This window comes from Polypterus senegalus, chromosome 2 (genome assembly GCF_016835505.1).
Source record: "Polypterus senegalus isolate Bchr_013 chromosome 2, ASM1683550v1, whole genome shotgun sequence".
NCBI lineage: Eukaryota > Metazoa > Chordata > Cladistia > Polypteriformes > Polypteridae > Polypterus > Polypterus senegalus.
Window position 1 is genome coordinate 320,388,069 of NC_053155.1, and position 144,179 is coordinate 320,532,247.

The window sequence follows — 144,179 nt, forward strand, 5'->3', positions numbered from 1 at the left end:
CCAATCTAATCTCTCTCTCAGTTTCCGCCTGCTTTTCCTGACCGTCCCACCCCACCCATCTCCTTGTCATCGGTCCTCAGATTCAGACCCCTTGGCGTGTCCTGGAGCTGCTGTTACTGCTGTGTTTTTTCTCAGTTTTTATTTTTGCTGTGCCCACTACGAGGGGCACACAGAGGACTCTCGTAACACTCCTCTCGATGTCGTGAAGCAGCGGCTCCACTCAGCAGACCTCGCCCTGAGTCACCGGTGTCCCAGCTGTGACCTCCTTTTCCTGTCGCTACCCAGAGCACATGACGTGTGATGCAGGCTCACCGATAAATGAAAAGCTTCCCTGAGGGTTCTCAGCTCCCTCTCCACTGCTGCAGACTGGCACAGTGCCCTCACTCATGACCCTCTGTGCATGGCATCATGACCTCACTCTGTGTCACATCCCAAACATGTTCACTGATTTTCACAGCGTGATGAGGCAGAGGATTCCCTCGGCTTTGTTCTCCACACTGTAATCCGTTTGCTGCTGCTGCTTGGCTATCCCTTCCAGTTATCCTTCAATCCATGACGTGGCCACCTGTTCCTTGATCAACACGTCATAAGGAAAGCAAAGAGAACTGGCCATTCAGCCCAACTCGTCCATCCCTGCGCCCCTAATCTGAGCCTACTGTGACAGAGTTGGGAGGTGATGGGCGCCGCAGTGCTTGACTCCGTCTGCTGCTACACGACTGCCAGGTGCTTTTTACAAACACTGGACCACAGACAGCAACAGTCTGACCAGTCCAGTGTAGGACATCAGCGTTGCCAAGAATGCATGTTTGCCATGCTAATGCCCACCACCAGGGGGCCACACTGTCTATGAACACCTGATGGCCAGGCAGGGTGACAACACCAAGGTTATTATAGGTTTGCTGTTTTCTATTAGTTTTTATTTCTGTATGTTTTCTGACCTTACTTAGACATTCAGTTTAGTTTTAGTTTTCCTTCATCATGTATTTTTAGTTTTAATTCATTTTTTATTTCACAAAGACATTTCTATTTTATTTTTATATCTATTAGTTTCAGTTTTAGTTTTAGTAATGATGGCATGGAGCGCCTACGGAGTTTAGTTTTGTGTCACAATCGGACAGAAGTGTACACTTAACAGATTTGGATACGAGTTCAAAAGTTAGTGGAAGCGTACTACACCACATGGCTTAATATCTGGTTTTGTTTTTGTCTGATAGAAACAAACATAATCAGAACTAGATACTGAATATGAACAACTTCACAAAATTATCATTTTTAAAATATTTTCTCATGAAAATCACATACGCTTAGGAAGAGCAGGGCTCTTAGGCTTGAATGAGTGTGCAGAACCCAGTAAGCTGTATTGAGGGAAACAAAGAAAAACGAGCATGGAGTGTGAAGGTTAGGGGCCGTGAGACTTGAATAGCCCACCATAAGAACAGTAAACCCATAATGAGCAGAGCAAGAGCCGGTAATAAGAGTACGGACAGGCACAAAACAACAGAGACAGCGTCTGAGATTAAGAACAATATCTACGACATTATCTAAACCTGTTTATCCAGAGCAGAACCTGGAGCCTACCGCAGCCCAGCGGGTTTGGACGCAAGGCAGGACAAATCCCTGGTATGTAATATGTATGATAAGGCTGATGTTACGAACAAAAAGAATATGATATTTCAACTATCTATTGTGAGAAAGAGAGAGAGAAAAAAGGGAGACAAATATTTGAAAATATCATTCTGCTAATGGATTACTTTCAGGGTGGCATGGTGGCACAGTGGGTAGCACTGCTGCCTCGCAGTAAGGAGACTTGGGTTCGCTTCCCAGGTCCTCCCTGCGTGGAGTTTGCATGTCCTCCCCGTGTCTGCGTGGGTTTCCTCCCACAGTCCAAAGACATGCAGGTCAGGTGGATTGGCGATCCTAAATTGTGCCTAGTGTGTGTGCCCTGTGGTGGGCTGGCACCCTGCCTGAAGTTTGTTTCCTGCCTTGCGCCCTGTGTTGGCTCCAGCAGACCCCCGTGACCCTGTAGTTAGGATACAGTGGGTTAGATAATGGATGGATGGATGAATTGTGAATATGAACTAAAAAAGATAAATTATTAAATATTAAATAAATACAAAAACCCATTGGTATGTTTAGTTTTTCATCACTTGTCAGACTGTCTACTTATGTTTAAATCACTTCGTTGTTAAACGATGTTTTTATAGCAAAAGTGATTGGTAAGTAACAATATTATTCTGAATTATTCTATATTTCTGAACTTATCATGACTTACAAACCTGAGCGCACATTAAGATCTCAAGATGCCGGTCTGCTTCTGATTCCAAGGATTAATAAAATAACAGAGGGAGGTCGAGCTTTTAGTGACAGGACCCCTAAACTGTGGGGTGGTCTGCCTGCCACTATAAGAGATGCCCCTTCGGTCTCAGCTTTTAAAGACTCACGACTTCAGTTTAGCACACCCTGACTAGAGCTGCTGATTAACTGTACAGACTGAATCTCTGTTGTTGGTCATTAGCACTAAAACAGAAGTAACATGACAGTTATAATTGGTTACTGACCCTCACCTGTTCTGTTTCTCTTCTCAGTACTCAAATGTGCCACTTGGTGCCACTGCCCACCTGCCAAGTTGTTCTGCCTGCCTAAGGTAAAGTCATCTCTGATTGGGGGATCACAGGAATCATGGGAAAGAGGGGTTCTTTCATCGGATTGGCCGGCCGAGCACTGGCCAAATGGGGGAGGCAGCTTGATGGATGAGGTCTCCAGGACTCTAAAAATATCCAAATCTTATTATGGGATGTCATCTACAGTTAAATTCTGCTGCATACTTCTAAAATTTGTATTATGCTGTATTGAGGATTTGTTCTGTTCTGTGTATTGTATTGTATTGACCCCCTTTTTCTTTTGACACCCACTGCACGACCAACCTACCCGGTAAGGGGTCTCTCTTTGAACTGCCTTTCCTGGGGTTTCTTCCATTTTTTTCCCTACTAGGGTGTTTTCTTTGTCTTCTTAGAGGGTCAATACTGGGGGGCTGTCAAGAGGCAGGGCCTGTTAAAGCCCATTGTGGCACTTCCTGTGTGATTTTGGGCTACACAACAATAAACTGTATTGTATTGTATTGTAATATGCTGATCTCGTATGATGACCTTGTCAGTCTCTCGATCAGCGCCGTTTTATTTTCCAAAACCCGGAATGGTCTCCCCTCGACTTTCTTGTGTACTCAGATATGGGGATGGATATTTGAGAAGTAAACCGCAAGACAAGAATTATATTTTCCTATTATGTACATTAAGGAGCCATCAACAGCAAATCAAATGAACAATATAACGAACAATTATTGTAAAAGTAAAGTTGATTTAATCGGTCTCTGCAGCTGCATAAATAAAAATAAATGAGTATGTGATCAGGTGAAGTATCACATCCGGGTGATGGATTTGGCCCAAAAGTTAACAGAGATCAACAATTGTGGTGTAACAACCACACGCCGAAATCCATCCATCCATCCATCCATCCATCTAGTTGCGTTTTTGAGTTGACACACACACTCACACACACACACTCACACACACACGCACGGTATTTTCAGACCCAGGGTGGTCTAAAACGTCAAGATTCATCAAAATCTCGAGGTCAGATTTTTTCCATGATTACTATACTTTTCCTGTACTTCGTATGTGAGAAAGTAAAAACGACTTCTCCCGTGCGAAGTGGCAGGTGACTTGCTGTCGACAAAAAGCAGTCACCTGAGAAATAAACGGAAACGTTACTCGTGATTTTTCTGTCCAAATGGTGAAGGTTTGGTTGAGCAGCACATTCTGATTTCAGCCGTTTGAATTACACCCTGATATACAACAAGCGCAAAGAAAGGCGGCACGTAAATCGCTATCTGTCTCCCCCGTTTTCCACGCCCGTAGTCGGCTCGCTCTGCCACCACAAATGCTGTGTGAACAGCCGCCCTCCGTCACAGCCGCCGATCGCAGGATGGATATGTGCGGGACTTTCTGTTTTAGAGTTAATACTTACAAGGGTTACAGACCAACAGCAAGAATATTCATTCAAAAATGAAAACTAAAAATATTTTAGTAAATTCTTATTTTATTTCAGTTAGTCTTTCCAGCTGCTTTAATAGTTTTGTTTAGTTTTAGTTTTTCATTTCCGTTTTGTTAATTATTTTATTTCAGTTTCCGAAAATGTTTTTTTTAATAATAGTTTCACGTTTGATTTTAGTTTTCGTTATCTATGATAACCTTGGGCAGCACACAACACAGAGTCCATGAGGCAGGGTTGGTCACCCTAACACCGTGTGGCACATGGTGACCGTATGACAGGCATGATGTTGGCAGGATGAGGCCCTTCACAGGTCCAAGGGAGGACTAACCGCCCATGCGTCACCTACATCAGCGATGACACCATCTGCAGAGGTGCCATTCCCACCACAGACCATATCAGGGGGCTCCAGTCCTTGACCCCCACCCACCATCTCATCTTTACTGCCAATCCCACCGCCATTTTGATGCCAAAGGCAAGCCTCTCAGATGACACACCAGCCAAGATGCTATGGGGGTGCCATCGCCTGTACTAGTTGGCCACATCTGATGCTTGTTAGGGACAGTGTGGCCATGTGATGACATTTCAAGATGACCTTTGGTGACATGGCCTGTCTGCTGTCCTTTTTTCCGCCACATGGAGTTTATGTTGCTCATGCCAAGTGTTACTCACAGGGGGTTTCCATTTTGTCCTCCTGTCCATCAGGAAGGGGGCTCTCAGTCTGATTTACTGTTTGCGACCAACAGATGGCGTGTGTGAGCCCAACTGACATGAGTATGAAGCTGGCCATTGTGTTGGTTTGAATGGCCGCCGGTCAGTATCTGTATTAACTTATTTCATTTTTTAACTTCCCCTGTGACAGATTGGCACCCCATCCGATGCTGACCCCTGCTTTGTGCCCAACAGGCTCAATTGAATTGTGTGGGTTGAGCCATGGCTGCAGTGATTGGCACATTCAAGTAAGAATTCCTGTGGTGAGCTGGCACCCTGTCCAGGGTTTGTTTCCTGCCTTGTGCCCTGTGTTGGCTGGGATTGGCACCAGCAGACCCCCGTGACCCTCTAATTAGGATATAGCGGGTTGGATAATGCATGGCTGGAAGTAAGAATTCCACTCTACTCTCTATGTGACAATAAGGCTTGTAAAGCATAAGAAAGAAGTGCACCTGTCCCAGACTGGCATCGGAATTTTCCTGTTGCCTAGAAATGCTTGACAACCTACTGTCATTGTCACCTTTGTCCATGTTAGTGACCCTCAGTTTGAACATTGTCATCTTCTCATGTCAAAATGGGGCAAAGTGTTAGAAACACAATTGACCAAAGATTAGCAAAATGAGATGAGGTGCTACATTTAGAGTGGCATGTTGGCACGTGAATCGACTCTGGGAAGCCCTCATGTGTCGTGGCACACTGTAGGGCCTGGCAGTGAGGGGACTCCTTCCATCTTTGCTTGATGGATCATCTCAGAGTGAAGGACGCCAAAGTGTCATTTCACACGGTGCATGTTGGAAGTGGCACGGTGGCACAGTGGTTAAAGCTGTTACAGCACCTCACAGCTTGGAGGGACAGTAACTGTCTGTGTGGACTTTGCCCATTCTGCCCATGTCACATTGCACACTCATTCAGGCTTGGATTGACTGGCAGCTGTAAGTGGACCCAAAGAAGCGAGTGTGCCATGTGATGCCCTGGCATGCTCTCCTCTTGCCTGAGGTCAGCTCCAGCTCTCATCTTGTATTAGGGTCAAGCTCAGAGAATGGCTTAATACGAGTGGCACCTAAACCGCGTCAAAACAGAAACCAAATCCAAAACGTCTTAAATGTCAGCTTCCTTGCACAGAAGCAGACTGATCAATGGAAGATGGCAAAGCAGTAAAACACACGAGAGTCGCACTGGCTCCAGAGGCCGGGACCACCGTCAGGCTGACACAGCGCCCACCAGACACCACACCACTCCTGAAGTGTCCTCCACCCTTCTCCCCCTTCTTACACGTCTTCCTGCCACTTTCTACCAACTCAGCTGAAAACTCCAAGCCCAAACCTCATGCCATCCCCATAATTGCACCCAGCACCCCAAACCTTCCAGGCAACACCAGATTTTTTTGCCTTCCCTAAATTCCCTGCTCTGTGCCACTGCCCTCTGCCCTCCATAATTTGCACTGAGGACTTAGTGCTGCCACCTTAGGGTTGTGGTGGGTATCACTGGAGCCTCACCCACCTTGCCAGACCCTTGTTTCAGTGACTTTGGATTAAGTGAGCTGTGGGCCTACAGTTTGATGTTACCAGGATACGGCCAGGGGGTCTCCTCCCTGGCTGGTTTGTCTTTCCTTTTAAGTTTTAATTTTTGAATTAAACTCTCTTAGTGTTTTATGGTTTGTTAATTAGTTCAATGATAATGACGTCTTTATGTGTTCTTTAACTTATACTGCTGTTCTCTCTATAGTGAGCCTAAGGGGGCGGTGCCATCTGACACAGTCCCTGCAGGCTCCGCCCCCCCAGTGCTCTGGCAGGCAAGAAGACCTGAAGAACGTCCTTGAGGAAGAAGTGGTGGCAGCAGCAGCAACAGCGATGAAGAACACAAAGGTAAAGATGGCACCAAGAGTGGACAATAAAACAGCAGAAATACTGCAGGCTGGTGGACAACGTTCAATTGATGTCCACACTGTGTAATAAAATCGATAAAGAAAAACAGTGCCCAGCAGACTGGGGCAAAGCCATCATTGTCCCAATGCGCCAGAAAAATGACAAAAGTGAATGCAGCACTTACCGTGAGATCACCTTCTTCTTCATCTTCTTCTTCTTCAATCACCAGATGTCCATGCCAGCTGTCCTTTGTAGCTGCTCCAGGTCACCACAGGGTTAGCTGGTCTGAGGTCATCTTGGAGGAGTTGGTCTTGGAGGACGTGTTTGCTGTTGTCACAATGACACTGTGTGTCCATCTGGCCAACGTTCAGTCGGTTGAGCACATGGACACACATTCAGTCTGGATGGCATCACTGCTTGCACATGCCCTCGCCGGCTCACTCAACGTATGTAATAACTCACTGAGGCGAGAGGGGGCGCTGTTGCTGACCCTTTCTTCTCCTTTTTTCCCCGTAGCCTCATGAAACCGCTGATTGAGGGCATTTAGCCCCGGCCCTTCCGGCCCACGTGATATAAGAAGGAGGCGTCTTTTTACAAGCTGAGTAGACCGCCGGACGGAGCTCCTGTGAAGGACCCTATTTTGTGACACCATGCCAGCCTGTTGAGTTTCTTATCGCTTTGCCTCGAGAAGGTTGTATAATCACCATATTAAATGGGACGACCCAGCTGGTGTCCCAACTACTCTCTGTTATTGTGACCTGTCATTACAGCACCTGGCCACACCTATCCAGATGGCAGTTGCTGTCACTCTTGTCACATTTTGGGGGCTGCTATCACCATTTCTTTGATGCAGTTTTTCCTTATCATATCAGACCCCTGTATTCTCCCAGTCCAGCTGACCAACCTCCTTTTCCAAGGACATCACAGTGTGGAGCGTCAGCTTCACCCATGTGGCCTTTTGTGACAGAGCGGATATGAGTGCATTCAATGCCTTGGTGTGAGGGTCCTTAAGGGCACTCAGCACATAAAGGGCACCAGTTAAGCTGACCACTCGCCTGGTGTGCCTCTTCTTGGTGTACCCTGGCATGGGGGGCTGCTGCTGTACACGGACCACCCGCCACAGCTGCCAGGGCTGCCCACTGTCACTGATTCTCTTTGGAATTTTTTACGGCCAGAATTTCTCGATGCAGCCTAAAGAAGTGGAAGGTGTCCAGTGTGGTGACTTCAGGGTCTCACGTCTGCTTCTTAACGAGGGCGCTGCGGCCCTGCTGGCATCATCGGGCTGTGACCTCAGAGACGCACTGCAGTGTTAAGTGGACGGGATGAGGAGCAGCACCTCCCAGTCTGAGGTCATGGCTCTCAGCGCCCCCTCCTGGCTGGGGATGAGCAGCTGCCCCATGTGGAGGAGTTTCAGTGTTTTAGAGTCCTGTTCACTAGTGAGGGACGAAGAGAGGAGGAGACCGACAGGTGGGTCAGAGCGGCATCCAGAGTCAAGCAGACGTTATAATGGTCAGTCATTTAGAGGAACGAGCTGAGCAGAAAGACAAAGCCCTTGATTCACCCGTTGATTTACATTTCTAGCCTCACCGATGGGCATGAGCTGTGTAAATGACCAAAGAGCTGGACCATGGAAACCAGTGGCAGACAGAAGCTACGACCACACGGTGAAGGACTCAAACTCAGATATGCAGGAGGAACTGCTGCACCTCCACATCTAAAGGACCCAGTCGAGGAGCTTCAAGCTTCTGATTAGGGAACCTCCAGGACGTCACCCCCACAAACTGGGAGGAGACCTCTGGGCAGACTGGGCAGACTTAGGACATGCTGGACAGACTGGGAAAACCTTGAGGTGCTGGAGGAGGTGGTAGATAGATAGATAGATAGATAGATGTGAAAGGCACTATATGATAGATAGATAGATAGATAGATAGATAGATAGATAGATAGATAGATAGATAGATAGATAGATAGATAGAAACAACAACAACATTTATTTCTATAGCACATTTTCATACAAACAGTAGCTCAAAGTGTTTTACATAATAAAGAATAGAAAAATAAAAGACACAATTATGAAACAAAATAAATCAACATTAATTAACATCGAATAAGAGTAAGGTTCAATGGCCAGGGGGGACAGAAAAAAACAAAAAACTCCATACGGCTGGAGAAAAAATAAAATCTGTAGGGATTCCAGACCACGAGACCGCCTGACCAGTCCCCTCTGGACATTCTACCTAACATAAATGAAACAGTCCTCTTTGGATTTAGGGTTCTCACGGATGGGCTTGATGATGATGATGGTCACGTAGACTTCTGCCTTTTAATCCGTCCATCATTGTTGGAGCATCATGAAGCTTTGAGTAGGTGGAGGTGGCACAGGCCGCCACCACAAAGAAACTGGAAATAGAAACAGAAGAGAGAGTAGGGGTCAGTACGGATTTTAGAGCCACCATGAATAGTTATTATGATGAATTGAACATACAGAGTATCAGGATTAAGTTAAATTGAAGTTATTAAAAGGCCATGTTACAGTAATGTGTTTTCAGCAGTGTTTTAAAGTGCTCTACTGTATCAGCCTGGCGAATTCCTATTGGCAGGCTATTCCAGATTTGAGGTGCATAGCAGCAGAAGGCCGCCTGCCCGCCTCACCACTTCTTCTTGATGTGATGTGAAAGGCACTATATGATAGATAGATAGATAGATAGATAGATAGATAGATAGATAGATAGATAGATGTGAAAAGGCACTATATAAGTGATAGATAGATAGATAGATAGATAGATAGATAGATAGATAGATAGATAGATAGATAGATAGATAGATAGATAGATAGATGTGAAAGGCGCTATTAACCAATAAATTTATGTCACATGTCAGGGTTATCAGGTCCTAATAGCAGGAAAAGTGGATTGTCTGTGAAAGGCGCTATATTAAAGACCTCAGATCCCACCAAGTGCCTTTGAACATGAGAAAGGCGCTATATAAATTAAATGTCTTATTGCTATTTATTTTTAAGTTCCCGTGTGGTGCTGAGCAAGTCACTCCAAAATGCCAAGGCTGCAATGGTATGAATAAAGCAGTGGTGATCCCTTGCTTGAGAAGTGCTGCCATGAAAGGCACTATATGGCATTTCAGTCCCTCATCCTAAGGAGCTGCAGCCCTGTACGTGATGCCAGTCCACCACAGGGATGCTCCCTCATACTTAAGTCACTCCCTCAGTCAGACTATACGTGGTGATTTGGAAGTCACTTTGGACGTGTCAGTGAGTGTTGAGTGCAGACCCCTTCATTGTCTCAGCTTCAGAGGGCCGTCTCAGGGCGCACACACAAATGGATGGATTCTGACGCGTCTCCCTCTCATTCATCACTTTCTCCTTTTCATTCAATCTGACCAACTCTACCCCCTTTACATGAGCTCCTCGCCCGCCAGTAGGCACAGAGGTGGCATTTCCTCCCCGACAGACAGGTCTCCCGTGGGAGTTGTCACTTGAGTGAGAGGACACTGAAAGAATTTATTCATGAAGAAAATGTGGAAGTCCACAGAATGGCTGACATTCGCTCCGGCAGCAAAGAATAGAAAGAAAGCGGCAGGGCCCGGGCCTCGGAGCGTTTAAGAATGGGCGCCGACGAGGCCTGGCATGGTCAAGTGAATTCAGCTGCGGAAGAATAACGGGAGCAGGCAAGCGTATGCTAATGAGCACCGCCATTTGCGTCGTAAATTCACAAGATCCATCCGACCTCCTTTTTCTTCTCCTCTCTTGTGGGCTAATTGCCGCTTTGGACAGCCTGGTGGTAAATGAGGCTGGCGCTTTGTCTCCTCGCCCGCCTGTTGCTTTCAGCCACCTTGCGCACATATTGGCCCTGATTTTGTGTCACTTGTCAAGCGTATGTATTGGCGCTCCATGTTATCTAACCTCCCCCGCTTATGTGGGACAAAGCGCTCTCATGGAGCCCCCCGCCCGCCGCCGTGGTTATGGAAGCCTGAGATCCCCGCTGTGACTCAAAAGGCGTCCCGCTAAGGGGAGGCCGGTGGGGTCAATGCGGGCAGACCCAGGCATCTGCAGACACGACACGCTCCCTTGCCTTATTTTTCCACTCTTGCCGCCATTGTTCAACCTCTACTGACCAGCTGCCTCTGATCGCTGGGCCGGAGCGGGCAGTTAGGGGGAGGGAAAAACGAGGGGAACACACAGATGCCATTCAGATGAAATTAAATGGCTAAAACGAACCCTGCCGCGAAACAATGGCTTCATAATACGTAGTAATGGGGGCTCCCTTTGAAGGACCCTCAGAACAAAGATGGTTCCATATGGTCAGCACCCGTGTCGTCCCCAATTGTACTGTTTTGCCGCGGTGGACCATCCTGGTTAATATGTTTTCCCCTTGAGGAGGGGCTGGCGGGTATGGGATGTCACATGACTGCCGTAGTGCCAGAGCGGGCAAAGTTATCACAACGATGAATCGTAAACCTGAGGCTACGTCCAAACTGCTATGCTTTAGTTTAAAATGCAGACCTTAGTCCACACTAACCGAGAAAATGGAGACTTTTGAAAGTGCCCCCCCAGAGACATTTACTTCATTGGGTGGAGGGAAAATGGCGATTTTTACAACACGCAGACGGCACACTGATTGGTTCATGCTTATCACATGGCTCTTCCCTGATTGGATCCTACTCATTACAATGTCTCATTCTCTGATTGGTCGCACTTCTTGGTAACAAACCATATCACAACGCAGCAAGATGCATGTGTTGCTCACCTGTATTCATCTAAATTGATCGTTTTGAATGTTGAGATTGCTGCAAATCATTTACCGGTCTCTAGAGTTTGTCGATGAATCCCGTGGCCGAAGGTGTTGCCATCCCTTCAAAGAGTTTTCTACCGACGTGCTCATGCCAAGGCTGCGTCAGGTGTGTTTTAGTTTTAGTGTGGGAAGACCTGGGCCGTCCGTCCATCACCATGAAAGGGCAGGAAGGGAGATGAGGTCTGCTGCGGTTCATTTTTTTTCTGCGAGTTTTGTATTTCCGTTTGGTTTTTTTTTATGACTTCCTTTGCTCTGCTTCTTTGGATTACTCTTGTGGATTTCATATTCAGGCTTGTTTGCTTTGGATGGCCTTGTAGGCGACTCCTTTTGCCTCCTTTTTTTTACCCTTTGGGAATATTTTGTTTCTTTCTTTTTCTCCATCCTCGTGAATCAGTCCTGTGGTGGCGGACAACCAGTGCTTTCTTAATGGAAATACCAGGAGAGAGAAATCCTGCTCAGGGCTTCATCTCACCCCCCCCCACACCCACATATCACGAATTGTTGTCAGTCTCCCTGGGTTGCTACAGCACCCTAGATGGACTTGGAATTTGGGTGGCTCAGTCCTGTTGGGTTGAGTGTGTTGAGCAGATGGAAAGAGTACAGTGAGAGGCTGATGAATGAAGATGACGAGAGAGAGAAGAAGTTGGATGATAAGGAGACAGTGAATCAGGAAGTGCAATGGATTAGCAAGGAGGAAGTAAGGACAACGATGAAGAGGATGAAAAATGGAAAGGCCGTTGGTTCAGATGACATACCTGTGGAAGAATGGAGGTGTTTAGGAGAGACGGCAGTGGAGTTTGTAAGCAGATTGTTTAATGGAATCTTGAAAAGTGAGAGGATACCTGAGGAGTGGAGAAGAAGTGGACTGGTGGGCCGATATTTAAGAATAAGGGGGATGTGCAGGACTGCAGTAACAACAGGAGGATAAAATTGAAGAGCCACAGCATGAAGTTATGGGACAGAGTAGTGGAAGGTCAGTTAAGAAGGGAGGTGATGATCAGTGAGCAGCAGGATGGTTTCATGCCAAGAAAGAGCACCACAGATGAGATGTTTGCTCTGAGGATGTTGATGGAGAAGTTTAGAGAAGACCAGAAGGAGTTGCATTGTGTCTTTGTGGACCTGAAGAAAGAAAATGACAGGGTGACTGAGAGGAGCTGTGGTCTTGGATGAGGAAGTCGGGAATGGCAGAGAAGTACGTGAGAGTTGTACAGGATATGTACAGTGCAGGATTTACGTATAAGCTACACAAGCTATAGCTTAGGGCCCCTGCCTTATAAAGGGCCCCATGTCTTAAATAGCTTAGGGCCTTATCAAGTCTAAATCCGGCCCTGGATATGTACGAGGGAAGTGTGACCATGGTGAGGTCTGCGGTAGGAGTGACGGAGGTGGGATTACATCAGGGATCGGCTCTGAGCCCTTTGTTGTGGCAATGGTGATGGACAGGCTGACAGACGAGATCAGACAGGAGTCCCTGTGGACTGTGATGTCTGCTGTGGACATTATGATCTGTAGTGAGAGTAGGAGGGTGGAGATATGAGAGGAGAGGAATGAAGGTCAGTAGGACCACCAAGACAGAATACATGTGTGTGAATGAGAGGGAGGTCAGTGGAATGGTGAGGATGAGGGAGTAGAGTTGGTGAAGGTGGATGAGTTTAAATACTTGGGATCAACAGTACAGAGTAACGGGATTGTGGAAGAGAAGTGAAGAAGAGAGTGCAGGCAGGGTGGAGTGGGTGGAGAAGAGTGTCAGGAGTGATTTGTGACAGACGGGTATCACCAAGAGTGACAGTGAAGGTCTACAGGACAGTAGTGAGACCAGCTGTGTTATATGGGCTGGTGACGGTGGCACAGGAGAGAAATGGAGATGGCAGAGTTAAAGATGTTAAGATTTCTATTGGGCGTGATGAGGATGGACAGGATTAGAAATGAGGACATTAGAGGGTCAGCTCAGGTGGGATGGTTGGGAGACAAATTCAGAGAGGAGAGATTGTGTTGGTTTGGAGAGATGAGGGGTATAATGAGAGGAGGATGCTAAGGATAGAGCTGTCAGGGAGGAGGAGAAGAGAAAGGCCTAAGAGAAGGTTTATGGATGTGGTGAGAGAGGACATTCAGGTGATGGGTGATATGGAAGATATGGAAGAAGATAATCTGCTGTGGCGACCCCTAACGGAAGCAGCCGAAAGAAGAAGAAGAAATCCTGTTGGGTTCCAGGGATGCACCTCCAGGGGGTGCTGCAGAGACTGCAGAGCCCTGCATCATCAGACTCCCACCTTACCTGGACTAGGCCTGTGGGACACCAGCAGTATACCTAAAAGGAGAGGGGGGGCATAGTCAGAGGTGGAGGGCAGGAGAAAGAAGACATGGCGTTGGGGTCTTGGTTACTGTGCTCGTTTGTACTGAGCTTATAGGGAAGCGTTTTCCACAACAGAATAAAGCCTGTGTGTTGAGGTGCACTTGTGTCTGCGTCTGGAGCGCCCCCTGCAGGCCACACTCTATTTGTAAAGATTCTCTGTGGGATGTGTTTCTGCAAGGGCAGAGCTTTACGGTTCTCCCTCTTGTGAAGCAGATTTATTCTAATTTTGGCATTTGTGAGAATATTGTGAACTTTTGAAGCCAAAGCCCCATTTGGCCTGCTGTAGGCCCAAGCCAGCCTGTAGAGTGGGAACTCAGGCTGCCTTGGAGTGTTGCCTGTTTGGGGTCACGCTGGTGAAGGGCACCCGTCTGCTTTCAGGTCGATTTTGGCAGGTCTGACACCTCTGCCATTCGTAACACTTCGGAGCCTCCTCATTGACTTTGGATGACAGCAGACCTGTTTGAGTTCACGGTGGCTCCTCGTAGAGAGGTACGCCGTCCCCGGTGGATGTCACACTACATGACCGACGATCAGAGGCTGCGTCTCAATGGTCGGCACCTCAGGTCGTGTGGTGTGGTGGGGAGGGTTGCATGGTATACTGGTGCTGGGAAAGGTTTCAACAGTTCAGGATTTTCAGCACCAGAAGTAAGCGTCAGCTTTACTCTCAGTCCCTCACGCTCTCCCCATCCCACGACACTCGCTATTGCAGGTGTGAAAATACGGCCATTTTGTAGACTCATGAAATGAAAACTACGCACTTCAACTCAAGTCGGACTTCACAGGGGACCAAATCCCCCTGTTGGTTCAACCGGATTGGCACCTCATGTTTATTAAGAGTTTAGCGGTGCCTAGTGTGGCATGTTGGCACAGCACACCAGGGAGGCAAGCAATTGTGTGGTGCGTCAAGGTGACTAGTGGCCTCTACTAGATGATGACACTCCCTGTTAGTTTGATCAGATTTATACACAGACTTGGACATAACATTGGGGAGATAGAATGAAGAATCTCGTAGGCATTGGCGGTCGGGCTCCTGATTGGTTCAGATCATATTTGATGGTAGGGGTACGTGGTATCCTGGTACTGTAACAGAGTTTCACTACGGCACGGGACCAGCAATTCAGGATTTTCAGTAGTGGAAGGAAATGTCAGCTTTCCTCTCACCTCCCCAACTGTGTTTCATAGACAATCGTAACTTCACGGGGGACTAATAAGATGGTGTGTAGTGTGGGGCACCAGGGAGGCTGAGGTAAGACGGAGGTCTTGGAGTTTTCCCTTCAGGGCCATTTTGGTTCAGCACTGAGGTTCATAAACTGGTATTGATACCAGAGTGAAGTGGGCACAAACTTGGGCATTTCAGGGAGTGCATACCCTGGACCTGGTGATGTCATGCACCACCCACTTCCAGCTGGCATTCACTATCAGCTGTTTGGCAACGAGACCAAGCAGAATGCACACAATGGCGGTGCCCATGTCACAAAGCATATTTTCGTTTAAATAAAAATAAATGAATCAATTGTTGTGTTTCAGCCAGGAGTTTAAATTCCTGTTTAATGTCCTTCAGCTTCACTTCTGATTCTTTTGTTGATGTTAATATTATTATTTATGTTAATTTGTTATGTGGGTTATTGAATGTCAATGCCTCCTCCTATTATGTCCCATGTATTCTGTGGGTGGCTCCCCAAGAGGCAGGGTCACCTGTCCATCTTCATCAAGGGACCGCCTTCAACCCATTTGTCCTACAAAATAAAATATTCATATTTTGAAACTGCAGACTGCTTATATTACATTTTTATTAAAATAGTAGGTTCAATAGACCAGTCCACTGAGGGCGTCACACCTCTGCACTGTGTCGTCCTACTCTGGGTCCCATTGTCACATAACTCACCCAGACTCCTGTCACACTCACTCTGTGCCTTCTGGGAGGGCCTGAGGTCAACCTGACCCAAAACTGGCTGATTACTGAGAGTTTATGTGTGGCCCTGCAGTGACAGCTGTGGGCATGACAGGCACGCCAACACAAAGACTGGCATGATGGCCTCCCATAGCAGTTTTAATAAGGCTGGACTTCATATGGCTCCAGCAGTATGACAGACTGATAGGTAGATGTGAAAGGCACTATATAATAGATAGATAGATAGATAGATAGATAGATAGATAGATAGATAGATAGATAGATAGATAGATAGATAGATAGATATGAAAGGCACTATATAAGTTAGATAGATAGATAGATAGATAGATAGATAGATAGATAGATAGATAGATAGATAGATAGATAGATAGATAGATAGATATGAAAGGCACTATATAAGTTAGATAGATAGATAGATAGATAGATAGATAGATAGATAGATAGATAGATAGATAGATAGATAGATAGATATGAAAGGCACTATATAAGTTAGATAGATAGATAGATAGATAGATAGATAGATAGATAGATAGATAGATAGATAGATAGATTGTATCATCCCATGCACAGAGTACATGTACACCGATCACACACAACATTCAGACCACCTGCCTAATACTGTGTGTAGGTCCCCCTCGTGCCACTGAAACAGCTCTGGCCTGTATGGAGTAGACAAGACCTCTGAAGATGGCGCGTGGTATCGGGTACCGAGATATCAGCAGCAGATTTTTGAAGTCCTGAAAGATGTAAAGTGGGGCCTCCATGGTCTGGCCTTGTTTTTCCAGCACATACCATTGATGTTTGATCAAATTGAGATCTGAAGAAGTCAACACCTTGAACTCTTTGTCATGTTCCTCAGATGTTTGCAGTCCGGCCTGGCACATTCTCCTGCTCAAAGAAGCCACTGCCATCATGATGAGGTATACATGGTCTTCAAAATAATCTTTAGGGAGGTGGTACGTGTCAAAGTAACATCCACATGAATGGCACAACCAAGGTTTGCCAGCCGAACAATGCCCAGAGCATCACACTGCCTCCGCTGTCTTGTCCTCCTCCCCTAGTACATCTTTCCCCAGGTAAGTGACACAAGTTCACAATCCCATTTTTGGTGCTTTCAGTGACGTACAGGGGTCCTCAGGGTCTCCTGATAGGTCTGTGATGCATTTTGAGTTCTGATACTTTTCTCTCATGGCCAGCGTTACATTTTCCAGGAATTTGTGCAGCAGTGCCTCTTGTAAGGGACTGGACCATACGGGTATCGATGAGCCTTGGCACCAGTTTACTGATAGTCCTTACTGATAGACCTGCTGTATGGGAGATGTTCTGATATTGAGATGTTGACTTGCTGTGATAATTTGGACCTTGTCAGAGTCACTCAGATCCTTACGCTTGCCCATTTTTCCTTCAATTGCTGCCCAATATATGCCACCCCTTGACTGGTATCACTGTAATGAGAGAATCTGATGTTCTTCACATCACCTGTCAGTGCTTTCTATGTGGGGGCTGAATGGAGTGTGTCCTCCCAGCATGCTTCACTTCGTCATTTTCTGGTGCCATGATGAACAACAACAGAATTTAATTTAGTATGATATAGTGCCTTTCATATCCATGTATTATTTAATGCCTTTCACATGCATGTACTATATAGCGCCTTTCATATTTGTCCATTTTGAATTCTGTATTGTCCCGGGTACAGAAGGTGGTGAAATTCTTCTTTGGATGTCGGACCATCATGTAACAGGTTGCCATGATTAATAAGGATGCATTTGAACACATTCGCTGATAGATGTATAGCACCTTCTTGTTTTTTACAAATAATAACTTCCCAGCATAAAACTGAAACAATAAAACATAAAGACAGATGGTGTTGAAGTGACAAAAGGTGACATGAGTGACAAGTGAAACAATGCCAGCATAAGAAGGAGCCCGACAGGGTGCCCGCTTGATCACCCCCATCCATGTCGGTGAGAAGTGAGAAATGCAAAACCCCGGCGGTGATTTAAAGCAAACGCGGGGAATCCGAGTTGGAAAAGGAGAAGTTGTGTCAGGCGGCACGGCAGGAGTAAACCAGATGGGCACCATTTCTGCAATTCATAAGATTTGGGCCCGAGTCTTGACAAGTGGGCTGGGAAATGCGAGCGCGCGCTGTCAACTGCTGGATTTGGGCTCGGCCCCCCGACAAGCTCTCCTTTCTAAGCAGACACTTGACCTAATGTCGTGGACGGGCCTAATCCGCTGATCAGCATGCCAGGGAGCCGCCCCAGAGGTAGGGGAGATTGTCTCAAGCACTTGGATTAATACGCGGAGGCCCTCGGCCATTGTCGTGCCAACTCCAAACTCAATGCAGCCGGCAAGAAAAACAAAATTTTACAGGGGCGGCAGATTAAGAGGCGAGCTCGAGTTTGACATATTGTGCGGCTAATGAAACCGGCTATTATCCGCCTGTGTGAAGGACGAGGACGAGAGCAAAACGCCCACGACGTCCAGCCCGGCCGGTGCGGACACAGGTTAAAGGCTTACACAGCCGGGCACACAATGGGCTGAATGGGCTGACTTTGCAATGAGGGGGCTTTTCACAACAGCTTGGCACACAAACAGTTAGCACTTGTGTGCGGACCGGGCCTCGAGAGCGCAGGTTACTCAAATCCACACATTTGTCAGGACAAATTGGCCGGCCGTCACGCTGTTTGCAGAAGGCTTGTGAGAGCGGGTCCTTCTGAAGGAGCCTGGACGGGATTTGGGGGGGCTCGAGAGCTTCGCTGCCGCTTTTGTTGTGTAGGACTCCATGAAGGTGCCCATCACTTATTCTGAAGCTGCGTCTACTTTAACAAATGATGCTGGGCACTCAGCTGGCACAGTGGACGGTGCTGCTGCCCCCACAGACCCTATGCCCTGAGTTTGGATTCCATCAGTAGTTTTGTCCACAGTCGTCCCTTCAGCCCACCAAAGACCATCATTACCAGCCACCAAACTTGGACTTTGCTTGTTCTCCACATGTCTGTGGTGGCTTTCCTCCCACAGGCCCCAATTTGAGTGAGTTTAGTGAAATAGCCATGAGATAATCTGTGCCCTGTCCATGGGTGGCTCCAGCCTTGTAACTGATGCTGCCAGTACCAGCTCAGGCACCCCAGGCCTGTAATTGGACTAAGCAGCTCTGAGAACTTTACATTTTACCAAAAGTATGAATCATATTATGCCAGCTGGGTGGCATTGAGGCAAAGTGGTTAATGATCCCACGTCTTGGGTTCAAAATATGTGCCAGCTATTGTCCACGTGTGGTTTGGCAACTCTACATTGGTCAGATTTAATCTGGCCCCACCACAGACTGGCACACAGCCCTGACTTGGTTCCTACTTTGGTCCCAGGACTGCTGGGACTGGGTCAGTCACCCTCAGGACCCTAAACTGGCTCTGTTGATGACATCCGTGATGTTATACCAGCTGTCTTGATGTTATACCCAGGGTCTTGAGTTCAGATTGCCCACATGTCTAAAATATCACATCCCCAGAGATGTGTGAGTTAAGTCAAGTCTAAACTTAAGTCAAATCTAAACTGGTCCGGGCATGGATCAATGCCCACCTCTAGAGGTGGCTCCTGCCTTGCAGTTAATGATGCCAGTATGGGTTCAGATCCAAGAATGTTATAATACCAGCTGGATGGCACAGTTACCCAGTAGTTAGTGATGCCACCTGGTGGATCCTGGGTCTTGGATTTAAATCCTGTGCCAGTTATTGTCCATGTCTGATTTGGCAACTCTGTATTTGTCAGATTGAATTTGGTCCTCTCACAGACTGGCACACTTCCCTGACTTGGTCCCTACATTGTTCCCATGACTTCTGGGGAATGGTCTGTCACTTTCAGGACTCTAAACTGGATTAGGAGGCTCGGTTAATGACATCTGTGATGTTTTAACAGCTGGTTGGCAAAGTGGTCAAAGCGGCCACCTCACAGACCTACGGTCTTTAGTTCAAATTCCACCTGCAGTTGTTGACCATATGGAGTCCACATGCCTGAGATATCACAATCTCCAGAGCCAATTGGTAAATCTAAACCGGCCCTGGTATGGATCAGTGCCCCCTCCAGCCGTGGCATCCTTCCCTTTAGCCGATGTTGTGTGCTGTGCGGGCCCTGAATGGGATTAAGAGGCTCTGAGACTCTCACAGCTTCTTAAAAGGGTCTTGGGTTCAACTCCTACATGCAGTTGTTGCCAATATGGAGTTTTCATGTTTTCCTACATATCTGGATCTTCTCCCAAAAGTGTGTGGGTTTAGTCAATTGGCATGGATCAGTGCCCTGTTCAGGGTTGGCCTTGTAGTTGATGCTGCCAATAGGGGCTCAGCCCCCACCCCTAATAAGATAAAACAGCCTCAAGAATGTAACCATCATACCAGCTAGATGGCGCTGTGGCCTGGTAGCTAGTGATGCTGCATAATGGATCCTGGGTCTCGGGTTCAAAGTCTGCCCCCGATGTTGTCCATATGTGGCTTGTATGTGTCTTTGTTGTCTCCCTCATCCCCAAAGACATGCCATTGTCCCATGGATTGTCCCCGAGCGTATTTTTGATCCTTAAATCTTCTCCTTGTTATTCTTTTGTTCACAATTTTCCTTTTGCTCCTTCATGTGTGTCAAAACTGCAAAAGTGATGCACTCAGGAGTTTCTAATGTGGTGAAAATGGTACAAGAGTTCCTAAAAGACCCATTAGAAGTAGGCCAGAACCTTCAATGGCCAGCCCAGAAGGGGTTCACCCCAATCCAGCCAGTCAAACAACTACCACCTGCTGGCTTCTGGCCCAGCAGGCCCCAAAATGGGGAAACTAGCCTTCAAAGTAGAGGAACCTTGAAGTACTCCAGGTGGTGAGCATCTATCAGCTGCTCCCTGTAGGGGTCACCACAACGGATCATCTTGTCCCATCACCTGCATGTCCTCTCTCACCACATCCATAAACCTTCTCTTAAGCTTTCCTCTTCTCCTCCTCTCTGACAGCTCTATCCTTAGCACCCTACTCCCAATATACTCCTCATCTCTCCAAACCAACACAATCTCTCCTCTCTGACTTTGTCTCCCAACCTGAGCTGACCCTCTAATGTCCTCATTTCTAATCCTGTCCTTCCTTGTCACACCCAATGCCAATCTTGCCATCTTTAACTCTGCCACCTCCAGCTCTGTCTCCTGTGCCACCGTCACCAGCCCATATGACATAGCTGGCCTCATTACCGTCCTGTAGACCTTCCCTGTCACTCTCACTGATACCCGTCTGTCACAAACCACTCCTGACACTCTTCTTCACTCTTCATCACCCACTCCACCCTGCCTGCACTCTCTTCTTCACGTCTCTTCCACAATCCTCATTACTCTGTACTGTTGATCCCAAGTATTTAAACTCATCCACCTTCGCCAATTCTTCAAACGTCACAGCGTGGCTTACAAAACAAGAGCAGTAGAGTTCAAGCAGGTTTATCTGCTGTAGTGCCCTTCACAAGGATGTGCCTGCGAGTTATGCTGGTTAAAGGAAGGTCCCTCCATGTTTGAGGTGCCCAGTCTGGGGTTGGCTCCTGTTTGCCCACAGGTGAGTAACAAGGCAGACAGATGTTACAGGCCAGTCGAGATGTTCTCGTTGACCCCCAGCCCCTTTACAATGAGAGACTGCCAGGCCGGGTGTGCAGACATCCATGATGGAGAAGCAATTAAAAGATGAGCTTTAAAGGCCCGCCAAGCACAGTTGGGCCCACCTTGTATACGCCAGCTGGCCCCCGTGTCCACAGACGGGTGTCACTGGTTGGCATTTGTCCCACCCTTTGCTGATGAATTAAAACGTCCCCGGTGGGGTGGACACAATCACACGACAGGACGTGGCCATCGCCAGCACACATGTTTACACAAATCGACCTCTGTGACCGTTGGTAGCGTTGCGTGGCACCACATGAAGGGCTGCTTCCTGCCCGACACGACGGTTAATCCCATTTATCCTCCTTTGAGCTCCGAGGATGTTAAGAATGGGAGGTGCGCTCAAAGACAAGAGTTAATTTGCAGCCAGCTTGTCCTGGCAGGAGGCAGCCAAGTGATGCACCAGGCCGCCGGCCGCCGGGCTCAAATCATGTTAACTAGAGGTAAGCAGCTCTTAATGACTGTGCCCGGCAGGGGGCCATTTCAGCTGAAATGAACAACCAGGAGATGAGGGGCGAAGTCACACAGCGCGGCCTCGATGAGCTTTCACAAGGCCTGCATCTCAGCGGCTTCAGCAGGATTTCCGCTCTGTTGTTACACGCTAAACGCGGTCGTGTACAAAGTGCCAGCGGTGTGCCGGACCTGCGGGCAAATCAGGACACGTGTTTGTGTCTTTGGGGCGTCCTGTAATCTGTTCAGCCATTAGATTAGGAGAAGTGCTGGGCCAAGTCACGCTGACCGAGAGCTGCGGCCTTTTAATTAGCCAATGGGGCCTGCCTTATATAGCGCCTTCCAAGAGTGAACACCATGAGCAAGGACTGATGGCAGAATCATGTGTCTTTCAGTCCAATGCTTTATTTAACATAGCGCCATACTAGTAAATACCACCAGGAGGCAGATTTGAAGCCTGGAGGTGAATCGTGTCCTTTATAGTCCAATGCTTAACTTTATATAGCGCCTTTCTAGAGTAAAAATCTTCAATGCCATTCTAAGGCACATTCACATACAGAAAGTATTGAGGACTGGAAAGTGGAACCTCATGCCTTACAATGTGGTGCTTTAGCCTCTAGGGGGCAGCACTCTGTAACGTGCAGGCTTTACAACTAAGTGAATCTTAACCTTATATAGCGCCTTTCTCGAGAAATAAACCACCTTTATACATCGGCTGACAGTAGTGAATGCCATCTGAAAGCGCATAGTGAGCTCATTTCAGCTTTTATTACACGTTCATCCATTAAAGCTGGCCCAGCATTTGGTGTCATTGTAATGAGTGGCTGAACTGCACCATTGCCTTTAAGATGTGGCCATCTGATCACTTGTGCTGACTCAAATGCTTTATTCTGTCTAATTAATATTCCAACAAACTGTGCTTCATAGAGCGCCTTCCTATATGGAAAATCAGGGTTGCTATTTTAAGGCACAGTCACATATAGAGTGACGAATGAAGAACGAAGGTGGTACTTTGTGCCTTACAGTTCAGTGCTTTAGCCACTAGGTGGCAATGCTGCACATCTTAGCGCCTAAATAACTAAGTGAATCTTTAACTTCATTCGTCACACGTTAAATTTGCATATTGGATTTCTACAGTGCATTCACTCCAGTTATTATTTGCATTTCCTGTCACATAGTCACCCATTAAGGCTGGCATGGCACTGGCACAGGTCACACTTTGGTGTCTTTGCAATCTGAGGTAGAATCGGTAGTTTCTTCCTTGTTCCCACAAGTCTTTGTGTGAAGAAGTTCTTCCTGGCTTCAGCCACCCCCCTTAATGTCCACTGTTGTCCCCCATTTTGTGGTAGACCTTTAATTTCCACTTACTGTAGGCTTTTACCTAAAGTCAGGTCATCTTTGTCATGTAATGATTGGCCAGTTCTTATTTGGGTTTTGGTCTGCTCACTCCTCGATCACCGCAGTTGTGTCTGTTGGTCATTGGTGTCTGAATGCGGCCACCAGCGTGTTAACTGCCACCAGAATCAGGAGGTCATATCACACCTGTGTTGGCTTCCGTGCACTGGTTTCCAGTAGTGCATCGGGTGAATCTGAAGATTTTATTATACTTTGATTGCACAGATCTGCTCCTTCATATACTGACATTAGGTGGACGGGGTGCCAGAGAAGTTTTAGGAAGTGCTGCTTAAATAGACTACAAATCCCAGCAGCCCCATAAGTGTTTTTCTATTGGAATGCCTAAGGTGGTGCTGGGGGGGCCGCTGGGGCAAATAAGCTATGGCACGGACCTTAAAGGTGAGCCAGGAGAAGCAGTCAGGTAGTCACTCGTCTGTCTTTTCGGTTTCAACGCTTCATCTCCATAATGGATTAAATGTGCAGTTTAATAAATAAAGTTTCCAAATAGATAGATAGATAGATAGATAGATAGATAGATAGATAGATAGATAGATAGATAGATAGATAGATAGATAGATAGATATGAAAGCCACTATATAATAGATAGATAGATAGATAGATAGATAGATAGATAGATAGATAGATATGAAAGGCACTATATAATAGATAGATAGTGTAGTTAGCAGGATTAGATAGATAGATAGATAGATAGAGAGATAGATAGATAGATAGATAGATAGATAGATAGATAGATAGTGTAGTTGGCAGGATTAGATAGATAGATATAGATAGATAGATAGATAGATAGATATAGATAGATAGATAGATAGATAGATAGATAGATAGATGTAGATAGATAGATAGATAGATAGATAGATAGATAGATAGATAGATAGATAGTGTAGTTGGCAGGATTAGATAGATAGATAGATAGATAGATAGATAGATAGATAGATAGATAGATAGATAGATAGATAGTGTAGTTGGCAGGATTAGATAGATAGATAGATAGATAGATAGATAGATAGATAGATAGATAGTGTAGTTGGCAGGATAGATAGATAGATAGATAGATAGATAGATAGATAGATAGATAGATAGATAGATAGATAGATAGTGTAGTTGGCAGGATTAGATAGATAGATAGATAGATAGATAGATAGATAGATAGATAGATAGATAGATAGATAGATAGATAGATAGATAGATAGATAGATAGATAGATAGATAGAAGACAGCAGCAGTATCGAGTGTAACAAACACACTGCATATAAGTAAGCTGACAGGAGCAGATCTGATGCCAGGGGGGCAGCACAGAGTTCAGAGTCCGGACCGCTGAGGGATACAAGCTGTTGTAGAACCTTCCAGAACCATTCAGATTCTGCAGTCCATCTGCCAGATGTATATTACACACAGAGACCATCTGAGAGGTGGTAGTGGTCCTCCACAATGCAGGAGGCTTTGTAGCTGCCATTGTCTTTAATGGAGGGCACAGTGGAGGGTCCCACTGATCTTTTCTGCTGAGTGTTCCACCCGTTGTAGGACCTCCCAGTCAGAGACTCTGCCATTCCCAAACCAGTCGGCGATGGAGCTGGTCAGGACCCTCTTGATGGTGCCCCTGTAGAATGTAGTGAGAATGGTGGGAGGTGGGCTTACCTCCTTCAGCTGCTGAGGTCAAACAAACTAAACTTATTCAATGTTGATCCCGAATGCAACTTGAACAAAAAATGTCATTTCTGCCTAACCAGGTTATAATTACTTTCTACTATTGACTAAGGTGAAAGATGCTAAGAGTTCCTGGGGGTCCACATCAATGATAGGTTGGACTGGTCTTAGAATACAGAGGGCAATGCAGGCTCCTCTTCCTTTGGACACCGAGGTCCTTTAATATGGGAAGTGAAATCCATCACGTCTTCTACATCTCTGTGATGGCCAGTGTGGTGTGCTGGGCTGGTGACATACGTTTAAGAGAGGACCACCAAAACAACAAGCTGAGTAAAAGGGCAGCCTCACTCACACTCTGGATCCCCTTGAGGCAGTACAGGAGGAGAAAATGAAGAAAAAGCTGAGTGCCTTTAAGAACAACTCTGCACATCCTGTGTGTGACACAAAAACATAGTGGACTGTCAGACAACAAATCAGCAGAACATCAGAAGAATCAGGATGTGAACATGCCATTCAGCCCACCAAAGTTCACCGTTCCTCTCCACTTAATTCTTCTAAAATCACATCAAGTCGAGTTTTGAAGGTCCCTAAAGTCCTCCTGTCTACCACACTACTTGGCTGCTTATTCCAAGTGTCTGTCGTTCTTTGTGTAAAGAAAAACTTAGTAATGTTTGTGTGAAATTTCCCCTTCACAAGTTTCCAACTGTGTCCCCGTGTTCTTGATGAACTCATTTTGAAGTCACCGTCTCGATCCACTGGACTGATTCACTTCATGATTTTGAACACTTCACTCAGGTCTCCTCTTCATCTCCTGTAAAGGCTCAGCTCTTTTCATCTTTCCTCATAACTCATCCCCTGCAGTCCTAGAATCAGCCTCGTCGCTCTTCTCTGGACCTTCTCTTGTGCTGCTATGTCTTTATGGAGACCCAAACTGCACACAGTACTCCAGATGAGGCCTCACCAGTGTGTTATAAAGCCTGAGCAGAACCTCCTGTGACTTGTACTCCGCACGTCAAGGCGCTATATAACCTGACATTCTGTTAGCCTTCTTAATGGCTTCTGAACATTGTCAGGAAGTCGATAGCTTAGAGTCCACTGTGACTCCTAAATCCTTCTCATAAGGTGGACTCTTGATTTTCAGACCCCCCATTGTGTATTCAGCTTCACCTGCCAAAAATGTTTAGTTAATTTAGAGTTGGTCAGGAAAATACGCGAATTGGAGGACCGCGTTAGGAATCTGATAGCGATTAAGCAAACCGAAAATTGGATCGACTCGGTTTGTTTAGACAATTCGGCTACCTCTGATTCGGCTTCAGTCTCTCCAGGTCCCACTGTAGTCAGTGCTCGGCCGAAATCAGCAGCACAAATTCAGTCACAGGGCGAGTGGGTAACAGTAAGACGGGGGTCTAAGAAGCCAAAATTTAGTCCCCCAGCACCCAGGTCACCAATTCGGACCCAGAACAGAATCTCAGCTCTCAGCGCGCCTGTGGAAACTGGGAATAATAATGTGCTCATAATTGGCGATTCCATAGTGCGGAATGTTAGAATTCCAAACTCTGTTAAACCAGCAGTTAATGTTAAGTGCCTTGCAGGGGCCAAGATTTCTGGCATAAAGGCCGCATTGGACCGTGTTGCGATGAAGTATCTACCTTATTGCTGCATGTCGGCACTAATGATATTTATTTACAGCAATCTGAGGTATTAAAGCGAACTTCATCTCTCTATGCACCAAAGCTAAAACAAAATGTCGGAATTTAATTGTATCTGGTCCCTTACCAAGATTGTATAGAGGGGATGTGATTTATAGCAGATTGCATTCCTTTCACTGCTGGCTAGAAACCTGGTGAGCAAATAAAAGCATAGCATTTGTGAACAATTGGGATGATTTTTGGGAAAGGCCTGGATTTTTCAGAAGAGATGGTCTTCATCCTAACTGGAGGGATCTTATGTATTATCCCAAAATATGGCAGCAAAACTTCCTGGTTGACTGATTAGAGCACCATCCAGGCCGCAGTCATGTGATCTTAAATCACAGGCTGTTTATCCCACCTGTTATTTTCCTGAAGCTGTTACCCATAATCCCTGTTGTGGGGCATCCAGTAAATTTAGTCTTGAAAAAACCATAAATTAATTGATAACCAAAAATAAGGTGTATAATTAGACCAAGGGATAAAACCAGACACTCCACCAGGGGCATCTGTAATAGAAATTTAATTCAAATTAAAACAAAAATATATCAGCAGTTCAGAAAGAACCATGCAGTTTTAAATGCTGTTTATTGAACATTCGCTCTCTTGGCACTAAAGCTGTTTTGGTAAATGATATAATATTAAGTACAATATCTGATCTGTGTCTTCTTACTGAAACCTGGCTTAGTAAATGTGACACTGTTCCCTAGCTGAGGCGTCACCAGATGGATACTGTTCCTTCATAAGTCTAGAGATTCTGGTCGAGGAGGAGGCCTTGGAATAATTCATTGTAACAAAATGCAAATCACTCCTAAAAATTTAGGCAACTTTACATCCTTTGAGGCATTCATTTTAAATATTAAAACAGATTCCAACACAATTATAGTGCTAGTCTACAGACCACCAGGGCCATATTCATTGTTCATGACTGAATTTAGCAACCTTCTGTCTGATTTGGCTATAAATTATGATCACGTAGTTCTGATGGGGATTTTAATGTACACATTGATGTGGAAACTGACACTTTTAGCAAATGTTTTACTTATTTGTTAAATTCAGTAGGATTTTGTCAGATTGTCAAAGGTCCAACTCATAATCATAACCATACATTAGATTTAATTATAACTTACAAAGTTGAAATTCAAAATTTAAATATTACTCCATTAAATGTAGTTATTTCCGATCACTTCTTAATTACATTTGATTTAGTTCTGCCCATGCCAGCGCACTCGCAGATTAAAACAAAGACAGTGCGACATCTAGATTGTAATTCTGCTTCAAAATTTATAGATACCTTGAGTAAGTCGAGTGTAATTGTGGAAAACCATTTAGATCAGTTAACATCAAATGTAAACGTGGAAAACAATTTAGATCAGCTAACATCACATTATAATGTGACCTTGAGAGATGCTCTGGACACAGTGGCTCCCCTAAAAACAAAAGTGATCAAAGCACATAGAAACTCTCCCTGGTTTAATGAAAATACTCGAGCTCTTAAATTAGAGTGTCGAAAACTGGAGCAGATGGAGAACAACAAAGCTACATGTCTTTCAAATTGCATGGACAGAGAGTGTTAATAAATATAAAAAAGCCCTCTTTAAAGCTCGCTCAGAATACTATTCTACATTAATAGATAGCAATAATAAAAATCCTAGGGTACTTTTAGAGCAGTGGCTAAATTAACAAATGGGAATTCAGATCAACAGTGCAAAATACCAACAGATATTAGCAGTACAGACTTTATGAACTTCTTCAATGAGAAAATTAAAAATATAAGATCTCAGCATCACAGTACAAACCAAATACTAGCTTAGCAGACCCTGTCTCACATTGCATTCAGCACTTTAATAATTTTAATCCTGTAACTCACAGGAAGTCTTAACTTTAATTACTAAAATGAAGCCCACTACTTGTTCCCTAGATCCAGTGCCAACAAAACTAGTAAAAGTGCAATGGATGTTCTTGCAGCCCTATTCTAACATTATCAATAGTTCATTACTGCATGGCACAGTACCTGATGCACTAAAAGTGTCAGTCATTAAACCTTTACTTAAAAAGTCAGACCTAGACCCACACATACTAAATAACTATAGGCCTATTTCAAATTTACCATTTCTCTCTAAAATACTAGAGAAAGTAGTCGCCAGTCAGCTTCAGTCACACCTTACGCATTACAATTTATTTGAGAAATTCCAGTCTGGCTTTCGACTGGTCATAGTACAGAAACGGCACTAACACGGGTTGTAAATGACATTCTGATATCCTCTGATGAAGGAAATTCCACTGTAATTATGTTGTTGGACTTAAGTGCAGCATTTGACACCATTGACCATTCTATTTTACTGCACAGGCTAGAAAATGATGTTGGGCTTACAGGCCCGTGCTCGCTTGGTTCAGTTCTTATTTATCAAATCGATTCCAGTATGTACAGAAATGTGCTGACAGTACTCCATCATTATACACAGAAGTTCAATATGGTGTCCCGCAGGGCTCAGTACTGGGACCTTTACTGTTTTCACTTTACATGCTTCCACTGGGATCTCTCATTAGGAAACATAATGTTAATTTTCACTGTATGCAGATGACACCCAGTTATACCTTTCATTTAAATCAAATGAAGTTTCTCTGATGTTGTCTTTACTTAGTTGTGTTAGTGAATTAAAGGAATGGATGAATGAGAACGACTTGTCTTTAAACACCGAGATGTTAATTATTGGAGGGAATGACGCTGATCACAGCAATATTTTGTCATCATTTAACTCAGTTGGAATCCCATTTAATTTTACTGAATCAGCCCGCAATTTGGAGTTATCTTTGACTCTAGCATGTCATTTAAAGCACATTACAAAGTTGTCCAAAACATGTTTCTTCCATCTTAAAAATGTTTGGAAATTAAGGCGCTTTCTAAATAAACAGGATTCTGATAAATTATTTCTAGTAGGATTGACGACTGCAATGCGGTGTTCACTGGCTGTTCAAACTGTTCTTTATTCAGCCTCCAGTTAATCCAAAATGCAGCTGCAAGAATTATTACAAGAACAATTACAACTTGATTACATCTTGTCTGAAGAAGGGGCCTGAGTTGCCTCGAAAGCTGGCATATTGTAATCTTTTTAGTTAGCCAATAAAAGGTGTCATTTTGCTTGGCTTTTCTCCACAAGAACAAGAAAATACAAACACATAACCCCAGTCCTCAAGTCCTAGCACTGGCTCCCGGTGAAGTTTAGGGCAGATTTCAAAATCCTCCTTTTAACATATAAAGCATTAAATGGCTGAGGTCCGGCTTACTTGTCTGAACTTATCATGGCTTACAAACCTGAAAGGACGTTAAGATCTCAAGATGCTGGTCTGCTTAGGATTCCAAGGATTAATAAAATAACAGTGGGAGGTCGAGCTTTTAGTGACAGGACCCCTAAACTGTGGAGTGGTCTGCCTGCTACTATAAGAGATGCCCCTTTGGTCTCAGCTTTGAAGACTCACGACTTCAGTTTAGCACACCCTGACTAGAGCTGCTGATTTACTGTACAGACTGCATCTCTGTTGTTAGTCATTAGCACTAAAACAGAAGTAACATGATAATTATATTTGAATACTAACCCTCACCTGTTCTGTTTCTCTTCTTGGTACTCAAATGTGGCACTTGATGCCATGGCCCCCATGCCAAGTTGTTGTGCCTGCTTATGGCAGTCATCCCTGATGGAGGATCTCTGGAATTATTGGGTAGAGGGGTCCTTTCATCGGATTAGCTGGCCCAGCACTGTTTCAGCTGTGGAATGGCCAAATGGGGGAGACAGTTTGATGGCCGAGGTCTCCAGGACTCTAAACATATCCAAGTCATATTATGGGATATCATCTACTGTTAAATTCTGCTATGTACTTCTAAAATTTTTATTTTTATGCTGTATTAAGGATGTTGTTCTGTTCTGTGTATTGTATTGTATTGACCTCCTTTTTCTTTTTGATACCCACTTCACGCCCAACCTACCAGGAAAGGGGTCTCTCTTTGAACTTCCTTTCCAGAATTTTCTACCATTTTTTCCTCTTTTTTTTGGGGAGTTGTTCATTGTCTTCTTAGAGAGTCGAGACTGGGAGGCTGTCAAGAGGCCGGGTCTGTTAAAGCCCATTGCAGCACTCCTTGTGTGATTTTGGGCTATATACAAATAAATGGTATTGTATTGTATTGTATTCAAACCTCACATTTTGACTTCCTGTGTGTAACTCTTTACATTTACTGACATTAAACTTCATCTGCCCAAGTCTGGCTGCTGTCCAAGTCCCTGGGTGATGCTTCAATGGATTCTCGATTATCTGACAATCCACCTGTCTTGGTATCATCTGCAGACTTAACCAGCTTGTTGTTCAGGTTCCTATCCAAATCATTTATAGATATATATATTAAAATGTCCTTTTTGTAGTGTGGTGACTGACAACAGCCTCAGTGAGCCTCCTTCTGTAAAGTGCAGGCAGTGAAGTGGATGGACACACCTGGCTAAGAAAAGCCACAATGACTAAGAGAAGCATGGCCACCATCATCATCATCATCACCATTATCATCTTCAGAACTCAAACCTGGAGCCAAAGCGTTGAGCGTGACACTGAAAAAGAGGCCAATGAGTGTCCTGGGTCACTTAAAAGAGAAGAAAAAGACTCCGTGAGTTGTGTGGTTACCAGGTGGGCTATCTGGGGTGGGGGACTAGCAGCTCAGTCATTATGCACAGAGACACAGACATGTAAATATGAATATAAAAATGTGTCAGCCACCCCTGGTAAGTTCATTGTTAGACAGCAGGCCTCCAGTCTATAACTCTGATTTACTGTACAGAGGTGACACAGGGAGACAGACGGCCAGCAGGTCACATGAGGGAACACGTCAAAGACCTCATGGTGCCTGTGGTAGATCACCTCACATCCCTCTGACGACACAGACACTGATCTGTGGGTTTGTGTTCATCCACAGGACCTCAAAGACCCTTTTCAAAGACAATCAGAAGAAGCTGAGCTCATCCTCAGTTTGGTTCCACACATTTCTGCAGGTCTCAGTGACCGACTAACATTTGAGTCTCTCCCTTCATCTTCTCTAATGGCCGCCTTTCACCAGATCTGTTGTTCCCCCCTGACTGTGTTACCTTCTCTTTCCTTTTCAGTTGCACACCTGATGAAGGCCATACAGCTGATATATCATATACGCGTGTCGTGACTTCAGCAGACTCGAGTCACAGTTAGTGCTGGGGTACCATTAGGCCCCCGTTTAATCCAAGGGTAAGTGTGGCAAAAATCTGGCCAAAATGAACAGCACACGGGGGATACCCTAAAACAAGAAGAGAATGAAGGGCTTCTCAGTGTGTAGCAGCGCTACTATTAGTGAGAACTGCATCTCCCAGGAGTCCCTGCAGGGGCTGTTGGGGTCAAAGGTGGTCGAAGTAGTTTAAAAGGAGGGCAGGTGGCCAAAGCAAAGATGGCTGTGTTTTGTTGTTGTATTTTGGTTTCCGTTTACCTGTCAGACTGCCTTCTGTTGTTTAAGCCGTAATTAGTTTTGTGTCCTGGATTGAATTCGTTGTTGGGGTCTGGATTGACTTCTGTCTACCTGTGTCCTGAGGACTGGTCATGGATTCATTGGCTTCCCCGCAAGTATAGGAGCGCTCCTGAACCATCCATCCGTCTTCACCCTTACAGTGGCTGTGACTGTTTTTCATTCCCTTGCAGTGTGCAGATCTCTGGACTCACGATCGTCGTCCTTCGTTTCATCCGGTGTTGTTTCCATTGACTTTGCTGTGTGGAGTTGTTGGTGTTTCTACAGTATGTTTGATGTAATATCGGCGTACAGGTACAGCGGTGGTATTATTGGTTTCATTTATAGGATTTCATTTCATTATATTCTCTAATTATTGTTATTCTCCAGTGTGCTGTATATTTGTCTCTGTTTGTGATGGTGTGCAGGTCGAGCCAAGGCTGGGAGCGTCCCTGGGATCCGCTATAAAAAATAAACGCCATCTTGACGGTGTGAATCTTAGCGGCACCGGACCGCTACAAGTGATCCTTCTCAGTCGCGGTTAGTCAACTCCTTCCACTCCCGGTGGGTTTGGCAGCGCTGATTCCTGGAAGGGGGCGGGTCCTAATGACACGGACTCGGAGGTGACGTCACTCGCCTTCTGATCGAGGGGACCCTGAACTGAAAATGGAAAGAGAGATTGGAAGGAGAGAGACAGAGCGCCCCCTCTCTGCTTGGGGTGGTAGTGCTTACCTGTGTAGAGCCTGACATTACATTTAGTCACACAGGGGGTGTGTTGGGGGCTCAGAGTATGATGAGGTAGCAGGGATTGGCACCTGTGCTCACTGCTCCTCTTCTTCAATCCCTGAGGAGCACTGACAACGCCTCTGGAGACTTCAGGAAGAGCCACCTCTTCTGTTGCTAGAAGTCAGCATTCAAGTTGGGACTCACAAGGTCTGGAGCCCCCTTGGACCACAGCAGTGACAAACGCATGCCATAACTGTTTGTCTGCCTTGTTACCTTTAAGCCTTGTTGCTAACAAACAGGGAGACCCCAAAACTTCACAGTATCTTGTCCCATTCTCTCTGACTATACACAAGCTGTGTCTCCAAACCCCAGGCACAACTACACAGACAAAAGTCCCGGGTTCAAGTCAGTATTTATTTTAGCAATCATCCTTCTACCTCTTTCTTCAGACAATACCTTCCTTTTCTTTTCTTTTCTTTTCTTCAGTTTCTCCTCCTCTCTCGACCCCCACTCACCTGGCTGTTCTTATGCAGCTCTTGGGGTCTCAGGGCTCTGCACGCAGGACGCACTTCTGGCTTAGCCATGAAATCAGGGAGTCCCGGCAGGCAGAGGTTCATTGAGCCATGATGGGTTATAAAACTGGCAAATGCATCCAGTCAGTCAGAATCCAACCCACCATATCCTAACTACAGGGTCACGGGGGTCTGCTGGAGCCAATCCCAGCCAGCACAGGGCGCAAAGTGTGGGCAGGGCACACACACACACACCAAGCACAATTTAGGACCCCCAATGCACCCACCCAGCATCCAGCATCCAACCTGCTATAGCCAAACACAGGGTCACGGGGGTCTGCTGGAGCCAATCCCAGCCGGCACAGGGCGCAAGGCAGGAACAAATCCTGGGCAGGGTGCCACCCCACCGCAGGACACACACACACACCCACACGGGACAATGCAACTAACCTGCATGTCTTTGGACTGTGCGGACACGGGGAGGACATGCAAACTCCACACAGGGAGTCCCTGGGAAGCGAACCCGGGTCTCCTAACTGCGAGGCAGCAGCGCTACCCACTGCGCCACCGTGCCGCCCACAGTTTGATTTTATTTATTGTATTTCTGAGGAAGCTTAGTCATTAAAGCGCAACATTGTTAGCGAGCATGTTGTTAACCAAGTCATGACTGTACATATATGTATCATTTAAGGGAGAGGATAACAAACAAACCTCTGGCCTTTCAGACAAAAAACTGAGACAATGTTTCTTAATTTCAATGAATTTTCTTATATACAAATAAAAGGAGAAAAAAAACAGGGAAAAAGAAAGCACCAAGGATCCCAAAAAGGAACTTTCTAAATAAGCAATCACGGAGAGAACATGCAAACTCCACGCAGGGAGGACCTGGGAAGCGAACCCAGGGCAAATAAATCCATTAAGAATTAAATGTACAACCCAGTAAAAGCGTGACGGGGTCTCGGGACTTCCCGAATGCGCTGCACACATGTCACACACGTCACAAATCAAGATGAGAAGGTCAGATTCCTTTGCATAATCAGAAGCAGCTTGATGGCCTGGCACTTTGCGTCTCTCTGCTGAGCAGAATGAACAATAAGGGTGCGTCTTCTTCATATAGCGCCTTTCCCATGCTCAGTAGTCACCCCATGAATAGATGGGTGGTACTGAGTCAATGTGAGGCCCTCCATGAAGCGACGCACACTCTCTGTGACCAAAATAAGTCAGTCAGCCACCCTCCAGAGCGCGACGGGGACGGTGGCCTCCCTGGCAGCTCCTTTGCCATATGCCTTCCTCCTTTCTGCCAGGAAATGCAAAGATGGCACCTTTTGAGTGTCACCACTTGATTCCTTTCTCCATTACCTGTCGTTTTAATTAACCTCCCGAGGTCCCTTTGTGTGGTCTGGCGATGATGCCAGCGGCAGACCTTCAATGGCTGGCGTAGTCCCCTCCCCCGGCGGCGGCGGCTCTGCCTTTCATCTCGGCGCCGCGCGGCACAAGGCAGGTAACAATGGGCCGCTCTGATCTTCACTCCATTTGACACATTCAGCCCTCTCTCTGCGTTTTCAGACTTGGCTCATCAAGCGGCGGCTAATTTAATGTTTCACACCAGATTACTTTCTACAAGTGTCCTTCAGGTAACTCGGCGCACAATTGCAGGCGGGGAGGGAGAGCGCGGGGGGCCCGAGAGTTGGAATAAATAAGGGAAACAGATGGCAGCGGAGACTTTTGAATGCATAATGTACACCTTGGAAAAGTGAATTGATTCTACTAATTAAAAGGTCAATTAACTCGTTTGCGTCTATATAGTGTCTGACGGGTGGAGAAATGGAGAAGGCGTAATTAAATATTAATCGTGCCGCTTCACTTCCCATACGGTAACTGTTGGGACTGGAGCTCCGCGCCACGGCTCGGCTCAAAGAGACGAGCTCATCCGAAGATCCGCTCCCATAAACATTTGAAACACGTAGCGGCGGCTCAATCAAGCCGACTAATGAGGGCCGACGGTTCGCCAAGGTTACTCGCACCTCCTGCTCGGCTTCTTCTGTAACTTAAGTTAAGTTTTGACTGCGGCCTCAGAGGACACTCGGAAACTTTAAAATTCGAATATCGAGCCAAAGAAATGGTGCAAAATGAACCGGAAAATGGAGAATACACACCCGCCCGCTGCTGAGACATCCTGGCTGTTCAAATACCGGAACACAAAAAAGGACAAAATGGGGTGAAGGCCTCCAAATATCACAAGGCAGACCAGGACTCCGCTTGGTCTGACTGTCAGAAGCGGGCTTCGTCCGGCGTGCACAGCCATGGGGAGTCCTGAAAGAGCAGGCACCAAAAACGCTTTCCAAAACTGCCCACTAGAGGGGGAAGACACCACCGAAAACCCTGACTTGAAACCCAAAGGGCCAAGAGTTAAAATAAAAGGTTTATTTCAACAAAAGCCCCAGAGATCCAAAGAGCACAAACAGACAGCCTGAAAGGTAAGTTAATACACGGCAGAAAACGTCCCAATGTGGAATCCAGTCAAAAACAGAGCAGAGGTTCAAAAAACAAAATCAATAATCAGTCCCAAAATGAAATCCAAAGATAAAGCAGGGTCGAAAAATCCAGGAAATCCACAAAAGGCGTCGTAAACACAAGAAACTCTCCACTCGCTAGCGCATTCGAAATGAACCTCCAGGTATTGTGGGAGGCCCACCCTTAATATGGCAGTGATTGACAGGTGGCCCCTCCTCTTGGGGAACCACCCACAAAACACAAGGGACATTACCCAGCTTGAGCATGGGAAAGGCGCTATATAAATACAGTTTGCTACTATTTATTATTATCACATTTATTTACAAACAAACACAAAGAAAAATGTACATTAAACACCAAATGAACATTAGTACAAATAAATGTCATAAAATAACAGAAAACAAACAAGACACGCCCCTTTGACCCCCAGCAATGTAGAGACATGTAGGCTGAAACATGGCACTGTGGTGCAGAAAGTGAAGGCCCCCAAAAACATCCCCTGGCAGTCTGATCCCAAACGCCACAGGCTGGCTCCTGCCTGCTCAGGCCTATAGGGGGCTCTAGCAAGCACAAGGACAAAGCAAATTCAATTATTTATTTATATAAAAGCAAAAGAAAAGGCAAAAAGGTTAAAACCGTCAACCCAGAGCAAACAAGATCCAAAACACAATCCAATAATCAAAATCCAAGAACAGGAGAAACTAAATATAATTAACCCTAAAATGCACAACTCACAATAAACGCCTTCAACAGAACTTCAGTGGCTCACTGAAGGGCTCCTCCCTCTGCTTCAGAATATAAAGATAGGGGGCGGTCCTTCAGCCTGGACTCCACCCACAAAGTACACAAAACAAAGTGCATGTAAACAGAATAATTAAATAATTACAAACAGCCTAATCAAAAGAAAAAGTGATCTTACATAATCAAGAAAAGAAATTAATTATTAATTAAAGGCAGATACCGTATTTACGCGTGTACCACGCGCACATTTTTTGCCGAAAATTAGCAAGAGAAAATCAGGTGTGCGTCATACACGAGGAAATGTAAGCGCAAGCTTTTGCTTCTGCTTGGGATCTCTCGCTCGTTCGCGCTCTTGCCCTAAACGCTTCCTGTACAATCACAACGCGCGTCCTCACGGGGCAAAACGATTTTCACAATTTTCTTTGTAAAAATTAGGGTGCGCGTCTTACACGAGGGCGCGTGGTACACGAGTAAAAACGGTAATATTTGAAAAATAACAGAAAGAAAGAATAAATTGTCATAATCTGAAGTTTCCTGCCAAGCAAATTATGGTGAGGCCTCCAGAAAGGGTGTAGGAGTCAAAGGGGAGCCCAGCAGAGGCCCACGTCAACCCAGTCACTCCTCACTACTACAGCAGGCTTTGGCCTACTAGGCCTTTAACAGGGAGAGCTGGCAAAAATAATATTCATATTAAAAATTCACAACACAAGTGGAAGGAAGGTCGTGAACCACAGGCTAGTTATTAAAGGGCGGCAAAAAAATAAAAATACAAAGAAAACCTCAAAAGAGCAGGAAAACCAAACAAAGTCCCAGTCAAAAGTCAAAAAACACAGCAGAGAAGGTCGAAATCCAGCAATTCAAAAACACAATAAAGGAAAAGCAAGGACACGGGGAGCCCCCACCAGCACCCCACTTTAACAAGGTACCCCCCTGAACCGCTGGTTTCCACAGCCTTTAGAGGGCTTGGTGGGGGGGGGTCTGGGGGTGGCGGTTCCAAGGTGGAGATGGACAGGTGGCCCCGCCTTTCACAAAACACAGGGAACATAACAGAATACGGACCTCCACGTAGGAACATCATTACACAAAACGGAATAATTATGAACGTCAAATAAATAACTGTTATAAACTTATTAAAGGCATTTTAAATTAAAGAGAAAGAAAGATGACAGGAACTGGTAAGCACAAAACAAAACTTGATTCAGGGTCTACAACTCTGGCTAAGCCCTAATACACCCCAGGCAGCCTGGCCCCAAACTCGAGAGGCAGGCCTTCCAGCTGGCGCAGACTCAAAATGAGGTTTAGGCTGATTAAGTACAAAAAAAGAATAATAATAACAATAATACAGTCATGTCTCGCTTAATGATGGCATATGGGTCTGACCAGTGCATCATCGTCAGCTGATTTTGTCACTGATTTGTGCGTTGGTGTATATTAAGGGGTCAGGGTGGGCCTCAGTTTCACTGCACAGATTTTGGAGTACGAGGTGCTGCGTCTGCATCTCTGCATTCTGTGCGAAAACCCGCCAGGGTGCCAGCAGCATGCGGGGACGCGCCTTTGTGTTATTATCACCGTGATGACGATCTGATGAGGCCTACTCTGAGTTAGCCCCACCTCAAGTAACTTCACCTAACATTAGCATGATACATACATCAGACAAATGAATGATAATTATTGAAATACAGGAACAATGATGCATTAATAACAATATTACTATAATACATCCACTTACAGTTTGATTTCATCCATCCAGCATCCAACCTGCTATAGCCTAACACAGGGTCACGGGGGTCTGCTGGAGCCAATCCCAGCCAGCACAGGGCGCAAGGCAGGAACAAATCCTGGGCAGGGTGCCGCCCCACCGCAGGACACACACACACCGACACGGGACAATTTGGAATCGCCAATGCAACTAACCTGCATGTTTTTGGACTGTGGGAGGAAACCCACGCAGACACAGGGAGAACATGCAAACTCCACGCAGGTAGGACCCAGGAAGTGAACCCGAGTCTCCTTACAGAGAGGCAGCAGCGCTACCCACTGCGCCACCATGCTGCCCACAGTTTGATTTCATTGATTGTATTTCTGTGGAAGCTCAGTCATTAAAGCGCAACATTGTTAGTCAGCAGGTTGTTAACCAAGTCATGACTGTACATATATGTATCATTTAAGGGAGAGGATAACCGCAAACCTCTGGCCTTTTAGACAAAAAACTGACACAATGTTTCTTAATTTCAATGAATTTTCTTTTATAAAAATAAAAGGAGAAAAACAAGCAGGAAAATTAGGGAAAAAGAAAGCACCAAGCATCCCAAAAAGGAGTTCTCTAAATAAGCAGTCCAGATCAGACACGTCCAATTAGAATTGTAAAATCAGCACTTCCTCCCAATCTGGGCAGACAAGATCAAGTGATAAAGAACAGAGAATCCGTTCTTCAGGACGCTAAGATTCCACACAGGACATGCAGATCCCACCACATGGATCAAGAAACAATCCAAGACCCCCCTAAAGACCTTAGACTAATGACACTGACGAACGGCATGACAGCAAGATGGCACACGTCAAGAACTGGCACTACAACGCAAACGAGTGGTCACATTCAAACCAGATTAGGAGGACAAGAAAAGGGCAGACATCAACTTGATTGGGACAGACCAGACTGCCCACCATAACAGAACTGCGGGTTGACCATCACAATAAAACGAGATATGCTTGACTTGACTGAACCAAAGACAAACACAAATGAACTACAAGAAGCACACAGAACTGACTTGTGGAGAGTGGCCAGGGTGGTCATTGTGTCCACTGCTGTAACCCCACACAGACGACACAAAAGTCCACGTACATGACGGAGTCACTAAAGATACAGAAAGCAGCCATTTTGAATGCATGTCACATAGTGAGGAGACTCCTTAACACAAACACAAGCCCTAAAACATTTACATGTAGACACGAGTGCCGGGGGTCTCGGCCCTGACCCGATTCAGGGAGTGGTGACAGGACTATCCCAGAAGTCACCTGGAATATTAACTACTACCAATAATACAGATCACTCTCCACAAGCTTGTCAACATCTGACGTCACTTTGCGCAAAGGCGGCTGACGATGAGCTGCATCGTGTTATGGACCAACTCGGACCCCCATGAGTGACGCTAGACCAAAGTACCTCAGGGAAGAGAAAGCTCATCAGTCAGAAGAGACTTCCTCGATATCTCAGGTTGAATCTGCAACTTCAGCTCCATGCCATGCCACTTGTGTCATCAACAACAACAACAACAACATTTATTTATATAGCACATTTTCATACAAACAGTAGCTCAAAGTGCTTTACATATTAAAGAATAGAAAAATGAAAGACATAATTATAAAAATAAATCAACATTAACATCGAAAGAGTAAGGTTCAATGGCTAGGGGGACAGAAAAACAAAAACTCCAGACGGCTGGAGAAAAAATAAAATCTGTAGGGATTCTGAGACCGCCCAGTCCCTCTGGGCATTCTACCTAACATAAATGAAACAGTCCTCTTTGGATTTAGGATTCTCACGGAAGGGCTTGATGATGATGATGGTCAGTAGACTTCTTCCTTTTAATCCGTCCATCATTGTTGGAGCATCATGAAGCTTTGAGTAGGTGGAGGTGGCAGGCCACCACCACAAAGAAACCGAAAAAGAACAGAAAAGAGAGTAGGGGTTAGCCGAGTCAGCTTTACCCCCACCCCCTTCCAGTGGTGACAAGGATGACATTTTTGACAAGACAAGCCCAGGCCACCTCTGCTTTCTCACAGTCATCACCACCTTTTCTGTTGGCCCCACTGTGCCTGCAGATTTAGGTGATGTTGTTGTTATTGGGGACCTGTTTGGGTGCCACCTCATCGTTCAGTCTCCAGAACTGTCACGACTTTTGTCCCCTGTTCTCCCAGTGCACAGGTTTAAGATCCTGAAAGAAGAGCCTCAACAGTTTCTGAGAAGTACAAGGGGACAACTATTGGGACAGCAGTGCTACATGTCAAACCCCACCACTATCCCTCCCCTACCAGACTCTACAGTTGGCACTGTGCACTCTCCTGGCACTCACCAAGCCCAGACTGGTCCATCAGACTGCCAGATAGTGCAGCGTGAGTCGTCACTCCATGTATGGCATTGTGTACACTGATCAAGGGCTTAGCCATGGAGACCCGTGTCACGAAGCTCCTGCCACACAGCCCGTGTGCTGACGTTGATGCCACAGAGTGTAGACCACCTTTATGCATCTCAGCTCTTGCCTGCCCCACTCTGGGGCTTTGTGTGGCCCACTACTTTGTGGCTCCTTGACGGCCACGGCTGACCAGGACAGATCCAGCAGAGTAGAAATTTCACATACTGACTTGTGGTAAAGGTGGCATCTTGTGACACTGCCATGTGTTTAAAGTCACTGAGCTCTTCAGTCTGACCCGGTGTTTGACGACCCTTCATGACCCTGCTAACATTGAAACACCTGAACTCCATTAATGTGGAGGGGTGTCCACATACATTTGGCCACAGAGAGTGGGGACCAAGTCAACTACTTCTGTTATTTCATGGACACTTGTCAGTCTGTGTTTGGGTGACAGTCCTGCAGTAACTATAAATGACATCTGTTCATAGTTAATATTGTCACACACGTCTCGCTGCAATTCCACCTCGAGCTGAGGGATGGCACTGTTACCTAACACTTCTCCTCCTTGTGTTCCTATAGATTGGACAACTGCCAGTCCCTGTGACGTCACTTCTGGGACACTGTCTCCTGGTCCCGCCTCTTTTGGGTCTGGCTTCCTCTTATCTCAGTCTGGCAAGACCTTCCAAGCTTTTTGCCCATCAAATATGCGAGGTGTGCCCTCGAGGTGCCCCAACTCTTTCTAACTGCCCTTTGTTTTGATTGCAACATCTTAAACCCAAATGAGGGCAGATGGTGTTGTGACAGGTAGGGGATCTTAAAAGGACTCAGAGCTGACAGGCCGGACCCCCATTTTAGAAGTCCACCTGCTTTGGTGGGTCTTTCTTGCAAAGGTCAGCTCAGGAATTGAAGGCAAGGCTGAGACTTGAACCCCCAGGAGCTAAGAGGTATGAATATTCCAAAAGAACAATTAAACAGAAATAATAAAGAAATAGAGGCATCCTTAAAAATAAAGATAATTGAACTAAAAATTAAAAAAGCTAAAAACTTCATAAGAATATGAGAGACCACCATGTGAGATCAAAAAGAAGCATCCAGAAGACCAAAAGAGAAAAATTAAAAAAATGACAAGTGACGTGAAAACAAAATGGCAAGCGACTTGTAGAGTCCAGTAAAGACAATGAAAGGGTCACAAAAATAGCCAGGAGACATTGGGAAGGTTTGGGGCAGCCACCTGTATAATATTTTCCAGTTGCAAAATCTGTCAAAAGACAAAGACATGTTCACACAATGGAGTCCAAAACAGAACTGAGTATTATCTTAAAATGGCGGCCTTGCAGGGGAAGTGATGTCATCAGGACCAGAACCAGAAGTGACGTCATTGGCTACCCCAAAACAGGGTGGGTTTTCCCAAGAATGATCTGCAAGGAATTAAGGGAGAGAATTAGCTCACTTCGCCACCCCCTGGTCCAGCGTGGAACTGCATTTATTCAGGCCCTTTGGTTGTCCCCTAAATTTGCGTGAGTGACAGAAGAAAACCTGCACAATGAGAACAGAAGACACAAATGAAACGAGTCCAAACAAACTCCGGGTTCATAGATTTGAAATTTGAAGAGTCAGGTCTGCTTCAGGCCCTTAAAACTCTGAGGAATAACAAGGCGACCGGATGGGATTTTAAAAAACTGTATTGAAAGAAATGAAGGACGTCGTCTCTAAAGCCTCATTAGGCGCATCACTTGAGAAAGGAGAAACACCTGAGGACTGGAAAGCTGCAAACGGGACTCGAGTCTTCATAAAGGGAGACCAAACGCAATTGAACTGAACGCTTGTTTCACCCTAGTGATAGTAAAGGAGGAAACAAATGGAGAAGTAAAAAAACACACTCCGAGGTTACGGACTTTAAAATAAAAGTGTCAATTGTGCTTCGGACCCTTGATACATAGAACACTAATGAAACCCCCAGATCTGATGAGACCCCAAGAAGGGAAAGCAAACAGACCCTGATCATTACAGACCAATAAGTCTTACTGCGGTGCTGAGCAAAATTATAGAAACTAATATAAGTAATAAACAAGGAAAGGACCTCCATGAAAATCATCTGCTAAACTAGGGGGGCTCTGCCCCCTCCTGGCTTCGCTCGCCAACCCCCGTGCGGACCCAACACGCTCATCACCTTCTAGATCTGCCGCTTGTATCGAATCGCACTGTGCTTTTGGATAAACACGAATATCAACTCCGTCTTTGATATCTCCGTCTTAGATAGATAGATAGATAGATAGATAGATAGATAGATAGATAGATAGATAGATAGATAGATATGAAAGGCACTATATAATAGATAGATAGATAGATAGATAGATAGATAGATAGATAGATAGATAGATAGATAGATAGATAGATACTTTATAAATACTCCAGCAGCAGCATACTGATAATAACAATATTAAATTTAAAGAGTGATAACAATGCAGGTATAACAGACAATAACTTTGTATAATGTTAACGTTTACCCCCCGAGTCACATAGTGTGGGGTCTCCTCAGTCTGTCAGTGAGCAGGACGGTGACAGCAGTCTGTCTCTGAAGCTGCTCCTCTGTCTGGAGATGATCCTGTTCAGTGGATTCTCTATGATTGACAGTTGCCCGCTCAGTGCCCATCGCTCTGCCACGGATGTCAAACTGTCCAGCTCCGTGCCTACAATAGAGCCTGCCTTCCTCACCAGTTTGTCCCTCTTCTTTATGCTGCCTCCCCAGCACACCACCGTGTAGAAGAGGGCGCGCACCACAACTGTCTGATAGAACATCTGCAGCATCTTATTGCAGATGTTGAAGGACGCCAGCCTTCTAATGAAGTATAGTCGGCTCTGTCCTCTCTTACACAGACCATCAGTATTGACAGTCCAGTCCAGTTTATCATCCAGCTGCACTCCCAGGTATTTATAGGTCTGCACCCTCTGCACAGTCACCTCTGACAATCACGGGGGTCCATGAGGGTCCTGGTCCTCCTAAAATCCACCACCAGCTCCTTGGTTTTGCTGGTGTTCAGTTGTAGGTGGTTTGAGTCGCACCATTTAACAAAGTCTTTGATTAACTTTCTGTACTCCTCCTCCTGCCCACTCCTGATGCAGCCCATCATAGCAGTGTTGTCACGTGGCAGGACTCCGAGTTGTATTGGAAGTCTGATGTACGTTGGCTGATCAGTACCTGAGAAAGTCCAGTCCCCTGCGGTGCTCCTGTGCTGCTGACCACAATGTCAGACCTGCAGTTCCTGAGATGCACATACTGAGGTCTGTCTGTAAGATAGTCCACGATCCATGGCACCAGGTGTGAATCTACTGCCATCTCTGTCATCTTGTCTCTAAGGAGCAGAGGTTGGGTGGTGTTGAAGGCACTAGAGATGTCCAGAGATATAATTCCTACAGCACCACTGCCTCTGTCCAAGTGAGAGGTAAATATTATAAATGTGACTCTGATCTTTCGGATTTACTGTATATAGAAACTTCTTTGTCTGTGTTCTTCAGATACATTTTGTGTAAAGTGCGATACTTTTTGTATCCATTATTGGCTGTAGAATTTCTAATCCGTCCGATCGTTTAACTCTTTTGATTCTTTGTTGCATCGCTTCACTGTCATCATAAATATAAACCTGACTCAATTGTGGTTTCTTCCTAATTAAACGTCGTAGGTTTAACTGTTGCAGGATCACAGATTCTCATAGCGTATGGTCCTGAATCGTGTAAATCTACGTCTTGAGCATTGAATGATGTGAACGCGAACTGATTATTGTAGATTCAGATATTTTGCCTGTAGTGTGTGTGGGTTTCATTTTCACCAAATAAGAAATCTTTCAATTCTCGCGGATTCGCCTCTTCATTGTAAGGCAACCCTACTTGGCAACACGAATTAGATGATCTACAAGTCTCTAAAGCCGAACAAGATCTCCATACTTCTGTCAAATCACCTCTGTCTGTATATTCAAACTCTTTCCGCTGTTATTTCACCGAGTAATATTTTCCATTTGCACGAATGCGATCTTTACTATCAGTTTTTTGCGACTTTTGAATTTTTGTACTTTCATAATCTCTAACCTGCTCTGCATGTTTATCATACCAACTTTTTTTAAACCTCTTTACGATGTTCTACTTTGTCTTCTACTCTTTGTCTTTTATTTCCAGCCCCAGACCTGCTTAAATCTCTTGGCACAAAGTCTCGCCTCACAGGACATGAAATTAGCTCTCTGAGAAAGTCTCGTCTCATCCCAGGATTTTTTTATATAATAGAGAGATAAGAGCCAGCCTGGGATTATGAGAAGAAGACCCTGCCAATCCAATCCAATCTCTGTGATCTCTTTGAATGGTTGATAGGACTGGTGAGCTTTGTTGGGCTGAATGGTCTTTTCTCATCCAGAGTGTTCTAATGTTCTAAAAAAGCAAAAGACACAAAATAATTGACTTCAACTTTCAAACCCTTTGACTCGGTCATCACACGCTGAAGATGAATTGTGAAACTCGAAGCTGTGGACATCAGGGATGACGGCAAACCTGGACCTGCAGTGGGGCAACCAGCAGGAGACAAAGAGGACAGAGAAGAAGAGTGAGGCCATCGGTGAAGTCCCTCAGGGGTCTGCCCTCGGACCCTCCTTACTTTTTCTGATTTACTGTTGGTGACGTTGATTTCAGTGTTGTTACTAAACTTGGGACATTTGCAGATGACGCTAAAATTGGAGCAATGGCAGACACTGAGGAGGAAGCAAAAAGAATTCAAAACAACATGGATGAGACGGGTGAACACCTCGAAATAGAGGTTTGATGTAGAAAAGTGCAACACTTTGGCAAATGCAAGATGAGACCTCTGAGAAGAATTTAGAGGTTTGTGTTGACACAATGACCTCATCATCTAAGCAATGTGCAGAAGAAATTAAAAAGGCAAACAAAACGTTAGGTTAGGTTGTGAAACCAAGGGACGTTATGCTCAGACTGTAGGTGGCACTAGTGAGCTCACAGGCTAGACAGAGGAGAGCCGCCAGGTGCATCATGGGACTTGGGGACATGTCCTACTGTGACAAACTCAGAGAATTAAACCTCAGCAGAGGAGACTCCATGGCGACCTCATCCAGGTCTTCAAAATCCACAAAGGTGTCTACAAAGGAGGTCCAGCAGAATTCCTTCAACTTAACATTGAATCAGGTAACCGAGGACATTTAGGACTAAAGCCAGGAAGAACACCTTTAACTAAAGACATGTGATACTCAGGAACAAACTAGTGACTCATGGAGCTGAAGAAGGACCCTTAGCAACCTTTATGGAAGGATCTGGAGGAGACATTCAGGCAGCTTAGCTATGAGCTAAACAGACAAAGTGACAAATGGAATGGATGGTCTCTCGTCTGTCTAATTTCTTACATTCTAAGGACACATCAAATCACTCAGGAAGATGCTTATTTTCCTAGACCCCCAGTATGAGGAGCCCCTCCAGTAAAAAAATGGAGACAACAGAGCTGCTCCAAGAAGAACCAAATATGAGGTCATTTCTACCCTCAACCGTCAGGCCCTGCAATGAGTCACCTCTTGGCCAAGGTGGGCTTGTTCTCTGAGTGCTGAATGGTACTGAGCTGCTCCAGGGAACGACACCAAGGCACTGTGCCAAAGTCTGACGTCCTGCACTGCCAAATTGAGACTGGTGAGGGCGTGTAATTCTAATCAAATTACACTTAATAATCTAATCTATCTATCTATCTATCTATCTATCTAGCTATCTATCTATCTATCTAGCTATCTATCTATCTATCTATCTATCTATTATATAGTGCCTTTCACATCTATCTATCTATCTATCTATCTATCTATCTATCTATCTATCTATAGTGCCTTTCATTCTATCTATCTATCTATCTATCTATCTATTTATCTATCTATCTATCTATTATATAGTGCCTATCTATCTATCTATTATATAGTGCATTTCTATCTATTTATCTATCTATTGTATAGTGCCATCCTTTCTATCTATCTATCTATCTATCTATTATATAGTGCCTTTCTATCTATCTATCTATCTATTATATAGTGCCTTTCTATCTATCTATCTTTCTATCTATCTATCTATTATGCATTTCTATCTATCTGTTATATAACATGAGATGGGAAAGCAAGATGAGTGAGGGTGGCACGGCAGGTGACAATATCCCTAAGCGAGGTGCACATGAGCCACGTGGTCTGTGTGTGTTTGTGTGTGTACCACAAGTTCCCATTTAAGTCAAATAAAAGCCAAAAGCGGTGCCCGCTGACTGCCCTGCCCGGCTCACCTTCTTGTGGGAGAAAAGCAAACGGCTGGCAGTCTGTCAAAGTCACTTGAGTAGGACCGCGGCGCTCTGCTGCCCCCTGCTGTTTCGTTGCAGATCTGCAGGTGTTGCTCTCTTTTTGTTTTAATTTTTGAATATTTCCTTATGGATAAACTCCAAACATAAATGCATAACAGCTTGTCGTTTATCAGATGTTCATGTGTGTGAGATTCATTCATTCACTCAGCTGATTTACTCCTTCATTATGTATTTGATCTATGCACTGTCATTCATACCTGTATACTCATCTCTCATTCATTCATTCACTCACTCATTCATGTCCTCATGCCCACATGCAAAGTCCCAGATATCCAGCATCACCTGTGCCAGTAAACACCATTGCTGGGCCCCCTTACTCACTCACACACACACACACACACATCCTCCCCCAGGTCACTCACCAGTTACCCCAATGCACCTGTTTGTGGACTGAAAGGTGAGACAGGAGCACCTGGACAAACCCCTCAGACACTCGGCTCTCGCTGCGTCAGGCTTTTCTTTTCTTTTCACCCTTTGCATTGTCACAAGGCACCATACACTTCATGAAACTCAATACACTCCCACACAAGGAGGGCCCCTCACGTCACATTACAGTTAACACTCATCCACGTTCCATAACCAGTCTGAACGCAGCGCTCCTCCAGAGCTGCTGCCCCCTTAAGTTCACCTTCACGGAAGACTTCTGGTGTCATCCAGTCACTCCTCACTTTGCTGAAGCCTTCCTCCAACCTGACAATTGAAGACAGCTGGCCACTCACTGGCACACTGGAGCAGGCACATGGCCAGGCTGGCATAGGGGGTACAAACTTAATAAGGTGGGTCAGAGAATGTGGTCTCGGGCTCATCCTGGTGGTCAGGAGATGAAACAGCAAGGCCTTCCATTGAAGATGATGGACCTCCTTGTTAGGGACCTGGCATACGAGTGACAGCTCAACACCTGAAACAACAAAATAAAGGAAGGGACAAACTCCGAGCCTCTGGGACAGGAAGAGGCCATCAGAAAGAGAGAAAACTCTGGGAACCATTTTAGAGAGGAGTGGGAAGAGGTGGGGATTTCTCCAGGGCAACGTATGGCAGATAGTCAGATGGAAATAATATTCTATGATAAAAAGACAGATGGAAAAGGCACTATAAGATAGATAGATAGATAGATAGATAGATAGATAGATAGATAGATAGATAGATAGATAGATAGATGAAAGGCACTATAAGATAGATAGATAGATAGATAGATAGATAGATAGATAGATAGATAGATAGATGAAAGGCACTATATGATAGATAGATAGATAGATAGATAGATAGATAGATAGATAGATAGATAGATAGAAGATGCACTATATGATAGATAGATAGATAGATAGATAGATAGATAGATAGATAGATAGATGAAAGGCACTATAAGATAGATAGATAGATAGATAGATAGATAGATAGATAGATGATGACAGGCACCACTCTTCAGTAGCCTGATTGACTTGAGAGGCACCAGACATCATACATACAGCAGGTGGTGAGATACAAAAGGCGCTATATAGTAGACAGATAGACTTTATGAGAGGTCCAATGTCATGCATAGATACAGTAGATAGGTCGGAAAGTCATCATATATCAAAGAATTAAAGGTGCTATATAATGGGTTAATGGAAAAGATGTTATATTAAAAATGGAATAATTAGCAAATCACGATATGTTTGAAATATGAAAGGCAGTATTTATTAAAGATAAATACAGTAGGTAGACTGATGAGAAAGGCACAATATGATATACGTGGACTCATCAAATAGATGAAAAATGCAGGATATGATACCCATGAAAGGCACTATAATACATTAATAAAAAAACGCAATATTGAAGACAGATTAATGAGCAAAGCACTTTATTATAGACACACATGAATGTCGCTATCAGTATAAAAAGACGCTATAAAAGAGCACTTTTTAGCACAAATGACAGCGGCTCATATTAGGTCGTGTCTTTTCATTACAGTGTAACGCTCTTTATAATTTTTTTCACACACATCCATGTTCTCTCTCACACACACACACACACATAGAGTCCAATGTTCTCTTTTTCATTTTATGAAATGTCCTTTTCAGCAGGCTGTTTTCTGCTTGTGTCCCCGATGGCAGGTCCATTCTTCAGCTGATGTCCACAAGTTTCTGAGGTAGATGTCCATAGATGTTCTTTAAGCCAACGCAGGACACCATTCACGCCCCCCACCCTCAAACAATGCTAACAATAAAAAAAATGTATACTGAATAAATTAAAGTGCAAATAATTTAACATTAATGACAATTTTTCAGCAAATTGTAATACTTGAATTCGTATTGTCTTGTTAACTCGTGCTGGGCTGGCAGAAGCGGGTCACCCCGCCGAAGCCCACCAGTACCCCCCACCCCCAATCCCCCCTCCGGCTCCTATCCCAATGCATCCCAACAGCTCAGAGTCACTAATTGCCATCGCCAAGCCAGTTTTTCCTGATCCCAGTATTTTTTTTCCCTTAAATGAATTAACATGAAGTGAAAGCGCGCAACCTCAGTGGGAAGCGCATGTCGAGTCCGCCGACAGCGTCACTCCACCCGAAAGGCTGCTGCAGCAGCGCCACCTGCTGGTGAAATTTTAGACTTCGCTCGCCAAGCATTAATCAAATAAACTGCTCTTCACTGAAAGCCGACTGAATTTCAAAATGCAGGGTGAAGTAAAGTCTGAAGGAAGTCCAAAGCTGTAACAGTGAGCTCAGAGGAACGTCGGAGCGGATGGTTAAATAACGAAGATCGCCTGTTAGGAATTGCCCAGCGTTGGTCTTCTCCTGTCCTCCAACAGCAATGCAGGCTTTTATATGCGAGAAAAGAACAGAGGAGCAGACAGTAAAAGGACGGTGCGTGAGCTGATCAGGCCCACCTGGGCTTTGAGGTGTGGAGCCAAACGAGGACGATGCGCTCCGAAAACTGCCGGCTTCAGTCCGCGGCCACGAGCGGGGCTCCTCGCAGTAATTCAATGTGCATGAGAGCAGCGCCACCTACAGGCGGCGGGACCCTCGCGTTTATGTCTCCATGTCGTTCTTTAACATGACGACAGTCTCCTGGGTTTGGGGGTGACCTCCAGTGCCGTTCTCTGAAAAGAATTAATTAATTAATTAATTATGAGATAGATAGATAGATAGATAGATAGATAGATAGATAGATAGATAGATGTGAAAGGCACTATATAATAGATAGATAGATAGATAGATAGATAGATAGATAGATAGGTAGATGTGAAAGGCACTATATAATAGATAGATAGATAGATAGATGTGAAAGGCACTATATAATAGATAGATAGATAGATAGATAGATAGATAGATAGATAGATAGATAGATAGATAGATGTGAAAGGCACTATATAATAGATAGATAGATAGATAGATAGATAGATAGATAGATAGATGTGAAAGGCACTATATATGTGAAAGGCACTATATAGATAGATAGATAGATAGATAGATAGATAGATAGATATATAATAGATAGATAGATAGATAGATAGATAAATGTAAAAGGCACTATAATACAGACAGAAATGTGCTTATGCAGCTTTCCACACAAAAGTTGCAATTTATAATAGTAAAGTGGGAAATGGCGACACCTTTGGTCAAGTAGAGAAATGCATCCAATGCAGCCAAATGAGTATATCAATTCATATTTCCAATCCATTATTATAATTTGTATTGAGGTGACAAACGTGCTACTCTTCAAAAGTGATGTTTGTGATGTTCAGACTCTGTGTTGCTTCTCTTTAAAGACGACCAATGCCGAGTTTTTATTTTTGTTGTTCTGTTTAAATGAAGCAGGATGAGCTGAATTCACAGCCCTTTAATTACAGCCATTGTAAGAATCCTTTGTCTTGCATTCTTCCTGTGTTGTACCAGTAAGCTATCACCTTAGTGCCTCCGTGTCAACTGGCTTACAACTTAATGGCGGAGAGAAAAGAAGTCAAGTGTACGCCGTGCAGAGCCACCCAGAGCCACACAGCCCACTTCAGATACAACCTGGGAATTGATGGACGCCGCAGGACTTGACGTTAGAGAATTAGTTTACAGCTTGAGAAAGGAAGAAGTGCGGAGGAACTAAAAAAGATCAAACCCTCCAATCAGAGTCATTCGTCATCAGGATGAGACGGCCAATCAGATGCGTGCAATGTCACATGACCCAAAACCCCACGTGTGCATTTTAACATAAATGTGACTTGTCTGAGTGACCAACAGAGATGACGACAGAATGGCAGCAGAGGAAGTGACGTCGGAGATGGAGAGACGTGAGCCCATCTCATCCTGACATCGGCGAACGTCATTTATAAAGAACGCCAATCGCTAAACTAAAAGCTCCTCCCTCAGGACAACATCCACCTCTGATATTTCTGATTTTCTGTCAGCTTTTCTAAGACAGTTCATTCCCCGACTTTGCTATCTCTTTTATTTTCTGTTCTGTTTTCTTCTATTTGGCCGTGTCATACATTAGTAAATACCTCATTGCTTTTATATTTCTATACCTTGTCATTTATGTGGAGTGAGTGACATAATAAGGTGGCACCTAATGTGGGGAGGATTGCTGCTTTCTTGCCCTCTGGGTTAATCAGGGCTGTGACTTTGCTCCTCCATAATTCGAACAACCGCATTAGAAGTGAGACGTTGTTTGGTTGGTAAGTGGCACAAAGCCAAAGTCAGAAGCCTTGTGACACACCCACATGTTTGTTGGCATGGGTGACAGCGAGTCCCTGTGCAGAGAATCCTATGTGACTGACAATTGGTGGCACTCGAGACTTTATCTGGACAGGATCGCTGTGTGCCAATGGTGGGAGTAGACCAAACCAAATAACAAACCTGGTAAGTCTCCCAAATTCCGCGATAATTGGCAGGTCATCATGCTGGTGTGACCCCCCCCCCACTAACAGGCTAACCGAAGAGAAACTCCAAACCAAAACGAGACGAGCTGTGATCAGACCACCTGGACCCTGATCTTGCTCCACTCTTCACTGAGACGGCGGTTCTGCCTGAGGATCGTCTCCTCTTACCACCGGACTGCGCCATTTGCTCCTGATCCTGGCACTATCTCAGGTACGCTGACACTGCCCCCTTGTGGCCGCAGTTATATTTATGTACATTTCCAGCTCCCCATTTTGGGCCACTCAAGCTGAAGTCAGCAGGTAGTATTAAGGGGTCCTGGCTGAGTCTGGGGGGGTCTCCCTCCCTTGTTTTGGCCTTGACTGCGATGTGACAAATGAGACGCGCTCTAAATGTATTCATTTGTGATCAAATATGTCAGAATATTTTGGAACCACTCACCCTGAGGACATGTCATGTGGTCCAACAGCAGCTCCGCTGGGATGTCCCTCTGGCCTCCTAAGAAATATTAAAGCACAGGAACAAGTTTAGCAGGACGCCCCTCGTTTCACACGCCCAATGAGTCAAACGCGTCAATCCATCGTCATCAGACCTGCTTATCCAGCTCAGGGTCTCTCCCAGCAGCACTTGGGAACAAGGTGGTCAGCGGCCCAGTGCCAGTCCGCCAAGGGCTGCGGACATGGCCAGAGGTGTGCACGGGCTAATCTGGGCTACAGGGGCCCAGAAAAACTATTCAGCGGTGGTCTGCCATTAGTCACATGCACACCGTCCTCAGTATGTGAACATTAGGTGGTCTCGCTATCGGGACAGGTGAACCGCAGGTGGTCTCGCTATCGGACAGCCTTTGTAATTGTAATGAAGTGAGCGCAGAAGGAGGCAGAGAGTGTTCTGCTCAAGGAAAGCGGGAAGCCTCTTCAAGGTCAGTAACATGTGGAGCCAATCCTGGCAGCGTCAAGTCAGATGTTCTCAGGTGGTGCGTCAAAACGGTCACAGATGACTTCAGCACGTTTATGGGGGGGTCGGTGGGTGGTCTGGCCTTGAACCCTTTTATAGGTTTATTTTCTCCATCGTCTCTCCGGCTGCGTCTGACCACATCTGACCACAGCGCTGGACTTACAGGTTTGGCAACTAGGGACACCAAACTGAGTTCAGTGAACAGAACAGTAAACTCCTGCTATCCAGGGACTCCATTCCTGTGGATTCGCTTATCCGCTTCCGAAAAAGTGTCAGCCATTTGACTGTCAGGCGCAGGAGACAACAATTGAGCAGCAGCAGCAGCAGCACAAACATACACTGAGCACTAGCAGGTCTGAAGGGTCCTTAGATATCCGAGACCACCACACACTATGGACCAGTGTGCGTCTACCTGGCGCCGTGAGGTGTGGCTAAGCCGTTGAACAACATTAATGATGAAGACCAAGGCCTGCGATTGTTTCCAGCGAACAAGAAATTCTCCCTAAACTCGCACTAATGATGGTGGTGATGGCCGACTCGGGGATGAACCTTTCTCTTTGAGCGACTCTTCAGTGAGCCATGCATGTCCTGCGTGATGTCATCAGCGTCTTTAGTTTTGCTGGCACTGCCAGATGTTTAAAATGCATGTGTAAGAACCGCCTGAAACTCGAGTCTCGACTGGCATCGCTTCTGACTCTTGGAGTTCAAACTGTACCGATATCATGTCACTGATGATCATCTCCTTCATCATACAACACATTTCTGTTAGAACTAACTGTGCTACCCATCGAACAAATCTAGGCAATCAACGTAGACCTTGTGGCGGGCGACTGGAGTTCTTACCCTGCTGGGACACCCTGAGTGTGGAAGGCCCTGGGCAGTTTTGGGACAGTTTCTCCTCCAGGCCAACAGAGGGCAGAACCCCTTGGACCTGGAGTCCTTTTGAGGGCCCTATAAAAAGGGACCGTTCCCCACCAGTCGTCAGCCAGAGTCGGGAGGAGGAGGAGGATGAAGCCTGAGGAGGACTGGAGGGAGAAGGACTGACGGCAAGAAGGGAATGAGTGTTGGTGTTTTGCCCTGTGTATTGTGCTCTGGGGAGCAATTGTGAAAGGCTTCCCGTTTGTAAATAAACTGTGTTGGGTGTCCTGCCTGTCTGTGTCCGGGTTGGCTTCACAACCTCATCAATGTTTGCAGTGCACCATCTGTTGAAATGTGTTTGTAGTAATTAAATCCATTTTATTTGTCATTCCAACAGATGGCGTGTCACAACCATTTTCAGTAAAAAATGCATTGCAACAACATGTGTCTGATGCGCCATTTGTTGGAATAATAAATGCACTGCATATGTCTCTGTTATATGCCATGTGGTGTGGGATTCATAAGAGCAGTGTTAATGTTTGGCGTGCACCACCTGTTGGAATGACAGAGGTATAGCAACCTGACGGTCACACTGATACACTGACACTTGTCCTTTTATTAAGGTGAATGTATTGATTGTTTCATACAATTCAGTAGTGGTGTTGTTTTAAACTGAATATATGTTGTGGCAGTCGGCAGGGGGTTTTAGATAGGCACTATATAATAGATAGATAGATAGATAGATAGATAGATAGATAGATAGATATAGATAGATAGATGTGAAAGGCACTATATAATAGATAGATAGATAGATAGATAGATAGATAGATAGATAGATAGATAGATAGATAGATAGATATGAAAGGCACTATATAATATAGATAGATAGATAGATAGATAGATAGATAGATAGATAGATAGATAGATAGATAGATAGATCTCCACTTTGTCACACTGCCTGACAAGGACGTTTTTCAGTCTCATCTTCTTTTTCAAATATAAAAATGTCTGCCGAGTACTTACCTTTCTTGGGAAGGCACTTGCACTTCACCACCAATCCCAGAATTGTAAGTAGGACAACTGCCCCAAAAAGGGAGGCCACCAGCACCTTGATAAAGGAGCCTGGCTGTGGATCAGCGGGGAGCAAACCTGAAATGAAGAAGAAATGTGAGCTGGAGTCCCAGTTTGGTTGGACAGTAAAACTGTAACACACTCCATTAAGTTTATTGTCATGGCAGCCATGCCAGTACAACCAGGTGAAAGGCAGGCATCAGCCTTGGATCGGGTGCCAGTCCACACACTAACAATCCTCCAGCTATCCTGACATCCCATGTTCTTGGGAACAGTTGGAGGAAAACAGACAGGCATAAAGAGAACATGCAGCCTCCACACCATGACCAGGCACGGGATTCAAACCCAGGGTGGTGACTCCGTGACACAGCAGCACTAACTGCTGTGCCACCCAGTCAACCTTTTAAAACTGATTCTGTTTTAACCAGAATTTAACAAACCGCCTCCTTGTGACCCTGTTACATAAAACTGAATCCCCCCTGAAGCCCCTGCTCAGTCAATAAACTCCCATTCGTAGGTCACAGAATGCCAAGGCCTTCGGGCTGCAGTCTGCTCTGTGGCACCACCTCTGCAACTCCAGAGTCTCGGGTTCTAATCCCAGCCCAGTCACTGTCTGTGTGTTGTTTGCATGTTCTCTCTGTGTTTGAGTGGGGTTTTATTTCAATTATATTTGCTTTGTTTCCCCCCTAAAAAATGCCAATTAAATAGCCACTCTAATCATCACCAGTGATTGACTGGCATTACATTCAGGTTTAGGTTGTGTCCTGTCTATGAGGTCCACAACACTAAATTAGATAGGAGTTGGATGGACAGTGAAGCAGAATGGAAGTGCAGCCCCAAAGTCCCGGGCTCAAATCTCATGCTGGTCACAGTCTGTGTGCTGCTGGCATGTTCTCTTTGTGCCCACATGGTGCTCCACATTTCCTGTTAAATCTGAAAGATGCCCACATTAACTGGAGTCTCTAAACTGGCCCACTTTGAATGAGTGAGTGTGCCCTGAGACAGGCTGACATCTCGTCCAGTATTTGTTCCTGCTGTCCATTTGACACTGCCAGGCGAGGCTCAGGTTCATATTGATTCTACTGTGCATTAGAATAAAAAAAATGGATGAATAATAACAACAACAGGGGAATCTCATAAGAAGGTGTTCCTCTTAAAAGCCCAACCAGTTGACCAGACCCATCCAGCCCACCATTTTCTGTTCCCGTATTCTGTTGGCACCAGACTGCCCAAGCTAACCAATGGATGGGAGGCAGGAAGCTGAAGACTGCAATACCTGGGTCAGCCACAAGAGGCCAGCAGATGTTTAATAACTGTGTGGACTGAAGGAGGAAGCCCACATGAACACAGAGAGCACACGCCTGCCCCAATGAGGGGGGTCCGGGACTCAGCCCAGTGTTCTGTTACAGTTGACTTACTCCACTCAGAGGATGTCTGGTTTTCTCCAAGTTGGGGATTTTCGACGGTGCAGCTGATGCTCCCATTGGTGTAATTCAAAGTGATGTAGCTGATGATGTTGTACAGTTGGGTGTCGGGGTCTTGTGTGATCACTGTGCCAGTCGCCTCTGGATGCTCCACTGTGCTCCCATTCCTCACGGTCCAATACAGGTTTGGTTTTGGGTAGCCACTGTGAGACTTGCAGCTTGCATTCCTGGAGGCCTGGTTATTGACCCGCGGTTCATCAACCGAAATCACAGGATCAATGAAACTTGCTGAAGAAGAAAAAAAAGGATCAATCAATCAGTCAGTCAGTCAGTCAGTCAATCAATCGATCGATCAATCAGTCAGTCATTCAATTAGTCAATAATCAATCAATCAATCAATGGGAAGATACCATCACTAAACAATTTGCATGGGAATGCATGCTGGGATCTGTGGAGGCCTTTGTGCCTGTCCTCCGCACCCAGGAGGCAATCCCTAACTGAACAACAGGGAGCACATGGAGGGAAGATCACAGGGAGAACCACAAAGCACAAAGCAAAGGAAGCATAACAAAGCCCCGTCTATCCGGTGCCCACCTACTAACCAATATCATGGTTAATATCATGCCCTTCTCTTCCTCCTGCCACTCTCTTTCCAACTCTGCACCTATAATGCCAACTGAGGGTCACTTCCCGCCAAGACACAGAGTCACCTCTGGGCTCAGCAGCTTCCACCAGACTAGAACTCCCTCTACTGGCCCCTGGTGTCCCTGCACCCCTCGGCCTCCTGATGCCCTTAAACTGACAGTTTTGTCTGCTGTCCCAGACATCCCCTCTAACAAACGCCGACATGTCCTCCTTTGGTGAGACAAGTTTGGGCAGGGGGTGTTTTATTAATTGATCTGAGTGTTTTTTAACACAACCCGCCGGCTTAACTTGCAATGTGGTAATTAACGGGCACCAGCAGTTGAGGGGTTCTGAGATAAAAAGGGGTCAGGTCAGCCCAGGACGGTCTTGTGAAGTTTAGCCTTGAGAGAAGTGACTGCATGTCATAAAGGCACTTGAGAGAGAAGAGGACGGGATGGGTGGCACCGGCCATCCTGAGTACTTAAAGTGAGCAGGACCAGGGGCTGTTGTGGTGGTTCTCTGGCATGATGGGCTATGGAGCAGACAAGATGGGCAGAGGCCAGAGGGTCATGGCGTGGCTTCATCCATGGGAAGGGCAAGGATCCCCCGGGAGCTGTGGGGAGCGACTGAGGTGGCAGCTGTGGGGACTGCAGGTACAGGATGAGGGGGCAGTTTGGGTCTGCGTGGTGGACTGGGATGCAGCAGGCCATGAAGTTGTCATTCCCGATGTCCTGATGTGGAAGGTAAAACAGAGAAAACTCGCAGCCTCTCAACCTGCGTGATTTTAAACATGTATTTAATGGAATTGATTTATTTCATTATTTATTTGCACCTAAGGACCCCAAGCATTTTATTGAATTGACTGAATGCTCTGTTTATTGCACTCTGATTCTCGCTGTCTTGCTTGTTTATTCACTTACCCAGGCCCGTCTCAGTCGTGAGTCTCCATGTCCCGGGACTGAGGGTTGTGCCCATGGCTGCAGGCACCAGGAATTCTCACATCTTAGTCACCCTTCTCTCTTCATCCAAAGGGGGCTTTGGGGTCTCGGGGACAGTAATGCATTTTCCACCCTTAACATAAATTTTAGCACCCTGGCCTGTTGCCCTTCCAGAGCATGAGCCACAGACAGAGGGCATAGCGCCCTGAAGTAGCAATTGTGTTACTACACTAGTATGCCATTTAAGCCTCTTTATCTGCTACCCTGTACCATCTTGTTGCCGCTCTCACCCCTGGAAACCCTGCCAGCTGTGTTGCCTCACAATAGACAGCACATGTCTGTGAGAAGGGCTGAATGACCAGGGCGGGAACAGCGGGCATCACAGGACACCACAAAGAAGAAAATGAGTCCAAACTGAGGAGAGATTTTGCCAGAAATGTCCCTTATGTTCTCCAGGACACTTTGGGTTTGGGGTGTTAGGACCCTTAATGTATTTATGCAGGCACCCCGGAGCCATGATTTCACCCTTCAGTTTCAGGGATGCTAGGTGCCACTAGGTGGAGCTCTAGTCTGGTTCTAAAGGAGACAAGCCCTCAACCCAGAAGTAATTGTGAGGGGACTGAGGTGCTATGGGTGGGCAGCCCTTCTAGTCAAGAGCTGAGTCAGAAGGAGTGTCAGGCCTAACGGGTGTCGCAGAAGAGGCTAAATGCAGGACCTTTGTGGAGTAAAAGTGCATTTCAGGATCAAGAGCTCTTTAGGTAGGTCCAGACCGGCAGTGGGTGTCATAGTTGTGAGACGTCAGACCACCTGGTAGCATTTGTCACATGGCAGGAGTTGAGACCCCATGAGATGCCAGTTCATGTCAGGGCACCATCAAACACTGACATGAAGCTTACACCAACATAGCAGTGATGAGCTGATACTTGAACCTAAGTCACTGCACAGCGCCAACCACCATGTCTCTCCAAACAATACAATAAAGGCAGCAGATTATCGATCAATGGCGTGTAAAAATTTGTGAAGACCACAGATGACTAATCAGACCACTTTGTGTCACCACTAGGAGGCAGGCCTGAGCAGTAACAGTGGAGAGGCACAGGGGCTCAGACAGCCCAGCCCAATGCCATCCAAAAATGGAAAGGGGGCACCTGAAATACCAAGGTGGTGTACAGCATGGCAGAGTCACAAACATCCAACAATTAACTCAATAACATGGGTGGGGGGTCTCAGCCCAGATTATGACCCGCGGAGCCAAGCCTGGTTAAGATCTCCTAGACAATGAGTAAGCCAATGTCAGGAGGTCATGAGGGGACCTCAGGTGGACCTCAGGATGAACCTGGAAACGGTTAAGTCACTCCAGGGTGTCTCACGCAGTTCTGTTCAAATTACAAAAGTGGTTGCCATCAGGTTTGCCACCTTTATGTTTTCCCTGCCTTCTGGCTTCTAATGGGTTGGTCAGGCTTGGCACCCTCACTATGGGCACAGAAAGTGAAACTTTGCCAGTTCTTACCAACAGGCTGGAGTTTCACTTTGGAGAGCTCCAAATGCTCATTGCAGAGGCACGTGTACTCCGCTCTGTCCGCCAGCGTGATGTTAGTTATCTGAAGAGAGTAGTTGCCCTTCTCGAGCTGGTCTACAAACAGCATGGTGCGGCCCTTGTACTTCTCATCTTGGTGGTGTACTTCGTCCTCGCCCTTGTTGTACATGTGCACCACAATATGGGCGTTTATCTGCCAGTAGATGCGCATGTCCCTCGGGTTTGGATGAGTCTCACCATCCATGCAAGGCAGGACTGCCAGCTCTCCAATTTTCCCATTGATGGTGTGGATCTTCGTAGAAGAAGATGAAGAGCCTGTGAGAAAGACAGAAGTAAAGACATTTGGAATTAGGATTGTTTATAGCTCCTTACACCATCTCTAGATCCAGTTTTGTGCAGTTCTGGTGTTCAACTTCAATTGGGTTTCTGTCCATTGTGGGTCCCACACAAAGCAGATGTGAAGTTTGATGTCACACCTCCAAGGCTTGAACCTAAGACCATGGACTGTAGGCCCTCTATGCTAATCACTACATTAGAATGTTCCTGGTAAGCAGAACAATGGCATCAATGTGCCAAAGCACCATTTTCCAATTTTGACTATGCTGATGCCATTGCATTATGGTAACCCTCCAGAGGTCTCTCGACCAGCTCAAATCAGAGCTGTCCTGCCTTGTCCTACCAAACTGCAGGCCTGGGAGGCTGAAAAGGGCTGGAGAAACATCTGCATCTGCAACCAGGACTCTGGGGCTGTCACCAAGTTTACTGATCTGGGAGCTCCAACGGTAGGTACCCCCCTGATGATATGCATGGAACTGGTCTGGCTGCTACTGCCTTGAGATCCAAGTCTGCCCCGAGGTTAGTGTCCACAACACCTGACTTCTGCCCATACTGCTGTACCACCTTTTAAAACTTGTGACAATTCTCCATATCTGCTGGTCTGATCTCATGCAGAATTCACTGAGGGTCAGAGACCACTGTGGCCACTATCGACCTCTACTGACTTGCATCATTTGGTCACGTTGCTTGGCTAGACAGTTCCACTCAAGCAGTGGAGCTGTTGTGTGGTGGACAGAGAGATGTACTGAAGGGCAGGGAAAGACCTCAAGACCACCAACAAAGAACATGGACCTAATAAACTGTCACGATTACTCCCTGTTATAGTGAAGAAATGGAACCTGTCATTGATTACAGCCATAAGAGATTGGCACAATGGGCCATCGATACGCATGTGTTTGGATTGACTGATTGTTTGATTGATTGATTTGTAAATCTGTGTTATCACCCTGGGCTCATCATCGGTGAAGAACACTATGAGACAATAATGTCATGTATGTCATTTTCTACTGTTCTGTTACCAGGGTGTCACAGAAGTTAGTTAGCACTGCTGGCTCATGGATCCAATGAACCCTGCATCCAGTCCCTGTCTGCTTGGAGTTCTCCTTGAAGACGCGGGGTGGTAGTTAACAAAACGGTTAGGCTGAAGACCTGCAGCCACGGCGGCCCCCCTCTAGGATCTGAACGTAACTCCAATTAGAAAGACAATAAAAGAGAATTTAAGGGACACCAAAGAAGAAGTCACAGAAAATGAGAAGGAAACAGCAAATGAACCAAACGCATATTTCCACCAAGTGTTAGTGGAGGAAGAAACAAAGGGAGAAGTAAAAACACACTCCGAGTTTAGAGATTATAAAATGGATCGACTGGTTGTGCTTCAAGTCCTCGATATGCCAAAGACTAATAAAAACCCCCAGACCTGAATGTTCGGATTTTATTGGATGCACTAAAAGAAATGAAAGACGTGTCTATAAAAACTTATAGGGCACATTTGAGCAGTCATTCGAAAAGGGAGAAGTAGCTGAGGACTGGAAAGTTGCAAATGTGACCCTGATCTTCAGGAAGGGACTAAATGGCTCCTGCTCGTTACAGACTAATAAGACTTAGGGCTCGTTTATACTTCACGCTCAGAACGCGTACGCGCCCGCATCATGGCTGCCACGTGTTCCCAGCGTTCATTTGATGCGTCCTCTTAACAGGTCCCCAGAAATTAACACGACACGCGCACGAGTTGCAGTACCAGCAAAAAGTCAAGGGGGGCGCAGTGTGCTAAAGGTTGGAATGTGACGTCAGGGTCTCTGTTTACTATCTACGTGTGACAGAAAGCCGCTTTGAGGATCCGATGTGCGCACTTCGATGTTTGACGAACGATTTAATGAGGTGAGGCAAAATGCCGACCTACATTGGCATGCCGGTATGCATTCGTGGAGCTTTTATATTTAAGTGTTGCATATTCCCCATCGTAGTGACACGATACGTTTTAAAAGTCTCACGGACCATCTTTTGTGCCGTCTTTTTTTTTTTTTTGCAACTTCACAACAGCAACATAATGGACGGCGCTGGATTTGAGCCACAGAGGAAAAAAAAATTAAAACGTGTAAAGTGGAAATTTCGCCTTGTCACATCGAAATACAATATGGGGGGGGGGACGACACTGACATACAGAGATGAACTTCCACAAAGGGTTTAGCGGTTTATGTTGACACAACATTGTGATCATCTAAGCAAAGTGTAGAAGTGACTAAAAAATCAAATAAAATATGAGAGCTATCATAACAACTGTTGAATCTGAATAGAGGGATGTTATGCTCAGACTGTAGGTGGCACTGATGAGACCACATCTGGAGTGTTGTGTGCAGCCAGGTGCATCATGGGACTGAAGGGCACATCCTACTGTGAGAGACTCAGGGAATTAAACCTGAGCTGAGGAGACAGCATGGGGACCTCATCCAGGTCTTCAAAACGCTCAAAGGCATCGCTCAAGGAGGTCCAGCCGCATTCTTTTAACGTAAAGGTAAATCACATAGACGGGCACATCGGTGGAGAATAGGAGTGAAGCTCGAATGCACTTCTGTACACAAAGAGTTGAGGGAATCTGAACAAACTACCGAGACATGGAGCTCAAGTAGAAACTTTGAGAACCTTCAGGAAGCATCTGGATGAGATGTTGGGACAACTAAGCTATTCGATAAACAAACGAGTGTCTCCTCTCGCCTTGTCCAATTTCTTAAGTTCTTGTCAGCCATCTTCTTTTGTCTGGGTGGCTGTCAGCGGGGGGCCGTGTCGTCCCTGCACTGTTCCAACACACTCCGTACCCCTGGCCAAATGTCGAATGAGTCCCGTCAGGGTGGATTTCATTTTTTTTTTCATTTTCACTTTTAAAGGTCCAGAATATCACAGATGATCTCAGCAGCCTTTGGAAAACAATAAAAAGGAGCCGAGTGAATCATTCAAAGAGGAAATTTTGTTGCAGTGAAGCATTTTTTGTCTTTGGCGCGTACCGCAGAATTTCCTCATATTTACACAGCGTGTTCCACACACTCAGGATGGTTTCCATTATTATTATTATTGTCATTATTATTATTATATTGATCAATAAAAGGTTATCACCTGACCGTGACACCCAGGGGCATAACAACACGTAGACAAAGGCCTGTAAGAGGTCAGCTAGAAAACACGGATGTTCTTTTTTTTCTTTTATTTTATTCTCCCCAGTCAAGTTTCACTTCACCGTAAGCCGAGCCACTTCCAGTTTTCACAGAAATTCCACTCAAGGCAGCAATTCAGCTCGTCGTTTGGTGACGCAGGGACGCCTCCAGTTTAGTCTGCTCCTCCGGTGTCTCAGCCTTGTGATGTATGAGAAGAGGAGCCCACTGGAGGACCGCGTGTGAGTTTCTGCTTACTTTCAGTTACGGATGTTCAGACGTGGTCTTCAAGGGTTCATTTTTGTAGTAGGCACTTTGTACCTAGCGGCTGGTCCTCTAGCAGGTCCTCAATAGAAGTGGGAAAGATACAGCAAGGTGATGAGACATGTCGGGGAAAAAAGAAAACTTGTCTTCTGTCCGGTGTATCGTGTTGTACTGACCCCTTGTTTTTCACACCCAGCCTACCTGGAAAGGGGTCTCTCTTTGAACTGCCTTTCCCAACGTTTCTTCCATTTTTGTTTTTGGGGGAGTTTTTCCTTGTCTTTCTTAGAGAGTCAAGGCAGGGGGGCTGCCAAAAGGCAGGGTCTGTGTGCGGCACTTCTTCTGTGATTTTGGGCTCTACCACAATAAATTGTATTGCATTGTATTGTATTGCATTGTATTGTATTGCTGCGGTGGGCTGGCACTCTGCCCGGGGTTTGTTTCCTGCCTTGCGCCCTGTGTTGGCTGGGATTGGCTCCAGCAGACCCCTGTGACTCCGTAGTTAGGATATAGTGGGTGGGATAATGGATGGATGTATTATATTGTATTGCATTGCATTGAGTTGTATTGCATTTAATTGTATTGTATTGCATTGTATTGTATTGTATTGCATTGCTGCGATTGGCTGGCGCTCTGCCCGGGGTTTGTTTCCTGCCTTGTGCCCTGTATTGGCTGGGATTGGCTCCAGCAGACCCCCGTGACACCATAGGTAGGATATAGTGGGTGGGATAGTGAATGGATGTATTATATGTATTATAGAGTCCCACAGTCGACGTAAGCCTTCAAACGAAACCTAAAAACGTATCTTTTTAGAAAGGCATTTTGTTAAATTATTTCTATAGATTTCTTGTTTGTTAATTTATTCTTATTTTGAGATATGTTAAATATAAAGCGCGATATAAATAAAATTTATTATTATTATTATTATTATTATTATATTGTATTGTATTGCATTGCATTGTATTGTATTGTATTGTATTGTATTGCCCGCGGTTTGTTTCCTGCCTTGTGCCCTGTATTGGCTGGGATTGGCTCCAGCAGACCCCCGTGACCCTGTATTTAGGATACAGCGGGTTGGATAATGGATGGATGGATTGTATTGTATTGTATTGCATTGCATTGTATTGTATTGTATTGCATTGTATTGTATTGTATTGTATTGTAATGCATTGTATTTTCTAGCTCATATTACTCATTTTTGTTATTTTATTTTCAATTTAGTTTCCAATTTGAAGTGGTTCAAATTTCGGGGATGCCATTAATTCTTTACAGTGGCTACCGTGGTGCCAGGCTGGCATGGCTGGAGGTGCCCTTCCTAGTCGACCAAGATTGTGGAGAGAATACAGATTCTTTATAGAGTGCTTTTTGTTCCTTAATTTCCTGGCCAGGACCGATTTCTCTAAATTTCTTTACTGTTTTGGCTTGATTCTTCTATCACAGACTTTCCTGGTTGCACACTTTGGCCTTTGATTAATTTATTTTTTCTATGACAGAGGAGGGCTGCAGGGGCTGCAAGTTTTCTTTCCATCCATTTCCCTCATTACGTTACAGTCCTTGCTGATAAGGAAACTCGTTATTTCACCCCACTTCTGCTTTTTAGTGTTGTCATTCATCCAGGACAAGTTTTAATTAAACTGTACAATTTCCTTTTCCGAGAATGTTATCCGTGCGCTTTGTGGACCAGAACAGATTTGCGCTTCACCGTCCTCCCCCTTCTTCTCTCATTTATTCCTCAGCACGGATACTTCAAGACGCACGTCCAGCCTTGTAAACGGAACCAAGTTAGCGGGAGAGCTACTGGCGTCTTTGTGATTTGCATTTCGTTTTTAACCGCGGCAGGTTAAGAAAACAGGAAACAATTAAAATCAAAACGCGGCTGCTTAAAACTAAAACAGGCAATTAAGTAACAAGTGAGGTAACTAAACGTAAGCCCAAACAACAAATTGCTTTAGCACCAAATAAATGGGTTCTCATTAAGAAACTGAACCTGCAGCCACTGCGGCCCTCCTGCACCTTAAGTGAGGACCTCAATGGAATTCACATTTGTTTTGAATGAATGAAAGCACAAAAAGGCAACGCGGTTAAAAAACGAGTTTCATTATCAGCAAGGACCATCTTCTATTGAGGAAACTGATGAGAGTAAAAACCTGCAGCCACTGCGGCCCACCTGAACCATGAGGAAAGGTCAGTCAGTCAGTTAGTCATCGCCCAACCCGCTATATCCTAACTACAGGGTTACGGGGGTCTGCTGGAGCCAATCCCAGCCAACACAGGGCGCAAGGCAGGAAACAAACCGCGGGCAGGGTGCCAGCCCATCGCAGATGAGGGAAGATCCCCGGTCTTAACCAAGACACAAAACAAAACTGGCGTCATCAAGTCAACAGCAAGAGTCTCAATGTGTGCTGTCTGGGAGAGACGACAAGCATCCGGTAAGGATGAAGGAACCAGAAGGTGACACGTACGTCCCAGAACCTCTCCACGTTCAGTAACCAGAAACTCAAAGCCATAAAGTCTTCATGTGGAAATCCTAGTTAAAAGGCACACACGGAAAAGTTTGTATCGTCCATCCATCCATCCATCCATCCAATCCATCCATTGTCCAACCCGCTGAATCCAAACACAGGGTCACGGGGGTCTGCACAAGGCAGGAACCAATCATGGGCAGGGTGCCAACCCACCGCAGAGTTCGTAGAGAAGTTAAAACCAACTTCAAAATAATAATAATAATAATAACAAAACATTGATAACTGCAGCTGGTTTTGTCAGTTTCCAGAACATTATTATCACTCTGTTGTATTCCTCATAAATGAGCAGATGATTGTTCATCATTTATAGACTTCTCTTATTCTTGCCTTTTTTAGGGTTATTATTTGTCATGCAGTTTTTGTTAATGTTGTTATGTTTAGTGTTAGTTTGGTTTGTTACGTGTTTTCTGCGGGTGCACCCTTAGGAGGCGGGGCTAATCGTGATGTCACTGCTGAAGGACCGCCCCCAGTCTTTATTTGTCAGGCTTGGCAGTGAGTCCCTCAGAGCTTCACTTCATCAGTGCTTTTTGTGCTGTGAGTTTTATTTGGGTTGAATTTTGCTTTTGTTTTCTGGATTTAATCATTGCTAAGACATCCTTTTGTTTTATTTTACCTGTTTGGCCATTTTTGTGCTTCTTTTGTGTATATGAGTAAAGTCTTCATTTATTGGGCAGCACGGTGGCGCAGTGGGTAGCGCTGCTGCCTTGCAGTTAGGAGACCCGGGTTCACTTCCTGGGTTCTCCCTGCATGGAGTTTGCATGTTCTCCCCATGTCTTCGTGGGTTTGCATTGGCAACCCTAAATTGTCCCTAATGTGTGCTTGGGGTGTGTGTGTGTGTGTGCCCTGTGGTGGGCTGGCACCCTGCCTGGGATTTGTCTCCTGCCTTGCGCCCTGTGTTGGCTGGGATTGGCTCCCTGTGACCCTGTAGTTAGGATATAGTGGGTTGGATAATGGATGGATGGAAGTCTTCATTCATACCGTCTCTTGGCTCATCTTTGTCATATCAAGCCAGAGGTTTACAGTTATCCTCTCCCTTGTGTGTATTTTTGAACATTTGGTCTGCTCTTGGGCCTTTTAAAGCCACTGCCCTGTTTTTTTGAAAGCCTGCCTCTTGACTTTTGTGGCCTGGCTGCCAAGGGAGAGGCTTCATCTGGGGTCAGGCTTTGTAAAGTCCTCGCCTGGCTGGAGATATTTGGAGGCCTGCTCACCCTTTTTCGTCATTTTGAGTTGCTGAATCATTACAACTATAAGAATGGACCTTGGCAGAATAAAACAGAGAAAAAGAAGAAGTGGGTGAATAGAACAAAATAAAAATGTACTTGGAAGGGCAGAGCTAATGTCGAGAACGAATATACCAAGTAAGAGAGAAAAGCCAAGCAAATGGCTAACACGGTACAACAACCTAGTACCAAGTAAGAGAGTTAACTCAGAATCCGGACATCAAAGTCAGAGAAACACACACAAGTCTTAGCCATGAAAACATTTTGGGAAACTCGTAAGAACTACAAAAGCTGTTTTGTTTTCATCCAAATGGAAATCCACAATCTTGGATGCCCACACAACCCTCTGCCAGCTTAGTGCCAGTGACAACTATCAGGTGGTACACAAATGGCAAACCCACAGCAAAATGAAACAATTTAAAACTGTAAAAACAAAATGCCACATGCCAGGAAGTTCAAAGCGACAACGTGTGCGACTCTCATTGAATCCAAAATCGGATTAAGTAATCGGCTTTTACAGAATCCATATTTAGAAAAAAAGAATAAAGAAAATACGCAACATAGAGCATTGAAAAAGTGAAAAAGTGCCCAGAATCACAACAGCCATAAAGAGGGGGCACTTTGCTGTGTATGCCACCTTTCAATTGTCCTAACGTCACGTGCCCGCCAATGCCACACATCCTCAGAACCAAAATGGTGGTGGCCGTCAGAAAACACAGAGAATGATTGAAAAAATAAGAATAATAAAAATGAGCAAAAATGAAATATTCAAACATTCAGGACTAACGCACACTACAGAAAATGGCTGACGGACTTCACCACAAGCGACCCTGGAAGTCCCCTCTGGTTTGAAGGTCCATAAGTTTCCTTCAATGGATTTTTCCACATTTCCAGCCAGTTCTGGTTTGCCATCATTTCACTGTTACTATGAGGGCAGACATTACGACTCTTTTTCTTAGAAAGATGTTTCATTCAAAAGTAGCTGGGAACTGAATTGTCATCGGTGTCATCTAAAAGATTTTATAAAATTCTCAGCAACGTTTAAACGGTGATAGAGATTTCTAAACTGGAGACGTCTCCTCAGGCCTTCATTCTGCATTGACGTCCCAGTCAGAGCCGTTCAGACCCCGTCCTGCTCAGGCTGAGCCCCTGTTGGGTCACATCAGGCACGTGTGGCAGGATGGCCTCTGGCGACGTTGACCAATGCGGGAGGGCATCTCATCAGAATGGGGGCATTGAATACACCGTGAGAGTAGGAGCTGGGCATCACCATGGAGTCAGAAGGTTATATAGCGCCCTGACATGCGGAGCACGTTACACAGCACACTGGTTGGTGAGGCCTCCTAAATCACAGCCGCCATTCTAGCTCACTGTATTGGCCGCCTGTGTTCCCCCAGGTTAGCTGGCCTGGCCGGTACAGTCCTGTAATAATTATTTTATCTCCACGTTAGAATTATTATCACAGCACTCAGGGTGTGAGGCATGAAGCACATGTACCTGCACATCGCTCCTTCACAGCCAAGTAGAAGAGTGCGCTGCGCGTAACCCGCTAACAGAAACTCTTTCATAAAATGTCCGCTCAGCTTTCATCCTGGTATTTGCTATGGATCTGCTCAAACAATGTGGCCGGGTGACGCAGTGGCCGACGTTCATGCCACAAATCCTCAGAAGTTCGGGTCGAGGACATGAAGGTCCAAACGTGTCTCTGAAACACCAGACCTTCATGCTTGTTTTCAGGTTGGCGATGGGCGACGATGGCGATGTTCAACTATTTTTTTTTTTGCTCAGTTTAATGCTGTCGGAGCGTTTTCATCTCCAGAAGTGGACTCCCGTATGTAAGATTACGTTTCTGCCCTAACCGGGTGACTCACCTTGGCATGGCGTCTAAGCGCGGGGATTGAGTTGGAGAAGGCAGCCAATCGGCGTTCTAACACGAGAGATCAGAACTCGATGAGACAGACGAGAGTGAGACACTCCAGACAGCAACGTCAACGGAGAGTCCTTTGTACCCAATGAAATGTCCTGAGGAGTAAACGAGGCCGAGTCCGGCGGGTGACGTTCCAATTGTACTGACGAGGCGGGCGCCACATACATGCCATGATTTGTGTTGTTGTGGAGGTGTGGAGGTGTCAGCTGATTGCCCAGAATTCCCCTGGCTGGGACACGTGGCCCTCACTCGCCGTGCCACCCCACCGGTCTCCACTGGTGGCACATTTCTTGATGCCATCCCTGGCTTTTAGTTTTAGGATCAACCAAACACTTCATCCTGGGCACAAACTCTGTTTGCCTTTTCTCCTTATGGCCTTTGAAATGGCTTCTGAGTAAATAAAATCTGCCAAAGCTTTTATAAAAAATAACGTCCAGCACAAACAGCCGGGCAATGGAGCCAAACGAAGCTGTGACAACGGTAATACTGAAATGAGAAAGGAGTGGCACACAAAGTGCAAGTGCGTCACATTAAATAAATGAAGGCAGAAAAGGAAAGGGAGCTCCGAAGGAGGAATCAGTCGCTCCGTAATACAATGTTTACAGCAGGCTGAGAAACTCCAGAGGTGGAACTGCGGAAAAATGGCGGCTTCTTCTAGAAAGTTCCAGTGGTGGTGCGACTACTGATGACTACCAGCCAGTACTGAAGTTCCAATGCCACCTCAGTAGCGGATAACTGCAAATCCCCCCCCAGGTCTTACTGCAGCCTTCCAGATGTGCCACGCCATCGCACCGCAACACGCACCCCTTAAAGCCCCCAAGTGCCAATGACATTGAAGCGTGTGGCTTTGTTTCATTTTTGTCTCCAAATGGATTTTTTTTTCCGCAACTGCAAACCTGAGTGTTGAGTGAAGAGGGGAAGGGAAAGGAAAACGGTGTTTCATGGAATGCCAACGTTTACTTCCGGTGCCGTGAATCCCGAAATGCTGGCGCCGTACCATTTTCAAATATTTTCAGCACTGGTGTGCCATGCAGCTCGACTACTCACTGAATTTAAAGTAAAGGCATTTGACAGTGACGCGGGTGCTACACTCTGGCTGTGCCACCCCAATAGCACAGGCCTGGCCAGCGGATTCAGCTCTGATGTCACCTCTGTGTGCCCAGTGAGCTGACGGTAGGTGGCCTTTGCTTGGGGCGAGCTATGAAAGGTGCTATATAAAGACATCTGACGATGACACGGCTTTGGCATGCCAAGGTGTGGGCCGGCCAGCCGATTCTGCTCTGCCATCACCTCCATGTGTGCAGTGAGCTGACGGTTGAAGTGCGAGCTGTGAAAGGCGCTATATCAGGTGGAGATTCTTCATAAGGGTCTCTTCAGATTTCACCCAGATGTATTTTTAGGTCTGCTCAACAATGCATCTTTTTCAGTTCTGTGACTTTCATTTTTGTTTTCTTCAAAGGTCAGGGATATTCCAGATGACTTCAGAAGTCAAAAAGAAAACTCGGATGACAAACTGAACAGCAGCTCCTCGGTTTAAACAAAAGTCGAACTTGAGCCCAGGGCCGAGTCCACAGTCCAGGATCGTCTCAGAGATGAAGCCATCTTGCAGCCTGGCTCTCCACTACTCATAATAGAAATGCTCAAACACTCAGTCCACTTCGGGATCAGGGTGGGCAGGAGACTATCCTCGTGGCATTGGGAGCAAGGCAGGAACCAAGCAAAGAACCTAAGCAGGACACTGGAGGCCACCATGCCACTTGACATACACACTGTGCCCAACATATCTGACATGCTGGGCCTCCAGAGCACTTTGTGAGAGCCAAGGGACAGAAGCATCCGGAATTCTGTAGGTGGCTCCGCTTTTCCACAGTCAACTCCTTCTTAGTTGATGCTGGCCTGTCATTTTTCAGATCTCCTATCTGTGGACTCAGGTGTAATGATTGAGAAGGTCCTGGCATTAGGAGAAGTCCATTGTCACTTTCTTCAAGCCAAAATGGGTGACCGATCACACATGATCAGAAAATCTGTCAGGGATGCAGAGAGAAGTCACCGCACTTCTCTGAATCCTCAAAGTCACCACCTTTAGAGGTGCAATGCAAATGATGAAGAATGGCCAGTAGGGGCCACTCATAAGGAAAGCACGGCAGGCAGTGGGGGCATCTGAACAAATCAGTGGCATCACTGGTTCAGGTAGCGACCCTGGATGGGACAAAGTGCATTGCCCACCTCTCCACATATCATGTCCATCCTTAAGATCAGAATACTTCTGGAAACACCTAAGATCAGAGGAATGGATTCCAGTACTCCATAACTGTGAGACTAACCACTGAGCCACCATGCTGCCCACTATGATATTTTCAAATTAAACTACATTAGTCGCAACACCCCAACTTGCACACCATCTCCATTTTTGTTAACTCTGCTGCATATTCTGTAGTCCTGCTACAATACAGCCCAGTGTGGAGGATTCTGGGTAATGTAGTACCAGACCATAGTTGTACACTGCGTTTAATTATTTCCCATCATGAAATAAACACTTCAGTTTACACCTCACTCCATCCATCCATTATCCAACCCGCTATATCCTAACTACAGGGTCACAGGGGTCTGCTGGAGCCAATCCAGCCAACACAGGGCACAAGGCAGGAAACAAACCCCGGGCAGAGCACCAGCCCACCGCAGGGTACACACACACACACCCACACACCAAGCACACACTAGGGACAATTTAGGATCCACCTAACCTGTATGTCTTTGGAGTGTGGGAGGAAACCCACGCAGACACGGGGAGAACATGCAAACTCCACACTTTAGTCATTCAGAACAGCTGAGCATGCTGGGAAGTGTAGTGCTTTAGACATTTATGTGTGTAGCCTGTCCATGTTTTAGAGCTACACAATTTGTTAACACTACTGTACATTCCATAGTCCTTAGAGGATTTTGGGCAATGTAGTTCAGGACCATAACTGTACATTACTTCACACCACGGCCTTCATAACCAACAGTGCAGTTAGACTGGCCAGCTGAGCATGCTGGGAAGTGTAGTGCTTTATGGGCTTTATTCCACTACCAGCATGGCCTGTCCATTTTAAGGGCTACATGTGTCTGAAAATGACAACTGAGCTCAAAAGTCTCAAAAGAAGTGAGAGGAAGTGTGAGAAACAAGACAACCTGCAGGGGGCACCCTTGAGACATCCATAATGCAAAATGGCTCTAAGGACACCAAAGTGGTTCCAATAAAACATGTTAGGTAATAAAAAATAATAAAAATGACAGCAGATCTCTACTTGTAATGCAGCACCTTTGGACGAGCGTCCGACGAGTAGCATGAGGGTCCATCGTGACCTTCAGAATGGCTAATGTGGGGATGTGTGCATCATGTCGGTACAGGCAGGTGTCATAAACTCTTCTGGGGTCTTCTCCTTCTCCCCCGCCTGCCTATTAAATGATTTGGACTTAATGAACACAAAGGCCTTTAGAGGAGGACCACTGAAGGCACAAATCAGGAAACTCAACAGCACAAAGTTGGCAAGAAGAAGACATGAATGGAGAACGGTGACGAGCCAGAGGTGCAGAAACAGCAAAAAGGGAAGAGGAGAAACACAGGCGGGCAAAACCACTGAAATGAGGAAAAATATCACTCAGTCTGTGTTTGTTAGTTTGTCAATCCAGAACCTTGGACTTCAGGTCATGTCATGTGGCGATCACAAAACTGAGAAACCCAACAACGTTATGTTGTGCTGCGATAAGGAAAGCAATTTAACTGAAGATAATAATAAGAGGAAAGATGTGTCACCCGTGGGCACCTGAGGACCACCTTCCAGTGTCAGACAAGGTATGCGATACCCGGCCGGGGCAGAAGGGGGCGCCAATGCTAACAGTGCTGTCTCTTTTCTCCTTCACAGCTCCAAAAAGCTGCTCAGTGAGGCCACCTACTGTAAGCCACGCCCCCATTCCGCTAAACCACGCCTCCTGCACTTGGGACAACATAAATTCGAGGACCCCCAGAAGGTGGCGCTTCAGTCTGAGGAATGCATGACAGAGCCTCCCGACCCACAGCTGCTCAAGAGAGACGAAAGTCCTGAGAAGCCTCGGAAGGCATCTGCTACGCCTTATTTCTGTTGTGCCACCGCACGCCCGTTCATTACTGTTCAGTATTTTGGACTTTAGCGTAAACAGGGTGGTCCAGTTGGCACCCAAACGTTTTTTTGGTTCTCCACTCCTTCATTTGCCCCTCACAGAAGCCACAAAGATGATGTAAAGACAACAATACAAAATGAACAAAAACACTCCTGAAAGTGAGCACAGCCCACTCTCAGCCATACTAACAGGATTGGGCCCTCTTGTTTGTTACACTTACCCACCACAAGCTCAATGCACACACTCCTCCATCTCACCTCCATTCTTTATAACCTCACTTCCTCCAAAAAAAAGTAGGACCCTTGTCCAGCACTCCAAGTTCATCGGCAGGCAGTCCCTTTACTGGCCAACTCAGAGGCCCTACTGGGGTCAATTCCAGGCGAGGAACAGCAGAGCAGAACACCATCTAGTGGTGCCTCCTCTCTCTGAAACCCCACGGTGGCCCCCCATCATAGCACGTGGCTCTCTGCTGCCCTCAAGTGTGCAACCAGAGCTGGAGACGGCAGGCCATAAAGGCAGGAGAGCAGGGCAGGCCAAGGAGTGCAAAATAAACACAAAGCTCTCAAACTGGGAAGACAACACAAAACCAGAATGACCAAAGTCCAGCAAAGGCGAGAAAGCAAGCAAAGAGCGCAATCCCTGAAGATCTTCAAACCCGAGTCACGAGCACCGCCATCTGACGCAACTCCAAAAGCTTGGCTGAAGAATGTGCACATCGCCATCTTACATAGGTAGGGAGTGATGACATAATAAGTCACCTGACCCCTGATAGATAGATAGATAGATAGATAGATAGATAGATAGATAGATAGATAGATAGATAGATAGATAGATAGATAGATGTGAAAGTCGCTATATAATAGATAGATAGATAGATAGATAGATAGATAGATAGATAGATAGATAGATAGATGTGAAAGGCGCTATATAATAGATAGATAGATAGATAGATAGATAGATAGATAGATAGATAGATAGATAGATAGATATGAAAGGCACTATATAATAGATAGATAGATAGATAGATAGATAGATAGATAGATAGATAGATAGATAGATAGATAGATAGATAGATGTGAAAGGCGCTATATACCAAAGCCTAAATGATGACCTCACCTGTCCACACATTATTTCAGACTAACTTATATAAAGCTGCTCTTCTTTAACTGGCTCATGTGACGATAGGCACAAGGACCGGACTGATTCAATTTGATGGCCGTAGGCCTCAGTGGTGCCTCCTAGCACACAGCACTTAATGAGCTGATGCCTAAGGGTGTCCCAGGACAACACTTCACAGACAGGATGGACAGCTTTGGTCTTTCTTTCCTTTGTTTCCCTTCCACTCTTGCCAGCGACACAGGGGTCAGTCCTGCAATCTGTCTATCCTGCCCGGTCAATTGGTTTGGTGTTTGGGTGGCCACTATGGACTGGCAGGATGCCCCCTGTGCTTATTAATATTATGTGTAGTACCTTTAATAGTGAGGGGCATCTCAAGAAGAACAGAATTAGAATTCACTGGGTTGAGAAGGTCAGCCAGTCACTCGAGGGACCAAGTGATCTCAAAATGTGTGAAATCACTGGCCAGCCACTGCCACTCATCCTCATTGGGCATAATTTCCAATAAAGTGTAAAATGAAGTAGAATGCACCCTTAAACTGAGACCATTGTCTGCCTGCACATTCATATCCTCTTGTGGCTTCAGGCTCTCACTGTACATAATGACCAACAGCACCAAACGACAGAGGGTGACGGCTGGGAAATTCACACTAAGAGAAACAAACAAAGGCTTGCCTGTTCTTTCACAAGATGAGGTGCTTTAAATATCATGTCCAACAATTTCCGGAAAAAAAAAGAACAAAAATACTCTACTTTCATTTTGACTGATCTGTGCTTTAATGTCACACGCCAGGCGCTAAAGTGTCACTCAGTGAAAATAAGGAAATGCCATTTATAGAAAGTAGAATAAGACAGGCCAGTGGGTGAATGTCAGTGTAGTCTTCTGTCTGATCGGTCCACTGTCAGGTCCTGTGTGTGAGTGTGTGCTCCTCAAACAAACATATACATGTGTATAGATAGATAGATAGATAGATAGATAGATAGATAGATAGATAGATAGATAGATAGATAGATAGATAGATTACTGACATGTATGAAGAGCACTATGTACTGTGCTACATAGGAACATGAAAGGCACTATATAATAAACAGATATAAAGACAGAAAAACGTTGTTTAAGATATAATTAGAAAGATGTGCAGAAGGTAGATGGAAAAGGCACTACAACAACAACATTTATTTATATAGCACATTTTCATACAAAAAGTAGCTCAAAGTGCTCAAAGCACGATATAATAGATACAAAAGAGAGGCACCATGAAATAAACAAACAGATACAGAAGAAAGGAAATACACTAAATGATACTGTAAATGTGAAAATGTACTATATACTAGATAGGAACATGGGAAAGGCACTATATAATAGACAGAGATTGATATATAGATAGTTTTAGAGATAAATAGAAATATATGCAAGACACTATGCAATAATATTTAACTCGCTAGACAGAAGGGAATGTCATTGTGTAACAAATGATGGAGTACATAATAGACAGAAAGATATGAAAGGCACGATATAATGGATAGAGGAATAGAAGTGAAAGGCGCTATATAATGCACAGTGATTAGAGTTTTTTGCCTCACAGATCGAATTTCAGACCCAAACCCACCCCCCCAAAAAAACATCATTTTCGGTGTCGTTTTTCTCTCCGGTTTTTCTTCCGCATTCTGAAGCTGCGGTGCTCGCTTATCAGGTGACACTAAACGTGTCCGGTGTGCGTGTTCGTGTATTTCTGTGCGCGCTCAGCCTACTTTACCCTCAGTTCTGTCAGTTTAGGCAATCTTTCCTGTGCCACTGGATCAATAACAGATAAACAAATAGTCCTGAAAGGCGCTATATGATCAATAACTTTAATTCAAGGCGGATAATTGAACGTCAATATGATTCATGAACCGCTGAGACCCTCCCGAGATGATTTAGGGGGCTCACCGCAGTTTGAAATGGGACGAGCAGCTGAGGGTACATTGGGGGCGTCTAGCGGCCCGGTTCGGTTACGCTATGAAACTCCAAAGCTGTCAGTTGAAGAGCGGGGAGGTTCAGAGACAAAGTCAGCGCGTCTAAGTCAATGGGCTCAACAGATCGCGCACACTTAAGCGTATAGCCAGCCGAGTGTAAGGTGAACGGACAGGTTTACAAGTCAACGTCATTTTATAGCGCCTTTCATTCTGGGTACCGCTCCAGAACAGCCGGGTCTTACGTCATCAAGCACGTGAACGGCACGCCCACTTGGCAGGTTCTCCGCGTTTCTTCCCACGTCCAGCGCCCGGCAGGCTGCGCGCGGCTCTTTGAAATTTTCCATTGGAACTCCCAGAAGTTGCCGATTTTCTTCAGATTTTTTACAAGAAAAGGGAAATGAAAATGGGCACGGACTTGGACTCGGGGCTGCCTGGATTTTCCTACTAAAATTGGCTTATTTGGTGACTTTTTTATTTCTTTGTTTTGTTTACCTTTAACCTACTGACGGCTTTAATGGAGTAAGAAAGTCCGGCGCTCGTTTACTTTTCTGTCACTTCTGAGCTCCAAGGTGAGGCTCACGCGCATCAGGCTCGGGTCAAGGACCACACCCTGGGTGGGACACCAGATGTGAGACTCGGGCAAGCCAAAGTCTGTTATGATTCTGAAAAACAGAAGTCCTTTTTGTGCAGCAGTGACGTAATGGTGTGAGCAGGAGCCTAGTGGGCGCTACGCTAAAACAACCCGTGAGGCTGTGGGTTCCAATCCTGCTATTTGCACAATGTGACCCTCACCTGCTGGTGCTCCAATTGGGAAAATAAAAGGAATGGAACCAATTGTACCTTAAAGGATGCAAGTGTTCTCACATAAAGACCTCTAATAGTAATAATAGTAATGCCCACTGCCACACGGGGGTGTTAAACTGGGGTCAAAAACTACAATAACACCAAACACAAAAAACCATTTGTGTTAATTACTGGATCAGGAAATCCAAGTCAGTCATGATAACCCGAGAAGACAAGGGTGGCAGCGAGAAGAAAGGTGATGAAGCTTCAGCTGTTCTCCATGCTGGGACATTTCTCAGTAATAAAACAAACATTTACACTCTAACTGGAAGAAAATGCACTGCATACAGCCAAGGGTTCAAGACACAAACACTCAAAAGCATACTTGAAGAAATCAGAGGGCACATGGTAGGCTTTCACTGAAGTTCTTTAACAAGCTGGCTGTCATGAGGGTGGCTTCTCGTCCATTTTTCTGCTTAGCTCATTTGATCTTTTATTATTATTATTATTATTATTATTATTATTAATAGTATTGTTACCACTTTCGTTTTTAGCGTTCACCCTGCTGAGTCGCCACTCCTTTTACAGCATAATGGAAGCGTCCGTCTTCTTTGCTTGTCTTGCGGTGCTCGCCAGCAGATCTGAGGTTTGGCGCTCATCCTGAAAGATGAGGAACTGCCTGCTGTCGGACAGCACATATGTGACGCCTGATTGCTGCCGAAGTCGTCACACCGCCATCTCAAGGCTTTAGAGCCAAAGTTCTGAGTCAGCGATCAAAAAACTGGTCATCCCAAGCACCCAATCCTCACTAAGGACGAGGAGTCCAGCAATGGACCTCCGGAACTCCACGATTCAGGGGGCCTGCTAGACAACCAATTGGATTGGACGTTTATGTCACTTGGTTCTCTCTCTCTCTCTCTCTCTATATATATATATATATATATTCATACTAATAAAAGGCAAAGCCCTGACTCACTCACTTCCCGTGTAGGTAGAAGGCTGACATTTCTCATGCTCATTCCTTACAGCTTACTTACAAAAGTTGGGCAGGTTTCATTTCGAAATTCTACACATAACGGTCAGAACTGGAACCTACTTACGTACAGTACGTATATATGGCCATAGCCTGCAGCTCGGTCGCTGTGTGAGGCGGAGTTGCGTCCCTCATCGTCACGCCTCCCACATAATTGAGTGCCTGCCCATATAAGGCCGTCTGTCAGTGACAATCCAATAGAAACACTCTGCCGCTAAATATTTGCAGGTTTAGGGCTGTGCTTATGCAAACGAAGATGAGATGGTCAGGGTGGTGTTTGGCACAAACTCAGCGAAAGTACGACAGAAACTTTTAAGTGCCGGGTCTTAGCTAACATTAAATAAAGCCGTGGACATCACAAGATCGCACAAGATAGCACAAGCACAGCCGAGAACCTTTGATGCATGTACTCCGAGCGGCTCACGTGAACTGACTCTGAACGCAGTACGCAGACAACAAGCAAGAGCTCAAAAGAGCGCTGAACAAAAAACGCATTACACAATTGAGAAGGCAGCAAAAGAATATGAAGCGAGTGACGCATACAAGCGTATTCATAAGTGCAGCTACTGCGGAAACAAAGTACAATGTAAACCTTAAGTTTAAATTAAGGTCATAGACAGCCTGCTGCTGGCGTTTGTCATGCCTATGATGAATATGATATTCACGAGATACAAGTTTAATGAGAAGACGCGGGGTATAAACAAGACTTTTGATCACTTTGTAATGGATTTAAAATTGCTGTAACGGAGTTAAACTTGCTGGTGAAGGACTGTGCGTATGCAAACAAATAGGAAAGCAAGGTGTAAAGCTTAACTTAATTAGGTTCATAGACAGGCTGGCGCTGGCGTTTGTCATGCCTAAGACGAATACAATATTCACGAGATACAAGTTTAATGAGAGGACGTGTTTGGCACAAACTCAGCAAAAGTGCGACAGAAACTTTTAAGTGCCGGGTCTGAGCTAATATTAAATAATTGCTGGTGAAGGACTGTGCGTATGCAAACGAATAGAAAGCAAATGTTATGTTATTTTTAAAGTGTTTCCTTTTCTTTTTCATAACTTCTTTAACTCACTTCTTCTCCGCTGCGAGTATAAAAAAATACTTCGCTTCCCGGGTCCTCCCTGCGTGGATTTGGCATGTTCTCCCCGTGTCTGCGTGGGTTTCCTCCCACAGTCCAAAGACATGCAGGTTAGCTGGATTGGTGATCTAATTGTTTAATTAATCCGTTATTTACTACTTTGTGGGGCTGACGCTAAAGTAGTTGCATCCTTTCACGATTGAGTGTTGTTTGATTGGGTTTCTGCTCTGCTTGTTTTTAATTGTCATTATTAAGATTCAATGAAGGGAGCAAACTGCACAGAGAAATGTAATAAAAAGAGAGTTAAGCATTTAAATCTATAGCAAAAACAGAAATATTTCTAAGTTTCTTATAAATGTAAAAATCATGCTGCTGTGCTTTTCTGAATGTAGAATAAAAGATAAATAATACCAGCTAATTAAATGAGATCAGCGCTATCAGGTGCTGTCACTGATTAGGAATCTGAACAAAAACCTGCAGCCACAGTGGGACCCTAGGGACCGAGTTTGAGAACCCCTGCCCTACAGTACAGGATGATGTGGTGTTTCTATGGGCTTGACAGACCACCATGGCCATTTGTGCCCTCCTTAGAAGAGAGCATGGTGGACCAGTAGGGCTGTGGGGCTAAATAGATAGATAGATAGATAGATGTGAAAGGCACTATATGATAGATAGATAAGGCACTATATAATAGATAGATAAGGCACTATATAATAGATAGATAAGGCACTATATGATAGATAGATAGATAGATAGATAGATAGATAGATAGATAGATAGATAGATAGATAGATAAATATGAAAGGCACTATATAATACAGATAGATAGATAGATAGATAGATAGATAGATAGATAGATAGATAGATGTGAAAGGCACTATACTGTAAAATACATAAAAACTGTAGGTGCCACATAACAAGTGGCAGTGTCCCTCAGGACTGAGCATAATTAGGACACCTGCATGGTGGCATGAGAACCAGAATCAAGAAGCTGCTGCTGTTCTACAAAGAAAGTGTTTGTTTGAATAAAATCCTTTATTTGAACCTGAAAATGTGTTGAGCTTTGCTGTGTCTGTGGTTTGGTGCCTAGAGGCACCCCCTTATGGTTGCGATAGATAGATAGATAGATAGATAGATAGATAGATAGATAGATAGATAGATAGATAGAAATTCAATAAATAAATGAATATTATAAGAAATAACAACAAGCCTCTCAAACGCACACCCGACAGACTGAACAGAAGGCGAGATGTTGTCTATTTCGAGCATCCCTGGTCCCTGTGACACACGATGAAGGTGTAATGCTGTAGTTTTGCAGGACCCCCATCTCATTACTTGCCTTACTCAATTCAAGCTGCAGTCAGTCAGGTGGTCTTTCTTGTGCTGTGCTGGCCACCATGGCATGTGATTTCTGTTCTTATTTTTGTGTGGGCAGTGAGTCCCGTCATGAAGGTCTCTGCCCTCAAGTGATGCACTGGCTTCATGTGCTCTGTGCCAGTCATCGATTTCCTTCTCATGGGTTTACTTTTCTCTCGTATTTCCCTCTAAAGCCTGACATTTTGTCACTCCACCTTTTTTTACGTATGCCGGGGTGATGCTTGTGAAAATCACATAAAGAAACTCATCCTCCGTATCAAGTGCAGCGTAATCTAAACCAAGCCATTAATGCCGGGTTCCTCTTTTTGGATTCTTGGAAACAAAGCAGACCTACGGAGTGATTGTAAAGAGCACCTCACTGTAGGCGTTTGTGACTTACAGTATGAGTGGAGCAACGAAACATTAATGAGTTACTCAGGGTCACACAGCGAGCCACCAGCGAGGGACGAGGCTCAGCACCATGTTGTGTTGTCAGATGAGAGCACCGGGAGGTCAAGTGACACTCCAGGGCTGAACTTTCATCCATAGAGGCACTTGGACCACATCTGAGCCACTAGGCCATGAAAACTAAAACACAGACTCAGAGGACAATAATATAAAAAGGGCAGGAATTTTGGGCACAGATTTAGAAATTACTTGGAATGAGTTTTGAAAAAAACCACAGGGAATCCCCATGGCAAAGCCAACAAAGCCCTGGCGTAGAAAAAGAGCGAGAAGCCACGCTGGTGACTGGCATAAGAGTGGATCGGTGTGTGTGTTCACATCTTAGTGTGAAAGGAAGTGCATAAGAGATAAATGTGAAAGGCACTATAAACCAGGGAGACAGATGTGACTGCACAATGAAAGAGAGAGACATGAAAGACACTATAAAATAAACAGAAGGAGAAATACGTAGATAAATGAGAAAGGTACTGCATAACAGAAGAACAGCTGCCCTTTAACACAGCTAGAGAGACAGATGAGGGTCTTTTAAAACGTGGGTCACGGCTTGCCATTGTTGAGTCATTAAAACCTACAAAAGATCACCCAACATAGGAGTGGGAAAAGATGAAGAGGAAGAATTACCGTGGATGATTGGGAAAGAGGGTCTCAGTGGGTCACCACTGGTTTGTTACTGTAAACAATCGACTTTCCTTCGGTCATCGTACTCGTTACCCCCAAACCTGCAACAATTATCCATGACTCTCCAAAAGCAATACCATCTGTTACACTGGCAATCATATGGGCATCCAACTGGGAATGGGTGTTAAAGATAACAAAAAGAAAGTTGAAGAAACCCTGAGATAGATAGATAGATAGATAGATAGATAGATAGATAGATAGATAGATAGATAGATAGATAGATAGATAGATAGATATTGTAGCTTATACACTTGACCTTTGCCACTGACTCATTGCCAAGTGAGATCTCTCTAAGTGTCACTCAGGCTAAAGCATCAGAGGACATGTGACTGTGTGACTGTGTGACTTCAGAGTGTCTTCCCAACATGAATGCTATCCCATGATACTCCATAGTGCAGCTGTGTCCAAAGCCCCCCTAGACGTTAATAGCAGTAAATTAACCACGAAGACCGTCTGCCCTTAGATGAACGTTAATCGCACTTTTGCTCTGTGCTCTCACTGATGGTGACCCCTTCTCATTGTCCCTTTCTCTTTTTAACGGTGTGCCATCATACGATTGCCTCAGGATTTCTGTAAAATGGCCAGAGTGGCTTTCTCAAGGTTTGACTTTTTCATGTGGTGCCTCTCTAGAGTGTTCAACATGCTGGACCCTCTTTACAGGTTCAGGTCACTTGTTTCAGTGCCTGTCACTTGGTGCCCACTGGCCAGTGAGGTGACTGATTTGGGGTCTTAGCTGTAGCTGGTGGGACTCTCCCCTTACAAGCAGATTTTATGATAATTTGTGCCGATTTCTTGCAGGTGCAATTGTGATTCATGTACTTTCTCGCCAACACCCACTGAAATGCATATTAAATGAATTCCTCGATATTGCCCACCCACCTACACCCCCCCCTTCCGACTCTGGTGACACAACACAAGAAAGTGAAGCAGCATCACTATGGGTGTCAACCCCACCAACAGACAGACAGATTCATTGAGCAGGGCTACAATCCTCACCAGTTGGCTGTGGTCTGAAAGGGTGGGATGCCACTCAGCCGTGGCATGGCCAAATGGGGAGGCAGCTAGATGGATGAGGTCTCCAGGACTCTAAAAATATCCAACCCTAATTATGTCATATCATCTACTGTTAAACCGTACTTCTAAAATTTTTATTATTATGCTGTCTTAAGGAATTGTTCTGTTGTGTATATTGTATTGTATTGACCCCCTACTTTTGACACCTACTGCACGCCCAACCTACCTGGAAAGGGGTCTCTCTTTGAACTGCCTTTCCCGAGGTTTCTTCCATTTTTCCCTACAAGTTTTTTTTTGGGAGTTTTTTCTCGTCTTCTCAGAGAGTCAAGGCTGGGGGCTGTCAAAAGGCAGGGCCTGTTAAAGCCCATTGCGGCACTTCCTGTGTGATTTTGGGCTATACAACAAATAAACTGGATTGTATTGTATTGTATTGTACTTGTGACAGTGGTGAAAGAAATCAGACACTGATAGAGAAAATGAAAATGTGACACGCCACACAAGGGGGGCTGATCAGTGTGACCTTGAGCTGGATTGCTGAGTAGAATGGACAGATGGGGGATTTCAGATATGAGGAAAGAAAATATGTGCAGTGCAAGAAGTGACAGATGACAAAGTAAAGCAAATGAGAATGAATGAAGACCTCCAGTGACTGATGGATGGTACAGTACAGTGACATATGATAAGGTGAAGACTTGAAGGGATAGATGATCAAGTACAGCAAATCACAATGAATGAGACTCCAGTGGGCCCACCACCTGCAGGAGGGTCCACAAGGGTGCAGTGCATTGTGGACTTGGTGGCAGATAGCAGGTCCTCTGGCAGACCGATTTCCTGGCTACTGAAACTTTACCAAGGGGGAGCGGAGGGTGAGTTCCAACTTTAGGGGGTGCCCACTCCTCAACCTCCCCTGGAAGGCCTATGCCAGGATGCTGGAATGGTAGATTTGGTTGTTGGTCAAGCCTCGGATTCAGGATGAACAATGCGGATTTTGCCCTTAGTATGGAGCACTGGACCAGTTTTAACCTTCACAAGGATTCTGGGAGCTTCATGAGTGTGTGACCAACCAGTCAACATGTGTTTTGGACTTGGAAAAGTCATATGGCTGCATCCCTCAGGGTGTCCTGTTGGGGGTGCTTTGGGAGTAAGGGGTACCAAACCAGCTGTTGTTGACCAACCAGTCTCAGCACCACCAGAGTCAGTGGTTCACATTGCCATCAGTATGTCAGACTCACTCCGGGTGGGTTTGGGATTTGGTCACCATTTCTGTTTATAATTTTTATGGGCAGAATTTCTAGGCACAGCCAAGGGGTGGAAGGTTGTCCATTTTGGTGACCTCCTTTCTACTTTTTGTGGATGATGTGGTGCTGCTGGCTTCATCGGGCAGTGACCTTAGACATGCAATGGGGCAGTTTGCAGCCAAGAGTGAAGTGGCTAAGATAAGGACCAGGACCTCCAAGTCCAAGGCTCATAATTGTCAGGCTGGAGAAGGAGGGAGTGCCCTCTCCAGTCGGGGATGAGGTGACTCAGGGTCTTGTTCACGAGTGGGGGACAAAGGGACTGAGAGATTGACAGGCGGATCAGAGTCGTGCCAAGACTGCACTGGTCAGTCGTGGTGAAGAGGGAACTGGGACGAAAGGTGAAACACTCGACTTACCAGATGGTTTACATTCCTACCTCACCTATGGTCACGAGATATGGGTAGTGACTGAAAGAACTGAATCACAGATACAAGTGGCATGAATGATAGTAATAATAATAATACATTTTATTTATATAGGGCCTCTCCCATGCTCAAGGCGCTTTGAACTTCCTTCACAGGGAGTCTGGGCTCAGCCTTAGACATTCAAAGTCGAGCCACTGGTCCTCCACATCAAAAGGAGCCCATTGAGATGGTTTGGGCATCTGACTGGGATGCCTACCTGGGTAACTCTGAGGAGACCTCAGCACAGAGCTGGGACACACTGGACAGACTGCATGTATTGGCTGGACTGGGAATCTCTCAGTGTCCCCCAGAGAAGATGAAGGAGGTGGCAGGTAAAAGGGACGTCAGAGTGTCATTGCTTAGTCTGCTGCAACCCCACTTCCCCCGTGACCCCAAACTGGAGGAGCAGCAGTATATGGATACAAGGATGGATGGATAGATAAGTGAAGATTTGAAGTGGCAGGTGATATGATACAGAAAAAGAGACTATGAATGAATGAAGTCCTAAGTGACAAATGATAAGGTGCAGATGTGAAGTGACAGAAGATAAAGTACAGCAGGTCAGAATGAATGAATGGACGGACGGACGGGCTGCCTGGTTATTTTCCTTTTCATATGAACCTGAATTAGGAATCCTTCAGTAAATCTAACGGTGCCAGGGGCTGAATGACCCACCACCTTAGACTGGTAAGACGGTGAAGCTCTACTAGAACTTGAACTCATTTGGTTTATTTGCATACACATGTGGCCAGTCCTGAGCGTGCTTGTGTTGGCACTCGCCCAGTGTCTCCTATTTTATACACAAAGGAGTCTCTCTATTATTATGGGGGTCATAAAATGTGTGAAAAAGGGGAAGTGCCAACAAACGAGAAGGAAGGAGGACGTCAAGCGCTGAGACGTCACGTTCTTTTAATTCTCAATTCTCACTGCCCTTTCTGTCCTCGCCACATTTAAATGGCAGCGTCTCTGGTGCCAGGGTGCAGGTGGTTCCTTGTAGAGGTTTGAAGTAAACTGAAGGGTTTTACAGATTTCCCTCCCGACTGCTCGATCACATTATCATGACATCGAGACCTTCTCACCGAGCTCTAAAGTAAAAGGTGTGTGTGTAGCGGTTATGAGCTGTCAGACATTACAGAATTTATTGTACTAAATAAAGCTGTGATTTATCACCCTCTGTGGTGGGCTGGTGCCTTGCCCGGGGTTTGTTTCCTGCTTTGTGCCCTGTGTTGGCTGGGATTGGCTCCAGCTGACCCCCATGACCCTGTAGTTAGGGTATAGTGGGCTGGATAATAGATGGATGGATTTAGTCTGTTATCATGTCCTCGTGAGATTTAAACAGGTCGGGTGACTTCTAAGCAGAGTTATTTGCATGCCAGGCAGCGCCGTGCTGATTTCCTACAGGTATCAATGTCTCACTTGAGTTCTGCAATTTCTAGACAATACAAGTGATTGTGTCAAAGGTGACTCATTGCTACTGATGTGGGTGGTGCTGCCCCTTTACACACCCAGCATCCTAAGCTAATGGAGATGGCAGAAGAGCATTAGTGCTCTGGTAACACTGGCGGTAGTTGGTACTTAAAATGACTGGAAGTGCCAACATGGCCAAACCCATCTGCTCATAAATGCCACCCAGATGAGGTCAGTGGCAGCACCATTGGCCAGACTTCTGCCACCACTGTGAATTGATACAATTAGAAAGGTGCTGATGAGAACAGACCACTCGGTCCAACACGGTCATCCATCCGATTCACCAAAATAACATGAGGTCGAGGTCTGAAGGTCCCTAACGTCCTGCTCTCCTCTTGATTATTTATGTGTCTCTGGTGCTTTCTGAGAGGAACAACCTTCTAACACTTGTGCAAACTCTGCCCTAAACAAACCCCAGCCATGTCTCTGTCTTTTTATTGAACTCATTTTAAAGTCACTGTCTCAATCCACCTGACTGATTCTCTTCATAATCTTAAACACTTCAGTCAGGTCACCTCTTAATCTTCATTTTCTTAAACTCCTTCAATCCCTCCATACTGAATCAGCCTAGTCACTCTTCTCTGGACCTTCTCTAGTGCTGCTATGTCTTTATGGAGACCCAAACTGCACCCAGGACTCCAGATGAGGCCTCACCAGTGTGTTCTAAAGCCTGAACTGAACCTCCTGTGACTTGTACTCCACGCGTCAAGGCGCTATATAACCTGACATTCTGCTAACCTTCTTAATGGCTTCTGAACACTGTCTGGAAATTGATAGTCCACTACGACTCCTAAATCCTTTTCACGAGGAGGTCTTTTAATTTTCAGACCACCCATTGAGTATTCAAACCTCGCCTTTTTACTTTCTCCATTTAATTCTTTACATTTACTGACATTGCATTTCACTGTCCACAAATCTGCCCGAGGCTGTATGCGCTCCAAGACCATCTGGAATATCATCTACAGTACATAACTTAGTTTTTCATCATCTGTAGGCTAACCCAGCGTGTTATTTCCATTCTTTTCAGGTCATTTATATTAAAAAGAGCAGCGGCTCCAGTACTGACCCCTGCTGGACACCACTTTTAACATCACCTCATTCTGATAAGATTCCCATCACCACAGCCCTTTGTTTCCTGGGTTTCAGCCAGTTTTGTATCCACCTAGAGACAGCGCCTTGAATTCCCATCCTCTCATGTAGGACCTTATCGAGAGCCTTCTGGGACCCAAGAGAAGTACGATATCTCTGATCGTCTGTTTTTATTGCTTCCTCAAGGATTTCCATCAAATTCGTGAAACTTGACCTTCCCTGTCTGAATTTGTGTTGAGTATTTGCTAACACTCCAGTTCTAGACATGTGTTGCTCCATCTTCTCTTTACATATTCCTTCTATTAATTCATTATATGAATAAAATAATATTATTAATTAATTAATTAATTATGATGTTCTTCAGGCATGGTGGTGCAGTAGGTTTGTATGTTCTCCCCGTGCCTGCGTGGGTTTCCTCCCAGAGTCCAAAGACATGCAGGTGAGGTGCATTGGTGATCCTAAATTGTCCCTAGTGTGTGCTTGGTGTGTGTGTGTGTGTGTCCTGCGGTGGCTGGCACCCTGCCCGGGGTTTGTTTCCTGCCTTGCGCCCTGTGTTGGCTGGGATTGGCTCCAGCAGACCCCTGTGACCCTGTAGTTAGGATATAGCGGGTTGGAGAATGGATGGATGGATAAATAAAATAATATTATTAATTAATTAATTAATTAATTCTGATTTTCTTTAGGCACGGTGGCGCAGTGGTAGCGCTGCTGCCTTGCAGTTAGGAGACCCGTTTGGGTTCACTTCCCGGGTCCCCCCTTGTGGAGTCTGCATGTTCTCCCCGTATCTGCGTCAGTTTCCTCCCACCGTCCAGAGACATGCAGGTTGGGTGCTTTGGCGATCCTAAATTGTCCCTACTGTGTGCTTGGTGTGTAGGGGTGTGTGTGTGTGTGTTTCCTGCGGTGGGCTGGCACCCTGCCCAGGATTAGTTCCTGCCTTGCACCCTGTGTTGGCTGGGATTGGCTCCAGCCGACCCCTGTGACCCTGTAGTTAGGATATAGTGGGTTAGACAATGACTGACTGACAGATCTTTAGGCTTATTGACCTGTATTTACCTGGATCAGCATAATCCCCCCCTCATTATACAATGTGATCATATTTGATAACCCCCTGCCCTTAGGAATTTCCTCGGTGTGCTGCAATTTTTCATAAAATGTGTGCCAAGGGTTAATATGTGCACCCTCTCACCTCCTTTAAGGAGTCTTTAATGGCTGCTTTCTTGGATTTCAGCCTGTTTAATCCATGCAGCTCTTCTCCCTCTATAATTTCTAAATGAATCCTTAGTAGTCTGTGTTACTGCTGCTGTTTAAATGTACAAGCGTCAAATAAATTCAAGCAGGCCATTTGCTGTTTCACTGTCTGTATTTTTAATACCCCTTTACTATTCCTGATGCTCTTCACCTCCTTCTGGGCTCTTCTTTTACTACTGAAATATTGAAAGAGCCTCTTTGGGTCATCTTTTGTTCCTCTTCTTTATTTAGCCTATCAGCCATCCAAATGCCCCTTCTAACCATACGCCCTGCAGTTGTCACCAGGGCCGTCTTAACAGCATCGTATGCCCCCTGGGCAAAGTAGAGCACTGGGGGCCCCTGTTTTAATAGCAAAACAGAAACATACAATAGGCATACAATATGCTCGTGGGGCCCCTGGGCAACTGCCCAGCATGCCCATTCGTTAGCACTATGCCTTATACGTCATATTCATCTGTTTTTCTTTTTCTCTGTAGCTTCCTTTATAGTTTCTTATTTATCCACCTCAAAGTTTTCTTTAAATTCTTACTGCTTCTGATTGTTGGAATCCCCTATCCCATATGTTTGAAATCTGCCCCACATCTCCTCAACTGTCCCCATACTTAAAAACTTATCCTAATTTAACTTTCTGATCCTTTTCCACGTCTGCTCAAAGTCCATCCTATTAAACTGAAAAGTAACTGTTTTGGTTTTCTGACTACGCGCTCTGAGACGTCGACTAGTTTAGAGTCACTTGACCCCATTGGTTCAATCTCCCTTTACCCCTCCAGTGCTAATTCAGAGTACTAAATCAAGAGAGGACCCTGCTGATGACCCAGGACTTCAGGTGTGCTCTCCTGTACAATACGATACAATACAACAGACGCTGTGTATAGCGCCCTTCACTGAGTGCTGTCAACACTCCTCAGATTATGGTCTCAGTGATAGTCAATCATTCTCCAACCTGCCATATCCTAACACAGGGTCATGGGGATCTGCTGGAGCCAATCCCAGCCAACACAGGCTGCAAGGCAGGAACAAATCCCGGGGAGGGCACCAGCCCACCGCAGGGTCTCTGTGACACTAATCACTAAATACATGACTCCAGTAAGTCTCACAGAAGTGATCTTCCTTCACGCCCCTTTCTACACTCACAGGTAGCTTCGCCCTTCTGATAGTCTGAATGAGTTCCTTTCACATCTGGACCAAGAACATTTTCGTTAATCAGTCTGGAATGGCTTTGTATTGCTGTATGTTTAAATTTATCTCTTGATAAGCATCTGTTATGTACTTTCTGCAGTTTGTAATTGTAATTCACCTGTGCAATTATTACAAAGCTCTGAACTTGGGCACTGTAGAATGATAAACTGAACTGACAGCTGTGCCCAGTTGTGCCCAGTTGTGCCCACATGGATTCTGCATGCTCTTCCATGTTCTTGTCCATATTCCAAAGACAGGGGAGAACTGGCAATTTCAAATGAGCCCAGTGGGTGTGTGTGCCTGAGTGGACACTGCAATGGACCCCCACCCAGTCCAGGGATGGCTGTTGGCTGCCAGGTTACAACCCCCTGCAGCAGCGAATTGCGGTATTGAGAATGTGGTTTTACTTCGCTATTTCTTCACCACAAAGTGTTAAAGTTACACTTTAGCAGCGTGGAAAAATCTAAATACTTCAGAAGTTTTGATTTTTCTTTTTTTAGTGTGCTATAGAAAAGCGTGAGATTTTACACCAACAGGGGCGGATTAATAAATAGGCTAACCTATAGGCTGCAGGTTAAGGACCCCAACTGAATGCAAGGGTCCAACTGGGGGAAAAAACGAATTTCTTACAATTGTCACATACGGGTGGGTGTACCGCACGCACATTACCTACAGGGATGGTCTGGCCATTGGGACTAACGGGACAAACTCCGCGGTGCGCCACACGCCGAAAAGAGAGAGTGCATGAGCGAGCGTGGGAGAGAGAGAGAGAGAGAGAGAGAGAGAGAGAGGGGCGTGACGTGAGTGGTCCGTCCTCCGAGCACCTGTCCAATCACTCGAACTCTCAGCCACTCCGCACTGACGCAAACAAGAAAAATGCGCAACAGGAGAGACGGAGAAATGAAACAAATTAGCAATTTATGCGCAAAGGGGTGCGGCGGGGTCAGCGTGGGCGACTCGTTCTTTCACGTCACCTCAAAGCGGCTTACAAAAATACAAATCTACAAGCTCTGCGCCCGCTGTATTTATCTAGCAAATAGGGTTAGCTTCCCGGGTCCTGCCTGCGTGGAGTTTCTCCCCGTGTTCGCGTGGGTTTCCTCCGGGTGCTCCGGTTTCCTCCCATAGTCCAAAGACATGCAGGTTAGAGGCACTGGCGATTCTAAATTGTCTCTAGTGTGTGTGTTTGTGCACCCTGCGGTGGGCTGGCGCCCTGCCCGGGGTTTGTTCCTGCCTTGCGCCCTGTGTTGGCTGGGATTGGCTCCAGCAGACCCCCGTGACCCTGTAGTTAGTGTATAGCGGGTTGGATAATGGAAGGATAGTACGTTAACACAGCGACCGCAGTGATGATGTGCAAGATGAAAAACTGGAGGTGCACGTTTATAAGACAATGTAATAATCAGAAAATGGCTCTGATTTTTATTATTTTCTTTACGCGTGATTTTATACGGACGTCAGCTTTCAAACACTTGCAGCGTGAACAGATGTTTAGTTCGGACCAAAACCTCACTTTGTCCATGATGGACCCTGGCACATTCAGTTTGGTTTATTTATTTTTTTTTTATTTTTTTTTTTGTGCAAGGCTAAGTGAGGCACCTGCAATGGAGCACAGCAGCGGGGATAAGGAGGACAAAGCAGCTGCAGGAGGATCTTTTTCTTTATTTTAGCATTTAGTATTTTAGCTAATTGTGCTAATCTTTTTACCGAATGAAGCAAGAATGTGTGTTAGACGGGTACAAATTATTATTATTATTATTATTATTATTATTATTATTATTATTTTATACAGTTGTCTTCAATTGCTAACGCGCTTTTTTCATTAGTGACGTCACTCTTCAGACACAGCCTTCCCAAGTAGATAATTAGACCTCCCGAAATGCACTAAGACCACCAAAACTTCTCATCAATGTCCCAGGATCGATTCATGCCCCTGAAACAGCGCAACGCTTCCATTCCACTGCCATTCTGTCACACACGCCATGAATTGCCGTCAGATGACAGCAAAACACCTGGGCGGGCAATCAGCTGGCATGGGGACGAGCTGAGTTTGGTCTGTTTTTTGTTTTTCTTAACTTTGCAATATTTTTTGCTTTGCTTTATTTCGATGAAAAATATGACTGCGTTCTTTCTTCTTTGCACAGTGGTTGGCACTGCTGGCACACACCTTTTTAGCCACATTATAATCTGTCAAGTACAGTTGGCAGACGTTTCCCCATCCGGCAGGGTCCCTTTAAAGACGACTGCGCCATTATAATCCAGTCAAATCTATATTCCGTTAGTCCTCACCCATTGACTTTAATGCAGTTCGCCAAGTTCATCAAATATCGCAGACATTTCCGTGATTTCGGGAAACTCACAGCGAAGCGAACTCTTCATTGTTCGCTCATCTCTAGTCATTACCTGTGTGAAGTTTGCATGTTTCTCCATTTTTGCCTTTGTATAACCTGACGGCTTGTTTCTGGATATCTAGTTTCCACGTCACAAAGACATCCAAGTTAGTCCAATTGCTCATTGTAAATTGGTCAAAGTGGAATGGTGCGCCTCTCTTTGTTGGCCCTTCTGCCTGAGGCTGGGAGTACAGGCTTCATTTCCCTATGACTTGTGTGCATTTGTCTGCCTATTTATTTTCTAACCTGAAGATCAAGTTCATGTTGATGAAAGGCTTGTGCCTATTGTGGCAGGTGAGAGTCAACCTGACAGTGGGCGCCATCAGGTCATTGAATGTTACCCTGGCTCAACGCTGTAGTTTAGTTTATAAAGAAAAATAAAATGGGGTTACATTACTTGTGTTTCACTTTGCTTGATGGTGATACTGAAATCTTCAATAACAAATGATGTGTCTGTTAAAACTGTAAGATACAAATAGAGAGGGTGGAGTCGAAACAAAATACAAATTAGCAAAGCAAACATTGCTGTAGGCAAAATCAGTCATGGGGATTGTATAACGGTTTTGTGCTTTCTGGTATCACACCCAAGGCATCTCTCTCTCTCTCTCTCTCTCTCTCTCTCTCTCTCTCTCTCTCTCTCTCTCTGTCTCTCTCTCTCTCTTTCTCTCTCTCTCTCTCTCTCTCTCTCTCTCTCTCTCTCTCTCTCTCTCTCTCTCTCTCTCTCTCTCTCTCTTTTGTCTTTTCCCTCCTCCCATTGTGCTTCTCTTGCCTTAATACAAATACTTTTGTGCCAGTTAATCTTTTAGGGTTTTACTTCCTAGTCATTTCCATTGCTACTTTCAGGTCCAGAACAGGTTCACAAAGTCTTTGTGTCATCCTTGCAAACACTTGGTTTTCTTTTATAGCTCTTTACCCAAACAAGCCCTAAACCTGCTCTTTGCCATGTTTGCTAATCCTTAATGACAGATAGAGTGACATGCATGCATCACTGAGGAATATTTCATTTAAACGTATGCAGTTCTGTATATTATGAGATAAAAGCAGGCAGGCAGTGTTTAAGGCTTTGGACGTCAAACCCTAAAGTTGTGGGGTCAGTTCCTGCTACTGACACTGTGTGACCCTGAGCAAGTCACTTGACCAGCCTGTGCTTCAACTAGAAAACCATAAGAAATGTAACCAGTTGTGCATGTTGTACGTGGCCTTGGATAAAGGCGTCAGCTAATAAAGTTAATGTAAAATGTAACAAACTGCACTAATTCGGCTCTGAATGTGTTGTTAATGGGGCTGAAAAATGGCCTCGAAATACTTGAGGTTATGTTGTTGGTGGATTTCATGTGAGAAAAGAAACGTCCAGTCGTTGAGCACTGAGCGCCGATCCACAGCTTAGCCCACACAGACGTCTACTGCGTGGAGGGTTTTGAAAAAGTGACTTCAAAAAATTCAAAAAAGTGACATTTTGTTCCTTTGAATTTTCTGATTATGCCGGATTTTCTAATAAGGCAGACGTGGGTAACACTGAAATGGTCGCCGCCCTTTTCCATAGGCACATTTCTGTGCGCCTCAATAAGATGTAAACCCTCATTCCAGTTAGAAAAACTACTCTGTTGGTCTCTGAGAAACCGAATTAACACACGAAGATTTTTCTTTGAGTAACTCAGCGTTTCTCACCCTTTACGTATTTGCGACCCGAGTTTTCATAACAGTTTTAATCGCCCCCCTATAGTTTTTTTGAAAGGAGCCCATACTGATACCAATTTGTTCTTTTTTAATGAATGATATATCATTGATGCATAATTACCTACTTAACTTTTATCGACATTTATCTAATTCTGTATTTTTCTAGTATCCTAATGTAGTTTAAGTTAATTTGTTTTGGTTTCAATAGATGCATTTTTCATATTTTCGATTCTTGTTTTCTTTTTTTCTCATCTTCGCGCCCCCCTTTTTGTTACTTCGGGGGGAGCGCCACACAGTTTGAGAACCACTGGAGTAACCCGATTATGTGACCCTTATTCCGGTTTGAGAAATTACGCTCTTAACCTCTGAGAAACCCAATTAACACACGTAGATGCGCCCACAATTACGGATTTTGTATTCTGCGCATGTCCGTTGCACTCTACCAGCCAGCGCGTTCATTCGCTTTGCACGCATTGCAGCAGCCTCGGGCTGACGCGGGCACAAGATCGATTTTCAAGGGGAACATTTTCGGGCAATCGGATTATTCCTTCTCCTGCATGGCTGAAATGATCTGTACTAATATTTCAGAAAGAACGTAATTGATGTTAATGACCTGAACGAATAGCGCTAAACTCGGCAGCACAATCACAATAGCTGTAGGGTAACATGTTAAAAGTAACGCGTGTTACGTAGTGCGATTACTTTTTAAAGTAAAGAGTAACCTAATGCACATATCGAAGTAAAATTAACCGCGTTGTTGTTATTATTATTATTATTATTATTATTATTATTATTATTATTATTATTATTATTATTATTATAAGAGCACCCCGAGCAAGACAAGAAGCACACGTACTGGTAAGTCGGTCCTTTGCGGGGCTCAGTGGCTCAGCCAAACAAGACAGTGTGTTGCGCGAAATCTGCTCACAGAAACACATTAATAAAGTGTCACATTGACTAAAATGATCACAGGATTCAGGCTTATTTTTAGAATCGCGGTGGCCGATGGGGTGCTGAAGCCTATCCCAACCAGTAAAGGACGCAAGGCAGGAGCAAACCCCGGACAAAGGCGCCAGTCCAAGATGATTCGTTTTGAAACAAAACGCTTCGGCACTGGTGAGGTGTTTGCAGGACTGCAGCCACGTGCACCGCTCGACAGCATTAATACATCAACGGGGAGCGAGATGTGCGCGTGCATTGAAGGGTGTGAAGTCCGGCCAAATGGATAGGGTCAGATGTCAGTCCATCCCTGATTCACCGTCACTAATGCCAATGAGGAGCGCTCGTTATCAACGGTCTGTGGAGAGATCAACGGGAAAGACTCGACGGGCTTACATGGAAGACCCTTAAAAGCGATGCCCTCCACCAGCTGCATTTCACCGGAATCCGAAAGGATTTTGCTGCAGGGATGATGAAGGCAGGCACAGGGACCTTGCGTTGTTGTGCATTCACCGGCGGTTTTGTGGCTGACGTGATGGGCTGACTGGGCAGACAGTTGTGTCCACTGGGTGGATTGGTGGAAGTCACTTGTTGCTCTTAACTGATTCTCGTTGCTTATTCCTCCGGTCACTGACGCTGATATATGGTTGGTCTACAAGTCGGGTTGTTCAGTCAGTCAGTCATTCTCCAACCCGCTATATCCTAACACATGGTCACGGGGGTCTGCTGGAGCCAACACAGGGAGCGCTACCACTGCGCCACCGTGCCGCCCCGTGAGGCTTCTCATATTACGTATTACTATGGCCAATAAATTATTTTTACATATCAAAGCAATGCTGAATGCATCACTGTGATTTGCATTTCCCGCTTGCTACGGGCCACTACCTAAAGGTAAGATACGAAGAGGTGGGCAGGTCATGGGGGGACCTGAAACTGACCTAGGCCTATAGGGCCCCCAAGTTAGTTAATCCGCCCCTGCATGCAGTACTCAATAATGCATGGATTTGCATGCGCTTCTATTAATGCGTTTGTTTGCACCTCTAACTCACTGTTAGGAATTCGGATTTTAAACGGGATTGTTCGTTCGGCTCTAAATGCGCACGCGTCGCTCGCTTCCCGTTATTTATTCCCATGCTAAAGACCTTCAGCCGGTTGGCTGTTCACAAGTAACCGGCGATGTGCCCAACGGCTGTAAACCCCAAAACAACACCGGGGCAGGAGATTGCAGTCCAAACCCACGAGGTGGAACCACCAGTCTATCAATTGCCATCACAAGCCCCGGGCAAGGCACACCTTCACGCACACCCAAGTCAAAGTATGTTCGTGAACACGAACGACCACACAGCCCAGCCGTGAGAAAAGGAGCAGGACGCAGCGCTGAGTGATCCCGATTTGAACCCAAACAAGTGACACCCAGCCCACCACCACATCAGCGACGGGACATTTAAATGACATACACGCTTACCTTGATGAACCAGCAGGTGAAGAATCAAAAAGACAAGGCTGCCCATGGGAGCCGCGCCGTGATTTGCCAGCCGAACAACCGTCATGATTTGTTGTCCACGGGAACACGGCAGTTAGGGAAGTGGCGCTTCGCTCTGGATTGCTAAAGCACAACGACGTTGAACGGCCCCGCCCGCCTGTAACACAAAGTCACTCACTGGCGGCTTCAGTTGTCACTCTGGAGATTCTTTCTTTACGCGTTAGAACTCTTGTTTCGAATTCGTGACTGAAGTTTCTGCCTTCACAGTAAGAAAAAAGTTTTGCGCGCTCGCGCTATTCGCTTCACGCCCACTCGAACTCTGCCGGAATCCCCGACGGCGTCACGTCACCAGGCAGCCGCGGGGGGGTTTCCGTCGCATTTTTGGTTTCGATGCATGACGTGTAATGTATGCTAGTTATTACTAATTGAAATTCGTTTGCGGCTCCCTCGGGAATGAGAGGTAGAATCGAAGTGCACGGTAACACTCGGAGGAATGTCTGCTTTCGATGTTTTCGTGAAATAGGAAGTGCTGGCGTCCAGCGCAACATTCAGTTTCAATTGGATTCGTTTCATTTTATATAGCGCCCTTCACTGAGTGCAGCTGCACGTATAAACTCGACAAATCACTAAACACAGAATCAGCACACGTAAAGACATAGATCTGTTAAAAGCACAGGAGGATAAAGCAGTTTGGAGAGACCATCTGTTTCATTCATTCATTCATTGGTGAACTAAGCACTACATGGCAGGTTGGCAGTGGAGGACAGGAAAGCGAAATTCAGCCAGCAGCATCTGGAGAAGATAGATTCATAATGTGAGCATATTTAAAGCAAATTAAGTAGAATGTCCCACATCGTGCAGAATTATAGACACACTGTGCTACAAATCGAAGATGGTTTCAAATTTAGGCAATGGATCGACGTCGACCTCAGCAAATTCAGCGTTAATGTTTGCAGTGTGCCATCTACTGGAAAGTATTTTATAATGCATTGCATTTTTCATCCCAACAGAAGGTGCATCACATTAGGTATTAGCACTGCTTTTACAAATCCCATACCAGTTTACTATAATCAGAGATACAGCAACCGACAGAAACACTGACAAGAGACTTGTCCTTTTACTATGGTGGATAAGCTGATTACACTCCATTGGACATATTCAGCATTAACATTTGCAGTGCACCATCTATTGGCATGTATTTTGTAATCTTTGTATTGCATTTTTCATTCCAACAGATGGCACATCACAAACATTAGCCCTGCTTTTACAAATCCTATACCAAACAGCATATAACAGACACAGAACTGGACGGACCACAGACAAGACACTTGTTCTTTTAATAAGGTAGATAAGCTGGTTTCTGCTCTTCTGGCAGTTACTCTCCATTGAATCTATTCAGCATTAATGTTTGCAGTGTACTGGCTATTGGAATGTATTTTGTAATACATACATTGCAGTTTTCATTCCAACACATGGCACATCACAAACATTAGCCCTGCTTTTACAAATCCTATACCAAACAGCATATAACAGAGACAGAGCAACTGGACAGGAACGCAAACCAGACACTTGTCCTTTTATTAAGGTGGATGGAATGAGCTCATTCTGGTGGACAGAAGGCCTTTAGGGACCCTCAGAACTCCACTCCATGTTATTTTGGAGAAATTAGGTGAATAGGACTAGCAAGTTTTTTGGATCAAGTGGTCAGTTTTAGTTAAAATTGATGACATGTTCTAAAGTGAACTCGCTTAAATCAGGGCAAGCAAGGCAAGGTGTCCAACCAGTGGACAAAGCCATAAACGCTTCAGACATCGGGATACACCCTACTCTTTACCAAAGGATATCCAAGGATCTATTATCACCACAAAGAGTCAGGACCCCAATTTTACTACTCATCCAAAAGATGGCATCATTTTTACAGGACAGTATGCCCATCACTGCACTGTGGCATTGGTATCCAGATTCAGACTGCAGGGTTATCAGTAGCAGCCCATGCTTTTCCTAGGTGGTCTCCCATCCAAGTCCTGAGCTTCAGGTGGCTGACCTGCTCTGAAGTGCCCGTGGTATGGCTGGTCAAAACAATAGCTGCATGTGGTGTGGCTGCTATTATCTATTGGTGATACCCAAAAAGGGAAAAGTTAAAACATACGAGCTACTTGGAATAAAAACACAGTACACTAAAGAGAATAACGCCTTTATCCATAATAAATTCAATAAACCCATTTGTTCATCCATCCATCATATCCCAACTACAGGGTCATGGGGGGTCTGCTGGAGCCAATCCCAGCCAACAAACCCCAGGCACACACACACACCTACCAGGAACAATTGAGGACTGTGGGAGGAAACACAGACACAGGGAGGACATGCAAACTCCATGCAGGGAGGACCCAGGAAGTGAACCCAGATGGGTCTCCTTACCGTCATGCAGCAGCGCTACCCACTACACCACCGTGCCACCCTAAACCCATTTGTATAATTTTAACTCAAATTTTATTAATTTACCTCATTTTTGTATTAAATTTTCTAGTTTTCTTTGTCATCACTTGCCCACAATAATACTAATAATAATAATAATACATTTTATTTGTATAGTGCCTTTCCCATGCTCAAGGCACTTAATTCATTTGAGTATTTGTGAAATTCATTAAGCAAATCTTCATCTCTAGACCAGAATGCAGCCGTGACTGTGAATATATAAATCAATTCAGCCTCCAACACAAGTGAACGGTTATTTAGGTTATTTAATATGAACAGTCATCAATAATCCTGCATACCATTACATTTGGATCATATGACTGACCTGGTAGGCCATTTACAGTTTCTCTTAGAGCAGCTTAATAGCAGAGCCAGCCCTGGGAAAGAAGCGAAAGTACCGCAAAAAAAGCCCGTGGTGACCACCGTGAATGCCAGATGCCGGGTCACTTGTGTGTAGCGGAGCTCATCAGTACATGCTGGGTGCGGGTATACGACTGCTATTGATTGATTGATTGATTGATTGATTGATTGATTGATTGATTGATTGATGTAAATGTTTACCGGTCTCACTTCCCTCTTGATGTTTGTGCGCTACACTTACTTTGCTTTAGCGACTCTGACCTGTGAGGAAACAGGCGGGTGAGGGTCTGTTAAGAATGTGGTGGGACGGATCCACGTGTGCTACACCAGTATGTAAGTGGCTGGGCCAGACAGTGCGAGAAGTAAAAGGATGGCACACTGTGTGGTGGGCACGTATAGCATATACAGATGGCGAATTGCTCCTAAAAGCTGCTGTCAGTCGTTGTGCCCGGCACAAAGCTGTTAAAGGTATGATGAAGTGCTGCTGATGCCCGAGTGCCACTCCACCCTCACCCACACCATCGGCGTCTGTGCAGTGTTGTCCTAACCTACCTACGCTTCTCACTTTATTGTCTTGAGATTTCGCATTGCCTGAGCCCCCTTGCGCTCTCCGTTATCTTCCTGTTTTTATACAATGAAGGGGCTCGTCATGGTGTGCATTTTGAAGGCGCTATATGGCGTGAAGATCGCTTGGCCGCGCACGGTGTAAGGCGCTACTTAAACTAAAGGTCGCTCCTGTCGCGCGCCTGCCGTTTGTCCGCAAGTCTCCTGCTGGTGTCGCCGCGTCCCGTTTGTCGCGTGTGTTTTACGGTTAGTTGGACGCCTGTCACTCGCTGTACTCCAATTGTTAGTTTAATTCAGGACAATCGCCCGCCGTTTCTCATCCAGAGACGATTCCTCTAACCTCTGACACCAGGAAGACTTCATAATCCTACACTTACAAAAATTCAAAGACAACCAAAATGATGGCATAAAGGCAGAAATTTCAACTTTTTAAAATAAAAAGCGAACTGGAAGTCAATGCCCATAATTCATGTCTCTTAACTCGAACAGAAACACACACAATACAATGGCTATCCAGGCGGCCGCCCATCCATTTACAATTTCACTCAATCCGGTGTGCAATCGAGTGGCTATTAATAAAGATGAATGCATAAATGGCGCAGCACCTGTGCAGGTGCTCTCATCTGAAAGGCGCTATACAAAGGTCAGCGTAACTGAATGACCTCAGACAGACGCTGACGGATCCCGTCCTCAAACTCTGTGCAGAATGCGCTGTGTCAGTCGCCTGTGCCGGTAAAGGCACTATATAGAGCACCGACGAGTGGACCTTTTCTAATAAAGCCACCGGAATCTTAGTGTGCAACCAAATCAGTTTTCTGTTTTGTAACCCAAAGAGACCGAAAGAAAAGCGGGCATGAAACAAAGAGGGGGAAACCCGATCTGGAATGAAAAGCTGCTTGGATGAAAACATTTCTGAGATGTCTGCTGAGTCATGTAAGGGGAACTCTGAAGTCTTTCGTGCAATTTAGTCCTGCAATGAAACCTCGGGTGTAGTAACTCCTGTTAAATCAAGATTTAGATTTAAGATTAAGATAAGATAATAACTGTAATTAAAAAGAGTGGCGTTTGGGTTGAGCTTTTGAGTAATTTTCATCATCTGTTCACGCACGCGCAGGAGGCGGCGCCCCCACAGAGAAGCGACTCACGTGGGCCTGTTGTCATTCCGCTGGTCACGTGACCACGCCCGCTTAAGGCGACGCCTTTCATTTGTATAAGCTCCTCCCTTTATGTAGTTATGCAAATATAAACTAACCATTCAGTCCGTCTGGATGGTTACAACACCCCTTCCCTTGGTAGGTGGCATTAGGGCACAGTGACGGGCACCACTGCCTCACAAATCCAGAAGCACCAGTCCAGTTTCAGCCTGTGTGTTTCCCGGCAGGTCCTCTGGGTGCATCCCACAGGTGTGACCCAGTGGTTTAGAACGAGCTTTCAGCAGCCCTGGGGTAGAAAGGGCAGGCTCAGAAACTGGAAAGGGCTTTCATCTGAAGGACTGTCGTGAAGAATTTAAATGAACATTAACAAAAAAACTGAAATGATCTGCGTAATAATCATAATATAACATCTGTGGAGCAAACATAAGGCAACAGACATCCACATTGTCAGAAGCAGCAGAGTCGTCTGGGAAGCCCATGCTGGACGTGCACATGGTGGTGCAAACAGAGAAAGCTTCAATTCCAGCACTCCATTGGCCTGGATGTGTGGCCAGCAGTACGTCTCAGGAAGGCTCCTGGCATGGATCTGCTCACGGAGTTGGGGAAATTGAGGCACAGAGTGTTGTTTCTGAGTGGTGGAGCTGGGGGCATGAGTCTGAAGACAGGGGAGAAGACAGATGAGAGTCCATAAGGCCATGGGAAAGGAGCCCATCAGCTCAGCATTCTTCAGGTCACATGGCAGACCACCTGTGCCAATAAGGTGTATAAAAGGAGCCTGGGCAGAGAGCTGGGGGTAGGACCAGAGTCAGCTGGAAAACAAAACTAAACACAGAATTGGGTGGGAGAGCCAGCGCCATGGAAAGGAGGTAAAGTGTTTGGCGGCCCAGTGGGAGGATGAGGGGAGCGGCTCTCCAAGGGTGGGTCACTCCAATCAAGTGCTCCAAAAGTCCTGCAGACGCCGACCGAGACAGCAGGAATGAGGAGGTCTGACACTGAGCGCCCCAGTGGGTACTGCCTGAGGTGACGGGCTGAGAGACCAGAGAGAGGGACCACCAGGAGAAGGGTAAGTTGGAAGGACGAGATGAGAAAGACGTGCTGGCATGGCACAAGTGAAAAGACAGGAAAGGAAACGTAACCCGATGTCTGCGCGGCTTTCTGTTTGATTTCAAGGGACGTATTTATTGCTGGTTTTAACTCCATCTGAAGTGCGCTGGATTGTACCAATTGACGTATTGGGGTCATTCATTGTGAAGCACTGCGTTATTTACTCTTTGGGGTTTTTGAACCCTTGTCTGTTTGTGAATACAAAAGGTGTTGCTCATTTGCACCTTACTCTTGTTATTTAGCGTCCTCATTGCTTGGCTCATCCCGGTTCATGACTGTTGACGGTCCCTGGATGAAGGACAGGATGGCAGCTGCAGCCAAACTGCACTGTCACAGTAAGTTGGGGACACATTCAGGGCCTCTGCAGTCGGCCACTGTGACACAAGGGCTGTCCCTCTCTCTGATGTCCTCTCCTCTCCTGACCTCACATGTGACCTGCATCAGCCAGAGGACCTCTGACGTCACTGTCACTTTCAACCAGAAGTCTTCCACCTGCATGGGACCCATAGAAGAGCCTGCTTGAACGTATGGATGGATGGAGGTGGTCTGAAAAAGACGTCCATCTTCAACTGCGTGCTGAAAACTCCTCTTCAGTTTTGTCTTTTTGTTCTTAGCATTTCCAGCTGCCACTAAATGCAGTTCACCACCTGGTGCCCCAGCTCTTTATGCTTCATTACACACATCTATATTGTGAATAAGGCGCTATATAGGCGCCCGGCCCGGCACAGATTCACACTGAGGTATATGTGGAAATAATAAGTTTTTATTTTTCTCTTCAGCCAGGGGGCACATCTTCCCCGTGTCCCACAGGCCCAACACAGTCCCAAAACACCAAATACCACTACAGCACTCCTTCCTCTGCCACCACCACTCCTCTCAGGCAACCTCGTCCTCTTCCTCTCAATTCTGGCTCCTGAGTGGTGGATGCTGGCCCTTTTTATAGCCCAGGTGCTTGATCACCTGTGGCTAATTGAACTTCTAAGTCGGGCTGCAAAGGTGTCCATAAAGGCCCCGGGACCCATGCAGCAACCCCTGGCGGCCACCCCTGATCCCCACAGGGTTGTGGAGAACTCCATCTCCCATGGAGCCCTGCAGGAAACTGATTCACCAACGTCACCCAGGGAGGCTGCCACCAAGCGTCCCACGGGTGGTACTGAGGAGCCCACTGCTGCAGTAGGGGCGTCCCAGCCGGGCATGAGACCCTGTCGCCCACCACAATATATATAAACTGCTCAAAAACATGAAAGGACCCCTTTTTAATGAGAGTATAGCAGCAAGTCAATGACACTTGTGGGCTGTTGATCTGCTCAGCTCAGTAGCAGAGGGGCTTGTTCATCAGTTTCAGTTGGTTTGGTGCACTAGAGGGACAACAATGAGATGACCTCAAAACAGGAATGAATGGTTTAACAGCTGGAGGCCACTGACATTTGTCCCTCCTCATCTGTTTTGTCACTTGTTACTACTAGTAGCATGAGGCCATACTTGGACCCTACAGAGCTGGCACATGTAGGCCAACATCTCCAGGATGCTCTAGACGTCCTCTAGTGGGTACCATGGAGCTTGATTGGCATTTTCCATAGAATACCAGAATTGGCAGGTCCACTACTGGTGGGCACCCTGTGCTTTCCACAGATGAGAGCAGGTTCACCCTGAGCACATGTGACCGACGTGAAAGGGCCTGGAGAAGCTGTGGAGAACATTATGTTGCTGCCTGTGACATCGTTCAGCACGAGCGGTTTGGTGGTGGGTCAGTGATGGTATATCTGGGGAGGAAGGCATATCCATGGAGGGGATGCACAGACCTCTACAGGCTAGACAACGGTGGGCACCTTGACTGCCATTAGGTATCGGGATGAAATCCTTGGACCCATTGTCACACCCTATGCTGGTGCAGTGGCCCCTGGGTTCCTCCTGGTGAGCGACAATGCCCGGCCTCATATGGTGAGCGTATGCAGGCAGTTCCTGTAGGATGAAGGAATTGATACCATTGACTACCCCAACCCACCCCCACCCCCTCACTCACCTGACCACAAGGCATGTTGGGAAAAAAATCCCTGGGCAAGGTGCCAGTGTGGAGCCCCACATAAGGGACAATTTAACATCCCCAGTCCAGCTAACCTGCACGTCTCTGGACTGTGGGTAGAACAGCAGGAGGACACAGAGAACATGCAAAAACCACAGAGGGAGGACGCCTGAATGTGAATCTGTGGTCCTTGAGTCGATGTGCCCGTAAGAATTTCATTGTACTGAGTCCACATGACAAGGAAATGGACTTGAACTGGGAGTAGTGGTTTAATCATTTATTTTGTACATTGAATGCAGCTCAGAGTTAACAAAACTTCTTCAAATCTGCTGAATCAAATTAGGAGCCATCCTGGTGGGGCACAATTTGATTGAATATGTTTAGTGTCAGCCCCTCACTGTTTACCGTATTCAATTGAATTTGTCATAAAGGTGTTTTTTGTGTTGACCTTTACCCCAGATGTGTTCTTTGCGAGTTTTACGCGCCTTTTCCTCAGCCCGCGCCTCGCTCGGTTGATGTGAGGTACGTGACGCGCCGTTTACACACGCCGTTAATCTGATGTGACACTTAAAAGAATGAAACGATATTTCATTGTTAGACTTTCTTCTTTCAATTTTTGACTTTCTTTCGCCTTTCCATTTGTGTTTATTATTCTTTTCTCTTCTACACCTGCGTGCCCAGCGGGTACAAACTGACAGCGCGCCGGCGCTTTGAATTTGTTCGATTTTGTCATTTTTTTCAGGTATTCTTTTCGTTAAAACGGATTGTAGTTTAATATGTGACAATGTGTTCTTTGTTGTTTTATCTATTGTTAGAATTGTAATTTTGGTAATGAAGATCGATGAATGTGTCGGCGCTAAGGTGGGCTGAGAAGGGGCAAGTAAACCGGGGACTCTTGATATGAATTATTTTATAGAATCAGAATCAGATTTATTAGCCAAGTATGCACGCGCACAAGGAACTTAGGTGACTCTCCAATTATAAATGACATAATCGCATATAATAAGCATAAGTCTGCTCTGATAATCACCGCTAGCCCACTGCCTTGTCTAGAGCTGCGAGCTTCTGTATGGAAAGTGAGACCAGGTGGAGTCGCTCAGCCACCGTAACAACAGCAACATTTATTTCTATTGCACATTTTCATACACAAAGTAGCTCAAAGTGCTTTACATGATAAAGAATAGAAAATTAAAAGACACAGTAAGAAAATAAAATAAGTCAACAGTAATTAACATAGAATAAGAGTAAGGTCCAATGGCCAGGGGACAGAAAAACAAAAAAACTCCAGGCGGCTGGAGAAAAAATAAAATCTGTAGACATTCCAGACCACGAGACCACCCAGTGCCCTCTGGGCATTCCACCTAACATAAATGAAACAGTCCTCTTTGGATTTAGGGTTCTCATGGAAGGACTTGATGATGATGATGGTCACGTAGACTTCTGCCTTTTAGTCCATCCATCAATGTTGGAGCATCATGAAGCTTTGAGTAGGTGGAGGTGGCGCAGGCCCCACAAAGAAACTGGAAAAAGAAACAGAAGAGAGAGTAGGGGTCAGTACGGATTTTAGAGCCACCATGAATAGTTATTATGAGGAATTGAACATATAGAGTATCAGGATTAAGTTAAATTAAGTTAAAGTGAAGTTATAAAAAGGCCATGTTACAGTAATGTGTTTTCAGCAGTGTTTTAAAGTGCTCTACTGTATCAGCCTGGTGAATTCCTATTGGCAGGCTATTCCAGATTTTAGGTGCATAGCAGCAGAAGGCCGCCTCACCACTTCTTTTAAGTTTAGCTTTGGAATTCTAAGGAGACACTCATTTGAGGATCTGAGGTTACGATTTGGAATATAAGGTGTCAGACATTCCGATATATAAGATGGGAGATTATTTAAGGCTTTATAAACCATAAGCAGGATTTTAAAGTCAATCCTGAATGACACAGGTAACCAGTGTAGTGACATCAAAACTGGAGAAATGTGTTGGATTTTCTTTTCCTAGTTAGGATTCTAGCAGCTGCATTCTGCACTCGTTGCAAGTGATTTATGTCTTTTTGGGTAGTCCTGAGAGGAGTGCGTTACAGTAATCTAGTCGACTGAAAACAAAGCGTGAATTAATTTCTCAGCATCTTTCAGTGATATAAGAGGTCTAACTTTACTTATGTTTCTTAAGTGAAAAAATGCTGTCCTAGTGATCTGATTAATATGCGATTTAAAATTCAGATTACAGTCAACAATCACCCCTAAGCTTTTTACCTCCGTCTTGACTTTTAATCCTAATGTATCCAGTTTATTTCTAATAGCATCATTGTATCCATTATTGCCAATGACTAAAATTTCAGTTTTCTCTTTATTTAGTTTGAGAAAGTTACTATTCATCCATTCAGAAATACCAGTAAGACATTCTGTTAGTGAATCTAGAATCGGGTCATCAGGTGCTATTGATAAGTACAGCTGTGTGTCATCAGCATAGCTGTGGTAGCTCACGTTGTGCCCTGAGATAATCTGACCTAACAGAAGCATGTAGATTGAGAAGAGCAGCGGACCCAGGATAGAGCCTTGTGGAACACCATATCGGATATCATGTGTCTTTGAGTTTGATTACCACAACTAACAAAATTTTCTCCCTGTCAGGTAGGATTCAAACCAATTTAAGACCTGCCAGAGAGGCCCACCCATTGACTAAGGCGATTTCTAAGAATGTTGTGATCAATGGTGTCAAATGCAGCACTCAGATCTAAGAGGATGAGAACAGATAAATGGCCTCTGTCTGCATTCACTCGCAAGTCATTCACTACTTTAACGAGTGCAGTTTCTGTGATTTGTTCTGAAGCCTGACTGAAATTTATCAAGAATAGCAGGTTTATTGAGGTGGTCATTTAACTGCATAATGACTGCCTTCTCTAGAACTTTACTTAAGAAGGGCAGGTTAGAGATGGGTCTAAAATTTTCAAGAGCTGAGGGTCAAGATTATGTTTCTTAAGTAGGGGTTTAACTACAGCAGTCTTAAGACAGTCTGGGAAGACCCCCGTATCTAGTGACAATTTACTATGTCAGAACATTATCAATTAGCGCCTGATACTTCTTTGAAAATATCTTGTTGGTATCGGGTCAAGGGCGCAGGTGGAGGGTTTTAATTGAGAGATTATTTTTTGTAAATCAGGTAAATCTATCCTAGTGAAAGAGTTTAATTTGTTTATAACAGGATGCTGGGGTTTAGGAGGATCCTTAGTGTTGGGGAGATATACTATGTTATTTCTAATATCATTAATTTTTTGATTGAAAATACAGCGACAGCCTCACAGGTTTCACTGGAAGTACTTAGGAGGCATTCCTTTGTGTTACCTGGTTTAGCAGACGATCAATTGTAGAAAATAAGACTCTGGGATTACTAGCATTGTTATTTATAATCTTAGAGAAATAGCAGCGCCTCTCAAGACGGACTGTGTTATTGTATTCTGTTAATTTAATTTTTATTATGGTGGATAGTAAGTTTAGTCTTCCTCCATTTATGCTCCGCTCTACAACATGTTCTCTTTAAATCAGACACTCTTTGGGTCTTCTATGGTATAACAATGCTAGAAGATTTTTTCACTGTCTTTTCAGGTGCAACTATGTCAACAGCAGCTCTTACTTTAGTATTAAATCTTTCCACCTTACTATTTACATTGTCCTCGCTATTATAGTTGGCACTATAAACGGACTGATTGCTTAGAATATTTGTAAGTTTTAAAGCTGCTGATGAGTCAAAGAAGCGTTTTTTAACAATATGCTTCTCATGGGTGTTTTTATCATTATTTCTATATTAAAAAGTAGAAGAAAATGGTCTGATAGACGAATATCAATGACCTGCTTTATATCAACTTTAGTAATCACTAAGTCTAACGTATAACCGTAAACCTGCCATTTCCAAGTTGGTGCTTTGCTCATTTTATTCTGCACCCATATGGCTTCCTGGACCGCCGCGGGTGTGCGGGATTTCTTATATCGCCACAAGACGGAGTGACGGTACGGAGGACTGGCTGCAATGGCAGCACTGAGCACAAGCAGGGGCGGCCACCGAGCGGTGCAGCGGTCATCACCGGGCTAATTCGCGTCAAGCCCACCCGGGACCCACTTAGAACCGCCAGCTAGCCCGATACACGCGACTTTGGGATTGACAACCGGAGTGCCCGAAATAAAATCCACAGGGAGAACATGAAGACAACAAGCAAGTGCGCGAGTCGAACCCCGAATGCTCGCAATGTGAGGCGGCAGCGCCCACCACAGGGCGCCTTGAAAATGACAGTCGAAGACCATAACATACTGATCTGTTGGTGTCTCTGTAATTAAAGGAGACACAGGCGGATATTTCTTATGTGCACATTAATTGAAAAGCAATTCTTTAAATAGCATGGGAAGTAACTGCAGAAGATTCGAGAGGTGCGGTGGCTCAGTGGTTAGCGCTTCTGACAGTCTGGACAGAGACCTCGTGCTGCCATTTCCGCTGTGTTTGCGCAGATTTTTTTTTTTTATTCTCCGGGAATTCTGCTGATCACCTCACAGCTGATTCTGTCATCATTGTCACTTGATGTGACTGAAAGTGATGTCCAGGACACGATATCACTACGAACAGCAAAGCGGGGATTTCCCGTCGTCGCCCTCAGTGACCGCAGTTGCTGTGGATCTTCGTGGTGTTCAGTCGCGAAGTGACGGACCCCTTTGTTTGTTCTGCCATTTCTGTCTTTAAATTGGAGTCTCCCGACTTGCTCTGTTGAGTTCAGCATTTTAAGTGCACTGGACGTACAGACGCAGACAACGAACTGCCTGAAGTGGCCCTCGAATGACACGACGACACGGCCTGCCGGGCATTACAGTAATGTGGTTCGGGGACAGTCCGCCAGTGCATCCCCAGGAAGGTCATCCCAATCTCACCGCTAGACTTTCAGGATGCCGCGTGCAGGTTTCACACTTCCTTTTACAAAGTGATGTCCTTGAACCGGGGGTCTCCACTGCAGCGGAGCCAGCCAGTCGTTAAGAACCCGTCCGCCAACCCCTCGCGCCCCCTGCTGGTCGAAATGCAGCCCTTATCTTGTTTGTTCAGGTTGTGGCAGGAGTGTCAAGCTTACATCCTGGTGGGCTACGGCGATGGCAACTTTTCGTTTCAGCGACTTTCTTAATTATTATCCAGTTGTTTCTGTTAATGGAACATACTTCTTTGATCCAAAGTTTAATGCTGCTTAAAATTCACAACCCTTCGTTGTTTCTTTTTCCTTATCAGAGGACGCCAAGAGATGACAAGCTACCTTGATGCTCATTTTCACCTGGATATTCATAACACAAAATCTATTTCAATGAAATATAAGCAGCTCAATAGCAGCTTAATGTACGGGTGACACGGGCATCCACCAGGAGCACCCATACCGAAAAACTCAGGTGACTACAACCTGAGCTGGTCAATGCATTGGGGGCACCATTTACGAAAGTTAAAGGGCACGCACTCCAGACACACTAATAGTGACTACCCGCTATAGGACACAGTGGGCTGCTGTCCCCCAACCCAATGCGCGGGGCACTAAAGGGGGCTTCGACAGGCACTGGGTTTAAGAAATCACAGTCTGCTCCGGGACACGCAACACGGGGTTGGTGCTCTCAGGCCATTTTAGAAATGCCCGGCGTGGCAGAATGAGAGCACAAAGAGGCCGTGGAATTAAATATGAGATGTCACCTCCAACAAGGACGGGCTCATGATGAAGCCAGAATGACTCGATGTCTGGAGTGGAAATGGAGCTGGGAGACCCCAGCATTTCTGACGTCTTCGTTTTAACCTCTTCATGTTCAACACCCTGCACTTTAGGGATTACAATCGGGAATATTGCTATGGTTTTCCGCGAATCCTAACCGTTTCACGCCTGCTTGCACACAATAGTTTGAGATCACTTCAATATTATATTTTAATTCTTTTCATTTTTATTACTATTTAATTTAATATTGTTTCTTTGTATCAGTATACTGCTGCTGGATTATGTGAATTTCCCCTTGGGATTAATAAAGTATCTATCTATCTATCTATCTATCTATCTATCTATCTATCTATCTATCTATCTATCTATCTATCTATCTATCTATCTATCTATTACAGAATATGAGCCCTAAGATCAACCATAATTTGTCTATTTCAGTGGCTTTCAACCTGTGAGCAGCGGCGCAGTTCTACGTGGCTCCCCACACCATTCTGACATTCGTGCGCGTCACTTGCAGTCGCACAGGGCAGGTTTCGACAACACTCGTTATTAGGTGGGTAGCGCCTTCGTAAACTGGTTAACCCATTCCCTTAATCGAGGCATCATTTGACGCGCTCCCAACCCCATCAACTGTTCTCCATCTGTCCTCTTTGCGTTGTATTCTTTGTTCCGACAAAAAGAATATCCGCTTTGAGCAAATGAGATGGCTAATGACATCGCCGATGAAAAAGTCCATCGCCCTTTTTTAAAAGTCATTTAATTTCTAATACATGGAGTGCTGGCTAATGAAAAAGCTGACTTGCTAAAGTTGGCTGATATTTATTAGAATCGTGTGCAAGTTGACCAGCCACAGCAGGCAAGACAAACATATTTACTTATTGAATTTGATTATCAATATATTGATGAAACCGTTACACAATAAAATAACATGCACATACATTAATAAGTGGCAGATTAAATACGATAAGTGCAGATGTAACTTATAGTCACAATAACGTAGCAGTAGAAAGCTGCAAGTTTGGACAGCGGCAAGAACTCTTACGTCAGTTCCGTTTCGAAATGATTCCGTTTCCTGAAATGTAAAGTTCTATGTAAACCAATCTCCTACATTTTAACTCAGCGTTTCTCAACCTTTAAGTATTTGCGAGCCGAGTTTTCATAACTGACATTTTTTTGAAATGTAAATGTATATTTTATTATACTTCCTTAACTTTTATCGGCATTTATCTAACTTTATATTTATTTTTCTAGTATCAGAATGTAGTTTAAGTTCATTAGGTTTGGTTTCAACAGATTTTTCTTTTCATATTTTTGATTCTTGTTTCCTTTTTTTCACATCTTTGTGCCCCCCTTTTTGTTACTTCGCACCCTCCTAGGGGGGCCCGCCCCACAGGTTGAGAACCACTGTTTTAACTAATTGAATCTTGCTTGTTTTACTCGTAGACATACAGTATTTAAAACATTTACATGCATTATAACTGATTAAATGCAATTATTTTTACAATTAAGACATTTAGGGTGGCATGGTGGCGCAGTGGGTAGCGCTGCTGCCTCGCAGTTAGTTAGTTTGCATGTTCTCCCCGTGTCTGCGTTTCCTCCCACAGTCCAAAGACATGCTGGTTCGGTGCCTTGGAGATTCTAAATTGGCTTGGGGTGTGTGTGTGGGTGTGTGTGTGCCCTGTGGTGGGCTGGCGCTCTGCCCGGGGTTTGGTTTCTGCCTTGCGCCCTGTGTTGGCTGGGATTGGCCCCCGTGACCCTGTAGTTAGGATGTAGCAGGTTGGATGATGGATGAATTAAGACGTTTATGCTGATTTTAAGTAGTTTGAATAAACACATTTTCCAAATCTTAATATTTAAATAAACTCAAAAAGATAAAAATAATTATTAATAAACTACACCCTGATTAATTTCTTTGAGTGCATTGTGAACTGATAGTGATCCTCCTATTCTGCTCCTGTGGATTCCGACTTTGCTACATAAACTGGTTTTATTTGCTTTGGGTTGTCTTCTTCGGCTCATCCTTTTGATTGGATTTTCCGTTTACTTTGTTTTCCTTGTTATTAAAATGAATACAAAATGTAAAGTCGTTTGTTGGATCTTTTTTTTTTTTTTTTTGGACCAGCGGCTTTCACTGTTTCCTCTCCTCCATTTTGTTTTTTTTTATTCATTTTATTACAATCCATACAAAGCAATCAAGTTTTTACAAAAAGAAGAATTATGTTAAGAACAGATCGATCCCCACCCCTGAGAGAGAGAGCAAGCGAAACGGCGTAACATTTAAGGCTTGTAAACATACCTAAATTAACAAATTCTCTGTGCTTTATAAACATATTTCAAAATATTACTGATTAGATCCTGCCATGTTTTGAAAAAAGTCTGCACAGATCCTCTAACTGAGTATTTGATTTTTTCCAATTTTAAATAATATAACACATCAGTTTCCCACTGACTTAAAAAAGGAGAGTTTGGGTTCTTCCAGTTTATCAGAATAAGTCTGCGTGCCAACAGTGTCGTGAATCCAATCCCAGTTTGTTTGTCCTTCTCCGCTTTAAGCCCCTCTGGAAGACCCCCAAAGACAGGCTGTCTGAGAGGTCATTCAAAATTTTTGCACTGCAGTGCACTGCACCTGCACCCAGTGAAGGATGTCATACAAAAATGAATGCACCAGTAAAGTCAATGAGTCACTAAGGAGAGGAATCCTATTATGATTATTATGATAATTATGATTATTATTATTATGATTATTGTTATAATTGTTATTATTATACTTTCTTTCCTGCGTGTTTCCCTTGTGCCCTGTGCTTGCTAGTGCTGGGATCGGCTCCATCTTCCCTGTGACTCGACTGTTTTATTTGGGTGTATTAATTTGAGTAACATTTCTGAAGTTAAGGGTTCAGATCTTTGATAGGATTCTGGAGAAATTCTGCCGACCTTCGCGACCGAGGCACCTGTGTAAATGTGAGAGACATCCTGTCTTCTGAGTTTTCTGCCCCTTAGTAACACCAGGGCAGTGAGTCAGCACCCTGTTAAATGCCAACCAGCCAGCAGAAGGAAACATCCCTTGGCATGGCAGTGGGGGAAAAAAGTCAAAGCACAGGGCGTGTGAGATTTACATAAACGCCATTGCGTAACCCAGCAGTCAGAACGGAGATTTCAGTTCCTTTTCTGAAGTGATGTTCTGCTGATTTCACTAAAACTAAATGAATAAAAATAACGGTCCGCCCATCCATTCACTGTTTAACCCGCTTTCTCCATTTCCGAGTTGATAACACTCTTCTGAGGACGCCGGATATAACACAGTGGTGGTCCATCACTCGCTCACAGGGGGCCTCTGAAGACTCACCTGACCCACACGCTCCTAATCAAAGAAATAAACACAGAAAAAGAGAAACTAATGACAATTAACACAAACAAATCACACGATGGACACTTGTATCAAATAGACGTGTAATTCATAGGCGCACAGAGTCCATCTTTCATGGCCATAACTAACAGCACCTGACAGGACCGCCTGACAGGGTGGGCTTTGTCGTCCCGTGCTGGCTTCCTACATTTAAACAGAGCTGAAGTGGTGAGGGCACCAGCATATGTGTGTGTGTGTGTCACTCTCAGGAGGGCCCTGTGCCAACAGTAACACAGAGAAACTGTTGTCACTGTTTGACCGAGTGGAGTCGGGTCAGTTAATCATTAAAATGAAATTAAACAGAAATGACCCGCTGCTGGGCTCTGGGAAAGCAGCCTTCTTCAGCCCTGGGCGTCAATGGAGCCCACTTCACCGTCCCAAACGGCTTCACGGGTCGGTCCTCAGAACTGGAATCACGCAGATTGATGACATCCAGCAGATAAAAGGCACTTTAACATGGCAGGGTTTGTGGCCTCACATGGTGCTCTGAGTGGTCCAATGGGGTCTTGGCATCTTGGGGTGGCACGTGGTGATTGAACGTCCGTCCCAAAGTTTCATGTGGACAGGCAGCACTGTTGTTTTCTTTATTTAATGTCACCAGTTTAATGTAGGAATGTCATTGAACTACACTCAAGTGACAATAAAGTCCAACTTGAATGTCTAACTGTACACTTGGGGAAGTCCCTGGTCTTCTGCTGACGTTGGGCTCTGCCCCCCAAAACGATGTCCCACCAGGTGATGTTTATGAAAAGGTTTCCCAAAAGAGAAATAATAACGGCTCAGCCACGATAACAAAAAGAAAACCCAAAACAAGTTTAACTTCTACAGTAAGTGTGGCCGAGTGCAGGAATGACGGCTCGTGAAGCGGATGGCAGTTGGGACACCAGCCGGGTCGTCCCGTTTAATTAATAAATAGGCGCCTTGCTGGCTTCAATACTCACCCCATTGGGGCAAAATCAGAGAAAGAAACACCGGGCTCTTTGACGTCGTGAATTAGGGTCCTTCACAGGAGCTCCGTCCCGGGGGTCTGCTCTGCTTGTGAAAGCCCCCGGGGGCTTCTTATGTTACACAGACTGGAAGGGGAGGGGCTAAGTGTCCTCACTGGGTGGTTTCTCAGAGCTACTGGGAGAAAAGGAGGAGAAACTGTTAGCGACAGCGCCCCCTCTCACCCCCGGGGGATTATCACGTACCTCGAAAGAGCCGGTGAGGAGATGTGTGACGTGTGTGACAAGTGCTTTTATTCCTGAAATTAAAAAACGAGGCAAATAAACACCTGTCCAAAACTGAAACCGAGCTACATGATGGAATCCAAATAATAATCAACTGGGATGAAAGCCTAACTGGACTTCTCTGAGTTTTTTTTTTCCTTCATCAATTTAAACAGTCTCACTAACAACACTTAGTGGTCGTCCATCTTCCCATCTTCTCCGTGACAGTCTGGTATGGCAGACCATCAGCGCACTTGAAACACAAACCGCAGCAGAGAAGACTGCAGGCCTGAAAGTGGACTCCACTGAGGTCCTATGGACATCACGGGCCAGGAATAAAATCAAAGACCACTGTTGTGTATTCAGTCAGTTCAAACAGCATGTAGTCTCCGTTTCAAATGCTTTTATTGAAGAACTCCACCTCAACCAATCAAAACGGTCCACTTGTCCTCTTTTCTCCTTTTTCCTCTCCCCCTTCCTTCCATGCATACTGCCCTCTTCTGAACACAGCAGGAACAAACTGGTGCAACCATCTCTGTCTGTCAGGTGGTCACTAAAGATGAGAAGAACTGGACACATGACGAGTGTGTGTCCTACTGCAGTCACTCTGGTTAAGCGATGTCCATCTGTCGTGTCTTGATTGCCCTCCATTGAGTATGAATGATGCTTCCTTGATGTAGGACTTGCCTCTCACAATATAGGACTACCAGGCTGGAATCAGGTCAGGTCAGGTTAGGGGGGCACACTCTGGTACAGCGTGTTGCCGCTCCTACCACATGACGAAACACCTTGGGATCCTGGTTGGTAACCCCCCAGGCAGACAGCGCGGTCCAGTCCCACCCTCCAGAAATGACCATCTATCTGTCACAGGAAGGTGTTGCGTGGGCGACCCCTTGGCCTGGTCCGGCCACTCGGGCTCTCAACAAAGAGCCAGACCACCTTCAGGTAATGGTGTCACGTGGCCGCATTGCTGCTACTGACGCACCCTCACAATGCAGGTCACGTGCCTCATTTGGGACCCCGTGAGCAACACAAAGTCAAACCAGCAGGCCCCAAGGACCCTCTGAAGAGACACACATGAAGGAGTCGAGTCTTCATCTCAGGTCACTGGATGGTGTCCATGTCTCACAAACAGGGAGTTCCAGGACTCTAAAAACTTGGACCTTTGTCCTTTTGCAGAGCTATTGGGGGCACCACACCCCCCATTCCAGTGACCTCATGACCCCCCCCATGCCCTCCTAATCGATCTAATGACTTCACAGGAAGAGTCACATTAATGTCACTGCCGAGGTGAGTAAACCTCTCTGGGTTTGCTGTATTTGCTGCTCTGATGGTGTCCTGTGGTGTATGTTGTGCTGTTTGTTCTGTGTATGGATGGACCACCAAGGGAAGTTCTTAGCAACTGTGGTACCTGGCAATGAAGCTCACGTTCAAGTTCTAGAAAGTGTAACGTCTAACTGCCAGTCACTCCCCACTGGGACTCACTACCTCCGGTGCTGACAAACACAAATGGGGGTCCTGGAGACACAGGAAGGTTATATGCCGCTTACCAACTAACCCTAATTCTGAATTCTCTCGCACTTGTTCTGAATGTTGGGGTTGTAGGTACCAAGGTGGATGCACTGGCATCCCCACCAAGAGACAGGGTGATCCCTTTCTGTTAGAGTCACTTGATTCTTTTTCGTAAGCCATTTTTGTTGAAGCGTCTGGACACAGCTGAGTTCTCTGCTTGGACTTTTTGTTGTTTTTAGATTGTTCTTGTTTTTGTGTTTTTAATTTATTTTATGTTGTTAGTGGGCTGGCGCCCTGCCCGGGGTTTGTTTCCTGCCTTGTACCCTGTGTTGGCTGGGATTGGCTCCAGCAGACCCCCGTGACCCTGTAGTTAGGATATAGCGGGTTGGATAATGGACAGATGGATGGATTTATTTTGTTATATTTGGGGTTGTGACGAGGATTAGAAACGAGGACATTAGAGGGTCAGCTCAGGTTGGATTGCATTGGTTTGGACTTGTGCAGAGGAGAGACGCTGGCTAGACTGGGAGAAGGGAGCTGTCAGGTAAGGGGAACAGAGGTAGGCCTAAGAGAAGGTTTATGACGGGGTCGTCTTAACGCATGGGCACGCTGGGCAGTTGATCAATGGGGTCCCATGCTGATCTATGCATGTTGTGACTCGCTGAGTGGTTGTGTAGGTAGGGACCCCAGTGCACTGCTTTGCCCAGGGGCCTATAATGCTGTTAAGATGGCCCTGGGTTTATAGATGCAGGTGATGGGTGTGACAGAGCAAGATGACGAGGACAGGAAGATGTGGAACAAGATGATCTTCTGTGGCGACCCCTAACAGGAGCGGCTGAAAGAAGAAGAAGATACAGTATTTGGGGGGCATTTTCCTGTGTGGGTGGCACGGTGGTGCCTCCTTATGGAGTTTGCATGTTCTCTCCATGTCTGTGTGGGCTTCCTCTCACAGTCCAAGGACATGCAGGTTAGGTGCATTGGCGATTCTAAATTGTCCCTAGTGTGTGCCCTGCGGTGGGTTGGTGCCCACCACCGGATTGGTTCCTGCCTTGCGCCCTGTGTTGGCTGGGATTGGCTCCTGCAGACCCCCGTGACCCTGTGTTAGGATTCATGAATGGATGTGTTTTTGTTGTACAGCACTTTGTGATGATGTCATGTCCATGAAAGGCGCTTTATAAATATCTTTTATTTACTTACTGGATGGGAGGCCGTAAAGGAAGGATATGCATGGACAGGCCTCCTGGCTGGGGGTTGTTGCAGATACCCTTTTTCTGGCTGGGAATGTGACAAGTGGTCCGTGACATGGGACAGATTTTAAGTAAATATATGCACCGTGAGAAGTGTGGGCTGACATTGGGCACAGGTGTGCACAAGCGCACATCGCTCAGGGGTTGGTTGGTGTGCCAGGCTGATCATGCATACACCTCATTCACACCTCAGAGGTGGTGGCGTATCATGCCGGGGAGATAAGGAGGGGAGTAGAGGACAGAAAGAAAGAAAAAGAGAGGACAGACATGAGAAGAACAAAGAGAGGTGGTGAATAAAATGGATGGATGGAGGACAGAGATGTGGACAGGATCGTGAGACGTTAGGGTGTGGAGGAGAGGAGGCAGGCAGCCGGGAGGAAAACCCCCCAAAGAAGAGCATAAGGCCGACACTCAGCTGAGCGTTTTGTAGTGGAGCAGGAGTGGCCCGATGCCCACTCGTGTAAAGCTGAGGACTGGCAGCAGTAGGAGTGGAGGTCTGGCGCAGTGCCATTCTGGGAGCCACGGGGAGCAGGGACCTGAGCCTGTAAAAAAATGGCTGTCTGGGCCTGTCGCCCCGCTGCTGTAAGGTCCTGTGCGGGTTAAGCAAGAGGAGACGTCACTTTTAGAAAAGATGCACCTGGGACTGAGATTTTAGACCTGATTACTGCCGTGGGATTCTTTAGCTTGTCTTTACAGAATATATTTATTTGATGGATTAACCTCCACATATGACACGCTTTTGATTAGATTATTTATTTATTGAGGACTTTTGGAAGCCCCCTGCTGCATATGTGTGCCCTCATTTTCCCAGTTCATCTTGGTTCGTGACTATCAACAGTTTGGGTTCATGAAAGTCCCAAAAGTGACAAGGAGCATGGAGCCAACCCAGACCATCACAGAGAAGATACGATAGAAGGACAGGGAGGGACCATCTCTTGGGGTCATGAAGTCCCCCAATACGCCACAGGATAGCATCCCTCAGCTAGACCTCCCACTTACAAAAACCTCAGGGCATCTTGGGAGTTGTAGTCCTGTCCGGGTTGGTGGGTGGGTGCCGCCAGAGGGACCTGTGGGGAGAGGACTCATACTTTTTAAGGAGGTTCTGTCTGAGCCGGAAATGCTTTCAGGGTCTGGCATACAAGGAGCTGCTCAGCCCAGCATCCTGGGAAGGTGGAGTCGGGATATGGAGGACACGGCTTGTCTTGAGGAGAATTAATATGTGAAGTGTGCTTGTGGGTACCTGTATTAGGAAAGGACCTGAAAAGGGTATTTGTGTATAATAAAACGTTCTTTATTTTGAACCTTTGGCTGTGGAGGTGCACAGTGTCTGGAGTCTGGGGTGCTGCAACGCCCCCTACTGGTCACAGGGTGCAACCTCTCAGCCTTAATAACCCTGCAGGGATGAGCAAATGGCAATATCCCCTGCAGCAGGGGCCTTAAAATTTACTTTATTACTTCAATCACTTTTAATGTAAAACCAATGTGGGATTTATTAGAGTATAATAACACAAATAGAAGGACGTATAACAGAAAATAAAATCTGGATAAAGTCGTAGAAAAAGCTTACTGAAAATCAACAATGTCAAGAGTGGCTGTTGTCCTGGGTGGCTTTGTGAGTCAGCAGTTGGCGAGACGCATGCATTAGAATGAGAAAATACGAATACATAACCCCAGTCCTCAAGTCCTAGCACTGGCTCCCGGTTAAGTTTAGGGCAGATTTCAAAATCCTCCTTTTAACGTGTAATGCCTTAAATGGCCGAGGTCCGGCTTACTGGTCTGAACTTATCATGACTTACAAACCTGAGCACACATTAAGATCTCAAGATGCCGGTCTGCTTAGGATTAATAAAATAACAGGGGGAGGTCGAGCTTTTAGTTACAGGACCCCTAAACTGTGGACTGGTCTGCCTGCCACTATAAGAGATGCCCCTTCGGTCTCAGCTTTTAAAGACTCACGACTTCAGTTTAGCACACCCTGACTAGAGCTGCTGATTAATTGTGCAGATTTCATCTCTGTTGTTAGTCATTAGCACTAAAACATAAGTGACATGATAGTTAGAATTTGTTACTCACCCTCACCTGTTCTGTTTCTCTTCTCGGTACTCAAATGTGCCACTTGGTGCCCACTGCCCACCTGCCAAGTTGTTTGCCTGCCTCAAGTAAAGTCATCTCTGATGGAGGGTCGCAGGAATCATCAGGTAGAGGGGTCCTTTCATCGGATTGGCTGTGTCAGCTGTAGAATGGCCAATAGGGGGGGCAGCTTGATGGCCAAGGTCTCCAGGACCCACAAATCCAAATCATATTATGGGATGTCATCTCCTGTTGATTTCTGCTCTGTGCTTGTAATATTTCTATTGCACTATTATATTGTATTGAGTATTTGTTCTGTTCTGTGTATTGTATTTTATTGGCCCTCTTTTTTTTTTTTTGATGCCCACTGCATGCCCAACTTACCTGAATAGGGGTCTCTCTTTGATCTTTTGAGCTGCCTTCCCTGAGGTTTCTTTCAGTTTTTCCCTACAAGGGTATTTTTTGAGGTGTGCATTTCTTATGTTTTTTTACATTGCTTACACATGAGAGGGTAGAATGTCCGTGCCTGACCTGCGTGATCGACGTACCCCTTGTGTTATTGAGAGCTACCACAGCACCAGGCTTAGTGGCTTCCACACAGTTGCCACGTTGTGAACAGGGCTTAGGGGGCTAACGTCCCTATCGTCTTTCCACTCGATCACAATCATTTTGCCGCTTTCTCAAACCACACTGAAGCTTCACGAGACTGAACTAACCGGGCACATCATGGCGGTTCAGCTGTGCAGTGGCGTATCGTGACTCAGCTTCACTTTTCATGTCAATGTCTGGTTCACTTTGTCGTCACTGTCACTCCATCTGAGCAACGGTTCAGTTTCAGTTCTTTTTACAGCTGCCTTTCTGGCTTCTCGCTTGTGTTTTTGGTTGGAGGCTCCACCCCACTCATGAATATTGATGAGTTATATTACAGTGACAGAATGCTTAGAAATATCCCTGATTTTTTTTTTTGTTTGCAGCATCATGCTACTTCCTCCACTAGATGGCAGCAGAATGCAGTCCAGGGTGTTAATTGGCCTTAAAAATGTAAGGCAGATCATTAAACTAATCTGGATAGAATTCCGAATCCCAGTCACACTCGAGGGTAACAACAAAGTGGTTAAAAAAGTATCACGGACACAAATAAGTGCAAAACTGTACACACTACTGGGTTTTCTCCAAACGAAAATCTCACAATGACGTTGAAAGTCGGTGTTGGCAAACCACCACCCAAATGTTTAGGGCACTTCCAGGGATTTTTTGTTTCCTTACAACATCAGCAGCAGAGCCATTTCCTCGTCTAGCAGATCTCCAGACATAAAGGTCACTCAAAGTGCTTCACAATATGAACAGCAGAGCTACAAAAAGAAACTAAAAAGAAAGAACAGAGGAGAGTCTTAATGCCCAGCATACTTTCAGAAGACCATGGAGCAGAGGAAAATAAAATACCCACTTGGTGGGATGTTGGAGAAATCAGACCTGTGGGGGTTCCAAGGCCAAAAGACCACCCAGACCAACAACCGAGGCAATCTGCAGTCCATGATTGTGTCACCATTAACAGGACACTTGTGTGGAACTGTCTTCATCTTCCCAGCATATCCAGTGACTGCAGCATACTTAGGCCAGGGGGCATTGGGCAGGGGCATACAGACCACCACAGAGGACCAGGATTAAATGAAAACACACAAAAGTAAGGATGAGTGAGCAGCCTATAAAAACAGCAACTAGAGTTACATTCAATGACAAGAATCAATAACCTCATCTCCATAGGAAGTGCTTAAGGGGGGTACGGGGAGGAGGCCAGACCCCACAAAGAATGTGACCTCAGGGTCCGGACCTCAGACTGACATGTTGCTCTGGTGGCCATGAACTGCACGAAGGGGCTAGAGACCTAGAGAGGGGGCTTCAGAAGTGACACGCAATCCAACCAGTCCAAAATATCAGAAGGTGCTCTGTTATCTAGAGCCTTACACGCAATTAAAAGTGTTTTAAAATCAAACCTAAAGGACCCTGAGAGCCACTGCAGTGATGCTAAGACTGGCGGGACCTGCTCAGGTTTGGTCTTCTCAGTTCAAATACTTCCTGCTGTGTTCTGGTCTAATTTAAATAAACTCATATCTGATGTTTTCTTACTAATCCCAATAGAATTATATAGCGCCTTTCATATCTACTTATTTATCTATCTATCTATTATATAGTGCCTTTCACTCTATCTATCTATCTATCTATCTATCTATCTATCTATCTATCATATAGTGCCTTTCATGTCCATCTATCTATCTATCTATCTATCTATCTATCTATCTATCTATATAGTGCATTTCATATCTATCTATCTATCTATCTATCTATCTATCTATCTATCTATCTATCTATCTCATATAGTGCCTTTCATATCTATCTATCTATCTATCTATCTATTATATAGTGCCTTTCATATCTATCTATCTATCTATCTATCTATCTATCTATCTATCATATAGCGCCTTTCATATCTATCTATCTATCATGCGTTTTGTGGGTGGTATTCTTGGAGGAGGAGCCACCTGTCCATCACCATCAAGGGAGTGCTGTCAGCCCTATAAAGTGCAGGGGTTTTTGACAGTTTCCCCCTCTAGTGATCATTTTTGGGATTTGTCCTTGGGCACCCTCAAGTTTCATAACAGAGACAAGCACAATTAAAGATTAAAAGTTAAAGAAAAGCAAGTGATGACATCCTCAGGAGTGGACTGTGCCTCAGACTCGAGCACATCTGAACTGCTTCAACAAACAGCCTGTCAGTTCACCCATCACGCTCACAGAGTGCCGAGGTATTCTAGCTGTGGATATGAACAGAAGTGGAATGGCGGGAGGTCACACTGGAGTACATTCTGCAAGTGGTTTATTTTTTTAAGTTTGGGGCATCGTGAGCAAGACGTGGAGTTTTCATGGATAATTTCATAATGCTTGTTCACCATGGGCTGCCATTGTTATTTTTCAGGTGTAATTTATCCCCTGGCTGGGGTTCCAATTTATTTTTTGTGTCTTTTTTGATTGTTCTCTTTATGTTTTGTGCGTTATTCTTTATTTCTTACTAGTTGTGTGTATTATGTGCTTATGCTTGTTCCATTATGTTGCTTGCATTTTGTGGGTGGTTCCTCGAGGGGGCAGGGGCACCTGTCAATCTCCTTCATGGGCCCGCCCCTACCCTATATAGGCTGAGGTATCCCACAGTGCTTTGCAGTTCATTGAACACGCAGGTGTTGGTGAGTTCCTACTGTCATTGTTTTTTGCTTTTTGTGTATTTACTGGATTTTTGACCTTATGCTCCATTTTTGCCTTCACTTTCTGGATTTGCGTGATTGGGTCCTTTTTGTCTTGGATTGTATTTGTCATTTCAGGCTTCTCCTTTTGCCATTTATGCTCTTCAGAGTTTATTTTTATCACAAAGCATTTTTGTTAGAAATAAATTCTTTATATCGAAAGCTGCTGGTTTGCTCTTTTTTGACTAGCCAGGGTTTAATGGTTTTTCCCCCTCGAGTTATTTTGGGAAGTTTTGCATTTAGGAAGCCCATTCATGACATATTTTATCTCTATTCTGCATGAAAATATTAGATCATACATTTTTCTTGGTGTGACATATTACTTTAAACAAAAGCCAGGTTTCAAAATCAGTAAAAATGAGAATAACAAATCTAAAACACATATTAATTTCAAAAATCGTAAGGTGAGAACAGCAGCCTCCCCATTTATAGCGCTGTGTGGCCCTGCCACCTTAGGCTCCACATTGAGGGGACAGGGCAGACGACAGAAGACACTAACAGACCTCAATAATCAGCACACAAAACAGAAACAAAAAAGTCCACCAAAAATAAACCAAAGCCCACGTGAGGACCCTGACTGAAAGAAAACACCCGACTGAGTCCCGCTGCTGGCCTTGGCAGACCCCTTTATAAAGTACATCAGAGGAATCACCATCTTTGTGACCCCGTGGCTCATCCCACTCACAGTCACTGCAGTGTTTCGACATGTTAATGCAAGATAAAGGCGCTATATGCAGAATATTCATAGCGGTCACAATAGAGAAGCTGAATTCACTTATTACACCAATAATGCTGACACAAAATGAAAGCGAAGCCCCCCAGTAAAGCGCCAATACTCAAACATGGAGAATTGACCAAAAAGACTGCTGGACAGATGGACGCTTGAATTCATGCAATGTAAGTCAAAGAACTGATAGGGCCGCACAGTGCAGCTGAGGGGATGAAGCCCCCTATGCCAGTGCCAGTAGGGGTCCAGAGAGGCTGATGACCCAGCTATCGTCCATCACTGTTTGTTTCCTTACTGCTTCAGGTGGTCTTCTTTGGTGAAGTTCGGAAGTCATCTTGGATGGCTGGGGGTCCTCCAGCCCTCCTGTCTCTTGAGGGCGCTCTCATGTGTCCCTGGTCTTGTAATAATTCTATCAGGACGGTCACTGCAGAAAAATTGAAGACTTGCTTGTCTTAAGGTTGGGCACCTGGTATCCGGGTACCTTCTGGAGATGCTGCAGCAGTTGGAGGTGACTTCAACAACGCTGTGACCTGCCTGGTTTATGCAGTGAGATGGGGGTCGTCTGACCTCCTAGTGGCTCTGTGGCCAGCTCAGGGAGACCAGGCATGAGAGGAGGGCTGAAAGAGACTGATGGCCACCGCTTGGACCAGGAGGGCATGGTGATGGATGGTAATTTCCTGGGTGATGATGTTTCTGTCATCTTAAATGATGCACACAAAAGACGTGTCTGCTGGCCTCCCAAAAGGTTAAAAATCAACAGTTAGATTATTTTGTCATTCAGTTGCCCACCCTAATATCCAAATGCCCGCCCCAGTAAGGCCACTGAAGCCCAGGTTCTTGCTCACCCAGACCCTGATCCGTGTCTTGACAGGCTGAATGTTCTCCTCTCAATTGCCAGTTATCTTATGTATTTAAAGCAGAGCAGAGCTGTGCCCAGGGTGCCAATCAGAGTGTGCCCCCCAGTGTGTTCTCCATGCCTGCCTTTCTTCACTTCCTCGGTGTCAGGCTGAGCCAGGGTGCCACGCAGGCCACCAAGCTGTCACAGGTTAGAACCCGAGTCGGGGTGAAAGGCCCCTTGACTCGCCTTTGTAAGCGGCTCGGCGCTCCCCCACAGAGGTCTTTAGCTTGTCCTGCACTTTTAATAATGGGATCACCAGGCTGGAGGCTTTATTTGTAGTAACTATGGTGATGCCGGGGTGGCTGGGGGCTGGGTGGTGACTGCCCTCAAGGGGCTTCAGAGCACAGCAAGTGCAGAGTCTGCATTCCATCCCGAGATTCCTCAGGCGCACCAGCGGCACTCGCTTCGCAAGACAACAATTCCCGAAATTCAAATCCTTGTTTTTTGTTTTGATTATTTTTACAGTTTTTTAGGTGGAAAAAAAACAACTGGAGAGGAGAAAAGAAGGCAACCTTAAGGTAAGGTGGGCACTTTATTATGCTACCCTGTCCATTGGTGACTGGAACACTGCTGCTTGGATTCCTGCTGCTGTGGGTGACGATCTCTCAGGACCGCTGGGCACTGCACACTTGATTCTGCCAGTCTGTGGCTTGGCACATTCCTTCATGTTTATATATATATGGGGCACAAGGCTGGTGACATAATGGTGGCATCTGAACAGATGACATACTGGGTACTGTAGGTCACTATTTCAGGGTTGGGGGGTCTGAGGGTCAAATACAAACAGCGGCATACAAAAAGAAGCAATGTCTTGTGTTTCGTTTAACATGTGGGCACCTTTACCCTGAGTTTCATGGTGCCCTCTTACAAAGCTTGTATTATATAGCGCCTTTCATAGTGTGTCACAAAGTGCTCAGCCAGAATGGAGCTTCTATACAGACCAAGGCTTTTGGATATAGCGCCTCTCTCAGGGGGCTTCATTATGAATTTAATGAAGTGGTTTAATACGAAGTCCTTCGAGTTCAGTTGACACTGATGACTCTTTACAGGAGCTCATATGGCCAGCCTCAAATTGGGTGGGATTTCTTTCTTTCTTTCTTTCTTTCTTTCTTTCTTTCTTTCTTTCTTTCTTTCTTTCTTTCTCACAGTTGTACCTGTAACATTTTATTCGGAGACTTGTTTTAAAAGCAGGGCATTAAACTTTGAATCTTTTCATATAGAGCCTTATATAAAGAGTAATAACTGATTTGCATTGTTTTCTTTAACTAATAAAGCAACTGATCTGGTCCATATAGTGCCTTTCACAAAGAAAGCCATCAGCTTATCAAGTAGATCATTTATTCTTTCTTACAGTTAATTATACTTGATCATGCTTTGTTATGAACATTTTAGGAAACATAAAATAAATAATCTATATAGCGCCTTTCATAAGAGGTGCTGTCAGAAGCTCAAGTGGATTTCTGTCTTTCTTTCTTTCTTTCTTTCTTTCACTTTCAGTAAAAGCAGTACATTAAGTAACTTATCTATTCATTATAGTGCCTTCCATAAAGAGTGCCATCAGTACATCCTTTCCTTCTTTCTTATAGTTAATTAATTGATAGCCCTTTGTTTTGAGACTTTTCTTGAAACTTTAAGTAACTAGCCTCTTCTATATGGTGCCTTTCATGAAGAGTGCCATGAGTGGATCAGTTGTTTCTTTCTGATGTGCTCTGTTAATTAGTCAGCTTGTAACTCTTTCTTATGTGTGCAGCCAATGTGCTGAAGAAGGCGGAGCTTTGTATGTAAATGACTCATTCCCAGCCCTGTCATCTGTTTGTGTCTGTGGCTCGTTTTTAATTCTCCTGTCATTTTTGTGGAGGCGGCGGGCGCAGCTGTTTGGGGGCCGCGCCCTGATGACCACTGGATGCCTCCTCTCGGCTCCCCTAAGATGACCCCTGTATGTCATTGCAGCAGCATCCTGACATCTGGATTTGCACTCCCAACTCTGTCCCAGTTCCAGCAGGCTACTTGTCATGAATTGTGTTTTTCTCTTAAATGTCTGCAGGCTCTGTGTGTCCAACATAACTTGGGGGTTTTAGAGGGGTCACATTTTTCTTCTTTAATATTTTACTAGATGTTGTTTTTTTTTTGTACTTTCATGCTAATTGCAAATTGAAATTGAAAAGTTTGCCATTGCGAATTCCAAGTACTCCTCTCTATTATTTGAAGAGCGTCATTTGTTATCTCACGCTGACACTTCACAAATGATAAGAGCCACACGGGGCAAGCTGGTGCTGTCACTCCAGGGCCACATCTGATTTCAGTCAGCTGGCTACTCCCACAACTGCTACCTGCTCACCTACTGGGCCCCACTAGCTTTAAAAGCTGAAAATATATCTTAAAGTCCCACTAGCTCCATGTGCTCGTCTCTAGGTTTCCCTCACTTCTGCTGTCTGCCTTTGAAACAGACAGAGAGAGAGACTGTCAAAAGGGGCGGGGCCTTAGAAACAAACAGAGACTGCCAAATGGGGCGGGGCCTTAGAAACAGACGGATAGATAAAACGGGCGGGGCCTTAGAAACAGACGGAGAGACTGTCAAAAGGGGCAGGGCCTTAGAAACAAACGGAGAGACTGTCAAAAGGGGCGGGGCCTTAGAAACAGACAGAGAGACTGTCAAAAGGGCGGGCCTTAGAAACAGACGGAGAGACTGGCTGGCTGGGATCCCAAGAAGCTCAGTTTTTGCCAGCTTGAGCTGTAGATGGTGGTCCTTCATCCAGTGTGAGATATCAGTAAGACATGCAGAGACACCATATTGTCCTCCGGAAGGAATGACAGGTACAGCTGTGTGTCATTGGCCTAACACTGATTACAGAAACCATGGGTTTGGATGATGGAGCCCAGTGAGGTGGTGTACAGAGAGAAGAGTAGAGGACCTGCACTGATCCTTGGGGTACGCCTGTTCATGTCTGGTGGGCCTCACCAGGACACACTGTAGGATCTGCCTGAGATGTTGGACTCAGACCACCTGAGAGCAGTCCCAGTGATGCCAGGGTCACAGAGGGTGGCAAGAAGAATGTTGTGGTTGAATCAGGACCGATGACATGTTGGTGACTCTAGCAAGTCGTAGTTGGTCAACCACTGCTAGTAGAGCCGTCTCAGTCACGTGGTTCCTCTTGGTTGGTATCGAGCAACTCATTCTGTGCAGGGAAAGTTAAGACCTGATTAGAAACAACGCGCTCAAGAAAGGAGACAGACGGGCCTGTGACTGCTAACTTGGGATGGAGGGTCGAGTGTTTGGTTTTTTGAGGAGTGCGAGTCTGAAGATGTGCCTGAGCTGAGTGAGGTGTTAATGATGTGACAGAGAGGGCGAGGCTGTCAAGAATGGTGGAGCAGATAGAGCACTGGCACCTTGATTTGGGCCTAATAAGACGCCAGTACTTAACAATTTAAGACCAAAACCCATGGCGGCATTTTGAAACATTTAAATTCCAGAAGGTCAGGTCAGGTCAGGTTGGGCAGCACACACTGGCAGAGCGCATTGCCACACCCACCCCACGACTAAACAGCCTTGGTTGGCAACCCCCAGGTAGACACACAATCCAGCCCCACCCCACAGAAATGACCCTCTATCTGTCACAGTCAGGTGTTACGTGGACACCCCCTTGGCCTGGTCCAGCCTATCAGGTCCTCAACAATGAGCCGGTTCACCCTCGGGTAGTCACGCCACATGGCAGTAGTGCCGTAACTGATGCCCCCTCACAATGCAGGTCATGTGCCTAATTCGGGACCCCGTGAGCAACACAAAGTCACACCAGCTGTACCCAAGGACCCTCTGAAGAGACACACATGAAGGAGTCCAGTCTTCATCTCAGGTCACTGTGTAGTGTCCATGGCTCACAAACAGGGAGCACCAGGACTCTAAAGACTTGGACCTCAGATATCAGGACCACCACACCCCTTACCAGCGACCCCATGACCCCCCATGCCCTCCTAATCCATCTACTGACTTCGTAGAAAGAGTCACCAAAGTCACATGACTGTCACTGCTGTGATAAGTAAACCTCTCGATGACGAGGTCGGCACTCCCTCCGCAGACAGACACACTGCTGTGCCCAGTGTTGGTGACTATCAGGACCCTCACAAGCCCAGACACTCAGACCCCTCGCTCTGTCTCTCGAGAGCCCCCATCAGACCCTCCACAAGTCAAGGTGGTACGCCAAGAAAGAAAAGGTCCGGAGCATATGTGTGTGCACAAAGGTACTGGCGGCAGGGAGGCAATATCTTTATGAAATAAGACAATCATGTGTCGAGTGGTGAGCTAATTAGGGTTCTATCCATCCATCCATTTTCCAACCCGCTGAATCCAACCACTGGGGTCTGCTGGAGCCAATCCCAGCCAACACAGGGCACAAGGCAGGAACCAATCCTGGGCAGGGTGCCAACCCACCGCAGGACACACACAAACACACACACACACCAAGCACACACACTAGGGCCAATTTAGAATCGCCAATCCACCTCACCTGCATGTCTTTGGACTGTGGGAGGAAACCCACGCAGACACGGGGAGAACATGCAAACACCATGCAGGGAGGACCCGGGAGATGAACCCAGGTCTCCTAACTGCGAGGCAGCAGCGCTACCCACTGCACCACCATGCCACCCTAATTAGGGTTCTAGCAATAGGTAATCAATCTTATTTCTCAGAAAAACAAAAATGGCAGTCAGTTTCATATAAATATTTTCCAGATATTTTTTTTTTGTTGCGTCTGATTTATTTGTCATCATTAGCAAATATTTGTAATGCTATTTGAATTAAGACAAAAACTGTTAGGTGTGCTTTGCAGATCTGGGCGGTTGTAATGGCAGTCCTGAGCCACAAGGGGGCCACACTGTGCCTTGGCCTGCTGTCCCTGGTGGGCCGGCGGCCTCTGAATGTGTAACAGTCCAGGACCCCGATGCTCCAAGCCCCCCTCTCCATGAGTGACTCCATTTTCTGTGTCCTTCTCCACCTCATGCCAGTCGTGTCAGCCCTTCGCCTGCTGGAGAGCTCTGAGAAAAGCACAGGTGCGGTGGCACAGAGCGGTCCATGTTGAATTAATAATCAGATCTCACCAGCAGCCCACTCAAACACTCAAACACTGCAGGGTCCGCATATGAAACAAACAGGCGGAGGGTTCAAACCGAGAGCACTTCACGTGTGTGGCAGCAGTGCTAACCACTGCACCTCTGTGCTCCCTAAAATCCAGAGCCCAATGGGGCAGCACTGGGCAAGCAGAAGCCTGCAGGCCATGAAGACACTGGACTGCTTAACACAAGGATGTCAGTTCAGCCCCCACCTCTCACTCACTATGGGACCCTGAGAGGCTCCCAATCTTCTTGAGCTTCAGTCATTAAGATGAACATGGAGGCCAATGTAATGTGCCCCAGTCGTGTCATTTTCCTTGAGTAGAGGCCTTTAATAATTGTGTCATAATGATAAAGTCTGGGGGGCATCGGAGAGTCCATAAGACAAAACACGGCAGTGAATACGGAGTCACTGACACCACTTGATTTTGTGACTTAACTGATATTCAACTTGTCATTAATGGAATGTGGAAAAAAGGATGGTGGCAGAATTGGATGCCATCGTGAAAAATCCTCCCCATCCCCTCCAGGAGGCGCTCTCTTGGAGCACCGTTAGACACAGGTTCGTTTTATCACCATGTGCTAAGAAGCACCTCTGAGGGTCTTTTCTGTTCACTGCTGTCAGGCAATTTAATGCTTCCTCCAGACATATTCTTTAAATTCATTTTGAAATTTGTGCACAATATTGATTGATTTGCTGTATTGTTTGTGAGTCTTGTTTTTTATGTTGTTATGATGCCGCTGTATGCATCTAAATTTCACCTTTTGTATTATTAATAAAGTATATGTATATACTGTACTGTAATTTTATTCTTAGTAAAATGCAATTGACTTGTTGCAATACACAGGATTGGTCGAGAGGTGGCAGCAGAGATCAGCGCTTCAGTCCCTGCGCGCCCGGCTCGACTCGCTCGTCAGTCCGCCTGCTCTGTCGGGTGCGCGCGTCCTCTCGCCGCCAGTCTATGGCCTTTCTTTTTCGTTTTAATGCGCATTTTTGGATATTTTGGAATGGACTCAGGGTATGTCATAAAGCGTTTTTGTCAGCATTGTCAGATATCTGGAAATATTTGAAGGTTAAATGTTAAAATGGGCGGCACGGTGGCGCAGTGGGTAGCGCTGCTGCCTCGCAGTTAGGAGACCCGTGTTCCCTGCGTGGAGTTTGTATGTTCTCCCCGTGTCTGCGTGGGTTTCTTTCTGGTGCTCCGGTTTCCTCCCACAGTCCAAAGACATGCAGGTTAGGAGCATTGGCGATCCTAAATTGTCCCTGGTGTGTGCTTGGTGGGTGTGTGTGTGCCCTGCGGTGGGCTGGCGTCCTGCCCGGGGTTTGTTTTTCCTGCCTTGCGCCCAGTGTTGGCTGGGATTGGCTCCAGCAGACCCCCGTGACCCTGTAGTTAAGATATAGCGGGTTCGATAATGACTAACTGACTGTATGAGAAGGGATTTGAAAAATAATAATAGTACTTATACAATAATGCAATTCAGTATAAAATAAAATAATAGTTAAAATACAAATTAAAAGGTTTTTAAAGCATCCAAAAAATCCATTTTTGTTTGTTGGATAATGAATGGATGGATGTTAAAATGACATTCTGGTCAACTTGAGATATGAGAAATACAATGCAACACATCAAAAAGACGAACTGTGCGGACAGATCTCTGTTTATTACCGATGTGAGATATTTAAACTTCTCCACTCTTTTCAATGCAGGCTCATTTCTGAATCCTGCTCATCATTAAACCTCAGAAATTCTGTCTTCTTCTTCTTCCTCCTATTTTTCTTCAGTCCTCCATCATACAACGTCTTTCTCCCACCTTCCAAATTCCTCTCCACTTGCCACACAACCCAATGTCATCAACACCGGGGGGGGACTGGTCATTTATCCAGTGACCCAAGACATCCATATGCAGATCAAAGAGGTCAGGACTTCAAGAAGAACCCTGGTGTAGACCTCCTCAAACTGGGGTTGTTCATGTCTGTTACCCCAACCTCAGGATGACGGGGCTTGGAAGTGTGTAATGGCGTCCAGCTCCACTCTCGCTGCTCAGGGTGCACGCTGCCTCCATCATGGCTCACTTTTTTTTGAAATAGCAAAATCAGGTACTTAGAGTTAGAGCACTTGAACTTTCAAACAGCCGGAGATACCTGCATATCATTGTGTTGATGACATCACGTGATGGGACTTCTGGTGGGTGTTGTCTAGGTGTGGAGACCGCCTTCTTAGCAATGGTGAAGGACCAAGATGGGGTGTCACTCACATTCACACCGTCAAAGAGATGGTGATTTACTTATTTATTTATTTAGTGGAGATTCCAGGGACGCCCCCAGCCTTGGCACGACCCTCACACACTCACAAACAGAGACAAAAAGCAGAAGTAACGTAAAGATGAAGGTAAACAGTCCAGAGAGAATGTAAAGACAGTCCTACCAGTAGTTCGTGAAATGGTGAAGACGAGTGGACGGCTTCAGGAGAGCTCCTTTCTTCATAGGATGTCCACAAATCCACATACAGTCCTCACGTAACAGGCAGACAGGGGACCATCCAGACCCGACCCAGAAACGATCAAGGACACAAATGAGAAGGCACAGGGATCACAACGGAAGGCAGACAGGCAGGAACTTTAGACACAAAACACCTTTAAAATGTCGTGCCAGCCTCTTTGTACCTAACAGCACCCTCACCCTCAGCAGATGACCAATCAGAGCCACTGCAGGGACTGCTGGGAGTTGAAGTTTCAAGCACTGCTACAAAGGGAACACTCGCAGTGTAAACCAAGTGGGGTCCCATAAGGAACAAAGCAGGACGTGGAAAATGAACAAAGACTTTCAAAATGACACCAAAGATGAGGAACAGAATAACAGAAGTGGACGCTCCATTCTACAAAACTCAAAAGTGGACAAAAGAACATTCATAAACGCACTTGTCCTCTTGGTGCCCAGGGGCACATAAGGTCACATACCATCTTCAGTGCATTTCTCCAGGAGAGTCCAGCTGTCTTCAACTCTTCCTCCAAGCTGCATCTTCACGTTCCTCTTGGTCTTCCTCATTTTGGAGCCTACACTGGTGCTGTCTTTGTGGGATATCTGGAAGCAACGCAGCACACATGCCCAGCCACCTCCATCGCCTTTTCCCAATTTAGTCATAGCGCAGATTCTTGAGTCGGCTGTTGTGGCTGGCCAGTGGATCTCCATGAGTCTCCTCAGGCAGTTGCTACAAATACCTGAGAGTCTTTTTGTGCCCACCAGGGTGATACGCCAACCTTCTTAGCCATGCAGGAGGACAGAGAGAACGTTGCTTTGATGAATTCTCAGACCTGGTGTTTCTTGAGTTAATCGATGAATGCCAGAGGCGTCAAAGTCCCCCAAAGTCTGCTCTGTGCCTCAATGTCTTCTTCAGTTCCACCCAGAGGCTGGTGATGCTGCCCAGGTGACATTCTCTATTTTTATTTTTATTTAGTAAATGTTTAAAGGAACGTATAGAAGTAAATTCAAATAATAACACACATTTCCAAATGCAATTAAAAAGACGAGCTAATTAAATAATGAGATTAATTCAAGACGAAAATGACTGATGGGTTGGGTAACTGAGTGGTCATGGGGGTCCCTGGGACAGCAAATGGAAGCCACTGGCTTATTAGAAATCAGCAGATATCACAAGACGGACAGACTTGGAGAGACCCTGATGGGGTTTTCTGATTTGGAAATGCACTGGCAGTTGTATCAAGAGAGGCCGGTCGCCATTAGGAAGAGTCCGCTCCGCTCAAAATGCAATGCCTTAAGAGGGGAAAGGAAGAGACGTCTTTTAAATCAAGACAGGGGACAACATGGAAGTCGCAAACCGTGAAGTTTTTCCATCTGACATCACAGCCAAATCACTGAATGAAAAGGTCTTGGCACGGATTCTAAACCCGAGAGGAATACAAGACTTACGGAGACTCTCACAGTTTTACGGTTTCAACCTACTCTTTGATGATCAGGAAGCGCATGACCCCTAAACCTTCTGTACCCTCCAAACAGTGACATCACCAGTCAGGACCTCCGCTTGTCCTCCGTAGCAATGTGGCTAGCAGCCATCCACAAGCTATGTCCAAAATGGCAGCAGCCACAACAAACAACACAATGGCGTAAATATTTTAGCACTTTTAACAACCAAGCCAACCTTAAATATGTCGTCTGTCAAACTCCAATTCCAGGACTGATACGCGCGTGGAGTCCCCACAGTACCCTGATGGAGATGACTTGTACGGCCTAAAGAAGGGAGTACAGGATTAGTGCAAATTACTGATAAACGGACCCTCGGAGTCAGCAGGGCTGCTATTCTGGCTTACACTGCTTTCTTAACCTTGGAGTGGCAGCAGGACTGGGTCACAGACCGAGAGGCTTCCATTAAAAAGGTTTGATAAGAGTGCCAAGAGCAAAAGCTAATAATATAAAGGAAATAATCAAATTGTCACAATCAAATCTGACAGCAAAATCATCTCTGACAATTCTCCATATTTCAACCCTTACCCCCAAAAGACGTCAAGAACATGAAATAAACAGTAAAGAAATCCATAAAATATTAAAGAGGATCATAATAAACAAACAAATAAGTAATGTGGTGGGCTGGCACCCTGCCCGGGGTTTGTTTCCTGCCTTGTGCCCTGTGTTGGCTGGGATTGGCTCCAGCAGACCCCCGTGACCCTGTGTTAGGATATAGCGGGTTGGATAATGGATGGATGGATGGAGAATCATAACACGGAATGCTTTGTGTTTGGCGATGCTGGAGTCCCCGAGCCTCCGACGTGGTCATGTAGTCCTCTTGTTTCAGGATGACGCGTATCAGGAGCCTTTTTTTGTGACCTTTTCCTTTGATGTGCTTGTAGTAGTCACAGGTAGCACTTTTGTGGTGGCACCTTGACGCTGAGGAGAAAAGTCCAAACCTGTGAGGTCTGCATGGAGCACAGTTGGCCCGTGTTCAGGCAGTTGGGATCTTTTAATTAAAACAGCAGGAGATCACAACAACAGCATTCATTTCTGTAACTCATTCTCACACACAAAGCGCAGCTCAAAGTGATTCACAAAATGTCAAGCTGGTGTGTCATCTGCATACCTTGTGTTCTGAGAAAATGCGGCCTAATGGAGGCGTATATGTCACAAATAGCAGCAGGCCCAGAATAGATCTTGGTGGTACGCCATATGAAATATCATGGATCTCAGGACTACATTCACCACAGCTAACAAACAATTAAGTACAAGTCAAGTCAAGTCAAGTCGGGGAGCCTGCACTGGTACAGGACGTCGCCACGCCCACTATGTGGCGAAACAACTCGGGATCCCGGTTGGTAACCCCCCAGGCAGACATGCGGTCCAGTCCCACCCTCTAGAAATGACCCTCCATCTGCCGCAGCCAGGTGCTAGTGGGCGACCCCTTGGCCTGGTCCAGCCACTTGGGTCCCCAACAATGAGGATCTTATGAGCCGGATCACCCTCGGGTAATCGTAGTGCAGTAACTGACGCTCCCTCACAATGCAGGTCATGTGCCTCATTCGGGACTCCATGAGCAACACAAAGTCAAACCAACGGTACCCAAGGATTTTCCAGAGAGACACACATGAAGGAGTCCAGTCTTCGTCTCAGGCCACTGGAGAGCGTCCACGACTCACAACCATATAGCAAGACAGGAAGCACCAGGACTCTAAAGACTTGGACCGTCGTCCTTTTGCAGATATCGGGAGCACCACACACCCCTTTCCAGTGACCACATGACCCCCCCATGCTCTCCCAATCCGTCTACTGACTTCACAGGAAGAGTCACCAGAGTCACATTAATGGTAAGTAAACCTCTCAATGACGAGGTGACACTCTCTCTGCAGTCAGACACACTGCTGATGGCCGTGCCCAAGAGGTCATTAAGGGCCTGGCTCTTTGGTTTTAATCAGGATACTCACAAGACCAGACACTCAGACTCCTCACTCAGTCTCTCGAGACCCCCGATCAGAGCCTCCAGCAGACCTCGAGACCCCCGATCAGAGCATCATCAGCAAAGTCAAGATCCGGTAATCTCTCCTCACCAACAGATGCCCCCCAGCCACTGGACCCCACGACCCTGCCCAACACCCAGTCCATACAAGAACTGAACAGAGTAGGAGCAGAACAGACCGCTGACGGACCCCAGAATCAACTGGAAAAATGCAGAGGTCCTGCCTCCACTCTGCACAGCACTCACAGTACCAGTGGACAGGCCGCCCATGATATCCAGCAACCTCGAGGGGATCCCGTGAACCCTCAGGGTGTCCCACAGGGCAGCTCGATCAACTGAGTCGAACGTTGTGTGAAAATTGACAAAGGCTACAAAGAAACTCTGATGATATTCACGTTTGCGCTCCATGAGAACCCTCAGTGCCAGGATGCGGTCGATGGTGGACTATTCTGGTCGCTGGTAGGTGAGCACGACTGAACTCAATTTAAGACACTGCCGGAGAGGCCCTCTTATAGGCTAAGGCAGTTTATAAGATTGCTGTGGCCAATGAGTTTTTCACACAGTGCGATTGGTGTTGAATAATGCTTTGGTTCAAGCAAATAGAAATTAAGCGGCGACGTGACTGGTCTCCAAATTACAGAAAAATACAAAACAGCAATAGAAAAAGTCTAAAGAGGAGCAACTCGGCAGATTCAGAACCACAGAGCTCAACCAGAGAGGAAACAATTAAGACAAAAGGAGAAAGCCATGAAGAAGGCTAGTAGGATGTTAGGTTATGTAGCATCCCGATCTGTGAAATCCAAGTCAAGGGAGGTCACAATAAGTTGTAAACGTCACTAGCAAGGCCTCACCTGAAGTGCTGTGTTCACACTTGGTCTCCATATTACAAAAAAGACAAAGCAGCACCAGAGGAAGTCCAAATAAGAGCATCTAGGACAATTCAACACCACGGAGAGTAGCGCCTGATGTGTGCAGAAGAAGCCAAAACAGATCATGCTTAAGGTGCATAGAGGGACCTCATCTGGAGTCCTGTGTTCAGACTTGGGCTCCATTGTACAAAATAGAGTAACTAGGCTGATTCACAGCCGTTGAGAGCAATCACTGAGAAAATCATTAAGAAGGTGAATAGGATATTAAAATTAGAACAATCTGGACGAGAACAGGCCATTCAGCCCAACAAAGCTCACCAGTCCTATCCTCCACTTAATTCTTTCAAAATAACATCAAGTTGAGTTTTAAAAGTCCATAAAGTCTTACTGTCTACTACATTACTTGGTCACTTATTTCAAGTGTCTATCATTCTTTGTGTGAAGAAAAACTGTTTCTGTGAAAATGATCCTTCACAAGTTTCCAACTGTGTCCCCGTGTTCTTGATGAACTCATTTTACAATAACAGTCCAATCCACTGGACTAATGCCCTTCATCATTTTGCACTCTTCACTCAGGTCTCCTCTTCATCACTGTAAAGGCTCAGCTCTTTGAATCTTCACTCATAACTCATCCCCTGTAGCCCCCCGTAATCAGATGAGTCGCTCTTCTCTGGACCTTCTCTTGTGCTGTTATGTCTTTATGGAGACCCAAACTGCACCCTGGACTCCAGCTGAGGCCTCACCAGTGTGTTACAAAGCTTGAGCAGAACCTCCTGTGACTTGTACTCCACACGTCAAGGCGCTATATAACCAGACATTCCCTGATCCTTCTTAATGGCTTCTGAACACTGCCAGTCATTTGATGGTGTTGAGTCCACTACGACTCCTAAATCTTCTCATAAGGTGGATGTTTGATTGTGTATTCATTTTTACTTCCTACATGTAATTCTTGTCCATTTTCTGACATTAAATTTCATCTGCCACCAATCTGCCCAAGTCTGTCTGCTGTCCAAGTCCCTCTGTGAGGATTAAACAGATTTGAGATTATCTGACAATCCACCCAGATTGGTGTCATCTACAGACTTAACCAGCTTGTTCTTTATATTCCTATCCAAATCATTTCTATATATTAAAAATAGCAGCAGCCCCAACATTGCCCCCTGCTGGTCACTACTCTTAAAATCACCCAATTCTGATGAGGTTCCTTGCACCATCACCCTCTGCTTGCTGCACCCACCTACACTCCACACCCTGAACTGGCACTTCTTTTACTTTGATGCCCACCCTCTCAGGTGGCACTTCATTAAATGCTTTCTGAAAGTCCTCATCAATAGTATCATCTGCTCCTCTCTGATCATATCCTTTTTTTTTGCCTCCTCATATAATTCCAGTCCCTCTTCTGATCCCATGCTGACTGTTCAGTTAAACTCCAGTTCTTGCCAGGTGTTGCTCAATCTCATCTTTAATAATCCCTTCCATTAATTAACCTGTGGTGCACCTTAAGCTTACTGGCCTATATTAGATTATATAGCGCCTTGATATGTAGAATACTAGTCATTTTAAAGTTATATAATTCACTGGTGAGAGTTCACTTGGGGTGGGCAGACTCCACACATATTAAAAATAGACAAAGCAGCACTAGAGAAAGCCCTGAGAAGAGCAACTAATCTGATTCAGGACCATGGAGAGCAATCATTCCAGCAGCCATTAGAAAGGCTAATAGGGTGTCAGGTTATATAGTGCCATGGTGTGAGGATCAGAAGTCAAAGGATGTTATGCATAAGCTTTATAAGACCTCATCTGGTGTCCTGCTCACAGTTTTGGTCTCCATTATACATAAAAAGACAGAGCAGCACCAGAGAAAGTCCAGAGAGAAGAGCGACTAGGCTGATTCAGGATCATGGAGAGCAATCACTGAGGAAAGTTTAAAGGAGAGTTGATTGAAGTGTTTAAAATCAGGAAGGGTATTAGGATGTTGGATCGAGACTGTGACTTTAAAACAAGTTCTTCAATAAGAGCATGAGGCCACAGATGAAGACATGCTAAGGGCACTTTTGGCTCAGACATTACTGCTTTTCCAAAAGGCCTCAAGAGTGATTTAGAACAGGAGTAAGAGATTAAAGAATAAACAGAAAACAGAAGATGAGCCAAAGTCAACATTGTACAGAATTTAAAAGAATCAAAACAGTTACACCCAATAGGTCAACCAAACTTTGCTCTCAATTATAGAAAGCCAAGGGTTTGACTAACTACGTGGAAAGCAGGAGGTACATTTGGAGAGATCACCCACAAAACTGGACAAGAAGGGAGACGTGGCACTGGTTTGAACAGGGGGCACTGACTTTTTCACAGCACTGCATCTCCCAAAGCCTTTGCTGATGTCCAGAAGTGTAAATGAGCTGACGGCGAGCTGCAGATGTGTTGAAGTGGGCCTGCAGACAGAAACCCCCTCCCCATGTTAGGTGGGCTCGTTTGGCTGTTTTTTTTATTTTTATGTCTTTATTTTTGCTGCCAGGGGGCTTTCCAGCCGGCCTCTTTCAATTCCTTTCTCACACTTCAGACCACAGGCTTGTGCTCACATTCATTGAATGATCGAGGCCTGTGGTGGCCGAGGACCGCTTCCTCTTTTGAAGGTAACCTGCCTGGATGTTCCAGTAAACAACACGGGTCTGACGGACTGCGAGGCTCCGCCGTGACTGAAAGGAAAGAAGAAGAAATGTAGAGCAGTGATGCCATCACACTCGTGGAAGAGACGGAGCTCGTCTTTGACCACACAGCTCTTTGTGCTTTGACAATTCTTACTCATTCCTGATTCAGCAGGTCACTCACAACTGGGTAAATAAAAGACAAACAGCAGGACCTGCCAGCGTCACACGAGGTCAGATTGGGAAATGGGACGTTACCGCCACCTATTGGATAAAAGCGGAATAATAATAATAATAATAATAATAATAATACATTTTATTTATACTGCACTTTATATAAACAATCTCAAAGTGCTACAGAGTAAAATCAAGTAATAAAATAAAAAAATGACACTCCCGTGCTACTTTGGTGTCTTTGTTTTCTGAGGACCCTACAAGGTGTTTGCTGCAAATATCAATGTTATGGTTGTCTTAATTTATCTCTTGGTCTGCTTTGAACATTTTCTTCTCAAAGTGGGCTGTGAACTGTGAGGAATTCACCAATTCCAGTGTGGTGCCAAGGTGCCAGCCTCTGCACTCAGGTGGTTTCAGTTTGTGTATCTGCTGATGGATGTTTTGGCTGCACAGGACAACTGGAAGTTGACATATGTGACATCAGCATCATGATAGCCTGAAGGTCAGTGTTACATCTTCTGGACCTCAAGCCTTAACTTCAGTCTTGTCCCCTCATCTCGTAGAGTGATACCCTTAACCGTATCTCTGCATCCTTTAAAAACGCCAGCTATACCAGTGTACACCATTATGAATGCCATGCTGATCCCGTCTGTCACTTGTGCCCACGAAATGTCACTGCCACTTTTCTCCATGTGCTTTGGGACTCTCCTCCAGTCTCTGCTTTGTGGACTGGCGTTTCTAACGGTCTCTCTTTTAATATCCCCTCACATGTTTCTCTTCTCTTCTCTTCTCGTCCCTTGACTTCTGTCCAGCATGAGGCTATTCTGTCTGCTGCCATCTCCTGACTCTCTGTAAACGTCTAGAAATCCTCTTTCTTTTATTGAGCCTTACTTGAACTTTCCACAGCACGGAGCAATGGATCATCTGGCTCCAGTACAGGGAAATCGCAGCACTGTGGTGCTTGTGGCTGGCTGGGGGTCCGCATCCTGCCACTTCTCTTAATCCTTGATTCTCCCCTTTTTGTATTCGTCTCCCCCCTCTCGGGCTCACTGTGTTTGTCTGGCTTCTCTCTCTCAGGTCCACACGGCCATCAGTATATTTTGATCCCATGCAGACCCCTTCTACAGGGTAATACTGGGAGGGTGGGTCCCTTGTGGGCAGTGCCAGGTTATTTTGCACCCTAGGCCAAGCTTATTAGTCTGCCAACTGACAGTTCAGTAGCTAACCCAGGTGTCTGGGAAACCCCACTTATGATCCGCACCCTACATGAAAGCATTGCTTTTGGGGGGCATTGGTCATCCGGGGATGCCTTCTGTCATTATGGTTTGGTTTTCTATGACCCCTGATTGTTGTTTGCTTATTGAACTTAAAATAAGTAATTTTACAATCAGCATTGTGCACACCCTAGATGTCTAAGATTCTGGATAAGGACACAATGTTCTCTCGAGGGATTAGAAGTCTTCCATTTTTGACTTGAGGCTTCAAAACTTTATGCAGGGTGTTTTTTGCCTTCATTCGTGGAAATGTGGATAGACCACTAGGGAAGCCTAATGATCAGAAGGTGAGCACAAACCAATAAACTCTTCAAGGTTCAAAAGTAGAAGATCATCTGAATGAGCATCTAAACCAAAACGTGACATCAAAATGGAGGGCAAAATAAACCTGTCCAGACGTCACATGAATGTCCACCAGCGGCGTCTAAGGTGTGGTATGTGTGATGGGTCACCACCTGTGCATACGGGGGTCCTCTGCTCCTTCTGGGCCACTTAGGTCAGCTGTGGATGATTGTAATATGACATTAAAACTTTCTACATATAGCATTGATTGTTTGATTATCAGATTACCTGAAATGGACTGTGGAGGGGATTTGATAAGCACCACACTCCTTGTGAAAGGCGCTATACTGTATGAAATGTCAAAATATGAATCTGAAGATGACTTTGTAACACAGCTCACTGTAGAAGATGCTATATAGCATATTGATTGATTAACTGTGATGGGATCAGTGTAAAAGGTTCTATGTTAGAGATTGATACACAATACGATACAATTTATTTTTGTGTAGCCCAAAAATACACAAGAAGTGCCACAATGGGCTTTAACAGACCCTGCCTCTTGACAGCCCCCCAGCCTTGACTCTCTAAGAAGACAAGAAAAAACTCCCAAAAAAAACCTTTTAGGGAAAAAATGGAAGAAACCTCAGGAAAGGCAGAGAGACCCCTTTCCAGGTAGGTTGGGTGGGCAGTGGGTGTCAAAAAGAAAAAGGGGGTCAATACAATACAATACAATACAATACAATACAATACAATACACAGAACAGAATAAATCCTCAATGCAGTATAAAAATAAACATTTTACACGTGTGGAGCAGAATTTAACAGTACAGTTGTGCTTGAAAGTTGGTGAACCCTTTAGAATTTTCTATATTTCTATATAAACATCATCAGATTTTCACTCAAGGCCTAAAAGTAAAAGAGAAACCAGTTAAACAAATGAGACAAAAATATTAGACTTGGTCAGTTATTTATTGAGTAAAATGATCGAATATCACATATTAGTGAGTGGCAGACGTATGTGAACGTCTAGGATGATCAGTTAGTCTGAGGGTGAAATTTGAGTCAATGGGATGCCAATCAGGTGTGAGTGGGCACCCTGTGTCATTTAAAGAACAGGATCTATCAAAGTCTGCTCTTCACAACACATGTTTGTGGAAGTGTATCATGGCACCAACAAAGGAGATTTCTGAGGACCTCACAAAAAGAGTTGTTGATGCTCATCAGGCTGGAAAAGGTTACAAAACCATCTCTAAAGAGTTTGGACTCCACCAATCCACAGTCAGACAGATTGGGTACAAATGGAGGAAATTCAAGACCATTGTTACCCTCCCCAGGAGTGGTTGACCAACAAAGATCACTCCAAGAGCAAGGCACACGTGGAATAGTCGGCGAGGTCATAAAGGACCCCAACTGAAGGCCTCTCTCACATGGGCTAATGTTCATGTTCATGAGTCCACCATCAGGAGAACACTGAACAACAATGGTGTGCATGGCAGGGTTGCAAGGAGAAAGCCACTGCTCTCCAAAAAACATTGCTGCTCATCTGCAGTTTGCTAAAGATCACGTGGACAAACCAGAAGGCTATTGGAAGAATGTTTTGTGGACGGATGAGACCAAAATAGAACTTTTGGTTTAAATGAAAAGCGTTATGTTTGGAGAAAGGAAAACACTGCATTCCAGCATAAGAACCTCATCCCATCTGTGAAACATGGTGGTGGTAGTATCATGGTTTGGGCCTGTTGTGCTGCATCTGGGCCAGGACAGCTTGCCTTCATTGATGGAACAATGAATTCTGAATTATATCAGAGAATTCTAAAGGAAAATGTCAGGACATCTGTCCATGAACTGAATCTCAAGAGAAGGTGGGTCATGCAGCAAGACAACGACCCTAAGCACACAAGTCGTTCTACCAAAGAATGGTTCAAGAAGAATAAAGTGAATGTTCTGGAATGGCCAAGTCAAAGTCCTGACCTTATGTTGTGGAAGGACCTGAAGAGAGGAGTTCATGTGAGGAAACCCACCAACATCCCAGAGTTGAAGCTGTTCTGTACTCAGGAATGGGCTGAAATTCCTCCAAGCCGGTGTGCAGGAATGATCAGAAGTTACCAGAAACGTTTAGTTGCAGTTATTGGGGGGTCACAGCAGATACTGAAAGCAAAGGTTCACATACTTTTGCCACTGACAAATATGTAATATTCCATCATTTACCTTAATAAATAAATGACCAAGTATAATATTTTTGTCTCATTGTCTCATAACTGGTTTCTCTTTATATACTTTTAAGACGAGTTAAAATCTGATGATGTTTTAGGTCATATTTATGAGGAAATATAGAAACTTCTAAAGGGTTCACAAACTTTCAAGCACCACTGTAGATGATATCCCATAATATGATTTGGATTTGTTTAGAGTCCTGGAGACCTCTTTAAGGTTTGTTTTATATAGCACCTTTCCCAAGAAGTTTTTAAAAGGCACACAATTGGAAGCCACTTGATTTGCAGTGGGAGGCATCTTCATGTTCCTCCTTTCTGAGTTTGTGTCTTCTAAATTGTGTCCCTCTTGTCACCTTTTGCAGTTTATGTGTCTCTGATGTTGACACGCCTCTGTCCTTCTCCCTGGTTAAGCTTCTCAAGGGTGTCAAGTGATCCTGCTCTCCCTTCCTACCGTAGCACAGCTCCAATTTGCCATTTTGTACCCAACTGTTTCAATGTCCTTGTCCCCATTCAGGTGTAAAGTTCCTGACGTCCTGGGCACTCACCTCTTACCTTGAACCCACATGCTTTTATAAGGCATCACACTGTGCCTGCCTCACATATTCTGCGTTTCCTGCCGTGTGAATGTCTCTTCCTCTTTTGTTCTTTTATGGGGCCATCTTTTGATTCTGCGGTTACCCAGGCAGCCTTGAAACCAGCCGCACTTTTCTTACTTCCTTCACCCACCTGACACGACTGCCAGGCTCGGCCGCCTCACCAGTGACCTGATAAGGAAAAAGTCAATGAAATCAGAAAGATGACGTTAAAAGGCATAAAAGATCAGCTGATGGGCACTTTTATATTAACCAGTTACAAGCTGAGGTTAGCACACTGCTCGGGGTGAAAGGCGCTATATAAAGTATATAACTGGTTCTTATCAGAGCATTTTGGGCTCAATTTTAGGAATTTGTGAGAAGACAGTTTGCTTTGTTTGATTTCATTTTTTGAACTGTGTTGATATTTTTGATATTTTTTAGCATTAGTGTAATGACATCTTGTCCGTTTCTTTCTTTCTTCTCTTAATAAACCAACGATATCCACCTGCATCTCTTCGTTATGTGACCAGCCAATGTGCTGAGGGGGTGGGGCTTTGTATGCAAATGATGCCCTGCTAGCAGCATCCCTTTTTCCGGCCCCCTCTCATCTGCTGCTCATTTGTAATTCAACTGTCCTTGGTGTGGACGCGGGAACCGCAGCTGCTTGAGGGCCCCACCCTGATGGTTCTGCTCCCCTATAAGGTGGACCTTGTATGTCATTGTGAAATTGTCTGGGGAAAGAAACTAAAAGTCAAATTGTAATTCTCAGTCCGCACTCTTCTAGCAAACGTCTTCTGGCCTCCTTTTTTAATATGCTGATCCTCAGTCACCTCCATTACTAAACTCTGCAATCTGCTAAACTCTTCTGGGCCTTTCATCTAAAAGGATCTCTGCTGCTTGTAGCGTGAAGAAGGTCAAACAGTCACAACATCCACAGCTTGCTTGCTTTCTTGCTTTCTTTCTTTCTTTCTTGCTTTCTTTCTTTCTTTCTTTCTTATTTAGGCCACATCCACTTGCCCCTCCTTATTTTGTGACCAGCCAATGTGCACAAGGGGTAGGTGGAGCTTTGTATGTAAATGAGGCCCTGGTTTCTTCCTCTAAACCAAAAAGAGGGTTTCTTCCTAACAGGTCAGTGTAACACACTGGGGCTGAGAGGCACATTTAGAGTAAAGACATCAAGATGTGAAATTCAGGGGGTCCGAGGAAATGGGTGAGGAGATCAGCCCTTTGGCTAAAATGAAGACTGTCCCTGAAAAGGATTTTTTTAAAAATGTGCACTGCTGTTAGAGGGTTTGTGAGGATCTCCTCCAGCACTTGGCAGACTGGCCCTTTTACCAGCTGGGGTGGGGCTCTATCATTAACTGGCAGTGGGATGGGAGGGGCTAGATGTACACAGGGCGGAGCTTGATATTTCAGTGGCCATAGGCTGGATGGGAGGGGCTAGATAGTTATGTGGCAATAGGCAGGGCAGTGCTAGTTGCTTGAATGGCAGTAGCGTTGTTGTGTTGGGGGTCCCAGGGTATCCCTGTTCTCCCCTTTAATTTTGTAGACTTTAACAAAATGCCTCAAATTGCACACTCTTACCTCCCAGTCAGATACTGCAGTGCAACGCCACCCCATCGATTTTATTTTATACTCCCAAGGCAATTGAGTAGAGTTAGAAGAACAGGCTGGTGAAAGTTACCATTTCATTCAGGACTTTAGGGGCCTTCAAGGTGTCTTAGAATGAAATGTCACATGTCACCAGCTGGCATTTTAGGGGCTTGGTGGAGTAGAACTCGAGCTGTAAAGTGTGACATCAGT

General features: G+C 45.3%; 2 protein-coding genes across 3 annotated transcripts in view; one reads left to right on the plus strand and one right to left on the minus strand.

The window, feature by feature from the left end:
- Positions 1 to 49,438: 49,438 nt before the first annotated feature.
- Positions 49,439 to 95,813, minus strand: LOC120524094 (T-lymphocyte activation antigen CD80-like). The gene is made up of 6 exons (XM_039745961.1): positions 95,499 to 95,813; positions 59,290 to 59,631; positions 56,212 to 56,505; positions 54,746 to 54,871; positions 52,352 to 52,408; positions 49,439 to 50,142 (listed from the first exon to the last, which is right to left on the minus strand). Exons 1-6 carry the CDS (start codon positions 95,581 to 95,583, stop codon positions 50,072 to 50,074), a joined length of 975 nt encoding a protein of 324 aa, XP_039601895.1. The 5' UTR covers positions 95,584 to 95,813; the 3' UTR covers positions 49,439 to 50,071.
- A 27,843-nt stretch (positions 95,814 to 123,656) lies between these two features.
- Positions 123,657 to 144,179, plus strand: part of LOC120524702 (uncharacterized protein C21orf62-like) — a 23,380-nt gene continuing 2,857 nt past the window's right edge. The window contains exon 1 of one of the 2 annotated variants that reach the window (XM_039746515.1): positions 123,657 to 123,801. The gene's annotated coding sequence lies outside the window, so the exon portion shown is untranslated. The remainder of the gene's footprint in view (positions 123,802 to 144,179) is intronic. The other variant, XM_039746514.1, reaches the window with a different exon arrangement.

Bases quoted from the DNA above. Each gene is read 5' to 3' on its own strand.
- LOC120524094 (XM_039745961.1), bottom strand. From the start codon at position 95,583: ATGACGGTTGTTCGGCTGGCAAATCACGGCGCGGCTCCCATGGGCAGC. The intron at 59,632-95,498 runs GTAAGCGTGTAT...TCTTTCTCACAG, and splicing joins TCACCTGCTGGTTCATCAAG to GCTCTTCATCTTCTTCTACG. The intron at 56,506-59,289 runs GTAAGAACTGGC...TTTCTTCTTCAG, and splicing joins AGTGAAACTCCAGCCTGTTG to CAAGTTTCATTGATCCTGTG.